Here is a 135,817-nt window from a genome sequence, read left to right as displayed (position 1 = left end):
CAAAGATCCCACCTTTGATGCGCAGTTGGGATCTGCAAATTACTTTGGGATTCAGGGTCAGGACTATTTCTTCGTTGGTGGTAATCCGCCTGGGCAGGGGAGTGTTCCGAGCTATGGAACACCTGGCACTCCAATGATTTACGGCAACCATGACTGGAGTGTCATGACTTATGTGTTTCAAGACCAGAGTCTCCAAAACCCTCAACTCACCTTGGTGTCTCACCGCAATGTCAGTGTGACGGGCGATTGTCGGCAACTGCAAGTCATCGAAGGCGGTAATGGAACCAGTACTTCCGTTACTTACCGTGACGAGGCTGGAGGGCTATCTACTTTCAACGTGGAGCATGTAGGACCAGGCGCAATGACGTACGTCGGTGTACTCAACTCTACCTGTGGGCCGCGGTGCACGGAAGTGTTGGCGCTGCAGAGCGCCAACGGCAATACGATCCCCGAGGCAGCATTCTTCAGGTGCCAAAACACGGTATCAGAGGTGCGCGGGATCAAAGAATATGTTGATTCTGGTGAACCGGCGGAGTCGTTTGAGTTGTCAGACCAACAAGCAAGGATTGTCGCCGGAGCAATTGGCTGGTCTGGATTCAATTACACCCGGGATGACATGTACCAGTATGTCCGATACAACACGGAGACGTACTGGAGCCCCGATATTCCTGCAGATGCAGACATGATATCCCAGCGGGTCATGGAGTTTAGCGTCGAAGCAGTGGCCGCCATCGACTACAATGGGCCACGGCGAAATGCGTCGGGGTGGTACGCGGTCCCTGCGCAAGTGGTGAGTGTGGAGTGGCGATGGTCAGCGTCAATCTTAGGACTCCTGCCGTTTGTTCAACTGGTGACATTGTTGTGTGTCGTGACCTGGGCCAACTCGGCCGTCATTCGCGACGACAACTTGCTGAGCGCCGCCCGACTGCTGCGTCCTATTGTCGAAAGATTGGGCGACAAGGGCTGTTTGCTGACCAGCTACGAGATCGCGGAGGAGCTATCGGAGCTGAGGGTGAAATACGGGTGGAGAGAGCCGGGCCCAGACTTTGTGTTTCGAAACGAGATTGACGGCGATGTCATCCGGCATGTTGATATTTTGGACGAGCAGGAAGGGTTTGGCATACAAGGTCCCATGCCAGCTGGCCGGTATGATGGGCTTGAACCCAATAAACAGTCCACGCTGGACGGGGGGAGAGATCTGCTGCTACAGAAGAGGCGCGGACGGCGGTCTTTGAGTTTATGACATTGTTAACGCCTAGAATGTGTGACGCTTATAGATATCTTATTTTAGAGTGTAATACTATTTCTTCGCAGAACTAGAATTTTTGGAGAGTTGCCTCAACTAGTCAGTCAGTCAATTAAGCGATCTCTGGGGAACCCCATAGGGGCTGTGAGTAGAAAGTAGGGCCTTGACATATATACATATGTGGTTGTTGTCTGTGGATATCGGCGTGCCAGGACGCGAGATCAGCCGATCTGAAGGACCCGATCGAACTGCTAACACCATCGTCCTCGGTATATAGAACTAGACATGTACCGAGTAGACCACCCCCGGCTTTTGGCTTCAATTAGTAGCACTAGTAGCATTATTAGTTATTATGTAGTAGCAAAAAAGAGCAGACGACGTCATGACCTTGTTTTCTTTCTTTTTCCCCATCCCGCCTTCGAGCTGGGTTGTGAGCAGCTCCCACTTTTTACTTTTTGGCATCATGTCGTGCATGTCCAAATAATTTATATACATACACCCACACAGAATAGTATATAGTCGACGCCAGACCGGCACCATGGTGGTTATTGTTGTTGCTACTGTTGTTCTTGTGTGCTGAGTTCTCTGCGAACCAACCAGCCAACCAACCAACCATGCCGATGAGCTTCGATTACGACTTCGACGCCTAACCAGCCTATACAGTCTCCGTTTGGGAGTGTCGAGTTTCTTTCTTTTGCAATTTTAGCTTGTCTCTTTACATTATTGCTTCTTTGAGCGGATCACGACGACAACGACGACAACGAGGAGAGAACTATTGGCTATCGAATATACCCGAAGAGAGTCATAGAGTTATAGAGACACGAGACGAGAGACTCATCAAGTTAGGAAAACACGCACACTCTTCTTCATCTGGGCCTGTCTGCAACTACTCGAAAGAAAGTGGCGATAGGAGGTTTGTCATCGCAAAGACCCATCGCCGCAGAAATCCCACCACAAACAAGATGACCGGAAAGTTCAGTCTGAGGAGGATCATGGACAAGCAGACCCAGGTGGTCATGTTCAGTTCCACGGCCATTGCGCTGTATGGGTACGATCAAGGTAAGAAAATGGAATTGGCAGAAAAAAGAGCCACAGTTTCGTTGAGTTCAGGGGTAGTCTTTTCCTGGTTGTTTGTCGAGTGCCTAGTGCCTCTTACGGGTGGATGAGTATGGAAAGCAGTGTTCCCATATCCGTGTCAGCGAAGAGCTGGGGCTGCGCCTCTTTTCTCAAATGCCAGAAAAATCTCCATCGTATACCAGCGTGTGCGAGTCTTTTGAGAGAAGGGTACCTCATACGGAACGAGAACTGAGAACTGATCTCCGCTAGGAATGATGTCCCTCATCAACACCAACTACAGCTACCTCTACACCATGGGCATTGCCGGGAACTCGGCCATGGTCGGGCTCGTCGTCTCGGTCTACTACCTGGGATGTGCTCTGGGAGCCGTGTTGGCGTCGCGCTTTGCGGACGCAAATGGCCGCAAGCCGGCCATCTTCGCGTGTCTGGCGACCGCCAGTCTGGGGAATCTGCTCATGTTCGTCGCGGGGATGGGCAACACGAGCCAGCAGGCTGCGCTGGCGACGATGCTGTCCGGGAGGATTGTCATGGGACTGGGAGTCGGTACGTAGGTCGCAGCTCTTCGAGAAACCCAACGCCCCCAAACCTTTGGAACTTCTGTTGACCGGGCCCTCCTTGCCAAAAAAAAACAGGAGGCATCGACGCAGTCGTCCCCGTGTATAGCTCGGAGCTCCAAGAAGACGACGCCCGCGGCACGGCGCTGGCGCAGGAATTCCAAGCCAACATCTTCGGCCTGAACATGGCATACATCCTCAACGTCGGGGTCACGCACGGCCTGGGCAAGTGGAACCAGTGGGCGTGGCGCGTGCCCATCATCGTGATGCAGATATACCCGGTCCTGCTCCTCGCGGTCGCGAACCTCCTACCCGAGACACCGCGGTGGTGTGTCCTGCACGGCGACAACGAGCGCGCCAAGCGCAGTATCGCCCGGGTGTTTGGTCGGGACCAGGTCGACGACCGCATCGACGAACTGACCAAGGCGCACAAGCGGGAACAGGAAGAAGGCACCGTTTCGTACGCCGATATGCTGTGTCCTGGCGGGTCGCAGTTCCACCCGACCGTGGTGACAGTCATGGGCCAGGTCAACCAGGCTCTAACAGGCTACGGGGCCGTGTCGGTGTTTGGGGCCCAGATCTTCCAGCTGCTGGGCTTTGGCGTGGCCACGGCCGAGTTCATCACGCTGGGGAACTACGTGTTTTACTTCGCAATGATGACCATCGCGTGGGTTTTGATCGACCGCGTCGGGCGACGCAAGCTGATGGTCGTCGGGGCCTGGTGGCTCTCCGCCTCCTTCGCCCTGCTCACCCTGCTGGGCGGCCTGGCGTATAACCGCCGTGCCCTCTCCATCCCGCTGCTCGCGACGGGCATCCCCGGCGTCGCGGCGCTGTACGCGGCGACGGCCGTCTTCGGGATCTGCTGGCTCGTGCCCCCCTGGCTTGTGCCCACGGAGATCTACCCGTCGACGGCGCGCGCGCAGGGCGCCGCCGTCAGCGTCGTCGTGTGGGGCCTGGCCAACTTCGCCGTCACCCTGCTGACCCCGATCGGCTTCGACCGCCTCGAGTTCTACCTCTTCCTGGTCTTCGCCGCCACCAACGCTCTCGCCGGCCTGTGGACGTACCTGTACTGTCCCGAGTCTGGGAATAGGACCTTTGAGGAGAACCAGGAGTTCTTCAAGGCCGCGGCCGAAAGGGGCTCGTGGGTCGTGAGCCGCGTCATGGACGGAGAGTTCAAGCTTCTGCCGCAAAAGGAAGTCGACGACGAGGACGATGACGAGGAGATTATAGCTGATGGAGAGGACAGTGGAGGTCGAGGGATAAAGAGGACGGAAAGGCGAAAGAAGGCAAAACTAGATGCTCATGAAGAAACGACCCCTTTGCTGGGCAGGACGAGTACACGGTAGAGGTTCAGACGGGACGAGAGAGTTTTCACGCACCACAAACCACGATTAAGCCATGGACATCTTACACGACGGGCCATATAACCGTTCAAAATACAGATTCACGTAAACACATCTTGCTGATAAAGCATTCTGATTGTATGTCAGGAGTACCAATATATCTCAAGTACATGAGCTCAGCCTCCCGCGAGAACAGGGGGAGCTATGGTTACCAGTCCGACCAAATCTAGGATGAAACCACCTGACCCCGTCCCAGACCCATATTTGCCCGAACAATGTGCCCTTTCTTTCAACGCATAGCTGAAATGCAGGACCCTAGAATTGGAGCAGCTCATGCAACCTTCTAAGACTTCTCAATCAGAGCCTCAAGTTCGGCCGCAATCTGCTTCAGCTCGGCCTTCAGCTCGGAGGCCTTCTCAGAGAGATACGACTCAGCGTTGGATTGGCGGAAAGTGTAGCCGCCGTCGCCAATGATCTCAGTGTAGTTGGACTTGCCACCACCGTTCCATGCCAGGATGTTGGCAGTGTCAGAGGGAACATTGGAAAGAGCACCCTCGGTAGCGATGGAGATCATGTTTGCCTTCATTTGCTTAGGGGTGATGGCAGCAACGGCATATGCGGAATCGCTCGATGGTTGAAGAGACAGGAAGTAGGCAAGGAGACCGCAGATGTGAGGGGAAGCCATAGAAGTGCCAGAGATGATGTTGGTGGCATACTTGCTGCCAATCCAGGTGGAAAGAATGTTGAGACCAGGAGCAAAGATGTCGTTGCAGGTGCCGTAGTTGGAGAAGTAAGCACGCTCATCGGCCAAGGTGGAGGCACCGACCGTGATGGCCTTCTCAGCGGCAGCAGGGGAATAGTTGCAAGAATCGGCGTTGTCGTTTCCGGCAGCGACTGCAAAGTGAAGACCAGTGTCCACGGCGGCGTTGACGGCAAGATCCAGGACTCTGGACTTGCCGCCTCCCAAACTCATGTTGGCGACACTGCCCTTGAAGCCCTTCTTCTTGCCCTTCTTTGCGGCGCTAACGGCTTCGGAGTGAGAGTTTGCAGCCCATTCGACGCCCTTGACAACATCGGACATGGTGCCAGACCCATTCGACTTGAGGACCTTCACGGCGTAGACATTGGCCTTCTTGGCGACACCAAATTTCTTGCCAGCGATCGTGCCAGAGCAGTGTGTACCATGTCCGTTACCATCCACATCTTCATCGCCAACGGGGATTGTCTTGCCCCAGCTGGCACGGCCCTCAAAATCCACGTGCTCGATGTTGGTACCGGTGTCAATGACGTAGGCGTCGACGCCCTCACCGCCGTCCGCAGAGTAGAGGTATTTGTTAAAGTTGCCAAAGCCCAAGGCTTCACGATGAGAGATACGGGCAAGGCCCCAGGGGGCGTTCTTCTCGAGCGACGGAGTAGAGTTCATGGTTCGGACCTCGGAGTCACGCTCAATGTATTCAACCTAAGCAATCAAGCACGTGAGCTTCGAACCAATACACCAAAGTGCGGAGGGCACGGTGGGAAAAGTAGCTTGTGAATACGGCGAAATCATAGCAACACCATCGTATCGATGATATCAAATGTGCGCAGGCCAACTGAAGACCGAAGAGCGGAAACGAGTGAGATAGGAACTTACATCCGGGTGCCTTCGGACCAACTCGATGACTCCTTCATCGAAATGGCCAGCATAGCCCAAGAGGCCGCCGGGAATGTTGTAGGTGTGTCTCAACCCTTCAAAGACAGTCTCATCCGACATAGGAACTTGGCTGCGTTTCCGAAGCTCCAGCTTGCGGGACTCGTGTGACACATGGGCATCCTGAATCCACGAGTGATGGGCGCTAGCATCTCGCTCGGTCACATGCTTCTTGAAGATGACCATGTAAGAGTCGGGAATCTCCTTTGCATTGGACGAGGAGATGACAGGAGCAGCATCGTTGTGGATGGTGTCGACGAGGACTGGCGAGCCTGCCGCCAACAGTGGGAGGAGCGATAAGGCGAATGCGTAACCCTTCATGATGAAGATGGGTTGACAGCCGCAGGAAGATGAGATAAATGGAAAAGAAAAAGGACAATGGAAGTGCGAGCTTGGATGAATCAAGCTGCACAGGAGATGGGGAAAGTGAAGGAGTCGAAGGTGATGATGAGAGTGATGGGGAGGATGGTATCTTTAAGGAACCAAGAGAGATGGGATAAGAGATACAGTAGATGATGCCACAGCCACAAGTGGACGCATGACTACTTGCCGCACTACCGCCTAAACCAGGCTGCCACTTACGCAGCTTCGGGCTAGACCCAGTTGTTGCCGGGGAGCTTGGAGGCTTTGGGGGGGTTTCAGTGGGTGTCCGAGTGACTGCTGGCAAGGCAAGGCAAGGCACTTTGGCCGGTTGCGGATCCCGGAGGACCCTGAACTTATCCACGGGTCCAGATTGGCTGCTTTCATCCATGCGTCTCCATCACGCATCACGCCCCCCGTCTCGCCCGTATCTCCACCCCCAACACGTCAGCGGGTACCTGGCACGGAGAACATCCCTCTGTGTCTTCGAGGTACCGAGTACAAGCATCCGTTGTCTCCTAATTCTCGAGTTCTAGCATCGACAATTCTGTTCATACCACTCCTGGGCGGGGGGCGTGAGAAAATCATTTACAACAAATCTCCCAAGCACAACTCTGGCATCACCCCAACTGATGAGTCTGTTTCCGAGGGCTTGCTCGGCAAGGTGCTGATGGAACCACCCCCCGTTCCTATCGTTTCCCTGTGAGTACTGATACCGTAAGTGCTCTTCGCAAAACGAGCCTATGAAGAGTATCCAGAAATGTGCATCTTTGTACATGATCCGTTCTGTTGGGGAGCAGCTCGAAAACGCAGATTGTATTCTGGTCAGAAGGGCTGGGAGAATGATGGTCGCGCTGTCGTGAACATCAATACAGCCAGATTGCGAGGTGTCGCTGAAGCTCTTCTGGAAAACATATAACAGAGCCAGCGCAAGAGCAGCCTCGGTATGCCTTCCACCTTCAGACAGCTCGTTGAGATTCTCGATCTCTAGGAGATCGAAATACAAATCCAACAACCTGCTTATGTGATATTCGGACTTGGTGGTAACCCAGTGGAAGATCAACCGGGCACGCCTGAGATGCTCGTCGTTGTCAGGAGGCATTGGAATCTTACCGATGTTGAGGACCCGCCTGATGTGACTGAAAGCCTCTTGAAGCTGAGGACTGACCACACATTCAGGTACAGGTACATGACCTCCCCGAAGATTGGGAAGCGAGGATTCTGCCGAATTCCATGTAGTAGCAACGATCTGAGGCATCCAACTGAGGTAATTGAAAATCGGTCGTCGGAGTTGAAACAAGGCTGAGAGGCTGTCCCCCCACAAAGCTATACCCAGGACATCTTCACCCCCTTGGCATTCTGTGATAGGTAATTGGTTGGTAAGCCAGAACAGAAGCCTTGCATGGACGCAGGCACTATGGGTGTCTCCGCTCGTCGTAGCTTCACGAAAGAGCGCTTTGACTTGATAGATCAGAGTCATGCTAGGCTGAGAATTCAGTGGCTTATTCTGCAAGGTCTCTCTCAGGCCTGCCAGGATCCTTGCCTTGAGCTCCAGAGAAACTCGATGGAGTTCTTGTGCCCTCTCTGACGGAACGAAGCGAATCATTAGTGGCAGTATGCTGGCCACAGCAGACCAGAACGTTCCCACGTCTGCAACAAAAAAAGACCAGATCCATTCTGCTGCCATCGTGCCAATTGTGCTGCTGGTCCCTAATATGGGACAGTTTCCTGGGCTGTTGTCCTGAAAATATGCCATGTAACTCGGTGACCAGCACCGATTGAGATGGAACCGGACAAATGAGACTGCTTGGTTCACAATTGGCGACACTGTGATCATATGGGAGTTGAAAGGGTCCGAGTTACCCCTGATTTCGAGAGGCAGTAGGAAGAGACTACGAGCCGAGTCCGGAGCTTGACTGCTGCCCGTATCGTCTTCCTGCTTCTTCTGCTTTTGTCGCCGTTTCCGGTGAGCTCTCCTAGAAATGTGGGCCTTGCATGCAGCGTATTGGAGTTGCTGTGATACTCGGTCCCTAGGAGACGAGGTCAAATGCACAAACAGGTAATCAGTTTTCTCCATGGCCGATGCTGAATGTTCTTCTCGGACTCAATAAGTCAGGGGGCCGATGGAGGCTTTGTACTGGAGCATTCCGTCCTCCGTCTCGGACGAGATCCAAGGGCAGTCAAAGGGTTTCTCGCGAGCAAGCGTGGCTGTTGCTGACCTCGTGTTGTAGAAGAGTAGAATGGAGGCTTGGGATGTTGTGTAAGGCTACACTTGCAAGCCCTAGACTAAACCTCTTTGAGTTATACCACTAATGTCATGATGGTTAAACGAAAAACGGGGCTCCGTCGCTGCTTTCCCTCTGTTGGCCTTGCCAACACCTTCCCATGCCACTTCTCGGTCGAATCAAAGCTGAAAGTAGGCGGCTGCGATGTGACTGTGGGGAGTCCATGATGAGCAAGAAGCATGCGACGACGATTTGCAATCCGGCCGACCATGAAGGTCAGCAGCCGCTGGGGTATAAAAGTCGAGGAGGACCAGCCCAAATCCTAGATCATGGGCAAAGCTCTTCTATCTATTCAATTACCTCCAGAGGTTCACATTCCAGCGACACCTTTTGTCTTCTGTGATAAAGTTTTCGCCTACTCTTGCCCAAAACACTTGGTCCTCCTTCACCAAGATGGCTGCCAGTACACTAAAGCCTCTGACGGTCTACGGCCACTGGGGAGCGCCTAACCCGTACAAGATACGCATCATCCTTGAGGAACTTGGTATTCCTTTCGACTGGCGCATTGTCGAACTTGCCGATGTCAAGTCCGAGTCGTTTACCAGGGTCAATGTGAATGGCCGCGTGCCAGCAATCGTGGATCCCAACACTGGAATAACGCTGTGGGAGTCTGGCGCGATCATCCTATATCTGATCGACGAGTATGACAAAGAGGGGAAGCTGTCCTACAAGAGCGCTCCTGAAAAGTACCTACAACAGCAGTGGTTGATGTTTCAGGTTTCAGGTCAGTCCCCTCGACGCAGACTCGGTCTGTGTTGCCACAAGACACTTCCCAATCACGTTCCTGTTCCAGAGTCAGTGACAAGTAATTGATCCTTTTATAGGCCAGGGACCATACTTCGGCCAAGCCATCTGGTTCACAAAATACCATCCTGAGAAAATCCCAAGCGCCATCACACGCTACGTTGATGAGATAGAGCGGGTTACTTTCGTGCTTGATACTCACCTCACCACCACGAAGCAAGCCTATCTTGTGGGGGATAAATGCACATATGCAGATCTGTCATTTATCAATTGGGCCAATCTCGCAAAGGACTTGCTGAAACATCTGGGGCAGGAGAAACGGTTGGACAAGTTTACAAAGTACAACGAGTGGATGGAGCGGTTGGCAAGCAGAGAGGTTGTCAAGAGCTTGAATGAAGACATGGAGAAAGGCAGGAGAGAACACGGGCTCTAGTAAGCCACGCACCATATGTTCCGAAGATTTTCAACGGGAAGATGCTTTCTCAATCTCAATTGTTGTCCGCACCCACGAATCCAACTCCTTCGGGTAATGGGTGGCAGAGCCTTCCTTCGTGGCTTGCAAGTTATCGGACGCCTCGCTTTGGGCTAGACTGTGATGTCGCGGACCGACCGTGGAAGGGGACGTGAAATCAGGCTGCGTTCATTGTGAAATATCCCAATCTTGATTCATTCCAAATCGCCACGTGAGAGTGTTACATCCCAGTGAATTCTTGATTGGTGCCTCCTTTAGGGAGTTACATCTTGTCCTGAGAAGGTTTTATCTCATCGAAGTTCTCGGTCTGTGATCCATCGTTGGTGGCTGAGGTGATGTTCGGGGGCCAAAATACAGATCTAGCGGTTCCGACAAAGTGCGGACTCCAACGTCACCCGCAGTTTTCCACCCTTCACAGTGAACCCCCTTCATATGCGGTGGAATGCTGCAACAGCCCTTACAATAGTGACTATTGTACTCCATAACATGTCTACTACATGAAACTGGAATCCTACACTGTTAGCCATCACCCCTCCTACGTCTGTCTGCGCCATCGCCGTCCGTGAAAGATCTACAGTCCTTCCCCGCTGCTCCAACACAGGGCATGTCCCGATGCTGACCGTTCGATACCCTGCCGCGTTTTGTATTGGTCTCTGACCAGACTTCCAGACACACTCGGACTCAAAGTTACCTGGTGACGCCTTTACCTCTCCCTATGCTGTCGCGGCAAATATCGTCTACGGTGCAAAGGCCAGATAAGAGGTGGGCCCGAGTTGTACAAAGACATGGGCCTCACCGTTAACACCCACACTCGCTCGCGGGCCGTGTCGACCGCAGACATCCTGCGTCCGGAAGACAAGGATATTGCACAACTCGTCAAGAGTCTTGACGCTCTCGATCACAGCTCCTACGATGTGCTGCAAAACAGTCTTGATCAAGCAGCCTGTCTGCAACAACTGCGGCACTTTCTGAAAGATGACAGTGATATACACGGAGCACACAGTGGCTTTCGACGAGCCGGTGGCTTCCAGGCGCTGCTCCGTCTCCTTCGCTCACTTGTCGACTCTTACTCTGTGCCAACCGAACCTCCTGCAACTGCCAAGTCATTCCTTCAGTCTCTTTCACAATGGTTCGGCGTACTCGGGGCGGGCTTGGAAGGTCACGAGGGAAATCAGAGATACTTCAGAACAAGGGTTGATAGTGGTGGTTGGGACTCGCTGCAATGCACTCTGGGACAACTGTTCACTCTCCTGTCTTGCCAGACGGGCGATGATCTTCACCTGGAGCAATTCTTCGGGATCCTCTTTGCAGCGGCTACTGGCGTGGAGATGATTGAGGACATTTACAGTGCTCTGGAACGATCCACAAGCTTTCAAGATGACAACCTCTTTTCAGAGGAAACGATCGATTCAGTACGGGCAGGCATTGTCAAATCACTGGCAAATGTTACCGAACTGGCAGTCCCAGAGCTGCTAACTGTGACGCTTGGGCTTTGGACAACCGGTGTCAAGGCTGGGAAGATTCCGCAACGACTTGTGAGAGTCGCGCTGCCGCTCAGCCTCAAGGAATTACTTTCGACATCGCGCCAGAACATTGTCTCCGCACACACGGCTGGAGTTTTAACTGCAGTGCTCAAGCTGATCTTTGAAGAGCAACTCTCTGCCTCCGAAAGAAGTCTGATGAAGGAAGTAGCCCTGGTTCTTTGCCAGGAAGGGGTCTCCAACCTGGACGATGCTGATTTCCTTTTCAAACAAGCCACTTCTTCTTCAGATGCTGCCTCATTCCTGCATGAGGCTATTGCCATCTCCCGGCAGCCACCTAGTCTGCAATTTGACTTATCCCAGAATGGCTATGCATCCACGGAACTGTCCACTCTTGGTAGACCCTTCCCGCCTCTCGATACTGGTGGATACACGCTGAGCCTTTGGGCTCGATTTGACGCCTTCGATAAGCAAGCCCATACCACACTCTTCGGAGCTTTCGACAGGACTCAAACTTGTTTCGTTCTAGCTTACCTGGAGAAAGACACCCATCACCTTATTCTGCAGACAGCGATACAAGGCACCAGGCCCAGTGTCAGGTTCAAGTCAGTTGCTTTTCAGCCAGATCGATGGTATCACATCTGCGTGGTGCACAAACGACCACGGACGACATCTTCTGCAAAGGCTTTGCTGTTCGTGGATGGAGATTTCGTAGAGCACCAGAAGGCGAATTACCCTTCAACACCTCTCAGTGAACGAGGTCAAAACAATGTCAAGGTCCAAGCGTTTTTCGGTACACCCCAGGATTTGTCCCCGAGTTCTGCCGGAGTGGCTTGTCTCTCGAAGTGGTCACTTGGTTCTGCAATTCTGTTTCAAGAGACCATGAGTGATGACTTGATTGCCGTCTTTTATTATCTCGGCCCAAAGTACCATGGTAACTTTCAGGATTGCCTTGGTTCTTTCCAGACATACGAGGCCTCAGCGGCACTGAATTTACGGAACGAGATGCTGCATCCGGGAAAGGAGGAACAGTCAGAACTCATCATGGCTATCCGTCAGAAGGCAAGCACTCTCATCCGCGAGGACAAGATATTGATCAACGTTTCCCCTGCGACAATCCTCGATAACGACGATCGAAATAACATTGACGAAACTCAGTTGGTCAAGTCATTGTCAAAACTAGCAGCCAAAAATCTTGTGGCCTATACCCGCTCGGGTACAAGTGCTGTGGCGATCAATGGCGCAGTGCCCTCGATCAACGATGCATTGACTCAAGCTCGGGGCGTTTTTCTGCTCATGGGCGATCCCACAGTGACGGTCCCGCAATCACTAGACGATGCCAGCTGGCGTTTGGGCGGTTGCGGTGCGGTCGGATTGGGACTCGTGCAACGAGCCCGGACGACAGAAGACGTTGCCCTCGCAGTCGACATCCTGCTGGAAACCGTCCGACACAGTTGGAGAAACAGCGAAGTGATGGAAAGAGATGGCGGCTACGCAATTCTAGCCATGCTGTTGAAAGAGAAGCTCAGCCTTCCCTCGCAAAGCAATGGGGAAGCTGCAAAAGTCGCTTGGGCAATCCCAACATCAAGACTCGATAGGACCGGGCTGAGCATGCGGGTTCTGACTTCCATCCTTTCTTTCACCGGCTATAATCCTGAGAATTTGACAAAATCTGTCATCAACAACCCTTTGGCCTACAAAGTTTTAGTAGCAGACACCAGCCTCTGGAGATGTGGACCACTTCCTGTGCAGCAATTATACTTTGATCAATTTTTGGTGTTTGCGGAGCAAAGCGAATACAAACGGTTTAACTTGAGAAGACTGACAAGGATGAGAGTGCTCAAACGTCTGATGGAAGCTTTGAAATCCGAGCCCGTGATGCGTCCCATCATGCCACAGTATATGGCAGCAATCAAGGTCCTCTTGCCTCAAACGTTGTCTGCGGAAACTTTACGCTCTCTCGCTCTGTTCATAACATTCTCCGTGAACAAACGCAATGTGGGCTTACAAGCGCGGAAACCCATACGCCGGGAAGTCCGACAACGAAGTTCGTCAGCCGGATCATCTCACGGTCCTAAAGACGACGGCGTATCGACTCTGTCACATTTTGAGATTGGAATGGAAGTTCTCCGCCTCTATTCGGAAATGTTGTGCCGCAAAGACGACGACAGCCTGATCAAGAAATTTGCAAAAACGGTGACAAACAAGTGGCTTCTATATCTGCTGTCCGAAACGTCGCCGGAAGTCGTAGTGCTTTCGATGAGAATTCTGGCGAGATTGCTTGTCGTCCACGGCGATGCCTATGTCAAGAAATTCAAGGATACGTCCAAGACATCTGGCTTCACCATCATGACTTACCGTTTGAAGAGATGGTGGCATCTTCCAGCATTATGGCCTGCCTTGTTCGCAGTTCTGTTTGATCTTGACGTTGCAAATCTAGATCTGGATAGAAACTTTGATCTGTACGGATTCATCGACCTCTTTGCTAACAAGAAAGAGCTCTCGGTGTTCTATCCAGAAATCCTCGAAGTCATCACGGGCATGTTGCAGAGCGGCCTGAAGACCATCGTGTCGTCAAAAAGGCACCAAGCTGCTTCGTTCCTGGCGCCACCATTGGAAGAGCTGAATGGACCACCTGAGCGACTTTCCATGTCAACAATGGCACCACCGAACCCTTTGCTCACAATTGTAACGAGTCAACACGTCGAGACATTCAACACTGTTGTTCAGTTCCTTGCCGACCTCCACACTCGGTCGCAGAAATTCCGGGATTTTGCAGCCACGTCTTCATACGTCCAAGATCTTCTTGCCGTGTTATTTCCTGTTGTGGTTGGATCTGACGTGGTCGAGGCGAAGACGGAGCTAGATGCCCGGGATTCAACGCTTACATTTGATGGTGGAGATGTTGTTATCCATCCTCTCTCGACCGCTCCACCTGTTGTCCGGACTATCGACACAGAAAACTCGTCTACGGCGAACAGGGGTAAAACTCTTCGAAGAGGCTCATCTTTTGTGCTCGTCACTAAGGACCACGCCCGCCAGACTGGTTCCGTCACCTCCACAGCAGCTTCACCCTCGAACGGCTCAAACTCTGCTACGGGAAAGGTGCCAGAACTTCACGACAGTCATTCCATTGTTCAGGGCTTGTTGGAGATAGTTATATCTGTTTTCATGGATCAAATCCTAGTTCGGAAGGAGTTTCCAGGACTCGGGCTTTTTCTGAAGACACCACCTGGCTTCATCGAGCACCAATCTTACTTCGAAACGTGGATCTTAAGAAACACCGTCTCCCAGCTCGCTAACCATATAGCACTAAATCAGTCGATCCTAACAGAGCCTAGGGTATTGACCAACCTAGCCCGCCTCTTCGGACATCTTGAAGAGGCTCTCTTCGAAGGATGGTTCATAGGAGGTGCCGACCCGGTACTCGACTTATCAGGATCCATATTAGAATATCTTCAACGCCCCGATGTTGCAAAATTGAAGAGCGTTCGACTGTGTGCGCAGACCGTCGCCATCATCCGCGCTGTTGTTTTCCGGACAGTCCTTCTCAGTCTCTCATCAATTCATGACAAGGACTCGTTACCCTTTTTGGAAAAGTTGACCTATTGGCAGACGGTCTTACTGTCCGGTGAAGACACTCAATCGGCTAATCTGCAGTTGATTTGTCACCTTTTGTACGCCAACCTCATTTCCAACACTGATGCTGTTCGGCAAGCGGCAGCCAATTTGTGGAGGATCATACTAGTCCAAAAGCCGGATGAAGCAGCCGCGATTTTCGGGCAGACCGACACAACGGAGCAGAAAGGCCTGACTGGCGGATTTTCGAAGCTGGTTGAACTGGACAATGAAACTTTTCTCTACTGGGTCGACGAGCACCGCAATGAGCTGGATTCTTTGTTTTTTGATACCCTTTCGAAGCAGTGGAATGGATTCGTCACTTCAGAAAACAAAAGGACTGAAGAAAACGGACGGATGAGAATAGCACGCCGGCGAGAGAAGCTCAAGCAATGGGCACGAGAAGAGGCCGACCGTGAGGATCTGATTCGTCGCCATGAGATCGCTTTCGAAAATTGGACTGCCAATATCTACTCCTCTGAATATCTCAAGCACCAGCGGTTGGTCCAAGATCAGCAGGATGATCTGGTGTACACCGAAGCCAGCTTTAATCGGATGCAGAGAGATACAAGTAAACCAGCCGGGCTGTTTGCCACGAATAAATCCAGAAAGTGGAGATTGGATCAAACAGAAGGACGGAATCGGATGCGAATGCGATTACACGAGGACTACACCTACGCAGAAGACGATCAACAGCCAAAGAGGAAAGGGTCTGATATGCCACAACTGCGGCTTGATACTAGAAACACCAAGATGTCCACAGCGGAATCGATAGGTGTAACACCCGGTGGTGTGACACCCCCTGGCGTAACGCCAGTTGTCGACACCCCGAAGCGCGTCAACAGCGGAACTGAACCATTCCCATCCCTTCAAGAAAGCACCAAACAAACAGCAGACAGTGAAACCCAAAGCGAGGCCATGGAAGGCGAGGAGAGTTTCGAATTGGTTGAAGATCCGAATACCGAAATGGATGATTTCGAGGACAAGAATCGGAAAGTGATGCGCAGCCTTCACCGCGGAGACCAGGTCAAGCACGTTGCCAATATCTCTCGTATTCTAGGACTTGAAGCGGTGGAAGGCCTCCTCATTCTGGGCAAAGACTATATTTACATTCTCGACAACTTTTTCCAGCGGGCTGATGGCGAGATCGTGAATGTTTGGCAAGCGCCACAAGAAGAGCGGGATCCGTACGTCCGAATGATCTCTGGCCGCGATGTCACGGAACGCAAAATTGTCTCCCGGAGTGACGAACATGGCACTCGAAGTTGGAAGTGGTCCGACATTATCAGCGTTTCCAAGCGGCGATTTCTTTTCCGAGATGTTGCGATCGAGATCTTCTTCGGCGATGGCAGAAGCTACTTGTTGACTGTGGTCTCGCCTCACATTCGGAACGACTTGCACAGTCTTATCAGCGCCAAAGCTCCATCACCTAACGGAGCGGGCAGTCATTCGGAGACAGCCTGGCGCTACGAGACTTTGAGAAGTGTGGACGACGAACCACAGACCCTTGGATCCAAGTTTGCAAATGTGTTTGGTCAGCAGTCGAGCTCTCTAGCTGCAACTCGGAAATGGCAAAAGGGGGAAATGTCGAACTTCCACTATCTCATGCTAATCAACACAATGGCGGGAAGAACGTACAATGACTTGACACAGTATCCCGTGTTCCCGTGGGTCATCGCAGACTACACGAGTGACGAACTAGACCTCACGGACCCAAGAACGTTTCGCGATCTTTCCAAACCAATGGGTTGTCAAACGATGGAACGCGAGAGAGAGTTCAGAGAACGATATCAAACATTCGCAGAAATGGGCGACAACAATACGCCGGCTTTCCATTACGGAACTCACTACTCCTCGGCCATGATTGTGACATCTTATCTGATTCGCCTACAACCCTTCGTCAAGTCGTATCTCCTTTTACAGGGGGGTACATTTGATCATCCAGATCGCATGTTCTTTTCAATAGAAGGGGCCTGGAAATCAGCAGCCCGAATGAACATGAGCGACGTCCGCGAGTTAACTCCTGAGTTTTATTATCTGCCGGAATTCTTGGTCAACGTCAATGACTTCGACTTCGGTACCAGGCAGACATCGCAGTCGATCGGAAATGTTGAGCTTCCGCCCTGGGCAAAGGGTAATCCTCGCATTTTTATTGCCAAACAGCGCGAAGCACTTGAGAGTCCCTATGTTAGCCGCAATCTCCACAAATGGATCGATCTGATATTTGGCAGCAAACAGAAAGGCGAAGCTGCTGTGGAGGCCGTGAACGTATTCCACTACCTATCATACCAAGGTGCGAAAGATCTGGACGCCATTAGCGACCCAATGGAACGACTTGCAACAATTGGCATCATCCACAATTTCGGCCAGACCCCATATCAGGTATTTACCAAACCGCATCCTGCGCGAGAACAGATCCGGCATCGCTACGAACGGCTTGACACTGCCGCAGAATCGTTGACTCGGATCCCATCAACACTCCTAGAAACAGGGGAAAGAGTGGCTTCACTCAGATATTCTTGGAAGTCTGATCGACTGCTGTGCTCAGGGCCATTTAGGCTGAACATCCCTCCGGATTACGACATGTACCTTGAATGGGGGTTTTCCGACAACAGTGTCCGGTTCTACTCAACCGAGAGCAGAAAGCAGATCGGGCTCTTTGAGCATCTGCATATTGGGCAATTGTCTTGCGCGTTGTTCGCTGATTCGAAAACGTTGATCACTGGTGGGACAGACTGCACCGTAGCTGTGTGGACAGTCATTGAAAGTGGGAAGACTGTGGAACTGCATCCACGGGCCACACTTTTTGGGCACCGCAGACCCGTGAGCTCTTTGGCTATATCCAAGTCGTTTAACGCCTTATTGTCGGCTTCGACAGATGGACAAGTGATGCTTTGGGATCTCAATCGCAGCGAATTCATTCGCAGGATGGATGGCGATCTGCCAGTTCAATGTGCGGCCATCAACGACGTTACGGGGAATATAGTCCTTTGTCACGGGCATGAAATCAGCATGTATACCCTTAACGGCGATCTGCTCCTGCGACAGGACTCTGGAGACCGCTCGCAGGAGAGCATCGTCTCGTGCGCATGCTACGAAGGCGCGGGCAACGAGTGGCTGGAACGAGACCTGGTCTTTACCGGCCACAAGAGGGGTCAGGTCCGTATCTGGAGCAAAGTGGTCCGTGATGGCCGCTTTGAATTGGAGCTCATTCGACAGCTCAATCATGCTGACGGCAGCCGGGATGATGGAGCGAACGTGAATGCAGGGATCAGCTGCATCCTCCCCATGCCGCAAGTTGTCTACACTGGGGATGAAGACGGCCGAGTGGTGAGTTTCCTCGACCTGACATGCTGAGCAGCGGAGAGCTTTGGCTAATCATGAATGCAGTATGAATGGAACTGTGTGCAGAGGCACTAACGCAGAATATGCTTTGCGGATGGTGCACTGTCAGGTAGGGGTGCAGGATACACCAATTATGAGTTGTTAGAAAGGCATAGCAAGGCGCAGGTTTCGGTTGGGGGTGGACGAGCTTTTGGATACGAGCTCTGGAATATCTTGAGTTGAGGTGGCCTGTTTACTATGCGTTCCAAGCGCCTACAAAAGCCTTGTTCTGGGAAAAGTTGGATAGACCGCGTAGACACCAATGGCACAGACCCCAAAGAAGGGCATAGGAAGGAGTAGGAGAAACGTTTCAAGCCATGGGAAAGAAAAAATCCCACATGCATCAGTTTGATTACAGGTGTCTTTGGAAGATGTCTCTCTTTTTGCATCTGCATCCCTGTACATGTGGCCCATGGTTGGTGGGGAAGTTTTGCGAGCTGCATGGGATGCCGAAATGCGCCAATGCAGCTAGCTCGAGTGAAAAGAGCTGAGGAGCTGCAGGCAGAGGACCAAGCCCGCCCACGCGTCAACCATGTCCCTCTCTTCACGTCAACTGGCAGAAAGGTGTGAGATGTGATGCACGGGATTCCGGGGGATTTGGGTAGGGTGTTGGATGCAAGGTTTCTTTGGCTGCGTTGGGGAGGGAGGAGGGTAACACCAGGCCAATGATCAGGATACACGATGGATTGATTGTCCTTTGGGCTCGATGGAGGACGGACTTGGTGGAATGGTGGACTGGCGGACAGGACGAGGTCAGAGCGGAGCAATGCAAGTGTGGCACACCATCCAGAAGATCGGTGTTGGGCGTTTGTCAAGTCGTCTGCCGGGACATCCATGAACATGAGGTATCACACACACATTCTCTTTCTTTCAAGAAGAAATTGTGTCGAGATGGAATAATATTCTCTGTGCAGCCACGCAGGCACCGTTACTCGTGGACCCAAATCGGACGGTGGAGGAGCCGAGAGACAAACTAAACTGTATTGGGATTTCGCGTTTTTCGCTACCGTGACAACCGGGTCAACAAGCGTAACAAGCGTGTCGATTGTTGTGTGTTGCAGGCGCAGGCACTGACTGGACGACAGACGAGTCGCCCTTCAGCTGGGCCCAATCCTCAATCTCCACCAAACTGCTCCTTAAAAAGCCCTCTTGTTGCTGATGGTCCCAGCTCTTTCTCCTTTCCCCTTTCCCTTTCACTCCCATAAACACATCCTGTAAACATTTGGCCGTTTTTTGCTCCAAATTTTTGCAAGCATTTGTTGATCCATTTTTGCTCAGCGTGCATTGTTGGCTTCCTCGTTGCAAACTCTTCCTCCTCACGTCCTCGTTCCCGAGTACCAGTTTCCCCCAAAGACAGTCTTGACTCTCGACTGCCGCAAGGGAGAAGAGAGTTGAGGCGCCTTTCAGAGCTGGCAATCTGGACTTTGACGCCCGAGTCCCCATCCCAATCAGTGTCTTCCCGTCTACGTACAGGAGTGACGCTTCTGCCCAAGAAACTACCGTCACAAAGGTAGAAGGGGAAGTTCAACTACCCGGAACTTCGTCGCGCGTCGGACGGGAAGATACTCGATTTTCCAAGGAAGAAGTCGACATCTCCTACAGAGACAACCGTCCACGCCGCGATCAATATCAACGAGAGGACGTGCGAATCTCGGAGGAGCGTGATCGACGATACCCCGAGGTAGAGCTCACACGCGAGAAGTACGTGCCGCCTGCATGAGTTCCGTGCAACAATGCCCCCTCTGCTTGGATTTGTGCCTGTGCTTCTAACGCATTGATCTGCCCGGCAGTTCCGAGCCGTTGCTAACCTACCCGTCCCGATCATAGATACCGTGGGCCCACTGACTACAAGGCCACCAACGTCGAGATCGAGGTTGACCGTCGAGGTGCCCGGGCCCCCAACGTTGACATCGAAATCGATCGCCGAGACACTCGAGATCACGTCGAAGTTGATTACGACCGCCGCCAGACCTACGACAAGTCTTTCCAATCTCAGCTAGATATCACTGAGCGAGAGTACCGTCGCCGCGTCGATCCCACCTACGACGTTGAATACGAACGTCGCCGTCCCGCACAAGCCGAAGTCACAGTCCAGAAACAAGAGGTCAAGGTCGATCAACCAATTAGAAGAGACATGGGTTACTACGACGACGAGGGCAACTACCACAGCTTCCGCCGCGGGGTGGAGCGTGCCGCTGACCGCATCTTGCACCCCTTCTCCCACCATCACCATGAAGGTGGCCGTGAGGAGGTAGTGGTGTCAGATACAAGAGAGGCCAGCGGCCCTACCCGCGTGCGTGATGGCTCCGTTGAGCAAGTCCGCTTCGTCGAGCCTCGTTTCGGAGGCCGTGGTGTTCCCATCCAATGCCACTTCATCCGCATTGGTGACATTCTCCTTCTCCAAGGCCGTCCCTCGCAGGTCATCCGGATCAGCATGTCTTCTCAGACTGGCCAATACCGCTACCTAGGTGTCGACCTGTTCACCCGTCAATTGCACGAAGAGAGCTCTTTCATCAGCAACCCTGCTCCCTCCGTTGTCGTACAGACCATGCTTGGCCCTGTCTTCAAGCAGTACCGGGTCTTGGACATCCGCGAGGATGGCATGATCGTTTGCATGACCGAGACCGGCGATGTCAAGCAGGGACTGCCTGTCATTGACCAGGGCGGTCTGTTCAACCGCATTGACCGAGCGTTCGCCGACGGTAGAGGAAGCGTTCGCGTGTTGGTCATCAACGATGGTGGCCGGGAGTTGATTGTGGATATGAAGATCATCCACGGGTCGAGATTGTAGAGTCGAAATGGTGTTGGGCAAGGCAGTGAAGTGAAGTGGTAGGATTGGATACAAACAAGCACCTGGGTAATATCGAAGTGGATGGGTTTGGCTTTCAGGGTCATCATCTGGACTAGGTTTACCTGATATATTCATGTGCATACACTTGGACCTTGTGTACATGGCAGCAAGACAACTATACGATTCGGCAGAGGGCGGGCTGTGTAGCTACCTCTGCGTAAAGCTGGGACACATGAACAGGGTATGTGTAGGCTAGGTACGAAACGATAGGCGCAATGGGAATGCGTTGTGGTAGACGAAATGACCCTTTTGCTCTTGATCGGTGCCTGTGCCGAGTATACCCACCCAACCGTGCCGTCCGAGAAACGCATGATGTTAAGGTGCACCAAGTATACCGAGTATGTTCCTTTCGATAGGTTCAACTCTGTCCAAAGTCACAAACAGGTTGTCAACGTTACATTGCTGTGTCACGGTATGAGATATGATTCCCTGTCGAAGATACAATTTCCAACTCTTATCCTACAAAAGATACCTAGGTGAATATATGCATTGACATCTGGCAATATACATGCAAACCACTCAAAACTAAATAACCAGGGGGCTTGAGACCCTTGGGCACTATTTCTTACTACTAGTCAAAAGGGATATTCTTCAAAGCGGAAGCTCCATATTCGCCGAGCATTGTCGTCAAAGCCGTAGCCTTTGGAACTGGTCGCTCCCATGTGCTGCACAAGGGGCGGGACAATGGCCCAGCGAATGTAGGCTCCAGCATCCGCAATCTTCTCCATCTGCATGTCGACCAGGCCTTTTGTCTCGATGCGCAATTTATCCAGGACCACTGGCACCATGTCCCGGGGGAAGACGAAGCCTTGCGAGCAGCATCCGTACTTGTTCATTTCTCGGACCCCGGGCCGCAGAGGCAGCGTGGTCTGTTTCCCCATGAGGAAGATCAAGAGGACCATGGCTGGGATGCACACGACGGCGATGGCGGCAACCACTTCGTGGTTGAAGAATTCCAACTGTCTTGGGAATCGTCTTCTCGCTGTCAACAGGACTGTCATGGTGGCACTCCAGACACTGAAAGACCAGAAGAGATATATGTGCCACTGCTCGCTGTTCCAGCCCAGGAGGTCATCCGTGTAGAAGAGACGAAGATAGAGCCAACGTCGTTCGGGGTGGGAGCCACCCATCTTCACCCTGACGATGGCGAGAGCATCGACCAAGCGCCCGAACCAGCCTTCAACAGCCAAGGTATCATCCTCGACCATGGCGACATATTGAGCCCCAGTATCATAACAGTCCCTCAACAGATATCTGTAGTCGTGGATAGATTTGTTCCTGTACCACCCTCCTTCCTCCCATACGCGGAGCTGGTCCAGCTCTGCCGTGTCGTTTGGGTATTGTAGTACCCGGTCCGGTAGGACATCGAGCCAGTGTTCGGCAAAGACCGGGTGTTTGGCTGGATCGGTATGACCGATGAGCAGGTCAAAGAAGATGGCACTTCTCTCTTCCTCGGACAGTCCTGCGAACAAGGATCCCACCGTGGTCCGCACATACTGAGTGCCCCGACGTGCTACCGTGGCGATGCCCAGGCATAGCAAAGGAGGCTCGGAATGGTTGGGCGCATGTCGCTCCGAGCGACCGATGGAGGTGATGTACTCTTCCGCCTGTTCAGCACGATGAGCCGAGTACACATGATCATATGCGCGCCTGGGATCAAAGAACACAGACGAAGAATCGCGAAAACTGATGGAGCGGGAATACAACAGCGCGAGGGCATAAAAGATTGAGAATGCTAGAAGAACCCAGATTGTCCGGACTCCGATACGGTAACGAAATGGCTTCGTCCAAGAAGAAGCCTGTCTCAGGACGAACATTTCCTGTACAAAAGTATTCGCAGTTCTGGGGATAGAAGCTGAAAAGCCTCTGGCAAGTTGCCATCAACCTACTGTACCTACCTATGCAGGAGTAGTATTGATCCTGTTTTCCCACCAAAGCGAGCGCCTATCGTAGGCGAGGTCCATGGTGCCCTACCTACCTGTAGCCAACCTGGCCACTACTGCCAGGTGGAAGGAATGTGAGCTGGTTTCATTAGAGCCTAGTTGCTGGTAGTTGGGAACTAAATGAATAATGAGCGCTGTGTGTTGGAGGAGCATTCTGCCTCTAGAGGTCTGGAAGCGCGACTCAGGGTTCAGGGCTCAGGGGCGCCGGAGACTTGCCGCTCGTTCCGTGCGGGAGCTTGACAGGCAAACGGGGCAACAGATTACAGGGGACATGGGGGGCCACGGGCCACTAATAGGAAGGCCAGAAAGGGCTGAAGTGGCCACCAACCCCCGGTCACCTGGTCATAATTCGTCACGGAATCGTCAGCCGTGGCCCCTGCAACGCCCGTTGACCCTCGTGCCCACAAACTGGTTGGCTTGCTTAACCGAGCTGTCATTCAAAACTTCTTATTTGTACTTCGCTGATCAACCCCAGTCAACCCAAGCTCGTGCAGACAGTTTGCTCTTAGCACTGCACGAGATGTTGACACGAGCAGCATGATTTTTTCCAAGGGCCTACAAGGACCTACCTGTGCTGTATCCGCTACACAAACCAAAAAAAAAGGAAAGAAAAAGAAAGATTAGATGATGGACTTGATATCAACGACCTCAACCACCAGCCACCCTGACCAATTTCCACACGCATGTCGCAACCACTCTACCTACTTGTAGGCAGTCATGACCAAGCCCGCCCCCAGCGTCAAGCGACCCATCTTATCACTTTAAAAACAGCCTACATTGAGGCGTGTGTGCCCGCATGTGGTCCTCCAGTGTGTTTCAGAACAATATGCTACAAGCGCCAGCCAATGCAACCTTGACGCTGGCGAACTCCCTTCTATACCCTGCATGGCGTCACACCCTTCGATCCTGACCAGCTCGAGGAACATCAGACTGTCTCTACAGGCCATCATGTATCACTTACTTGTCCTTCCCAGGCGCACTGAGACACTAAATCAAGCCCTGGCCAGTCCAACAGAAACGCCTCGGTGCGCTGTGTTACAAGTTCCGTCGTCTATTCGATCAGCCCAATGTGCTCCCCAGATGCCTCGTGCCTATGTCTACCTCGACTCCCCATGCTGTGCTCGGTAGACTGCGCTCTTCAGTATGTCCCTGGATCCTTTCCCACGTCATGTCGTTGCTTTCCAGACTATTTTCCCTTTTGCCTCTTCTACCCCTTCACCGTCAACGAGTTGTTCAGCACTATGCAGAGCAAAAGAAGGTCATTGTGTCGAGTTCGACCTGGAAAGCTCTGTGGCGTTGCGCTCCCCACGTTGTTCCTATTGCAATCTCCGTTGTCATTCTCACTCTGAGCTTTCACGGCACCTACATCGGCGCGGACTTCGCCTCCGAGACCATCACATTGACGAGCTTTCAAATTGCCGCCAAGATCCATGAACTTTTTATCGTTGCCAGCTTATCCGTTATTGTCTTCCACGCCATCAGGCATGAGTTGCTGCATGGGGGTGGTCTCCCGCTGGGGCTGGTCGGGTCAGGCTTCAACTTTGGCAGTTTTGATTTCTTCTTCACGAAGGAGTTCCGTGGTGGATTGTTGAACGTCATGACTCCCGGCCACAGGCTCAGGAAAGCCGGGTTTGTGATCCTTCTCTGCGTGGCAGGACTCATAGCAGCCCTTGCAGGCCCTTCAAGTGCCACACTGATTGTCCCCTCGTCCCAAACCTGGCAAGCTGGCGGAACGCAATTCTATCTCAATGGCTCGCAGGCCGACTTTTGGCCCTCCGACATCTCAAGCAGTGCATCAGCAGTGCGGAACATGTGCAATGGCTCACAATCTACTGAGCTCGCTGTATGCCCTGCCGGAGGCTACCTTTCTATTCGAGAGCATTGGAGCAGAATGAACTACACCAACTTTCAAACTTTTGACGTCCCTGCTTATGCTAAGAAGCTATCTGGATCTCGGTTCTACTGGCCTGTTAGCAGTCCCTCCTCTCCCATTCCGCCCCGTTATCTTTTGGGTAACGCCAGAAATGTCACTGCCTTTAGCCCTGGCACCGCTACCTTCTTTGTGCAGCCTCACGCCGCACCTTCGACACTGATGCAAAGAATAGCTAACAAGTGGTGGACAGCGTTGGAGTCTCACATGAAGGTCTCTGATAGACAAGTCGATGACCGCAAAATCGGTGTCGAGGCACTCTCTGCCATCACAACCATCAGATGTGGCGAGCCCCAAAACCTCTCCGCGGGTGCAAATTCGATTCGTTTCCCAGCCATCAGCGGCCGCTTTGACTACGTCGAGGGCGCGAACTTGACCGTTGACAGTCTCAATGCCACAACCGTTGACCACATTCGCTTCCAATGGGTCCACTTACCGGACCAGTTCGGCACGGTCAGCATCGGAGCCGTGCTTGAATCCGCATGGGACGAACAGTCGAAGTCAAGGGTTGTTGTGGCATGTTCTGCTCAGGCGGGCTGGGTCCCGACCTCAGTGTACACCGACGAATACTCCTTTTGGACCGGCTGGTACCCGTGGAATATAGACTACGGGGCCCGGACGCCATCGTGGGTTGCTATACCGGAGGGCCAGCCGCAACCAGCCACAAATGGGCGAGTCGCGTTCAATGACGACTGGTTGAACATGCTGAATCCAGTTGTTGACGACGCAGATCCTGGCGCAGAGACTTGGAACCCTTCCACGATGGAGAGTGTCATCAGTGCCTCCGGTCTCGCTGACGACCTGTCTTCGCAGACACAGGCTGAATCGTCTTTGGCACAGGCATGGGTCAACGACGGCCAGCTGGGAATCAGCAGGACCGTGCTCCTCGAATCGATCATCAGCAGTGTCATCACCGACGGACTCGCCCGAAGTGGAACATACCGCGTCTTCGACACCACCACCAAGGGATCCCCGTCAGAATGGTCGTTCTCGCTATTCGATCCACTCCCGGACTTTGACAAGCGCATCATTGCCGAGCATGATGCCCTGCGGCCCCCTCTTCCAGACTCATCGACCACCACCCTGCGAGTCAAGATGGAAATCACGGGTTTCGCCCTGAAGAAGAGCCTCACGGGGGCCCTCTCGATGGTGGTTCTCCTAGCGCACATCGTCCTGGCGATCGGCCACATCGCGTTTGTCATGGCAAAGCGCCAGTCGTCGGACAGCTGGGACTCGATTTCCGAGCTGGTGGCGCTGGCGCAGAACTCGCGCCCCGCGTACGTCGCCCTAGCCAACACGGCCGCGGGCATCAGACAGCGGCGGACGTACGGCCGGCTGGCGCGGATCCGCGCCACCTCGACCCTCCATCACCCGGACGGTGATCACGTCGAGCTGATCTTCGATGGGCCCGACGGGGAGGAGGTGGTGGATGATTTCGAAGCGTTTGGAGCGATGACTCGGGCTGAGAAACAGACGGTTCCGGCGCAAGTCAAAGACGGTGACGCCGATAACGGCAACGACAACGACCGTAACGAAGAAGAACGAGAACAAGAAATAGAGCAAGAGCAAGATGAAGTCGACGATGATGATAATGAGAATGAGGATGACAACGCTGAAAGCCAGTCTCTGACACAGCCACTAAACCAACGCCACCAAACCCAGGCAGTAGAACTAAATAACACCACCCACCTCCTGCCCGTGAGCCGACAAAAGTATACCTGGCCGCATGACCGTCACCAAGGACCACTACCGCCGTGGGATCCGTCCATTCCGAACCGCACCTCCCAAGCCCCCAGACAAAGTCTCCCCCCACGACCGCAACGACCGCCGCCTCCACCGCCACCGCACAGCAGGACGGGCTCGAGGGAAAGTCTGATCGCTCGAACAAGCCCTCCTCCTAGTACAAGTCGACTGCGGCCGGCATTGGGAGAACTGGTGCGCGTGAACCAAGCGTATGGCTGAACGGTGCAAGGCTCGAGGCGCTAGAGCCTTGGACATTCTTTGTCGACCGTCATAATAATGTGTGATATATCCTCGCTCTTGCAAAAGGGAGACGAGACAGAAGAGCGTGTAGCTGGACTAGGACTGCTTCACTGCCTGTATAGTATATTTGGTTGGAACTTGTACAGGATCTGTGAAGGAAAGGGAGCAGGAACCCCAATGAATGAAATGAATAGATGTAAACCGCCACCGGGAGGTGGGTCCTCAGGAATTTTAATGGCCGTTTAGAACACGGCTGGCATAGACGATGTCTTGCGCACTTTCGAGCCGTGTGAAGGACTTGCAAGTGTATGTTGTGTGGCATATGCTGAGCCCGTGGCTGTTATTGTCATTGTCACTGCCATAGTCTCCCTATTTCACTCCCCCTCCCTGAAATCGTATTCCATTTTTTCTTTCCCGTTTCGAGGGGTTGTTAGTGTGCTCATGGGTGTTATACGGACTGGGTGGTCGTCACAGCCGTCCTTGACGGGTTATCCGGTTGAATATGGAGGGGGTGGCCATCACATCATGGCGACTGGTGAGCCTCTGATCCGACTAGCTTGGTGCAGGCACCATGGGGCTTCATCTGGCGCCAGGATTGTGGTCGTGAGAGAGGCTCGGGGAACCAGATCGGAGTGTTGTGGATCGATTGGCCTGGCGGAGGTCTCCAGACACAAGGCCCCAGCCTACTCGGCTTCCCACAGTCTCGAGGCTTTGTTGAACCGGTGCCTGTGAGCGGATATTAGAAAACTTGAGAGCGGGATAATAGTTCAAAGATATATCATACCAGTGAAAGCGCGTTTTGGTCAGGGACCGTTTCCCATACTCCTCGGCTAGGATTTTGGCCGGATTGCGCGGCACTTTGACGCCAATGTCCTCGAAAGTGGTATCCTGCAAGGGGAATAAATCTTCGCTCTGTAACTCAACGCCGTTAGCTCCTAATCAGCCATTTCAAGCCCAAAGGGGGCCGCCGCCCCGAGGCCCCTCCCTAACCCCCAAAACCTTCGGAAAAGGGAGGGAGGAGCAGTGAATATGATGGATTTTTGTACATACCCGGTATCGATGACCGTCTTTGGAGAAGAGAACGCCCTGGTCGAACGGGATATGTTGCGTCTTTCCAGAGCTGACGTGGATGGCGGTGATATCGATATACTTTCCGTTTGTAGTGTCGATCCAGCGGCCGTCGATCTTGTTTGCTACATCGCGCGTCGATGCGATGGTGTAATGTGGGTTGATATCCAAGAGGTAAGTTCGAGGCCTGTCCTCACCAGCCACGGGGTACTGGTACTCGCTCATGTTATAGGCGGTAGCCAGCGCCGCCAGCGTTTCTATCGACATTTGGACGTCGATATCGTTGTCCCAGGGCAAAAACTTCTGGTTCCAGTGCCACCCCAACAAGGTGCCGTGCGCGATCCAACTCTCGGCGTGAAGCTCCTTCATCGTCGCGGCGTACGTCTTCATTAGCGCGAATAGTGCCTTCTTCGTTTCATCGATACCCGGAGCCTGCGAGGGCGCAAACCTCGGATCACAATGGCTGATGGCGCCGAAGCTGTGTGTGTGGTACTCGAAGTTTATCTCCGAGAAGTATTGGTAGGTGCCTGGCATGGGCGGCAACGGCCGCGAGGGCGTCCTCCATAGATACAGAGTGTAGATCAGGAGCATCACCACTCCCAGAGAGTAGAGCAGCGTTCTCCTGCTGCGCACGATCATGAGTGCGGATATATTGCCAGGCTTTCTCCTCATGCTTGTCAAAAAAAAAAAAATTGTTGAGTGAGGATGCGTTGGTTACGCCTCCTTTGACGTTTTGATGTGGTTGAAGCAGCAAGGGGTCGATCGTTTTACACTAGACCGCAAAGAACAGGAGCTGTGGCTGCTTTTACATTTCGTCTCCCCCGGCTGTCTGAACATGCTTGGCACGTGACCAGGCTACGATAGGGACACGAGAGGCAGCAGAGGGATTGAAAATGGTTCCAGATATGATGCCTGGGTGAAGTGTTGCCGTAATAGTCAATTTGAAGGAATAAGTTCCGCAAATACTCTGTTGCAGCAACGGTAAACCCAGTTACTCGGGGTAGGGACAAATAAGACTTTTTACCGCCGAACACGAATCGAACGAACCCTCACTACTAATTACTACCAACGAATCTCTTCTGATGAGTAAACACCAAGTCACTCGACCCCCGACTTCATTCACTTTCATCTAAGTTTCATATGTAAGTCCATGAACCACTGCCCAACTTCTTACCTAATTAGTTACCCAGTAGTTGCCCAGTAACTGCTCTCTACCGAGGACAACCAAGACGACCAAACAATGACGAATAAGTCGAGTGGCTCAGTGGGTACCTGGTGCCCGGAGTACAAGCGAGCGTGGGTCCCGGGCAGGCGGGCAAATCCCCCCTCCCCTCCTTCCTTTTCTCGCGTGGTGGTAAGTAAGATCGTGAATGGGGGGAGGGGGATAGATTTCCAAAAGACTCCAGAAAATCAAATAAGAGTTTGGGAGCGGAAAGGGAAAGGGTTAGCGATGATGTGATTGACCGACGAAGGAACGACACATTCACACACACATACGTACCTAGGTAGTATATAAACACCCGTTAAGCCGCAACACAACGCCGCTTCCCACCTCTTGACTTGGTGACCGAGGACATCCATTTTACACATAAACCAACAGATCACCATAACACAATGGCCTCAGCGACACAGGTCAAATCTCTGAGGGAGATGCTCGGCGCTCCGGCCGCCACAGCTTCCCCAAGCGACAGCACGTTGATCATCATTGATGCGCAGAATGAGTATGTCTGAAGAGTCCATTGGCTGCAACCGAAATCCCCTTCCAACACATCCTCGGCTCGTGTTCTTCTCCCTGTCTGATCCTGACTTTGGCTCAGATACGCCCAAGGCAACCTCAAGACAGTCAACGTCGACCAGACGCGAAAGGCAATTGCCTCGCTGCTGGAGAAATACCGTGCGGCTGGAGATGGGAAAAACATCGTTCACGTCGTCCACAAGACTCCAGAGGGCGCTCCGATATTCACTCCCAACACCCCTCTGGCGGAGGAATTCGACGAGTTGAAAGCCCGGCCGGGAGAAAAGGTGATCGAGAAACAAGCCATCTCCAGCTTTACTGGCACGGATTTGCATGAGTACTTGACGAGTCTAGGGGAGAGGGGGAAGAAGACGGTTCTGACAGGCTACATGGCACATGTTTGTGTGAGCACCACGGCCCGAGCAGGCAATGACTTGGGATACAACGTCGTGTTGGCCAGCGACGCCATCGGCGATCGAGATGTAAGTCTCTCTTGACCGTTTGAAACCCTTTGCCGGCAAGACCAAACACGTGTCTGAGGAGGACAAGGTCTTTGGTCTTGTACTCGTGCTTCGTGACATACCACCTCCTTTTTTCCACAGACCGACACAAGGTTCTAACCTTTTGATAGATTCCTGGATTTGGCGGTGCCGAGTTGACCGAAGCAACATTGAAGGAGCTAAACGATGCTTTTGGAACAGTTACCAAAAGCGCAGAGATCAAGTAGTTCAGGTATGAAGTAATAGACCTTCTCACTCGGTCTGGATTTGCTTGTACGTGTCATCCTTTCCGCGCCACCACATCACAGATCCGTGGAATGGGAAGTTTTTGAGGTCCAACTCAGGCAGGACTGCTTGTTCATAGTCCCTTTTGAACCGGCTTATTGATTCCTTGTCGCCCAGAAGCGAATGGTCGAAAGACCTGTGCAGCCAGATCCGTGGGGCGCGGGATACAATCTGGCTCTCAACCTCTTGTTCCGCAGCTGGCGAGTAGACGAACGAGTTCTGATCAAGCAGCTCGAATCCTTTCGGGTGGTCGACTTTCGTGACATCCAAGCTGGCGAGAAAAAGGACGTCGAGATCATTGTAGTACGGTTCCTGGGCATAAGCCTGCGGCACATGGCCCTGCAGTCGTTCTATGGTCCTGACCACGGTCCGGAAAGCCGCCAGCTGGAAATACGCCGACTCGTGCCTGTCGACCCAGTGGACCGCGTCGCCGCAGAAGCTGCCCGTCCCGAACAGAGCACAGTTGGCAATGTGATATTCCCCGCCACCAGTAGTCAGGATCCTTTCTCTCAGCATCTGCTCGACGCTCCTGCATAGGTCCGTGTCTTGCCATCTCGTCTCGATTTTTGCAAACTGCGCGCGCATACTCTCCAGCGAGGATCCCTGGGCGGCCGGCATTGGAAGCGGGAGGGATGCGCCTACGGCGACACTCGAAGTAGAGACCTGGCCCGACTCGCTCTGGGTCTGATCCTGCGGCGCGACCGTCAGAGGCGTCGAAGAGCTGGTCGTGATCCTCGTCCAGCCATCTTGGTCCACGATTTCCCTCCTCTTGTTGCTGTGGGGTTTTTTTTTCTTGCGGCTCGTATGAGGCATTTTCTCCCCCCGAGTTCACGTCCACGAGTCGAACCTCAAGGAAGGGTTATGATAGGAGCAGCAGTCTAGTGAGCAGCAAAGAGGGAGCGAGGAGTGAGGGAAATCGTGGGGAGAGCGCGGGATGGAACAGCTAGAAGAATGCTGCATATGGTACAAGGTACATTTGACTGCCTATGCCACGCAAGCATTTTCAAGGGTAATTGTTGGCCTCGCGCAAGGAATTACCTGCAGTTGCAGGATATTCTATTCATACCAAATGTATTTACTTTGAACCCCGAATTGTGTGAATTGTCGGGGCGTATTCCCGAAGATCAACCGGTTAGTGGTTGCCAGCATGCCCTGTAGCACTCCTCCACCCGCTGCGGTTAGTGTTCAGACTGCCTGGATATTCTCCCCTCATCTCACAGCCACTGCTTGTTGCCATGATGGGACACAAAAGAGCCACCATGTTCTTCCGCATTGAAATCGTGCATCACCTTCACGCAGGCCTCGGCCGACTCCAGAGGAGTCAGAGGGCCTGGCCAATCTGGAACCATCTTTCTGAGGTCCTGTATCACTGAAGGAGGCTCCTGTGTTCCCTCCCAGGTCGCGACCACGCCGGGCGACAGCGCAAAGAACAGAATACCTTCCTTCTTGTACTTTGCATTGTATTTGCAGATGGCCATGTTTACCGCAGCCTTGCTGATGGTGTAAGGCGCGTCGGTGGAGATCCCCGAGTTGACGAGGTCGGGATCAGCCATTCCACTGGAGATCACGACCACTTTCTTCTGGGTCCCCTTCTTGATGAGCGGAAGGAAGACGTTGATGACGTGGATCACTCCCACGACATTGACGTTGAACGAGTCAACGAGAGCTTTGTCCAGAGCTTCGGGCGAGTCTTCAAAGTCATCGAGACTTTTGCCCTGGCTTGTGTGGTCGATATAGGCCGCATTGTTGATTAGATAGTCAAGGGAACCGCCAGTGATGTGTGCCACTTTTTCTCTGGCCGCCAACAGCGACTTGAGATCGACGACTTCGGCCTGGATCATGGTAACGTTCTTGAGGCCATCTGCAGCAACCGACTTGTCTGCGGCTTCCTTATTTCGGACAATGCCGACAATTGTATTTTCTGGATTTTTGGCCAGAAACGTCACGAACCCATACTGTAGAGAATTAGCAGAGCCTGGTTCAATGCGTCGGTGGCGGACTTACCCCAAGGCCACGGTTGGCGCCTGTCACGAGATAAGATGGCATTTTGACCTTGATGATGTTTCAGCAGCTGTGTTCTGTGGTGTCTGTTCTCGTCAGATGTGGTATTGATGAGATATTGCTGAGGTCGCTGATTGATGGTTTCCGTCAACAACGACATGGCGATTTCACTCAATATATAGACGGTTCTGTCCCTCTAAGTTTCTATTTACCTTTTCATATTTGTAAGCCATGGTCATTTACAACATATTGTTTGCAAGCAACACGGCAATGGTCGGTGTTGCACTCGTCCGGAAGCATTCAAATTGGCTTACTTGAGCCATTCTCAAGGAGAACAGCGAGAAGCGGACGAAAGGACATGGCAGGCGACGGATGGGACTGTTCTGGTACTCAGAATCCCGGCTAAAGGGTTCGAATTCAACGGACTATATGAACGAGTTCTGTTGATCAAGATGGACGTTGAACGCGAGGCTGAAGGAAGCGGTTCAGTGAGAGCATGTTATAAGTTAGCCTTGCCAGAGTGGAACAAGGACATTCCAAGAACAGACCAAGAGTAGCAAAGTCGGATTTGGGGGTAAGCCTAGTGTTGACCAATGAGGTGGTAGCAAGTGTAAGGAACATTTGGCTACACAAAGTGCTCAGGCCCCCAGTTACATAAGTTAGCAAAGCCGTGGTCCGAAGTAAGAGTAAGACCTAAGACAAGCTGTTTGTCCGCTCGCGAATTCCGATTGACTGGTGGCGTGCGCGTTTCCATAGGTGGCTTGACAAGGTGACTGATTGATGTTACCTCTCCTGATTTGCTCAGTGCTGAGCAATTTGTGCAGCCGCCTGAGAACTTGGAGAAGATTATTGAGATGATTATCTCTGCTCGTCTGTCGAAGGGGTGGGACAGTGAAGGTGGCAAGGTAGGCGCGGGCACAGCGGGGAAGGAAGACCAGCGCAGTGCAGGTGAAGTGACTGCAAGTGTGGATGTGGTGGAACCAACAACTGCATCCCCCCTTTATCCTTGTCACATCTCGGCGCTTAACGCAGCTTCTGCAGTTACTTTCTAGCCAGACTCGGGCAGCATCCGTCCACCACCAACCCACCTAATCCTCCTTCTGGCCAATTGATCCCCGCACACGGACTTTCACTACCTGGTGCTCTTTCGTGCCTCGGGTCGAATCAGATGCGCCATCACAGCTGCTCTAGACCTGTCAACCCTGTTTCCTGCCTTTTCACACTCTCCGAAAAGTGCCACCCGTGCTCACAAACCACTCACAGCTCGCCATGCAGACAACTCTCATATCCCGAGTGCCCAGAACGCCCAGTCACGGCGTTTCCAAGCTTCATCTCTGGGCGGTTGACCGTCTGGCCTAATCATGCCCTGCAGTACCCCATCCCCTCCCAGCAACAGGGGATCAGACCTAAATAACAACCCAATGCGCTCGTTATCATGACCTCTCGACGGACTTCCATCTCGACAAAGCTCCCCACCTGCGACCTTGTTGGCCTTACCTTTCAAGTTTTCCCTCGACCACATCGGCCACCAAGTCAGCAACTCGTGAAGACCACTTGACTGTGACATCTTCGTCTCGACACCGTTCATATTGCAGTCCGAGGAAGGCTGCCGACGTCAAACAGAGAGGTCTTGTTGTTGTCAGGATGTCTTGCAGAACGGCACTTACTCTCCTCTCGCTTGTCAGCCTAATCTCTGCGCACACAGTCATTACATATCCTGGCTGGAGGGGCGACAATTTGGTGTCGAATGGCACGACGGTAGAGACAAATGGTCTTGGACAATATGCGATTGGAGACTCCGTGGAACAGCAGGATTACCTTTATCCCTATGGAATGCAGTGGATGTATCCATGTATGTGTTACCCGTCAAATATTCGACCGCATTCCCGAGAGTCACTGACCTGACTGATTTTTGCAGGCGGCGGTATGCCAACTTCTCAAAATCGCACCAAATGGCCAGTAAAAGGCGGCGCGGTCGCGTTTCAGCCTGGCTGGTTCCAAGGCCATGGAACAGCCTTCATTTACATCAACCTTGGTTTGGGGACAACCCCTCAAAATATGTCCAACGTTATGCTAAGCGGGGTTCAAATCATCGGACCTAGCAAAGATCCATACCCAGGAAGTTTCTGCTTCCCCCAGGTTCCTCTCCCAGCCAACATCACAGTCAACGTTGGAGATAATGCAACGATCCAGCTCATCGAGACTGCAGTCCATGGTGCCGCGCTGTATAACTGTGTCGACATTACCTTTGCTGATCCCGAGGACGTCCCGGAAGTTAATGCCAGCAACTGCTTCAACTCGAGTCAGATTACGAGCGACCTGATCTTCACGACTTCCGCACTGGCGTCTGACTCAATAGAGTTGTCAAGCAGCCGGTTCGGGTATTTGAGCACTGCGCTCGCCGTGGCTCTTGGTCTGCTACTGCTATGACTATGATGAGAAAGTTGTGTAAAACGATATATTGGATATGACGAATGGGCTCGGGTGGGACTGACTAAAGGGCTTCCGGCCTTGACAGGACCGACCTAGAGCGAGACAAAAATCTCCTATCCACCCACCTATGTTCTGCAGCATTGGAGTTGGCATTGAAGGTCGATACCGCCAGTCGCCCAGGTCACGACCTCGGCTCGGAGGAAGATGCCACCCAAGACTGCGACAACAGACGAGTAAAGCGATGCCATTTCCTACACCTTAGCGCACCCAGAAGGCGGAATTTCCCTGGATTGGCTGTTTGGTCACAGCGAGACACCATTGCATAGAAGTTGCGGGAGTTTTTTTGGTTTCCTCTTGGCCCACGACGCAATGAAACCATACGCCGCTTCGCGTCCATTTCGACGCGTCGAGTTTTTGTGGATGAACACTTGAAGCATGTATTTTTTTTCATCTCTAGCCATGTCGAAAAGAACGAGGGGCCAGACAACGGTCGTGTCTGGAGCTATAAGGCCTCCTGTCTGCCTGGTGTTGGGGAAAGGAACGCGCCACTGTCGAGATCAACGCATTGCACAAAGCAAGCAATTCGAAGTCTCTTTAATTACCCTGTAGAGTTACTTCTCAATTTCAGCTCATGATTTGATGAAGCCAATACCAATATGAGTGCAGGATTACTCTGGCCATATCCCTTGCTCAATGCCGTGGGCGACCATGCCTGGGCTTTCCCGTTGTTGTTGACCGAATTCTTCCATGTTGTCTACTTTCACTCCAACAGCCACCAGTCCATGAATGACGGTTTTGTCATCCCCGCCATGATCCTTCAGGGTTTTCCAAAAGCCACATCAAACTCCCCCAAGACATCCATACTGTCGTCAGTCGCACACGTCGTGCTTGATCTGCGTTGATAACTGATAGCTGTTTCGTATCCAGAATGCTCAGTTTACTGCGCTCTATGGCAATGCTCGGCCTCAAGTTGAATTTCAACTGGTCATTCTTCGACTTTCCCATCACTTCTGGAACACGTGACATTTGGACTCACTTGCTTGAACATCGTCTCCCAGTTGACCACCAAGAATCTCGGCGGGCAACAACGCGTTCTCGTGTGCCGCCGACTCGGCTTGCAATTCTTGCAAGAATCCCGTTCTGCCATCGCTTATGGCCATAGCAGCTTCCTCCTGGTTTGGGATAATTTGAGAGCTTCTCTGAGGTCCATAATGAGCCCTCGTAGATGGAGGCGTGTCGACCCAAAGGAGTTCACTGCGCTGCTGGCCAGGCGATGATTGCGAGGTGAGCAAATTTAGACGTTCGTCGTCAGCAACAAATCCGCCCTTAGCAAAGTCTTTCCAGCCTTTCCGGAGCTCAGATTGCTTGACCGGAGACAGAGAGTCCGACTGATTATTCTTCTGGGATGCCGAACTCCAACCTGTTCCTCGTTGGCCATCAACCTTTGGCGGTTCTGGCCGGGTTGGAAGCGATGCATCGATGCGATAGCCTAACGTTGAGATATGTGGTGGACCAACCCCAGTTCTAGCCTCGAGAGGGATATCCTGCGGAGGTAAGCGGGCAAGTGTCTGATCAAAGACCGTTGCAACCGGTACCTCCTTATCTTTGTGGCCTCTTTCAACAGTTTGCGCCGGCAACGATCCAACAGTCTCACTCGTCGTTGCTTCAGCTTGCCTGAACTTGGTAAATTCATCACAAGGGCAAAAACATATTTGAGAACATCGGCCACCACACCTATGGCCACATATGAGCGTCTCGCGACAGTCGAGCGTGCATTGGACGCCGTCAAGTGGGTGTTGATGGCAGAGACTAGGGCAACAGTGACCACAGGGCAGAGTCATGTCGCAGGGCAGCATGCAGCCACCTCCGTTGTTTTCCCAATCTCCTGGATATCTAACAAGAGTAGTCCTGCCATGGGGTTGACACTGTATTGGAAGCACACCCCCAAGTCGCCTGGGATTTGCTTCGAGTAAAGTCAGGACAGTGTGCCACAAGTCACTTCCGTTCATGAGGATTCTGGCGTTTCCAAAGAGATAGAAGCCGTATTTCGCCCGGGATAGAGCTACACAGGTTCTGTTTTCATTGGACAAGAACCCGATCTTGCCTTCCTCATTGTTTCGGGCTAAAGACAGAATGACAATATCGTTTTCTTCTCCCTGGTCTAAGGTAAGGTTAGAGTTGAGTTGCCAGAGAAATCAGTCAATGGGTGGACAAGGTTGACGGAGTGCTAGGACAGGCCACAAGTGCACAACCTTAGGCTCCCACCGAGAATCAAAATGCAAAACAAGGGCGGTAAGAGACCATCACTTACATGAATCCACTGTTTTCACATTCATCTTGCAAGCGTTCCGAAATTCAGGGAATGCTTTCAGCTCAGCGACTATGCGTTTGCGCTGTCCGTTGTAAAATGTCAGTACCGTGATCCGCGAAGGGCTGATGCCGTTCCTGAAAAGGTAGAGGTAGAAGCCAGCGATGAATTTGGCCTCTTCAGAGTTATACGTTGAGAGGGACTCGTCTTTCGCTTCCCACCATTCGTGGTCGAAGAAGAATGATTTGATCTTGCCCATACCCCACGACTGGACTGGCCGGTCGATGACACTGGGGTGGTCCTTCAGATGTGGGTAGAGAACGGAGATGAGTCGACTAATTTCGGGCATCATTCGTCGCTGCTGGAGCAATATTCTGAATGACATGTTGTTCCGCACAAGTCTTTCAAACAGTGACACATTCAGATGGAAAGGGTTACCTTCTAGTTCTCTGACGCTGCAATGGCCCTGAAGCTGTTGATGATCTCCAATCAGGATGAGATGCTCGAGGCTTTCCACGCATGCGACCGCGACAGGAGCTTCCAGCACCTCAGCCGCTTCTTCGATGAGGATAATCTTTGGTTTGAGAGCTGCCACGAGAGGTCTGTATTTGCTCAATCCAGTAGTTGTCATACCGATGATGGCAGATCGCTGGAGATAAACGATATCTTGTTCCCATTTGCCAATGAGGTAGTCTTTGACGAGCCGATTGTAGTTCTCGGCTGCCTCCCGAAATTTGGCTGTAATCGCATCCTTGGCTCGTGACTGAATAACGTGGTAAACAGGACCACGCCAGTAATAACCGATTTTCCACAAATCTGAAACAGTATCCAGCAACTTTGTCGCTCTAGCAAGATCGGCTGATGAAGGAGGCTGAACAGTAAATCTGTCGCGGAGTTCTTTCCACGGGCCTCTGAGCATCTCAATGTCTTCTTCATCATTGACTCCTGTAGAGTCCTCGTTTTCTCTGAGCTGCTCGAATTCGAGATCGTTATCTTCAACTTCCTCGAAGCCGTAGTTTTCTTCTGTATAGTCGACCTCGAATGGTACAAGCGCTTTATCCAACCATAACTGTAAGGGACCTTCTGCTGCGGTGGTTGCCGAGACCCATTGGGATGCACCATCTTCGAGTGATCGAGCTTGTTGAGCGCTGATAGCTCCTAGCTTTTCGAGAACCTGAGGTCCAGACACCTGATCTGTGGACCACGGGTCCGGCCCTGACATGGCAAAAGGTTCCAAGATCTGAGTCATGGTATTGATTTGTTTGTTCAGGAGGCTGCTGGCTTTTCCCAACGACCCACCTGGAACTGGCCTCAGTCGTTCCGCTTTCTGAAGTGCAAATAATGCCCGCTTCTGGACCTCGGGATTGGTAGAGCGGCCTCCCAACCGAACATAATTGGGCTCGAAGACAGAGATATGCTGCAACAGCTGATCAAGAGCGTGATTTGTCTGAGCAGCAATAACTATAGGCGGATCCGATGCCGTCTTCCGATTCGCATGCAGAATTTCAAGAGCTTTTCTCGAGACATATGTCTTTCCTGTCCCGGGGGGGCCCTGAACAATAGCTAGTCGTTTGGTAAGAATCTCTTTCAGAGCCTCCCACTGCGTGTCGTCTAGCGAGTCTGCGGGAGTCGGAGGCCAGTCTTTGGTTACATCGACTTTGGAGTATTCTTGCTTCTGTGCAGGGCCCGCTACTACGCTCAAGTCGAGAATAGGGTTCTCGTGAATGTAGGCAGGAGGTTGGGTAGAGGGGGAGAGATGACAGATATGATCACTCATGGGGAATCTAGGGCATATTAGCACAGACAAGCTAATATTGCTTCCGAAGCACGTACGTCTCTGAGCTAAGCTTTTGTAACGCCTTCAATGTGTGACGGTAAGCCTCAAAATAGCCTTGCTTTGCTTCAATCATGAGCCACTCTTTCTGGGGGTCGAGCTGGATTTCTTCAGGCCGGGCAAAGTAAATGTCAATCTCCGGGGGTTCAGACAACAACCCAGCCAGCGGCCTTGCCGCGATGACAGCCACAACCATGTCGTTCAGATCGATGGTCTTGGTTTTAGCTGGTATGAGTGCGACGATACTGCCACTGACCAGTCTTTTACTGTTAGCCCATTTAATGCGTCTTCCTGCTCGACGCGTGGTGAATTTGATCCTGGCAGCAACTCCTCGACGTGCAAAAGTAAAACCAACAATGTGGACCTGATCGTACACCGAGAACTTCATAGTGTCACTGGTGGTGGGATCCCGAATAAATTCCTGGATCGCATCACGGAGGCAGCCGACGGAATCCTCCCGGAGTAGTGCATGGTGAGTTTTCAGGTATCTGTCCTTGCTCTTGTAGGGGCCCTCAATCTTGTTTGCAAGGAGGGTAGCTTCTCCGACAGCCATCTCCTGCTTTGTCGGGATTTCGTCTTGAGAGAGCCAGGCATCTTTGTCAGAGGTAGATTGGATCCGTGCTTGCTTTGTGTGATAGTCACGGATGTCCAAACAGAGGGTAGGGCCAGGTTCGTCAATGAGGGTGTTATCCCGAGCACTGCGAACATTGGAGTGGTGACGAACACTTTTGAAGCGCTCGGACAGCTCTGCGTTCATTTCTGAAGAGTTGTCAGTAGTTTTCATCTCGATAAAGGTAGAGTGATCAAAGGCTAGGTTCCGTGCAAAATCAAAGCAAGGGACTCTGTTGGGTGTTTGTGGTGCTGGGGCGTGATTATAATATCGAACTCACCGCCAGTCTCAAGTGATTCGAAAGAATTGTTGCTCTCTGTTCCGGCAGGATGTTAGTCCTTCATCAAGAGAAGAGGTGTAAACAAACAGAAGCCGTAGTTGGGTGTTGATCATACCTACAGCCCTCTTCCCAAAGGCGGGATTCCCTCGCCCACGCCCTCGGTGGGTCGATCGCCGTCCTGACATGGCGGTCTGGATGCTGCAAACGAGGCTGAAAGGTGACGGGACCAGTGTCTGGTGGTTCACATGAATAGCTGGTGGTAGAACGAGGCGGCTGGCGGACAGTGGCGAAGACACAGATCCAGAGGCAGACGTGCAATGAAAAGTACTTGTGTTAACAATTTGTGCAGGCAGGTTTGGAGTCAGCTCAATTCGCAGGTAAGAGGCAGTCTAAGACCTGTTCAGCATTTGGGAGTCCCAAAGTACGCGACACTTTGGCAGAGAGGTTTCATGCTAGTGGTTGGAAGAAGGAACCAACCCAGACGTCTAATCAGCCAACCGTGTCCAGTAGCTGTCAAGAGAGAAGCTTGCGTCGTGATGGTCACTGAAAGTATCTCGTCTATAACAACAAAATAACTGAAATAGGCATATAATCTGTCAGGCGGAGAGCAGTAAGAATCAAGTTACACAAGCATCAGGCTGAGGCTGGACGCCAAAAGGAGTCTTAGCACTACTGTAGTACCTGCCTGGGATGCTTACATACTCAGCCCGAAAAACCTGGCAATGGTCCAGATCATCGACAGACAACCAATGAGACATGATATTATTAAACGACAAGAGGCCCAAGGTAAGGGAGGACAAGGTAGACAGAGCAAGTTATTTCAATGTCGGCTATTTTGCTTGCTTCAGGATATGCCGGATCGGATAATCTTGTACTCCGAAGACGCTAAACCTTGGAGGGAATGGTGGGAATCGTTACTTTTGATCCAGTCGCTGTCTGGGATTCATTCTCACAACCACCGATTTCAAGATCGGTTCCTTTCGATCTATATATACACTTTGCCTGTCGTCATTTGAGATACTCAGCATCATCTAGCTGCTGTACGCTCCCATATCCAGACTATGAGCCAGCATAATGCCCACATTCGACGAGGATGATGACCGATCACAGGACGGAAGTTTCGACAACGACAACGACAACGACAATGATGAGACCATGCAAGATCTGGATGATGCGGATGGAGATGCCGAGGGTGACGGCGACGGCGATCAAGATGTGGACGCCGATGGGGACGGGGATGGAGAACTAGATGGTGACGCCGACGGTGACGCTGAAGCGGAGGCCGAGGGCGATGGTGATGGTGATGACGACGAAGATGCGGAAAGCCAGTCTGAACAATCCGACAACGAGGACACCTCTGGCGAGCAGAATGCAACACAAGAGGACACTCAACAACCTTCGTCCACGCAGATTGACTCTTCCCGAGGAGCTGCAACAGCCTCAAATATCTCCCCTGAATATCTCGAGGCCTTGACCTATGATATTGTCCCAACCATCGCCGCTCCTCACAGCACATCTATCAACGCCGTCACCACTACTGCAGATATGCGATGGGTGTTCACTGGGGGCTCCGATGGTTATATCCGCAAATTCAACTGGGTTGATTCGGTCAACTTCAAGCTTGCTCTTACGGTAGCTCAACGGCATCCCTTTGTCGACAGTGTGGTAAAAGCTGGGGTCCTGATGACATACTGGGAGAACTGGGACGCTCGCCCAACTACCACCCGCACCTTGTCGCCGGTATACTCCCTTGCTTGCCATAGTCAAGCACTATGGCTCCTATCCGGTACTGCATCAGGTCCCATTAGGTTACAGTCAATCAGACACGACGAAGGCAGAGAGATCACGTTGCTGCAGAAACACACGTCCGCTGTCTCAGTCCTGACACTCTCCTCGGATGAAAAAAGTGTACTATCCGGGAGTTGGGATAAAACAGTCTTGGATTGGGACTTAAACACGGGCCAGGTGCGGACCACATTCGCCGCTAGTGCCAGCCAGATATCTTCCATTGAATCTCGTCCGCTGTCGTCGGTACCTGTCCCAGCCGAATCAGGAGAAGTCATTGTCACTAATGGCACACTCTCCTCCAACGATAGTAAACCCCTTGCCAACGGTGTCAAAAACGAGCCAGCCGGTGTTGAAACTCAAGAACATCCCACAGTTGCGACTCCAGATTCTCTGTTCGGGGATGACGATGATGACCTCTTTGGAGGCGGGGCTGGTGGAGTCATGGGCAATGGTAGTGACCTCAGTGGTGCCTTCGGCGAAGAGGATGATGAAATGGCGCGTGCAATTGCAAATGGTCCACAACCCGAAGAACTCGTTGACCATCCAATGTTGGACTCCGTGGATCCAGCTGCTCAAGAAGTCCCAGCTCCTACCCAAGAGGACTCGAATCTCTCGTCAACTGCACCAGAACCCACGCCGCAAGTCCCTAATGGCGCCCTCGATACCGCTGAGCAGCCGCTTATCAATGGCTTGCCACATGCAGAAGATCTCGAAAAGCAGGATGATAACCAGAACGATCACCAGGATAGTGAGGTCCCGAATACATCTGACTCTACTTTCCTCGCGACGTCTATTGATGGGGCGATCCGCGTCTGGGATCGAAGACAACCCAAGCCCGTTGCGCGTATTCTGCCACGGAATACACCTCCTTGGTGTCTGAGCGCGTGTTGGTCTCCTGACGGCAACTTCATATACGCAGGACGGCGCAACAACACTGTCGAGGAGTACGACCTACGGAAAGGGCTCAAAGGACCCGAACGAGTTTTTCGATTTCCAAATGGAAGTGGTGCCGTCACATCAGTCAAGGCTATGCCTAATGGTCGCCACCTAATATGCGCTTCGTATGATATATTAAGATTATATGATCTCAAAGAGTCACAATCCCAACGATCAACCGTCCCGTTCTTGATCGTGCCTGGTCATCGAACTGGGGTCGTGTCACACCTGTACCTTGATCCAGCTTGTCGATTCATGCTGTCTGCTGGAGGCAACCGGGGCTGGGAAGGGGCTTCGACCGAGGTCCTTCTGGGCTATGAGATAGCTCCTGGTCGATGAGCAGTGCCAGGCCATGTTTTGTTCGACAAGTCCCAACCCAAGCCTAGAGCAGGCCTTCTCCTCTTTGTCGACTCGAAGAAAGGAATGGCGGCCACAGATAAAGGAATGTCTTTGGGAGAAAAAGCCACTTTGGTGTTTTCAATTGTCGACAAAGACCGAGCCGCCCATTGAAAGAGACTGCCAACGGTGACCAGGGGAGTAAGCAGTGGAGTGTCTACGCTGTGCATTATCCTCTAGTGTCGTGCGCAAAGGCAGTGAGTGCGCCTGATCTGTCTTAAAATGTGTTTAACCGTTGCTCGTCTGTCTGCCGAGCCTCACTATTCACATGCTGAGCACCTTCTCTTCGTGATTTTCACAGATGATCCACAACACCACAGACCATCCCACATTCTGCACAAATAATTCTTCCCCTTAACCATGCCTACCACGCAAGGCTTCGAATTCCTTGTTGAAGGTGTCGACGGTGTGCCATTTGCCACATACGGGACCAGATCTTTGGGTCGAAGCATCGTTTCCACCAAAATCCAAGCCAAAACCGGCGTGAGCTTTCAAATTCGGGTCAAACCGCAAAACCCCTTCCCCACACCGAACGATGCACCCCTTGGCCAGAGCAGGTATAATCTGAGACCCTCGACACGAAGAGCTGAGCTGACCAACGGCAGGAACGTGGGCAACCTCGAGTCACCAGGCGCCTCGGCAGATCCAAAAGCTTCATTCCTCTATGTCGCTTTCGTGTATATAGACGGCAACAAGAAGGCCGAGTGCTCGAACGTTGTCGTGGTGAATCCTGAGAGCCGCAAATACAGTGAAAAGGGTTGCTTGCTTCCAGGACGATACTCTCTGCTCGACGATACTGCAACTCAGAATAGGTCGGACCAAGGCGAGCGGGCACATATGTCGATCTGCCCATGGGTGTTTACAGAGAGGGGGATCGATGTTCTTATGAGCCGCATGAACATCTCAACTGCAGACCCTGACATCCCAGCCACGGCAATGGAGCAAGAATTGGTGGACCTCACACACGCAATGGATAAGGATAAACTAGGAGAAGCCGCCCAATTCAAGCGAGGAGAGATCGAGGTTAAGATCATCAGAGTCCTGGAAGATTACGTAGTGGGCTCCGAGCTGTACTGGAAGAGAGAAAACCAGGAGACTCCTAAAGATGACGACGGTCAAACCCACGATGTCACGGTCGATCGGGGGCAAGAGCAACAAATCCACATGCACAGCGTCAAATACCGTCGGTACCGACGTGACGAGGCATTTTGGTGCAAAGCCGTCTTCCAGTACATGGACATCGCCAAGCTCGTGAATCTCGGATTATGCAACCCACACGGCGGACTGGTCGAGCGTCCCCAAGGAAATACCATCGGCAGCTCCCTGCAATCATTGTCTAGTCTTCAATATCAACTAATGCCTGGTCAATTGAAGCGTACGAGGGGTGGCGGGCAAGAGTCGGGCAAGCATGGCGAGTCTGAGCTTGACAGGTTCTCGTCAAGCGAAGACTCGGCCTCAACCACAACCAGCGACTCTGACGTGCCTCATCGAAAGCGTCGTGGACCAATGAAAAGACGCGGAGCTAAGGCGTCGAAGAAGAAGATGACAATGGGGGAGACTCGTCGAGGGACAGCACGCGCATCAGCAGGCATTCAAGGGCCAGGAGTTGGAGCAGCCAACAGACAATTGCAGCTTGAGAAGGCAGCCGGGGGGCAGGACTAAGATGTGATGGCTCGAGGCTCGCAATAAGGACATGCTGGACTTGGGGGAGGATGCGGCTGGAACAAGATGTCTGCTCAACACGGACCATTTGCTTATGCCCCCCGTGGCATTCAAGGTTATTTATTGTCCGAAGCGGAGCACGGGGCTTTGAGCAATTTCGACATCTTGATTGGACAAGTAAGAGCTGCGCTTGTAGCTTATTGAGGCGGAGTCTTGGATGGTTCACAAGGCAACCGATTCCACCCCATGTCGCAGTTTGGCTCTCCCCCCTTCAACAGATCAATGCACATGATTTCAATCAATGACAATAATGCTCAACTTCACTGTAGTTCTATTCTTCTCGACGCATCTTCACTGTTTGCCCATACGTTTGTTTCGACCACTGCAACCCCCGATTCCCGCATGATTGGCAGCGGTTCAGACCCCGGTTGACACTAACTGGTCATTGTTTCAGCTGAGCCGTCCCCGTATTCTGTTTGGCTGCGCCCGCCCCCATCACCAGTGACCACTGCGAAGTAACACAGACTGCGGGCAGACCGCTGCGCCCGTCTTCAGGCTGGCTCAGCAACTCGATTTACTCTAGTATAGGTGGCTCAAAGGTGCATCTGTTGCCAATTTTGAACCGCTTCTCCATCACCAGACATACCTCAACCGTTCGTGCTCGGCAGTTGACACAAGCGCTGCATTGATTCTTACCACGGACCACCTGTATCGCTTGCGGTGTCACCATACGGAGTTCACAGAGGACCCTCTTTTTCTACATCTCTCGGGAAGTTGCAGTGAGCGAGAATGTCGGGTGGCGGAAGGAACTTCTCCTTCGAGCCCCAAGATGACAACACTTTGAATCCGCATGGACGGGAGCCTCAGACCCAGGCATCGGAACAACCACACCTGTCTTACCAACCCTACCAGCAGCCGCCATATCATGAGACCCCACCAAGAGATTTGATCTCTCCTCCTCCCCGATACGCCTCTGTCTCCCCAAGTCGCAATCAACAGCACTCTCCTCCCCAATCCCCCCGCCCGACGCGCTGTCCCTCAAGACACACATCTCCTCGCCGATACCTCGCCTCCCAGAGCGCTTTCACGACGATCAGCACCTACAGACTACGACGACCACGGCCCTCCCCCTCCTCCGCCTCACAGGTCTAGTCCGAACAAACTCTCAAGAGACGATTCACAAAGCCACAATCCCTACTCGAACGTGAACGCAGGGATGGACCACCCTGGAAATAGGGGGGTAGGAGGGGGATTTGACCCTGTTGCGCAGGGCGCTGGGGATCGATATCCTTACGAGACTGGTATTGACAGTGCTCGCTCATTTCCTCAGTCCTACTCTCCATACCAACAACCACAGCCCTCGTCACGGCTTCCCGAGCGAGCCTCATATGGTTCGACATTCGCTCTTGCTCATGGTGCCGCAACCCCAGGCACCATCACTCCTTCTCCTTCTCCCGGACCCAGATCCTCTGCCTACTCCGGAAGGAGTATTCCCTTGGAAGAGTATCACCCCAGTTCCCAAACACCACAATCGTACCCAAGCTACCACGATCTCCCCTACCAGACAAATACCCCCGGCAGCTTTATAAACCAAGCCAACATCAATCCGAACAACATTCTTGACGATGGTGATGACGGAATACCACCAGTTGGAAACCACCGAAACACTGGAAAAGGCGCTGGCCCCGCTGCAGCCGCTGCAGGAACCGCTGGCTTCCTAGGAGGTCTCTTTGGCCGCAAATCAAAGAACCACACTCCTAGTGGGACTTATGATGCTGTGGGTGCAGCTTCTAAAACCGAGCGAAGTGAATGGTTGGCAGAGCAGACCAGAGGGAAAAGAAAGATGAAGTTATGGGTGGGTGTTGCCATTGGCCTTTTTATCGTCATCGCCATTGTTGCAGGCATTCTGGGTGGCGTCCTGGGTTCAAAAAGCTCAAGCAGTTCCGGCTCGTCCAGCGGCGACACTAATAATGCAGCCTCAGACACTGATGCGAATGGGGACCTTGACAAGAATTCGGCCGAAATTAAGGCTCTCATGAACAACCCGGACCTCCACAAGGTCTTCCCAGGAATGGATTACACCCCTTGGGGTACACAGTATCCTCTATGCTTCACGTACCCACCCTCCCAGAACAATGTCACACGTGACATGGCCGTCTTGTCACAGCTCACCAATGTCGTCCGCCTCTACGGTACTGACTGCAATCAAACCGAGATGGTGCTTCATGCCATTGATCGTCTTGAACTCAGCGACATGAAACTCTGGATGGGCGTCTGGATTGACACCAATCAGACAACCACAGATCGCCAATTGGATCAGATGTACAAGATTCTGGCAGACACAAAGGACCACTCGGTCTTCAAAGGTGTCATTGTCGGTAACGAAGCTCTCTATCGTGCAGGTGAAGACAAGGCACAGTCGGAGCAGGAACTGATCAACGTGCTGGACGGTGTCAGGACCAAGTTCAAGTCCCTCGGCTACGATCTCCCCATTGCCACATCAGATCTAGGAGACAATTGGAATGCTCAGCTTGTGCAGGCCGTGGATTATGTCATGTCGAATATCCATCCCTTTTTCGCCGGTGTCACGGCAGAAGTCGCCGCCAGTTGGACATGGGATTTTTGGCAGAATCACGATGTCATCTTGACTGAGGGAATGCCCAACGTCAAACAACTCATCAGTGAGACGGGCTGGCCCAGCGGAGGTGGTAAAGATTGTGGAGGCACGGACGGATCCTGTACGGCCGGGCAGAGTGGATCTGTTGCAGGCGTTGATGGCATGAATACCTTTATGGACAATTGGGTGTGTCAAGCATTAGCAAACGGCACCGACTACTTTTGGTAAGTCGCGTCCCCTCTGGATAGTAGTAACGGTTATAGACTGACATCAGTACGACAGGTTTGAGGCATTTGATGAACCATGGAAGGTCATCTATAATACTGCCAGCCAACAGTGGGAGGACAAGTGGGGCCTCATGGACCCAGGCCGGAACCTGAAGCCAGGCCTGAAGATCCCCGACTGCGACGGCAAGACGGTTGGGTCTTGATCAAACTTGGGCGGCGGCCGATTGAATCTGGGAATCGATTTTAAGCCATGTCGCTTCACGAACACGCCTCATTCCTGACGCGAGTTGGACACGGTTTATTGCATGATATCAGTGTTGCAGCGTTTTCGGCATTTTTGTTGGAAGGACATTTTCATGTGTACAGTCGGCAGCGATGTTGCTAGACGCCCCCCATGCTGGTGACCATGGGTAAGAGACTGAGCAACACGGCCAGCGGGTACGGGTAAATGGAATATGCGGACAGTATACGAGCTTGAAGGAAGTCATGTCTACGTTCTTTGGATGCAAGGGGAAAAGTCACTAGGGTCAAGGGGCGGCATGTACAACACTTCGTGGCAATTGTTTTATGGAGTGCACAGGCAGTCATGGTGGCACGATGTATATAATCGTTTATATATTAAAGGAGAAACCCGATCGATATGGGAAGAGCTCCTGAGGGGTATGTATCGAGGGTCGGAGAGATACTGTACAATAGTACTGTATCTTTATCTGGGCTATTCTGTCGACCTCCCCATTTCTGGACCAAACCCATCTGAACATCCCATTTGAATATGCGACGCATGTACAAGAATGACTTGTACACACGTGTACAACGCCTATCCCGTAGACACACTGTCCTCGGAACAGTACAGCATATCCCTGTCCGTTATCTAGATCGTACCTCGTACCTCGTTCATAACACCTCATCATCGCACAGGATAGATCAATGCCAGGGACAGGGGATAGGGGACAAGGATAGGACAAGAGAGGGAGAGAGGGAGGGGGAGAGATGCGAGAGGAAGAAGGGGCCAAAGGGGAGAAGAAACAAAAAAATACGATAAACACGCGCGTCTGTCAGATCGAAACAAAAGATACTTTGGCGCAAAAACCGCTGAGGGAAGAGACAGAGACAGAGATAAGAAGAATATCCATTCATTCTCTCCTTGAGATTCGACGTCCTCATCCTCGTTCCTCGCCTGGCCGGTCCATCGAAATTTCCTGCCAAAGAAAAACAAATAAAGATCCGTGATTGACGGAAGTTCCTCCTCCTATTTTGAAGTGGTTGGTGGTGACCCTTCCCTTTCCATTCCATTCCGTCCGTCCGTCCCCTGCAATCGCTGTGCTGTGCTGTGCATCGCATTGCCTTATCCATCCTGCCCATTTGAAGCTCCATATACAGCCATTTTCGCTATCCGCTTCTTCCTGTTCCTTGTATATATACCATATCCCAAATGTCCAACTCGGTTCCCATTGCCATTCTCATTCCCAAAATTTCCATACTTCGGGGCCATACCAGGCCCGAATGCTCAAATCCAATGAATCCACCCAGGTGAATATAAAAGTGATCAAGACAACAAAGAAAAGAAAAGGTATCGTGAAAACATCAAAGTGAACAAAGGCAGCCTCTGCCTCTTCAAAGTCCTTGTCCCGCAGCCGTTGACCCTGTGAATTGAACAATGCACCAGTCGATCCGTTGATGGCCAGTCGTTTTTGTAGATGGGCGCGCGCTTCTGGCCATGGCAGAACCAACTTGGATGTCCAAGTAACAAAAGAGAAAATCGGCCGTCTCTGTAAAATCGTTCCAAATCCCGTTTCCCAATTCCAGCCACAGTACATTCCCAACCGTAATGCATAGCTGGAAGGGGTGACGAGGCAAGATGCACTCGCCATTGAAGCCATTGCTTGGTTAAGTAGACTCCCCCGCAATAAAACAAGCACCAAGTCAACATCCGCCTGCTACCAACAACGTACCAGAACAGCGGCAAATCGCACCAGGGTATCCATAATGTGTTTTATTTCCCTCCCAAAAACGAAAGGTTCCCATATAATGGGCTGCCAAAGCAAAGTAGGCATGTAAGGAGGAATGTTGCAGATGTCCTCCCTTGATCAAATTTCATCTGTGACGTGCAAAGGTCGTAGGTCGCGATACTCTCGAAAAAAAGGCGGCAAATCGAAAAGCGTGGGAGAGGCGGCTGAGAATTAGATGGACCGCAAATTCAGGTATCGTGTGATTGCATAGCGCAAGGAGTGTAGCATGCGACCGTCTGTGTCTCGGCTGGTGACATCGATATACAGCGCATCGTTTGGACAAATCGGACGAAAATGTACAACCCAAAATCTGCACTCGGAAGTCTCGTCGGAAGTCGCAAAACAAATATGCGGACATGCTTGGCCGAGCTACCAACACTTGTTTAGTCCGAGGTCGGGGCTGGCGGTGTCGGTGCTTGCGTAGTGGCTCTGGTTCGTTCAAGCCACCGCCGCTTGCCAGGTCGAGTTTCGAGGTGAGCTGGGATATGTGATGGATCGGCACCGGATGCGAGGAGTGCACTTCGTTGCTTGCTGCGGTAGGCGTCGACTGTGCGATACGTCAACATTTTCAGCGCCATATCAATCTCTGAAGCACTCACGGGCTCGAGCAAGGAAGATTGGTCTGCTTGAAAACACTCGACCCTGTCCCCAAGCCATGCGATACCCGAGTTCATTGACCTTCTCTTCCCGGTCTCTTTTGCTCCGAGAAATGAGAGGAACAGACACCTCAGCTTCGCCATCCGTGGCCGGGACCGAAACAGATGTTTTCCCAATCGTCGGCACACCGCCGTCGACTTCGTCCCCTTCTTCGACGAAACGCGCCCCCAGAATCGACTCGGCACCAGTCTGCATCTGAACCGGGAAGTATGCACGAGGAAAAACAGCGTTCCGCTTGCGGTAAGAATCCGGGATCTCACTCATCTCGATTTGATCCAGAGTAACCTTGACTCGCACACGGGCATTTTTCTGCGTATCCTCCACCAGAATAAACTTTCGTCTTTTGCCTTCAGGCAGCTCTCCGAATAAGGCATTGTCTTCCTCGTTCTTCTCCTCTTGTTCTTTCGAAACCATAGCAGCCGTCCCGCCCGGTCGCCCGAGATGGTGGAGACCTCCCTGCATTGATGGTGCCATAGAAGGTCCCAGAGAAGGAGCCAGCGAGGCTGGATAGCTTGGATAACCTGCGAAAACATGACTTTGACGCAAGTCGTTGGGACTCGCCATTTGTGGAGTTACAGGATTTTGTCGATACGCTTGTTGTGCGGGATTATAGGTGGGAGCTGGAAGAGTGTTAGCCGGGACCAGTTCGAGTCCTTTTTAGGAGGGGTTGATTAATGGGTTTACATACCTCCAACATTATCATGCCCGGTAGGAGACACATCCTGGGTGTGATGGAGTATCTGAGATTGTGTGCCGGGTAGAGCACCGGGGGGCCTGGTTGGGGGAGCTGCCATTGAGTTTGGACCGGGAAGCCCTGTCGACACGGGACCGCCCGACCCAGGTGGCTTCCCCATGGACGAGGGTGTCATCTTGGACCTGTTCATCTTGGCTTGTCGCCGAACACGACGACTTCGCAAACGCGGGTCTTGATTGCTGTTCCTCCAGCTGTCCACCGCCCTTTGGATCAGCCCTCTCTTGCCTCGAAGACATGGGTTCAACTCTGCGAGTGCCCAACCCACATTGTTGCATTCTGTTTCATAGTTCAATCGGTTTCCTTTATACTGTTCTTTCGGCACACAAGCTCGTGGGTAGACGCAATTTTCAGACTTGAATTCTTGCGACAAAATAGTAGCATCCACCGAGTCAACGTCACACCTGATGGTATACTCCATCTTTACGCGGTCTCTTGAGTACTCGAAAGCTATCCACTGTACACCATTCCCGTCCTGCCGCACCTTTAGAGGAGTTGTGGCAGGAATAGGTCCGGGGGCAGCGTTCGAGTTCGGTTGTAGATTTGGCGGCATTTGTTGCGTTGGAGGCTGTTGTTGTTGTTGCGGTGGTGGTGGCTGCTGCTGCGGTTGTGCCTGCTGTTGCTGTGACATTTGCTGCTGCTGCTGCTGCTGTTGCTGTTGCTGCTGATGTGTAGGTTGCTGTTGTGCTTGTTGCTGTGGTAGGGGCGAGGGCTGGGGTGCCGGAGTTGGATGTTGCTGCTGTTGAAGCATTCCCGCTCGCGCTTGTGGGGTTTGCTGATAATGCTGGGTTGGCTCCGACTTCAGTCTTGGACTGCTGGAAATGGTGGAATGATGTGAGGCAACTTGTGGGCCCGCAAGTTGCGAACTGGTAGATTGATACGGTAGCATCGACTGGGAGTTGATTGGATGTTGCTGAGGAGTTGCATGATGTTGTCCGTATGGCTGGGGTACCGAATTCATACCATACTGATATCCATACAGTGGCTGGCTCAATTGAGAACCTGGTTGAGCATACATGGGCCTTACAGGGTCGTGGGTCTGAGGTGAGGTGACGGAAGCTGGAGAGTTGGATTGGGGGGTGTGATAAATTGGAGGGTATGGCCTCTGCATGGTCGCGGTTGCTGCCATAGAATCGGATTTTTCTAGACCTGAAATTAGTCCGCCGAGGTCTATAGCGATTGAAGTGCCGTTTTCGACTCACCAGGGGGGAAATAGGTTCCAGCACCGCTGTGCTGGCTTCGTGGACTTTGCGTCGGAGGGTAGAAGTTGGGTGGATCAGTGGTTGCGGGTTGCGCTTGGAATTGCGCCTGGCTATTGAGAAACGGCGACTGGAGAGTGGGTTGAGGGGTGTAGAGGTTCGGGGACGGATAAGGTTGCTGGGTGCTCTGACTTCCGCTCAACGTCCTCGTCTGCGATTGTTGCGGAATGTGATGCAACGGCGCAACTGATGAATATGGCTGTGTTGTGCGATGCTGCATGAAGAGCCCATATGGTCAGCGCAACGATCGCGACAAAGATGAATCAAAGCGCGACAGAAGCAGATTCGCGTCCAGAATGTGAGAGTAGGAAAAGACGCCGTGAAGACAAGTCAGAATGAAAGCATCCTGAATAGCTATCGGAAGCCCGGTCGAAAGCAATGCATTTTGATTGATCCAAACCAGGGCAAGTATTCGCGATTGGGACGACCCTCATCCCCCCGGTTCATAGTGGAGAGCCAGGGGACCTCAATAGATCCTGAATCTTTTTTAGGGCAAGAAGCGAGAATCCTGTGTTTGTCGACGAAAAGGAAATTTGGGATACACGAGACAAGCGCCCACAAGAGCACGAATCACTGGCGGTTGACTCAACGGTGTTCATACCTGTAGGAGTGGTGGCAGCAATAGCAGAGTCTGGCAGGGGATCTGGCCAAGGTGCCAGGGGATATTGAGTGAGAGGACAGAGGGGTTTGTCGCGCAACGAGATAGAACCAGGATAGCATGCAGCGAACAGGCAAAGCTTTAAGACTGGATCGAAGTTTGTTGCGGCACGTCCAGGGTGTGGATATAATGGAGATTCGAAACGTTTGAATGGATAATGTGGGAGGGGATCAAGCCGTGCATGTGATAACGGATAGGGCAGCCACCAGGAATTGTGGGCGAGCAGGGGGTGGGGTTGGAGGTTGTGCGCTTCTGGGAAAACCAGCATACCATGTACTGAGATTGTCGCCGTTGAGGGAGCCCAGGGAGTCGAAGCTTAGCTGGCTGGATTGTGTATGGTGGAAAGATGGGGAGTGGAAGGAATACTCGAAGGGTGTTGCTCTGGAAAGTAACCAGGGCATGCGGGGGACTGGATGTTTTTGTTTTGACAGTCAAAAATGGCGAAGGTACAAAAGTGTGCACGTCAGACGTGGCGGTGCAAGGTCAAAGGGGGAAGGATGATGGAGAGCACAAGTTTTGGCGAGAGTTGAAAGAGATGGAATGGATGCCAAAAAAGCCGAGGGGCAAGGGCGTTGTAAAAAGACGATGGAGAGGGCGAGTTTGATGGGTGTGGGTTTGTGCTTTTTCGAAACTGGTACCAGTAGCGTGCAAATCAAGTGGATCGATGGCGCGGGAGCTTAAGAGGAGACACCGGAGAGGCATTGGCATGGCAGGCGACTTGGGAACCAGGCCAGGGTCAGATGGAAGAGAGGGAAGAGAAGAGGAGATAGTGGAGTCGAAAGTGGTCATCGGTGTGGTGGATTTATGGTGGATCTGAGAGGAGTATTGGAGCATTGGACAAGAGGGACAAGGTGGTGGACTGGAGCTCTGGTCCAAGCGTTGACTTGCTGGCGTGCTTCTGGCACTTTTGGTGCTTGAAGAGCCGGTCGCAGAGGGTACGAGTAGGAGGGGGGGAATGGGAGCCACAAGCGGGCTAATCATAGCTGCTTGAAGGGGCCAAACAAGGACCCGACAAGAGATCAAGAGCCCAGTTGCCAGTTGCACGTCGCGGTCAAGGATCCTGGCCTGGGACCCTGGGCAGATGCAGCCCGGGGCCCGGAAAATAGAGCAAGGACCAAAACGATGACTGGGGTTTGGCTGGCCCCCGAAACAAGGACCAGGACCAGGGTGATAGCCAAGGAAGCAGAGATTGTAGGTGCGCCAGGTGGTTAACCGCACATTGGAGGACCAGCATTGGCCCAACTGGGCTTCAACGGCCAGACCAGGATGTGTCCTTGGGAGGAAGAGGAGAAAGTTCACTCGTGACAGGTGATTGACATGGTGCGAAAAGCGGGAAGGAGGGGGGAACGCCTCCCCCCAAGATGCGAGATGTACAGACAAAAGACACTGCGAGGGTATGGTACTAAAATGACGGGAAGATGGGTGGATGAACAAGTTTTGAGACTTACGTGCAATTTAGCATCTGCTGCGCCGTGAGCTTGTGTATTCGTAGATCCCATGCCTGAACCAGCGCCCGAACTAGGCCCAGGCTCAGGCCCAGTTGCTAGATCGGGAGCCTTTGCTGGTGCGACGGCATGTGAGAGGTTCTGCAGACCTTGCTGCTGAGGGTGAGAATGAAGCGTGTTATTCTTGAACGCGTTGCGCGCAGTCGTCAGGTGGTGGTGGCGGTGGTGGTGCATCTGCGTATTACCCAGACTGGCAGCATGGAGGTTCAAATTGGCAGGGCCAGATGATTTCTCCGAAGCGACGGCGTACTTTTTGCTCTGGGTGGGCGCCATGGCGCGCGGCATGGGGACCAAGCGTAGTAGGTGCGAGGAGCAGGTAGGGAGAGGGGGATGACGAGTTCGAGATTTGACCGGGTGGCCGAGGTCAGGGTTGTGGGTTCGTCTCGGCTGTCGCTTTTTAAGGGAGATCGGAAGTCCTCCGTAAGGCGGGTTGGTTTAGAGAAGGATGGGAGGAGTTTGGAGTTTGGAGCTGGAGGGGCTGCTCAAGAAATGAGCCTTTGAGGTTTAAAGAGGCGAGCGGGTGTGGCATCAAGGACCAGCAATCGTAGGCGATGAAGCCGCGATAGCTAGTCACAGGGCTGGGCCAGGGTCCCAGTTAGAAAAGAGAGAGCCAGGAATTGCAAGTCGTCACGACGGGAATATAATGGTGAAAAAACAGGCGGCGGTATGAAAAAAGTTGCAATTCGACAAATGGTAACAGCAACGGGACTGGCTGGAAGGACTACTCGTATTGATGGGGTGGGATTGCTCACTAGTAGAGGATAATGTCCAGTATCAACCATGACTTGGCAGCTTAACGGGAAGAATGATCGGGAGTGACTGACGAAAAGAAGGATGGAGATGGAGACATGGACTGCGGTTTGGACCTGGCAGTAGCAGTAGCAGCGCAGCAGTAGCAGCAGCAGTAGTTCCTAGGGTTGTTTGTCGTTTCTGCTCTTTCCTCAGCTGAAAAAGAGACGCCGATAATACCGCTCTACTCCGAACAGAATATCAGACAATACAAGTGTCAACAAGATGCTCAATTTGCCATCAGCTAACGCTCAGGAGAGGAGTACCCATACGAGTATCGTAACCTCTCGTCCTACTCTGTAGGTATATCACTCTCTAGCGAGTACCTATTACTCGTACTTTGTCGTTACGAGTCCATGCATATCGTACCGTGCGTACCTCCCTCGCACTTCGGATGCGGGTAATGATTCAATTGAAGCCCCCAGTGTCGAAGTGGTAGTAGGTACGAGTATTGCCCTTCCCCCGAATAAACTTCTGGAGGGTCTCCAGGGTGTTCTTTGGGGGGAAGAGGGAAGTGGTAGCGCACTGGCCTCTCGCGTCTCGTGGGAATCCCTGTAATTTCCAATGGCCCCCGGTGTCTCCCCCCTCCCCCCTCAGAGCAATCATGGCGGGCCCCGCTGGAGCCTACCTGGACTCGTTGGGTCCTACCGGGGTCTGAATGCCCCAAAACACGTCTAGTGGCCCACAGGAGAGTTTGAACTCGAAACGCCTAGAGGTCATCAACGGCGCTCCGGCGATCATCACGCTAGTCGACTAGTCGTTCTGACTGCAGCCTACCATGCAGCTTTGGCCACAATAGGTTATACTATACCATGCAACACGCAAACACATCTCTGCATGGCTCGTCTGTACCCAAGGAGGGAGTCCGCAAGTCGACTAACCTGTCCAGTCAGCGCCCCGGTCAAGATGGCAAACAAGTCCCCTACTCCTCCTCCCTCCACCCCTCAATCGACATCTGCAACAGACTGGTCGACGCCTCTGAAAGCCATTTTACCACGCCTCTCGAATCACGATCAGCTTGCGGAGATTACTGCGATCGAACCTGCGACCCTTGTCACTGAGAGCAATCTAGCCATCAAATCGATCTTCGTGCGATTAAAGGTAACAGAAGAAAAAGAACCAGATCCACACATGGGCCGCTCTGGCCGCGTATATTCATCTCTCACGGAAAAAGAGGTCTCCTGTCTGCATGTCTCGACGTTAGTCTGCGTCGAGCTACAGACCTAGTTTGTTTGTCGTCTGTTTTCTCAAACCTGGATCCCTGAAGTTCTTGCTGTGCTGAGTCTCGGCCGCTGCTTCCTCTGCCTCCTCCTTCGCTTTCCTCAGAAGCTCAACTCCAAAATGTCTCCAATAAATCGTCTCCGCTCAGTGGCGAGAGTGATACTTTGTGCCATTCCTCAAGCTATGCCGGAACCAGCCTTAGGCCCGCCCTGCAATACGACTCGTGAGCATGAACTGCCATGTGTGGCCCGGCGCTGATCCTGGTTCTGGCTATTAGCAGCGTCGATCTCGGGGAGAAATGGACGCCCCATTCATCACCACTCCCTCTTCCCACCCCCCGCCCACTTCCCACAGCTGGATTACCTGAATGGGCACTTTTAAAATAATAATGACTGAATAGCTGGAGTTTCGGTGATGCGTGGGCTTACGCAACGTATGTAGGCGTCTCTGCCGGCGATAATGGGCCTTGTCATTGGTTCCATGTACCCGCATCTCGAGAGCTACACAGATTTTTGTTGCTTTTCCCCGTTGTAGCCACGACTGGGGCAAATCAGCATGTCCAGGCGCGCAGCAAGAAAGGTCACGACTTGACGACCACAACGGCCAATATGAAAGTCCGCCAAGTTTGACAATGATCGACCCCAGCAAGCCCTAGCGACGCAAGGGTGGCGAATAGCCCCGTCGCTCAAGCCTGCGCTGACCGGGGTGTTTGCTGGTGCCCGGCGCTCTCCTGCTCGTTAGTCCTGGTCGGCTCCCTCTGGAGCCTCTAGGCACCGCCCTTCAACCCCCCGGCTCTTACCTCCTAGCACTGGCTAGCAGGCATGCAAAGCTCACGGATCCAACTCACACCCCTGCTGCAACTTGCATCGAGGGAAGCTGTTCACGACGTCCTACAACTTCAACAACATCACCAAACATTCAAATAGATTGTTTACCCAGCCTTGTTCGACATGCAGCTGACAGGAATACACTCAGACTTGATGCTCACAGGGGCCACCGGATTGTTCTGCGGTCAGTCTCAGGCCAAGTTGTATTATAAATATACACATATGAGTAGCACGGATTGCCAATTCGGCTCAAGAAGCATTAATAATAGAAGTGGCCACTCTCAGTCTCGCACAGATCTTGCCACCACCACACAAGGCTGATGGGAGGAGTGTTCACTGAGCGCGTGCCTTTGTTCGAGAGCTGCGTCAGTGTCACCCTCTGGAATTCATTCCGTAAAGATAGGATGCAATGATATCAGTTGCCGGTTTGGGGCACCACCTTCTCGCGAACACCGTTACAGCCGACGGACTTGTGCTCCCAGCACCGAGTGAACACGGCGGCTCATTATCGCTATTGGCACTCGGTAATGCCAGTGGAACCATGGAAGAGGTGTTGTCAGAAGGAATCTCGGAGGAAGACAGTGCCGACCTCGATAAGAATTTTGCTTGCACAGGAATAAAGCCAGAGCGGCACGGGAGGTGTCTTCACCGTGGCCCGTGTTCGAAGTCATCTTGCCTAAGCACATAAGACGACTCGCGTCTGTCGCAAAGTCATTCAGTCGTGATGGTCGGCAGTGGAAAGTACACGGTCCTGAATTTCATCATCTCATGTCATATCGTTCGCGCCTCCCACCATCTGATATACAGGAGCGACGAGTATTCACGGCTTCAGGGCGGATCTAGTGGATTGAGATGGAACTGGTGTGTCCCTTTGCCCGGCACTATATCTCGACATCATCTCGGGAAAAATCAGCCAGCCTCTCGGCATCTTCCAGCGCGACTGATTGCAGGGTCAATGGTGGACACGCAAAGACTTACCTTTCTGACGCCCGTTGATGTGCATGTTTGATTGACCAGCGTCGCAGGTTCTAGACCTGCGTCAGACCAATCTCGATCAGCCTTCCTCCCCGCAAACAATGCCTCAGGATGCATGGAATGATCCCAACACTTTTGACTTAGGGAGGGAGTTGGATGCTGCTACTGACGGGATGAAGTCAGTAGTGGACAAGCCACCAGCGCCTGGGGGAGGACCGTACCTCATCCCTTGGTACCTATCGACGACTACCACAAGTACTCGGCACTGTACAAGGAGTTGCTGACCCGCCTTTGGCTCGTACGAGTACCCAGTTGTGGTCGCCCTAGGCAAAAAGGAACGACAAGCCCCCACAAGAGGCTCTCGGACCCTATCGCATGTTCTTCTCCAGGTAAGCAAGCATCACCGACGCCTACCAAGCTTTTGTGCTTCCGGTGTGCGTTAGCAATCGCGCTTGTGGCCCTCCAAAAAGGTTGCCGTCATCACGAAAGGACGGGGCTGCTTTACGTGATTGCTCTGTTAGCGTCCTGCCTCCTTCAGAGGCAATCAGTCGTATCGGTACATAGTCATTGCATGAAACCAGTTTGTCAAGCTGGCCTTGAGCAATTTGTACGTGTTCTTGATGGTGGGTTGTAGGAAGTGCCGCAGTGGACCTGCAATTATACATCTTACCAGTCTGTACGCGCAGGTATGTTAGGTAGACAATGTTTTCAACAACCCAAAAGAACATATGTGTAACGCAGAGTCATCATGGCCGCTACCCGGGAGACCTTTTGAATAACGAGGTCCGAATTTATATTGTGTGCTCGATGCACACAGAAGATGTTGTGAGGTCAGCTTTCGTTCTCGATCTTATTACGTTGGAGACCATTTCGAAGATCTGCATGGCTGCTTCTCTTGAGCGACTCTCCAAAGTATGCATAGCAGGGATCTCTGGGATAGAGTGAGTACGTTCTTGCTAGATCGCGAACCACGACAGACTGACCCGTCGAAGAACCGAGGGTCTCTTGCGGTAGGGGCCTCGGGCTATGTTCGTACGCAATGAAACCATCTGTCCTCCTGCTACCTGCAGGTCACCAAGACCTATCGCGTTGTGGCAAATTTCAGGACTGAGGAAATGCAATCCCTCTCAGCTCAATATGGATGGTACCATCTGATCGGAATATCACTTTCTGCCGGAAGATGGCAAGACTAGCTGACAGCAAGCTCTTCGAGTTGACTGCGATTCGATGGTCAGGACGCAATCCATGAAAAATCACTGCCGCTCCACACAGGAAAGGAAAGGATACACTGAGGTCTGAGCATGGCACGCATGGCTGGAATATTTGGCGCTGCAGTTGCTGCAGATCATCTTCCTTGCACAGCTGTTCAGCTTGTGGACGAGTCGGTGCCCCTGCTCCGGATCTAGCTTCCTGGCGGTGATGGCGGTGACGGCGGCGATCGGTGCGGCGTCACCACCTGGCCCGAGTGATTGGGGCGGCACGGCGGCCACCCAAGAGATGACAGTATCCAGCTGCACCTCACTCCCCTAAGGATTTTGCGAAAAATATTCAGCTCCATACCAAGGGACAAAGCCCACTTGAGGGACTGCAGATCAGCAGCGATCTGCAGAAATGTCTTGACGACAGTGCAACGTAGGCGAAGTGTGCGGTGGAACCAAGAGGTCTATGGTCCATGGCGTCGGACCCAAACAAAACAGTACTGTCACCAGACTATTCTAAACAGGTTTCGGACATCTGCAGTCCTGTGCTATTAGGTTACCGCTTGACTGGATGGGCAACAGGGTAGTTGCAGCATATCCGTCTATTTTGAAGCCATCTGCCCCTGAAAGAAAGACCATCTGTGAGCAGATATCGTTGGTGATCTTTTTCGCTTGCAAGTCGTGATATCCCGGCTCCGTCGTCTGTAGCGGCATGCCTGCTCTCCACCACGCGGCTGCTAGATTGATTGTTTCCTTGAGTTCGACTGCGACATTGATTGACAGATAGCGTGGAAGGCAGGTCCCTTCTTGGCCGGAAAATCATGCGGATAACGTGTTGTGTCGATCAACCACGCTTTTCCACGAGTTTCGCCACCAGAAGGGTTCTTGAGGCATGGGGAGCTGGAATGGCCAGGGCTGGCTCGGCTGAGGGGGGAAGATCTTCAGGTACTAGCTTCAGAGAGGCTGGTAATACGGAGCCGGGGAGGCGGAAAAGCGAGGGTTACCATTCGGTGGACGACCGGCCTTGGGGTGGAGGATCGCTCGGACAGCCAACCAATTCTCAAAATAAGGTGTGTAATGGAAGACCTGTGCGAATGGTACTGGATCGATGGCATGTGCCGCCCAGAAAGAGGCGTGATACTGACGGGTGCTGCGGCGGGTTAAGGTTTGTTATTACACCCCTGGAGAGCTGTTCAAGAGTAAAAGTCATGCCAGGAGGATAGACGGTGTGGAAGACAGGACAGCCAAGGGAAGAACACGGATGTGTTGTGAGGGAAACTGTAGCCGGGAGAAGGCGAAATTGCACTTGTCTGACAGAAGAGGTTATTTCAAGGGGATGTGGCTTGACTCGACTAACAAGACTCTCACGTGACTAATCACTCTTCTCCTTGTTCATCCATCAATAACTACCTCGTATACAAGAAACTACCAATTATTATTCAAGAACGTCTTTTCGAGGAAAATGTTTCATTTGACTTCCCCAATAATCTAATCTTCGCCGCTTCCCTGGTGTCGAAGCTAAGGATCTCAACCCGCTTCTAGTTGTCCACGGCTTCACCTCTTCTGGCGCAGTTTGGCATCCATCTCGCAGCCGAATTCTGTTCTCATCGCTCGCTCTGAACTCTGATGATTGTTCTTCTACCATTGTCTGATACAGAATGCGTCGGCTTCTGATAGCTAACACTACACTCTAGGCAGCGCTCACAAAATTCCTCGTTCAAGATAGCCATATTTTCATTGTTCATTCAATCATCTCTCATGCTCATACATCCTGTCATACGTTCGTCGAATAAGTACCGGCTGTGGGCTCAACCCTTATGTCTGGTACAGGCAATCCTTGCTGCGGCTGCTGGGTTAGGGCAGGATATGCTCCGGGTGCCGGAAGGGGTTGTTGCGCTGTTGCGGTACTAGGCTGTCCAGGTGGGGTGTTGGCTACAACAGGAACTTCCACTCTCTGTTGTTGCGCGAGGTATGCTCTAGGGTCACCTTGCAATACTTGAGCAGGAGGCGGTTGCTCGATAGCACGCAACGGACGTCCTTCCTCCTCGCTATATTCGTCGTCGCTGCTTTCATCGCTATACTCGCCTCTTTCTGCACGGCGCCGGCGTTTCTCCTCGAGCTCAGCTTGCCATTTGCGCTCTCTAGCCTCTGTGGGTGTCTGTTAGTGACAGCCTCCCAGCTTGAGATATGAACCATGTACGTACCTCTAATCTCCTTCGTCTTCTCTGCCAGCTTTGTGATCTCTTCCCTCGAGACGACTCTCAAGACAATCACGTAATCGTCTCTCTCCTCAAACCTCTCATGTGCCTTTTCCAAGGCTTCCGGGTTCACCAGCGCTCGGCTAATTTTGGTCCACCTTGCATTTGGTGGTATACCATCTTTGTGGGCGTCCTTCAACGGCGCAACCCCTTCTCGTGTAGGGTTTGGGTCCTCGGGGAAAGGTGTTTCTCGTGGTTTTTTGAGGATACCCTTCGGTCTGAATTCCTCTTTCTTTTCAGCCGGCTCGACCAATTGCACCTTTCGAGGACGGTCATCATCATCTTCGCCTGGGGATATGGTTCGTTGCTCCAGAACTGCTGGCACCTCTTGATCTTCGTCACGGGAAGATGTTCGGTCACGGGCACGGCGTTGCCGGGTGTCCTTACCGTCATAATCCTCGGTGGTGTCTGACTCGGGCGCACGGTCCGCTCGGTCTCGTTGCTTCCTATGTCGATGGTGTCTGCGCCGTTCATGGCGGTCGTCATGATCACCTGTATCGTCGGCATCCCTATCGTCGTCGCGCCGGCGCAGATCACGATCTCCATTGCTCAGCTTAAGATCACGCTCGATGCGTCCGGCAAGTTCGTCTGGACTTGGTTCATCGTGGTGTCGTCGTCTTCGGTGTTTTCGCTCTTTGCGATCATCGGTTTCTGACTCTTCCTCGTCCTTGTTACGAGTACTCTTCAGAGCGGCACCAGCAGCAGCGCCTACCGCTCCTAGACCTGCGGCTGCAGCCAGTCCTTTCCGCAGTCCCGAATGCTCTGGGCTGCTCTCGCGACTTCGAGGCTTGCCAGACTTGTCAGCGTCGCGATACCTATCCCGGTCTCTATCCCTATCGCGGTCACGTTCCCGGTCTCTATCTCGATCGCGGTCGCGATCCCTGTCCCTGTCCCGGTCTCTGTCCTTGTCCCGGTCCCGGTCTTTGTCCCGGTCACGCTCACGGACCCGTTCAGATTCGCGCGGAATCTCACGCAACGCCTCTCTATTGCGCTCATCACGATGCCTATGCTTGAGAGGTTTATCATCGTCCTCTAGACGGTCATGATGGGATCTAGGTAAGAGTCGGAGGTCACGTTCCTCACGCGCGGACATGGTGCCGTCATCGGGATAGTGATGCAAGACGGGTGCTCTTGTGGAGTGACGACGACGGGGGATATCTCCTCGGTCTTCCAAGTCGCTCGTTCGACCACTGGAGTATCGAGGTGGCTCGTTCCTGTCGATTCGATCGAGAACACGGGTAGACGACGTCGGCGGCGCATCCCGTGTGTCTCTCCTTGCAGGCAATCTGTATTCGGAGAAACCAGCAATGCTTACCGGTCGTTCTGATCGGTTGTAACTCTCTCGCCTCTGAGGCCGTGCTGATTCTTGCAAAAATTGCTCCTTTGGGGTGGTGTATGAGAAGCCTTCATCCTGAAGCTGACCCCGTGCCGAAGAGTATGGATATGCATTGTATCCACCACGACGATGATACTCGGGTTGTCGGCTGACTCTTGCGGGTATTAGACGGTCTTGCTCCGCACGGGTGGCACTCGCATGACGATGATGGTGTCGACCACTTGTAGCAGCCGGAACAAGATAGCGATCCTCTCTCGAGGCGACCACTGGGCTTCGTGGATCATCACGAGAGGGACCACTAACAATAGCCGGACGAATTCGCGGCGGGGAAGAGCGGCGTTCAGTGAAGGTGTTCACAGGTCTGCGAGCCTCTAGTGTGGAATTGGTCCTTGGACGCACAGAATATTCGGTTTTCACTATTGAGCCTCCGCCCGAGTGAGGATCGTCAAGGACTGTTTTCCTTGCGATAGCTTGGGTAGTGTAAACACTCCCATGTCGCGTAGCAGGGAAAGTATCAATAAAGCTGCGAGGCTGGGAGGACGAGGAAAACCGAGGATCGAAGGAGGAGGATATGACCATACCAGTCGAAGCCCGATGGTCAGGGTAGCGACGTCCAAGGGGAGGTGAGTTGGGACGGTAGCGGTTTTCGGTCATTGTGAGGATGTCGGTTGGCCGTTGTTGTGAAAAATCTTCCAGGCATCGGACGTTGGCATCCAAAATCGACGTACTTGTAGACAACGACACTGTAGACAAGCGGTGGCAGGGTAGGAAGGGCTGTTGGAACGCGGTGTACTATCGAGGACTGAACTCTGAAGAGGCTCAAGGTCAGCAAACGTTTCACGTTAGAAGCGGTTTGTGCCAGCATCGAGAAGGAACGGAAGGGCCTGATGTCAGTGTAGTCGTACTCGCACAACCACTAGAGGTCATTCAGGGGTGGATCGTGAAATGATGAACAGCAAGGATTGGGCGATCCATGGGGGCCAGAGGTTTGAATGGATTGAAGCAGGCAGGGTTGGGGCCGAGGGAGGGGATTTGGGCTCACCGCACACCGCACACAGAAGTGGGAGTGGTAGTTTCTGGAAGCGCCCTTGTCGGGTGCAGCAAAGGATTCGAGGAATGGCAAAACACCTTGGCCAGCTGTACAGGACAAAAGAGGTGTGATTTGAGATAGAGAACAACAAGTCGACAAGTCGGAGCGGCCGAATCAATTATGTATGGGCAGTTGAGGACATTCCGGGTGCGGGCGCAGCCCAAGTGTGCAACCCACCGAACAGGCGGGTTCGCGGGTCTGATGGTTGGATGGTTGGATGGGCTTGGAAAAAATGCCACAGGGAATGAACCGAAAGTTGAAAGCGAAGCTTTGAAGCCCGACGTCATGTCATGGCGCCATGCATTCCCCGAGTGCCCAAAGCTACTAGGTAGGTATAGGCACCTGGGCACCCAAAAAGGTCTTTGTCTCAAGTTGGATTAATATTATCTACTCGGGACACCCCCGGACCACACTTTTAGTGCCCTTTGAAGGAGCCAGTGCAAGCCCAGCCAGCTCCATCGCCATTCTCCATCTCCGTCTCCGAATTCTTTCTCTCGATACCCAACGCGCTGGTCCTGAGCTATCCACCTCTCCACACATACTCGGTACACAGCTACACTTACTGGCACGGCATCTGCCTACACCTGCTCTCTCTTTCTTTTATTCTCTGACTCTACCCACTGCTCTCAATCCAATGACTCACTCGTCTTCCGAGACTTGCTCCTCTCCCACTGAATCTTCACATTCTTCTCCTCCAACAATATCAGGCACCACTTACACCCGTCCGAAAATCGTTGCCTCTCAAGACGGGGACAGTGCTACCGGTTCTGCCCAATCAATCTGACTATAAAGTGATCTTTTGCTACCAAATGTACGTCGATCAATGAGCTGCTGCCCAATCTAATTTCCAGTCGACCACCTCTGTAGTCCCTTCATCTTCTAGCCCTGGGACTTTCTTCCCGTTGTCCCCTCCCAGCTGACCCCGTGACAGTGGTGTAGTGCCGACACAAGTACAGGCGCGTTTGCCTTTTATCCCCTAATGTTTCAGGCGTTTGAAAGCAAGGAATAGTGTTGCGTCCTCGTCTCCGCGCCTCTCACACATTCACAGACGTCGGGCGCAGAGCAGCACCCCGCCAGCTCTCAGCAGAATTCTTCCATTCCTTCCGAGATCCGGTTCCCGAAGACTCTGTGCCACTAAAGTTTGTCCAGGAGGAAGGCTGCAAAAATTCCCATGAGCGGATGGGATCCTATTTGGGTCGTGAGAGGCCCACGCTCGCACTGCCATCCACCAGTTGGCAAAACTGCGACAATTTTCTGCCGATGCTGGTGCTCTACTTTTCAAGAGGAGATTGCCCAATACCTGGCGTGTCGGCACATGACCACCATCGCCCTTGTTGCAAAGCACTCGTGATCGGAAGCTTCGCAGAATGCATTTGGGCGCGGGCTCATCCAAGAGCCCACAGTCTAGAGTTTGAACTTTCGTCCCACAGCTTACTCTTTGCCGGCCGTCTCTTTGATGGTGCTTGATGCAGAACGATTCCACTCACTAAATCTCCGCAGTGACGCTGGACCGCCTCACGAGCTGGTGCTAGACTCATCTACCGCTGACGGCAGTTGCCTTCTCCCTTCCACACCAATTGCGTCTCTACAGTGGGGCCGCAAGGCTGTGCTATACATGGAGCAAAATGAAATTTTGCTTGTTTCTGAAGCACTGCTAGGTTTGTGAGACCGGCGAGGTGTAGACATTGTAAGTATGGTAGTTCTGGTAGACCGTGCCGCGAAGTTCTCCTCGGCAATCTACAGATGGGGCACAGTTGGCCAGGCTCTCTAATCTCGGATCTTGGAGCAGCGGACAATGTTACAACACACATCGCTTGAAGTCGCCTAGCAGTTGCGCTGAGAAGTATTGAGGATGTCATACTCTTCCAACGCCTGTCACTGCCACAGTACGGGAGCTTTGATTTGCACCCCCGCCCCTCCCCCCCCTTCTCGGGGAGACAAGGCGTGCTCATGGATATCGAAGTCATCAAAGGCACGGAACAACTGAATGCGGCGCAGATTTCTGCCTTTATACATTCACATCAGTGAAGAGAGGACGGGGTCTATTCCAATCAGAAACGCTGCTGTGTCTGAATTCGATCAGTTGAGTGTTTCGTCATGAAAAATGCAAGCTTGTCAGCATCGACAGATGAGCAGGCGTTGGCTGGCGAAGGGGGCTGATGCTCTAGACTACCAATGGAGTACGACAGCATGGTGCAATTTGCACTTACTCAACACCGCCATGTTCTCACGAGGCAAAAATGGCCTTCAAGTCACATTATCGCTCTGGTCTTCAAGTGCTTCTCTCGAGATATAAGATCATCCCATCGAGTCTCAAAGGTAGGTCATGTCCATTCTCTTCGTCAGTCTACACTGTCTACCATATCAGCACAAGCATTCTCCTTTCTTCTGTCCCTTCATTCTTCCACGTATTCCTTATTCAACCCAACAATTGCAACGAAAGCTTGCGCCTCTTGTACCATCTCAAGAGCAGCTGCTCCCTGATACCTGATACAGTTGCTGGCCGTCGTTCGCCGCTCGTACGCGAGCCACGGGCTTTTTGATCGACATAACGTCCACTTCCTCATCACTGCTTCCTGTCATTCCCGAGCCAAGCCATGGCTTCGAACCAGCCGATATTGTGGCAATGCTGCAAATGCGACAACCGACCTATGAAGGTCGCCACTAATCCAAAATGCTTGTGCGAGCATGAACGCTGCCGCAATTGCAAGACAGACGATAACATTGACAGTGCGGTAAAGGCAACAGCCGTAGATTCTTACCATCACATCAGCTATCTTCAAGCAAACACTTGTGATGACCATCGATTTCGAACTCCGGCTCAGGCGGTTTCTCCAGTCATGCACCCCAATCGTCGTACCACTCCCGTGTCGACCGGCACCAAGTAGCGGCAGAAAGCTATTGGTATTGAGATGCCTACGACAACCTCGACAATATAGAGCTGGCCATGGGCAAAAGCACCATTTGTAGACCTACAAAGTGTCCTCATTGGTCTGATGTTTGATTGTGTCGCGCTTTGCAAGGGGCGGGTGGCGAGGCTCTGAGCATTCAGGGGAGTCTTTCACCACAGGCCAGCCTCGTAATCTTTTTCGGCCTTAGTGCCTTGACACCACCCATGCCTGGTCTGGTAAAGACGCTGCACTTTTGGGCATTGACTGGTTTACGCTCATTGGACCATCTTTGACGACAACAACTCTCATCTCCCGCACAACCACGGCTTCAGTCTCTACCAAATATTTCATTAGCCAGCCACCAGCATTCTGCAGGCCCCTTGTTACGGACGATGTCATCAGCAAGACAGATCCCCATTTCACAATGTCCCAGGAGCCTCACAAAATATCATCCAGCTGGGTCATTCACTCATTCATTCACTCACCCAGCCATCTCATCAACTTCACCCCCACCATCGTTTCTCCCCTGAACTACTTTTTCTGGCCCCTCAACACCGGGTCTCTTTCTATCGGGGAACACCACACGATACAACCACAGCACGTTTGTTCTTTAGGCGGATCTCCACCACTCTCTCATCCATCCGCTGCGCTGCTACCTACCTACCTACACACATGGATAGGTACCTACCTACATGCCCATGCATGGACGGGGATAGGGAGAGCACACCGCCAATCTTTTCGCTTCAGATAGTGTCGTTAGTATACTCCACTCGTTTATCTCGACCTAAGAGATATCTATTTCTTCATGAACAAGTCCTACGGAGGAACAAATCCCGCCGTTGACTATCCTCTCTTTCTTCTTCCCTCTCCTCTCTCTTCTTCCCTCTCCTCTCTCTTCTTCCCTCTCCTCTCTCTTCTTCCCTCTCCTCTCTCTTCTTCCCTCTCCTCTCTCTTCTTCCCTCTCCTCTCTCTTCTTCCCTCTCCTCTTCGTCTCCCTCGCTCATTAATTTCTCCTCCGCCCTCTCTTCCCTCGTGTTCTTCTCCGCTCCATCTTCACCCGACCCTACTTATACTTACTTTACTTCCTTTGTTTCGATTGATCTGACCTGGTCCGACTTGGCCTGGTCTGGGTGAATGCACCTACCGAGTATTCATGGACGTGTACGTGTGTGCGTTACAGAAGCGTTGTGGCATCGAAGACACATCATCGCTTACTATATACTACGCCATCCTTGCCGACGCCTTACAGTTTACTCCCAGTTTTCCCCCAGTCGAATGATAAAGGCGTCTCAATAAGATCTTTGTGTGAAATCAACCACAACCACAGAGAGAAAAAAAGTGTACATACATGACCGGTGCCTCAGTGTCCCGGGAAGCCCCCAAAAGTTCCCGGCTATAGATATTACAGTTGCCCACATATCTATTTATCTTGGGACTAGATCAATCCTTCGCATGTCCTTTCCCCAACACCACTGCCGCCGTCGCCGCCGCTGCGGGAAGGGATGTAAATGTAATCACAATTCGTACGCGGACTGTATCGTCATGTCCGTCGCTCGGGCCCCATATCGCCACTTCGAGTTGGCGCGGAGGCGGTCAGATGATTCCGTTTGAAAGGACGCCCGCTGTGTGTAGATATAGACGCCCACATAACTCGTAGGCTTTCTGTTTGGCATCCATAATTCCGCCATGCTCAATTCTCTTGAGAACATCTGGAACCTTGACCCTGGCGTGAGAAGGGAAGAATGCTATCTCCTCTGAAAGGTGATTGCGCATCCAGCAAACGTGGACTATTAGCTCCAGGTACCCTGTGCCATCTTCTCAACGCTTCGCCCGAGAGTCTTCGTTCGCAGCCGGGCGTGAATGCTTGCGTTTCATATGCTTTCGACGGTGTTGCCTACTTACATTCTTAACTTCCTTGGACTTTGTGCTTCTCTTTTCGCTGGTCGTATCTGCATCTTTCCCCCTATGTCTCAGGCTAGCCTCTCCCTCGCTGATCCCCGCGCCCCGCTTCATGCTCTCTACCACAGACCCGAGTTTATACATACTCACCGGGTCACTATGGTCAAGCAGGGGACTTGCCCTCAATGGGAAAAACCAATCGAACACTTTATAACCCATGACCTCCCTAAAGTTTTCCCCTGCACCAATGTCGAACGGATTACCACCAGGTGGGGATTCGAGGATGGCAAACACACGCGTCTCCATTTTTGAAGGATTTGTAGGTCCTGAAACGGTGGGTTGCGAACCTGATGGAGAGAGAGGAGTGTTTGTGGTCTTTTGTGATGACACGACATCGTTCGGGGAGGATGTTGCGGTCGAGAGCGGATCATAGGCCCTCGGTGGCAGCGTTGGAGTTGTCACATTTCCATTCGTGGCTTGTGCCGTAACGTTCTGATCACTATCACCCATGTTTGCGCCCTGCTGCTTGAGAATCTGAAACTGCTCTTCGGGAGGCCTCGGATAAGTGATCAATCTCAAATCCGTCCTCTTCGATTTGTGATAATGCTCTAGAACCCTGGGCGGCAAATATACCGCCAGATACCAGACCTTGGTCTTGCGTGTGAAATTTTCAATGGTGGTAGAATTGATGAAAGCGAATTGCAAACTGGACCCACACATGCCTGCAGTAAAAATGAAGAACAATGTCGCGAAGATCAAGGTCAGTATCCAATGCACGTTAATGAAATTCCCAGGCTCTTCACTTCGGCGTCGGGCGAAATAGTACGCCATGACAATCAGGGTGTGCAGGCAAAACAGGGCTGCCCAAAATGTGAATTGTATAAAGAACTTGAACGACGTTTCAGACACAATTCCGCCAACCCAGGGACAGAAGTGGTCCATCTTTAGCACGCATCGGCCGAGTTCTCTGCAGTGGTGTGCTCGGTCGGGTTTGTAGTTGTAACATGTTGAGCAGAATGGTGGGCGACCGTCCCAGCCGCAGACGAAGACGTCCCTGTGCCAGAAGTCTTGAGCGCGGAAACCAAGGGCCTCCCGATCCTGCTGTGGGCGGAGGTGTCGGGGTGTATATCCCTCCGTCGAGTCATACTCGAGTGCCTCTTCCTTACGAGGTGCACTCCTCCCGCTCGACCGCTGCCGTTCTTTCTCAATCCAATACTGCTCCCCACGCGGAATGAGGCCAGGATTTGTTATAATCGTCAAGATCAGGCGGCCGAAACATGTCAGCGTGACAAGCAGGAGAAGGTAGAATATAACGAGGACGGCGATCGCAGAACTGGTCTCGCGGCGGACAAGCAGTGAATGTTTCGGGTGGATGAGATACTTGAGGCACACGAGATCCGTGAGCACCCATGATGAGTACCCAATGATGCCAAGGAGGAATATAGGAACGATTCGTGCTGTCACCACATTCCCTCGTTTGTTGGCTTCCCCTGGCCGCATGGTCTTCATGGCGACGGGCGGGATACACGGACAGGGTAGGAGCAATGAGCGGATTCAGCACCGGACAAACATGTCGCTGTCACCGTAGCTGTATATTGAAAGCCATTGAGTTGGCGGGTCGCACTCAGGGGCGCTATGTGTGTACAATGGTTACCTGTACCGTGTAAGTGATAGTGGTCAAAGGTTGGCACGATGGTCGTCAGATTGACTACGGATCTTGGAAATGACGCAGCGAGTGAGGCGGCACACATCTAGAAGGTGTGCCGAACAGTTATTGGTAATTTCGTACGCAGATGGGGAACGGAAAGGAACTCGTGTCACAATGTTTTATCATTGCCATCCTTTTTCTTGGAAAGTTACCGCCATCCGCCAATCTAGAAGGGTCCGTTGGATGGGAATTATTCATGGAATCTTGGCCCTAAATTCGAGGCGACTCATTCAGCAATCTTCACGACAAGCCCGCACAAATGCGCCTAGGCCTTTTCAAGCTTCTCCCGCAGAATGCCCTTCAATGTGACCGCGTCCGCCGCGAATTTGCTAATGCCTTCTCGCAGCTTCTCAACCGCCATTTGCTCCTCATTGAAGTCGAAACGGAACAAGGGTTCATCATTGATGTAGCTGCGCCTGGGAATGTCGAGCGACTTGGCTTCATCGGCCTTGAGCTTCTGGGGTACCGGATCGGTCGAGTTGTACAAATGCTCAAGCAAGTTGGGAGAAATAGTCAGGTAGTCGCAGCCAGCAAGTTCTGTGATCTCGCCAACATTTCGGAATGAGGCACCCATGACAATAGTTTTGTAGTCGTATTTCTTGTAGTAGTTGAAGATGGACTGCACGCTCTTGACGCCGGGGTCCTCGTTGGCAGGGAAGTCCTTCTTCATAGCAGCCTTGTACCAATCGAGGATACGGCCAACGAATGGCGAAATGAGGAATGCACCAGCTTCGGCGGCTGCGATGGCTTGGACCAGGGAGAACATCAAAGTCAAGTTGCAGTTGATACCCTCCTTTTGGAGGATCTCCGCGGCCTTGATGCCTTCCCAGGTGGAAGCAATTTTGATCAAGACGCGGGACTTGTCAATGCCGATGGACTTGTAAAGCTGCGGATTGTGAGCCTGTTGGTTCTCGCAGTAGAAAGCTGCAAACTTACCGCAATGAGGTGACGAGCCTTGTCCACCGAAGCTTGAGTATCAAAGGAGAATCGAGCATCCACCTCGGTCGAGACTTTGCCCGGAACGATCTTGAGAATCTCATTGCCAAATTCGACCAAGAGTCTGTCGAGAGTGGCATCGACCTGCTCGTCAATGGTTTTTCCCTAGCGCACGTTGTTCAGTATGAGATTTGCCCAAGCCACGAGAAAGTCCGACTTACATGAGCCTTGCCATATTCAACCGCAGGATCTATCAACTTGGCATATTCAGGTTTCTTGGAGGCGGCGAGAATGAGGGAGGGGTTTGTGGTGGCATCTTGTGGCTTGTATTTCTCAATTGCTGCACCAGGTTAGCAACAATTCAGGCTTGAGATGTTGACGAACTTACTGTGGAAGTCACCCGAGTCGCAGACGACAGTCTATTGAGCTTGGTCAGTGCCTCATCCGACGTTGAACATTGGCGGGAATTCGGGAGGAGCAGGATAGAGGGACGAGAACGTACGGTGCCAGTGGCTTTGAGTTGGTCGAGAGAGGAAGTCATGGTTGGAATTCGGTGTGGTGATATATGCTAGGTCTTTGGGATGGTTTCAGCGATGCAACTATGGCCCAAGGAGTTCACTTGATCAAGACGAGGGGAAAAAATTCTTCTGGATAAAATGGCTGCGCCGGGTGGTTTTAAGCAAATGCGTCTCATTCTGACGGGCCTGTGACGAAGCAGTTAACAGGGAGGGGAGGGACGCCACCAGCTCGCGATCGGGAGGTGGGGCAACAGGGTGACAGGGTCGCTGGCACCCCTCGGGCTGCCCCTCCATCCCTACATCCCTACAGCAGATACCCCTAAAGAGTCCCCCAAGGTACCTAAGCTTGGCCAATGTCAGGGCCGGAAACACTCGGGCAGGCTTCCTAGTCAGGGAATTCCGGTCTCTCCTTGAAATCCCAGCAAAATATGGCTTGTTTCTCGCGTCCCAACATTCGACGATGTATTTCCACGGTCCGAAATTCGAGAATGCCTCCGACTAACATTTGCTCGTTTGCAACACAATCGAGATCTTGCCTTTGGCCTCATGCTGATCTTCAATATTTCCATCGGGCTTACCTAAACCTTGGACAGCGGTCACCAGTGACATAAGTCGGGCTTTCAGGCATATGAGTTCACGCTGCTCGCAAACGGAACCACAACTTCTCGATACCAACAAATCATTAGCTGAGGACGGCTTACCTCAATCCTGGATCCTGACTCAGCGTTGGTGCTTGACAATCACGGCCGACACACGCCCCGGCTTCCATTGCCTCAATGCAGGATCCCCGTAACTCTAGTCGCCACCCACTCTGTGTCGCGGACAGCGTCGTCGCAGAGGAAGAAACATCCGCCGTTCCAGAAATCCTCTGACTCTAATATTGCATCAGCAAAACAATTACTGAGCTACTGGTGATAGGAAAACGTTTCGGGCGTCTCGGAAAGCCTAGTCTGCCATGGCTTGCAACTCGTATGCGCCAAGGTATGCAGCATGTGCTCCATCCTCTGCACGCTGCTCGTCACGTCCCCCTGTTGCTCGATTCATGTACGTGTACGTATAAAGATAGATATATTACTGATTATCAGGGTATGAAGGTGGAATGACCTGATTATGTTCTGTAGTTCCATCTTCTCACACAGCAGAAATCCAGCCCATATTGTCGGATTTTCTGACTCCCTCTAGATACCGTTTTTGAGATCCTGCGTATTTGACATCCCCGCAACTAACCGTGCAGCTCGTGCGTATTCCAATCACAAAAGCAGTGTTTTGAAACAAATGATGAGACAGAGAATGGTATCATTGTGCTCGAGGAAAACATCAAACTGAAAATGAAATCGAAAACAGCCAAGTTAATCTTTCAGCCCAAAGGCTTTGCGTAACATGGGGAACTTCTTCTTTTTCCCGCTGCGACCAATAGCTTCGGCAAACTCATCTGGTTTGCGCATGCTGCCTTGGTTCAGCCTCGTCGTCCCGTTCCGCGTTGGTGGCCCATCCATAGTGCTCGGTCGAGCATTGTCAGTTGGTAATGTAGGAGGCAACGGCCATGAATCACTCATGACTCGTTCAGGCATGTGTCGACGGTGGAGTTTGGCATGCCCATGCTGTTGTCCACCAGGGTTCTGCAGTTCTTTCGACGCTTCCAACTTCGCTCTTGCAAGTGCGATGGCTTGATCTCTTTCGGCGTTTGAGGCGAATCCAAGCCGCGATGCTTTGTTGGTATCCGTGGTCTTGAGCGGCTTCAGAGGGGAGTCAACCACTAGCGAAGGCGACTCCTCCTTTGGCTTCTTGCTGCGAAACATTCCAAGTAATCCCCGCTTCTTCTCGCTGTTGGGAGACAGGGCTTCAGCACTGCCGGCGGGTGCAGCTGTATTCACCTGGGGAATTTGAAGTTTCGGTGCAGCTTGTGTTTTGGCTCGTTCCTCATCCGAGCTGTCGTCCAGGTCGGTGGAGTCAGCATCATTATTCCTGCGTGGAATGCCGCGCACCGGTGTAAATTGTGGCACATCCGTGTCGTCGTCACTATCATCGGCGAAACGTGAGCGCCATTTGCTGCGCTGAGGCGGTTCATCTTCGTCGTCCGAGTCAAGGATACGGGACCGGTTATTCTGCCCACCGAGACTCATTGAGAGAGTAGTGGCTGTATTTGGCTGGCGGCGACTAAACATCGAGGATGACCGTCTGACGTCGTTCGACGCACGGAGTGTCGGTACATTATCGATGGATCCTCTCATAGAAGTTCTCATGGTGTGAGAGCCATCCGGGGGGGAGAACGGTCGCCTGCCTACAGGCGAAACCGACCGGACGCCATTAAGCCTGTCTCCTCGCAAAGTCGGTTCGTCCGAACCTCTCATACTTCTACGCATTGTATATTTGCCGCCTGTAGTAGACTTGCTGCGACGAGCCTTCCGGAACGAACTCTCCGAGTCACTGTCATTCGACAAGACCGGCCGGACAGGTTGTGTCCGAGCCGATACTACAGAAGTTGCAGCCGCCGCGGGGAGAGGCATATGTTTCTTCTGAAGCGCTGCGCGGGGTTGATTTGGTGCAGTAGAAATCAATGTCTGACTCCTTCGTTGTTGCGGGGGGGCAACGGTTGAAGCTGGCATTGAATTGCGATTCTCGTTACGCATGGTCTTGCGGAACGCGGGTTCGGTCTCCGGGGGAGAGCTGGCTCGCATTGACTGTCGGAAAGGTGCAGCGGCGGCCGCAGCATATCCGAGGTTATGAGTTTCGATTGTTGGATAGGCAGACGGTTGCATTTTTCTTTGCAGTGGTGAGTCCGGCAGTCTTTGTGCAGCTGCCGCTGCCGCAGGTACAGATGCAGCGGCAGCAATTGCAGCAGGCGTCTTCTTTTTGCGTCTAGGCTGTGATGCAGATGATTTTGATGCAGGGGCACGTGCAGGTCGAGGCTGTGCAGGCTGTGTTATCTTGCTGTATGCTGTCGTGGCAGGTTCTATAGTCCTCATTTGCAAAGGCTCCTGATCAGGAATTCGAACCGGCTGCGGCACATTGTAGCCAGTAGTCGGAGGTGCAGGTCTGTTCTCAATGGTGTGTTGGCTAGGGAGATATCGTGTCTGTTCTGCGATGCCGCTCCAGTGAGCCTGTGTCTCCTCCCACGACCCAGCGCCTCGCGCATCGTGAGAATTGGAAGATGATACCGGCGCCAGAGGACTCTCGGGTGAAGTAAGAAGGGCTGGCGGAGATACAATGGGACTTTCCACAATGGCGTCAATTGAGCCGAATCCCATCCCTTCCATCTCCGAAGGATCCTCTGCCGCATCGCTGTAAATGCTATCATTGTCCGACACATCATCGTCGACGGCTTCCGTGGCTGCATGTGAGTCCAGGTCAGGGGTCACACTCGCAACAGGCGGTGCTCCGCGTGCTGTGCGCAACTCATCACCCTTGCCCGCTAAATTGTCAGCAGACACGGGGAACCCTCCTGGCACCTCCACCAAATATTGGTCATTTGGTTTCGCCTCTTCAGCGGGAGTAGGTGGCGAAACGGATACGACAGGTACCTCTGTCTGGGGAAGTTCAAACGAGGCAGGTTGGTCGGTTGCTTTAGCAGAGCTAGCCTTCGTGCCAGCAAGTGTTTCCAGCTCGCTAGGTCCGCGAGCAAGGGGCTCGGGCATCGTCTCCTCTGCGTCCGAACTGTCATTTTCTTCGTCCGAGAACGACACCATGCCTTCTACGGATGTTACCTCGGGTGGCAGGGGCTCATTGTTTGGAGTTGCAGACGCCTTCCCCAAGGTCTTCCGAGCTTCTTGAGCAAATATAGCCCCAACAGCATGATCGCTTGATACACCTGTTACCAGATTTGAGGTGTAGGTGCTCGATGTTTCTGAAGACGTCGCCGAGGAGGTTGTAATCTTACCCTCTGCGGGCGGGCCACGAGTTTCCGGAGGCGATCTTGGTATTTGGGTTGTGTTGGAATCGTTGATATCTCTAAACTTTTGGCCACGAACGCTTCCAAATGATGGAAGTTGCGGGCGTGGCTTCATCAACACTTCCATGTCGTCGTTGGAAGACAAGGTGTTCTGCGTCGACTTGGCCTTTCCCAGGCCAAGCCATCCTTTTTTCTCTCTGCTCGGGCTATCTGCCGGACTCTGGACACTCGCGGCGGTACCAACTATTTCTGGCTGAACCTCGAAGCTGACCCGCACAGACTTCTTTCGTTTTAGAGGACCGTCGGCTGACGCGCTCGATATATCAGAGGACTCACTCGGGGTAACACTAGCGCCACGAGGTTCGCCACGAGAAAATGCTGGTGTAGGGGAATGATGCTTGAGCGCAGGTTTAGCCGGTGATATCGACCGCGGAGGAGGCTCGTGTTTTCGCCCTGCAGCAAGATCTGAAGACAACCTGTCCGAGAACCGAGTGGACCGTGAGGGACTGAGCGAAGTACCCCGAGTATTCTGGGGTTCGGTAACTTGGAGGTGACTGGTTGAAGCTGGCGATTCCTCACGCCCAGCTTGTGCGTGAGTTTCCTGCGTCTGCGGAGAACGAAATTGATTAGGTGCCGATGGCGAAATGGCGGACTCTGTCTTCCGAGGAGGATCGATTGCATCCGTAGGACTCTTTACCTGATTGCGAAGTGTCACTTCCGGCGCAGTATTCGTGTTTGTATCTGCACCTTGACTGGCATGAAGTGGGCTGGCTTGCTCCTGCTGTTCACCCTCCCAGTCCTCCCGAACGATAGATGGCTGTTTCTGCAAAATCCCCGATGCTCGCTGGGTTCTCCTTTCTCGCTTGCGCTCGACATTCGAATCCGAGTCTGAGTCTGTCCGCGACGACTCGGTGGCGGGAGAATCAATACTATCTCCATTGAATGTAGGCTTCTTCTTCTTCTTTGTTCTAACAAGCGGCTGTTGATCTGAGGGAGTTTGTATTTGTGGTTCCGGAATTGGTTCTAGCGAATGGACAATTGGTCTGCTCGCCATTGTCCCAGTCTGAAGATGACCACCTTCCACTGCACTGTTGGCCACCTTCTTTTTCTTCTTCTTAACAGTCTGGTTTGCTGTTTGCACCAGGTCGTGTTGAATCTCTCCGGCTTGGGTAGGAGATATTCCTTGTGCGACGTCACTAAAGTGAGATCGATCACCATTCACGATAACCGGAGAATGCGCCATCGGGGATTGCGCCACCGGGGACTGGGGTCGCGGCGACAAAGGTCTCGAAAAATTGATGGAGTTCCGGCTATCAACCCGTTCAAGATCATTGCTCTGAGACACTGGGGTATTCCTTTGAACGTTCGGTGCTAACGGCTGTTGCTGGTGCGGTGATCCGTACCTGTCAAGGCTCTGGCCGCGATTTGATGGTCGCACCGGTGGTGGTGAGAGTACGCGAGGTTGAGGAGCTTCTTGGCTGGATGCTCTCTTTTTCTTCTTCTTGGGCGGTGTCGTTGGGGGAGGAGGGGGAGGAGCAAAGTGTTGCGGAATAGTCGGTAGCGGAGGGGCCTGGAGTCCTGAGTGCGAGACAGGTCGCGCAGGTGATGGTGATGGAGTTCTAAACGTCCTCTCAGTCATAGACCCAGAACTGTTTTGCCTCTGCAAGCCGCCTCTTCCTCGACCCCGGGCTGAACTTGAGAGAGAACCGGAGGAGGCTTGCCTTTGAATCATGCGCTTTGTCTGAATCTGATCCACCGGGGTCGGAGTCGGAGACATGGTTCTCAGGGCTTGGGCAGCGGCAGAAGCTGACAGATTTGCCTGCGAGGCCCGACTATTGAGGAATGCCTGAGTGGCCGCCAGATGGGCGGAAGCTGAAGCAGGAGTCTGGGGCCGCTGAAGTCGAGCAAACGTCAGCATTGGACTGAATGGCAAGACCGAATGGGGCGCCGAAAGGGATTACTCACAGAGGCCGACACAGACCTGCTCCTTCTGTGCAAGAAACTCATGATTGCGATGGTCCTCGAGATGGTGGTGCTGTAATTGCCACGCGATCAATGGAGAATGATGCAGGATCGCAGACGGGAGAACTGGAAGCGAGGTATCAAACCAAGCGGCTGAAGTGGTTATCGAAGGGATAAAGAGCGATAACAGGCCCCATGTCGCTTCAAGGTGAGCTCTCCCGCCTGACAAGGTCGAAAACAGCGATGGAAAGGAAGAGGTGCGTCGCAGTTTTGCGACAGATGGGTTGTTTTCTGGGATACCAAGGTAGGTATGATTTGGGGTGTGGATCGGTGCGGGAGTGAGGGAGATGGGAGCTCCGTAACCAAGGAAAGATGGGGGCGAAAAAAGGGCTAGAGTGCCAACAACTGAGTAAGTATCTACGAGTACTGGAATCGTAGCAGGTCTGAAGCTACAGAGTTCTACTACTTGGGCACTACTGGGCAGTGGGCGACTGTGGACACTTAGGTACCGACTGAGCTGAATAGGCGGCTGGTGACAAGTCGAAAAGGTATCGACTTGTGGCTGTGTTGGGGGGGGTTCGAGGTTGTCTGTGGAGCTGATGATCACATACCAATCATAATGCATGACAATCCTTACGTCATGCCTTTTTCATGCTGATGATGCACTCTCCAAACTCTCCATGTCAAACAATCACCTTCTTTGAGAAAAGTATCACTTTAACGTACCGACGACTCTTTCAAGGCATCAAATGTGCAGAATCCGGAAATCAATGGTATAGCCACGTGCATAGATCACCCTCGGCATTCCCTTCCGCATCCCTTTGGCTGCCTTGCCCTGAATTGTGCCCTCCGTCCAGCAACGGAACCTGCAGATCCCTCTAGATTCCTGTTCGAGTCTAATCGATTACTAACAAGAGATCAGATCCTTTTTGAAACCACTGCCGGCCTCCAGCCACTTGTCCTGTATATGCCGTATGCACGAAGGCGGATATCATGCCACGCTTTGGATTGTCCCTCGGCCCACCATGGTATCAGGCTCGGGGTAAAGTAAGCAGTCACCCAGTCTGGACAAATGAGATCCGGTGCCCGAAGGGGCAAGAGGTCTGCCAGTAATAGACAAGACGTTCTTTTGCAACTCTCGTATATGAAGGGCAATACTCCGGTTATAACGCTGAAGGGATAGTGGTCAACAGAAAGACCGTTGGCAGCGTGCTAGAATCCTGCCTCGGTCACTGGGGGTGGGAAGACGAGTCGTCAGACGATAACCTGGCACTTCATTACTCAATTAGTACTGTTCGGAGGGCGTCGTCAGCATCACTTCCCCCGCATCGTGAGAGTATTTGTATACGGTTGGTACTCGTAGGACTTTTCGTAGTATCTCTCTACAACAATCTGGCTCCTTAGAGTCCCTCCATCTATCTTGTCTGACCATGGCATACACTCATCAAGAATCGCCGGCGGATGCCATTGATCCCAGTTCCCTGTCACCACTTCCATTGCCCGCCGGTATCAGATCTCGTTTTGTCGATACGTCGCCTCACAGCCTCGTCTTCCACATCCTCGAATCGCTGCCAGAGAACCTCCCGCCTTCCGGCCCCAAGCCAAAGCTGATTCTCTTGATTCACGGGTTCCCAGAGCTCGCATACTCGTGGCGCAAAATCCTCCCATTGCTCTCCGCACAAGGCTACCATGCCGTCGCCTTTGACCACCGAGGATATGGGAGGACTTTCTCCCGCAAACCACTTGAGGCGTCCTCGTTTCGCCCCTTGAACCTCGTCAAAGATACGGTCACGCTGGTGCATGCTCTTGGTTATACCTCCGTTTCCTGCGTCGCAGGGCATGATTTTGGGGCAATGACCGCATATATATGTACCCTCGCCCGACCGGACATGTTCCAGTCCCTGGTGATGATGTCGCATCCCTCGAAAGGGGCTCCTCAGCCTCCTCTTTCCATCTCTCCATCCTATGGCGCCGGCTCCACGGCACCGCCACCACCGGTCGACATGGAAAAAGATCTCTCCCAACTGGCCCGCCCCAGGAAACATTACAAATGGTACTACTGCACCCCGCCCTCAAACGACGAAATGACCAACCCCACGGGTCCGCCTTTGCATACGTTTCTTCGCGGCTACTTCCACCTAAAGTCTGCGGACTGGGACGTCAACGACCCGCACAAACTGGACGGATGGACCGCGACGGAACTGGAAAAGATGCCACGGTACTACATCATGGATCTGGAGGACAATATGCGTCAGGCCGTGGCGCGAGACATGGCCCAGGAAGACCCCCAAGTCGTTGCCTCGCGTGCTGCCCGCTGGCTCCCGGATGACGAACTCGCCATCTACGTCCAGGAATGGGGCCGTACCTCGTTCCTAGGTGGTCTGAACTGGTATCGCGTGCAGACGCAGCCAGACATCGCATCAGATATGCAAGCGTGGTCTGGCGCAAAGATTTCCGTCCCGACCGTGTTTGTGGCCGGCAAACAGGATTGGGGCACCTTCCAAGAACCGGGTGCCGTGGAGGCTATGGAGAATGGTCAGAGTGTAAACCAGTCTATGTATCGAGGAACTGTGCTTGTCGATGGAGCCGGGCACTGGGTGAACCAGGAGCAACCCCAAAGATGTGTGCAAGAGATTTTGCGGTTGGCTAAATGAGGCGCTCCATCGTGCCAGCGGTGCTGATGAGATCTCTTGTACGACGACAACTGCATAGAAGCCCAAGCATAGGACAACTAATATTCTGTTTTGCAGAGAACCCAACCTTGAAACCTGTCTACCACACGGCAAGCAGAACTTAAGCAGGGGTACCATGCTGGCTGCTTTCCCATAACATGCATTATGAATTCTCAGAGAGCTGCCCCCTTATTTCACGATGGATTCCTATGCACACTAACCCCAGACGCCTTCGCTGAATTCGAATGACTGGCTTTGGAAATGACTATCCCCCTCAAACCTCGAACGGAGATCGTAGCCTCAGGCTTCTTGTCTCGATCACCGCCAGCGGAAATCCGTCGCAAACTCCTGTTGGCAAATTGGAAGCGTGCTAGCACTGGCCCATACCCTAGACGCCACAGTCCTTTACTCCTTGGGTTCTGCCATGTCAGAGTCGACTTGATCTCCCCGAGTCTTGCCTTTAACATGGTTCGCATCGTCATCGTCATCGTCCTCGTAGTTCTCCTCATCTTCGGATTCGTTGTTCAACTCCTGATCCGATTCGCTGCCGTTGGCTGCATCGTCATCAAAGTCGTCGAAATCATCGAAATCCACGTCTTCCGCGTCACTATCGTTCCAGAAATCATCGTCTATCTTCTCGATGACTGGCATGGTCGTTTCGTGTGTAGGCATGACAAACCCTTCTGGAATGTCCTTCTTCGAGGCTTCAACGTCCTGTCTGACTCTCGCCTTGAATGCTTCCTTATCGTCCCTAAACATGACGCTGGCGTCGACGTTGGCTGGGGAAGATATCTCGGGATCATCGAGCAAAGAAAGAATGGAGATGAGCACCGATTCAACGCGTTGAGCCGGCGACCAGCGTTCACCAGCGCTTTCGCCAGACATGATATCCTCGCCTGGGGCATGAAGAATGGAAATGCATAGTCGGCCGTCGGCATAAATGTTTGGATGCCACAGTGGCTTGGAGAAGCGGAAATCTGGAACGAGTCAGTCTCGAACGAACTCTGACGGGGCCGATATGCTTACCCGGTGGCTTGTAAGGATAATCTTTGGGGAAGCTCATCTGAGCCTTGAAGTAACCACCATAGTAGAGTGAATCAGGGTTGATGACCATCAAGGCCAGATTCCAGTGGTAGATGTTCTCTTCATCGATCTGGCTAGGTCAGACTTAATGTACGGGAAGATTTGTGCCACATCCAACCTCGATCTGAACCCATTTCTCCTTGGCTAATGCCTTATATTCCTTCATGAGTACAGCTTGAGACATCTTGGGCGAAATTGTTGCGACAGAGGGTGGTGCGCGTAGTGGGGGAGACAAAGACCGAGAGATGGATGTTGGAAGGGGGAAGGAGACTTGGTTGCGGGAAGCGTTTGAGGAGGTAGAATAGCAATAACTCCGGAGTGATTGTCCTCAGGGTGAATAAAAAGTTTGAATGGTGTTTGTTTAACCGCCGCAGGTGATTGTTACCGACAACTATACATTGTTCACAATCTGTTTAGAGAACGAATCTCCAGGGTCTGACGGCCAGAACGAGGTGTGGCAAGTTTCAAGAAGCATACAATAGACTGTACAGCAACAGGATTCGTGAGAGAGGATCAGGCAGAGAGGAAAGGAGCGATTTTCCAATAATTGTCAGAAGAAGCGGTCGAAGTCTTGAGTGAGATGAGATCCAGCAATTATATGAGGTGATAAAGCCGTTGACGTGCCAGACTAACAAGAGGTCCGCAGCCGGATGGTCGGCTACCACACTGGGTCACCAGGCTGTCATATTGGGCTTCGGCCGTCCCTATTACCCACTACTCACAGGTACCTGTACCCCGATTGCCCCCGAGAGTGCCCGAGGAAAGTCTCGCGCCTTCCAGCCACTCACCTTCAATCCTCATTTCCCGGCTCGGCCATGCCTAAACATCAATCTTGTAGGAAAGTTTGACCGCAAGTAATAAGTGGCGTCAGAGGCTTGGTAAATGTGTTGACCGCGGAAAGAGGGACCACTTTGACAATAACAACCGAGCATGTCCATTTAGGTCTTCTCTGCCCATGTGATTGAGTTATGGAATTGGCTCTTGTCGTATTTTCATCTGGACGTGCTCTTAATCCTGTCCCTATCAGTATCATCTAGCACTCACTGCTTGTTCAGTCCGAGATGAATTTTGCCATCCCCGCATCGATTGAAGAGTGGTGACTGCTGTGGAAAATCAATTGCGGCAATGTTCGCGCATTGCAGCAACCCGATATGGCGGGTCGACGACTTGTCTCCATGCTTCCAGTCCGAGTATGTGACCTCGCATGTTTTTTCCGGCGTTATGTGCTGATCGAGTTCAAATAGCTATCTCCAGGCTCTCTTCCCTTTGCTGGCATGTGCGATATCTCTCTTGCTTCTACTTCACCAATTGCTGTGGCAAAGGACGACTCGATTTCACAACCGGCCTCGAGATCTCCTGGTCGATACTAGCGAGGAGGAACACGAGTCTAGCGATGAAGACGATGATAGCCTTGCTAGGCTGACGTTACAAAAGACATATTCGCATGGGGGTCATTCAACGAAGGATGTGAACAAACCTACAGGAGAAGTTTTCATGGTCACTTTTGAATTCCTACTGCTATCCGCACAACTTGCCGTAAACGTCGTTGGCCTTTTGAACACATCGCACCGGAAGAGAAGAAGTTGGACATCAGAGACCGCTGTGTGGACATATCTCCTGGTTATCGCTGGGGCACGTCTGGTTTCATCGACAACAAGGTGGCAATCTCCTCTCAAGGGCCTGTGGAATCACAGTTCAACGCTGTACATCGTGCAATGGCTTTGCCAAGTTTGGGTCTTCCGTTCAGTTCTTATTCACCGTCCCGGACAACCTTCTCAGACCTTGACAATCGTCTCCTTTGCCATCACGTGTACGCTTGTCGTGCTTGCACTCACAGCTCGAAAAGGAAACAAAGGTGTTTTATTGGAGTACGAGGATGGCATTGAACCGTCCCGGGAACCTCTCGCCAGCGTCCTATCTCTGGCAACCTTTACTTGGGTCGACCCCATCGTCTGGAAAGGCTTCAGGAAGACTCTGGAGCTCACTGATGTCTGGAATCTGGCTTTGGAAGACAAGGCAGAGACGGTACTAGCCCAGTTTCGCCAGATTCGAAAAACCCATTCCCTGGCCGTCCAACTACTCCTGCACTTCAAGGCCCCGATCTTGATTCAAGGCGCATGGTGCATGCTGGCCAGCGTCTTCATGTTTCTTCCCACTCTCCTTCTGAAAGCCGTTCTGGAATACCTGGAAAACACAGACACAGTTCCCGTTAGTGCGGCGTGGCTGTGGGTCATCCTTCTTTTCGCCACGGGAGCTGTACAGGCTGTCGGCGATGGTCAAGGCTTGTGGATCGGTCGAAAAATCTGCATTCAGTTGCGTGCGATCATTATCGGCGAAATCTACTCAAAGACGTTAAGGCGAAAGGCGGCAGCGGCCGCTGATGTCAAGCCTGAAGAAGAAACTCCTCGAAAGAAAGAAGGCCTCTGGGCGAAGATCGGGTCACTGTGTAACGGAAGGGGTCGAAATTTGCAGAATGATGCATCTGACGCCAGCACTAAGAAGACCATCCGAACTCAAGCGAACAACGGCACGATTATCAACTTGATGTCCATCGATTCCTTCAAGGTCGCTGAAGTCTGTGCCTATCTACATTTCCTCTGGGCTGCGGTGCCTGTGCAACTTGTTATGGCTGTGAGCCTGCTATACAAAGTTCTTGGCTACAGCTCTTTCGTTGGCATATTCGTGATGATACTTATTCTGCCGCTCAACCTCTACATCGCACATTCCTTTCAAGCGGCCCAGAAACGAATCATGACAGCTACGGATGGCAGAATCCACGTTACGAACGAAGTTCTCCAAAATATCAGAATCATCAAGTATTTCGCCTGGGAACAGCGTTTCCAGAACAATGTCAACGAGAAAAGACATGTCGAGCTGTCTGCTTTGTGGCGCAAATACGTGTTGTGGGCATCTGCAGCTACCATCTGGAGTGGTGTCCCGATTCTAATCACCTTCGTCTCTTTCCTCATGTATACTCGAGTCGAGAAGCGACCATTGGTGCCGTCAGTCGCGTTCCCAGCCTTGTCGATGTTCTCTCTGCTTCGCATTCCATTGGATCAGCTTGCCGATATGGTGGCTCACGTTCAAGAATCCAAGGTTTCTGTCGATCGAGTTGAACAGTTTCTGGAGGAAGCAGAAACGGAAAAATATGTGCAATTGCGGCAGAGCAGACGAAGAAGTCTGCCGGTAACTCGCATTGCGTTGGAAAATGCCACCTTAACTTGGGGAACAACCAATGAAGATGCAAGTGAGGCATTCAGACTCATCGACATGGACGTTGAATTCTCTATTGGCCAGTTGAACGTCATCGCAGGACCGACGGGAGCCGGCAAGACCTCCCTGTTGATGGCTCTGCTGGGCGAAATGCAGTTACTCAGTGGTGCTGTCCACATCCCAGGCGGATCTGTACGACAAGATCTACGCCCTGACCCTGTGACGGGGCTGACTGAGAGCGTGGCATATTGCGCACAGCAGGCGTGGCTGGTCAATGCGACAATCAAAGAAAACATTCTCTTTGCTAGTCCCTACGATGAAGATCGCTACAATGAGGTCATCTCAATCTGTGCTCTGGAACGTGATCTAGAGATACTTGATGCTGGTGATCAGACACTTGTCGGTGAGAAGGGGATCACTTTATCAGGAGGTCAAAAACAGAGAATATCGCTTGCCCGAGCAATTTACTCGAATTCAAAGCATATTCTTCTCGATGACTGTCTCAGTGCCGTCGATGCTCACACGGCCAAGCACATCTTCGAAGAAGCTCTCACCGGCAACCTGATGGGTCACCGGACTTGCATCTTGGTCTCGCACAACGTGGCACTCACGGTCCCACTCGCGAGTAGGGTAGTGGTTCTGGACAACGGTAGAATCGTGGCGCAAGGGACACCGCAAGAAATTGTCGAGAGTGGCGCGCTTGGGGACGAACTGTTCAAGTCACGTCCTGTTTCAAGAACCAATTCCCGACCGCCATCTCGTACTCCATCCAACCTGGAAGAGGAACGCTCACATTTATCTGGAAGTCACGCAAACGGTACAGCGACCCCGAACGGAAGGGGGACCAACAGAAGCAAATCAAAGACGAATAAGCCTGAGAAACCATTTATCGATCATCGGCTTGAAGCAAAAGCCACGGGAAGCGTGAAATGGTCAACAGTACAAATGTATCTCAAGGCTATGGGCCCTTGGTATTACTGGATCTTCGCTGCGTGGGGATTCATAGCAACACAACTGGGTTCCGTGGCGACCAATCTGTGGATCAGACAGTGGGCCAACGCCTACCATGTTCGCGGCGCGCATACGACACATGCTGCAGCAAATGCCTTTCACCACGTAAAGTCGGTGGGAGCAACGTCGAATTTTGGAGGTTCGTATGTTCAAATGCCGCAAACAGCGCCCACCTACAGCATATCCTGGACTGTCCAGTCGCTCTATGATGTCGACGATGGCTACTACCTTGGGATATATGCTGTAATTGGAGCTCTCTACGTCTTCATTTGCTGTAAGTCCCCTATCCTATTGCTCCCTCGATGCTCATACAGCTAACAAAACTCTTAGTCTCCCGAGAAATCATACTGTTCTGGGGATCTCGTCGCGCTGTAAGTTCTCCTATATGAGGCTGGATTGGCCTTCTAAGAGTCACTGGTCCACCGGCTCCTTCAAAAGTGTATGTGCGCTGACGGGTGTTTTCAGTCGTGGTGTCTGCATGAAAGACTGTTGACCAGCATTCTACGCGCCAAATTCCGCTTTTTCGATTCGACGCCGCTGGGCCAACTCACCAATCGTTTCTCTAAAGACATCCAGGCTCTGGATCAGGAAGTTGCTCCTGTGGCGATTGGCATGCTTCACAGCGCTGCCGCTGTCCTTACAATTGTGGTGCTAATCTCCGTCATCACTCCGGGCTTCTTGATCCCTGGTGTCTTCATCACCATCATGTACGTGTTGACCGGTCTCCTCTACATCCGCTCGTCACGCGACTTGAAACGAATTGAGGCAGTCCAGCGGAGCCCCCTGTTCCAACATTTTGGGGAGACGCTGAGCGGAGTGGTCACCATTCGAGCCTACGGCGACGAGTCGAGATTCATCGAGGACAGCCAATTGAAGGTCAACACACACAACCGCCCGTTCATCTATTTGTGGGCCACTAACAGATGGCTCGCGTTTCGGATTGACATTGCTGGGGCATTGGTCTCTTTCTTCTCCGCAATGTTTGTGGTCCTTAATGCTGGCCGCATCGACCCTGGTGCTGCAGGACTGGCCCTCTCTTATGCCATTACCTTCACCCAAAATGTTCTGTGGTTGGTGCGCCTCTACGCTGCCAATGAACAGAACATGAATGCCGTGGAACGAATACAGGAATATATCAACGTCGACCAAGAAGCACCCGCGAATATCCCAGAGACCAAGCCCGCGGCAAATTGGCCCAGCCATGGCGTTGTCGAGTTCATCGGATACAGCACGAGATACCGCCCGGATCTGGACCCTGTGCTGAAAAACGTGACTTTCAAGATCGAAGCAGGACACAAAGTTGGTATTGTTGGGAGGACAGGCGCAGGCAAGAGTTCACTCGCTCTGGCTTTGTTCAGAGGCTTGGAGGCGGAGGCAGGGAAGATCTTGATCGACGATGTCGACATTGGCCTTATCGGACTTCAAGACTTGCGTGAAGCCATCACGATCGTCCCCCAGGATCCCACTCTCTTTTCGGGCACGCTAAGGACCAACCTGGACCCGTTTGAACTCTTCACCGATGAAGAAATCTTTACCGCACTGAGGCGAGTGCAGCTCATTTCAGGCGCACATAGCAGCTCGGAGCAATCGGGGGCAACGACGCCACTTGAAGCGTCTAGCCGATCACCAACAGTTCGAGAGGGTTCGAGTCCACCCCCAAGTCATATCTCCTTCTCTGCGAAGGGGACCATGAAATCGGACACCACTCTGGTCCAAGTCGCGATCGACCGGAAGGAAAACAAAAACATTTTCCGAGATTTGTCGTCCCCAGTGGCCGAGTCAGGCTCGAATCTGTCTCAGGGCCAGCGACAACTTTTGTGTCTAGCTCGAGCATTGTTGAAGTCACCCAAGGTGCTGGTGATGGACGAAGCGACAGCATCGATCGACTATGCTACCGATTCGAAGATCCAAGACACACTACGAGAGCTTCAGAACAACACCATTTTGACCATCGCCCATCGATTGCAAACAATCATTGACTACGATCGAGTATTGGTGCTTGACCATGGCGAGGTAGTGGAGTATGCGGATCCCTGGGAGCTGCTACAAAAGGAAGATGGCCATTTCAGAGCCATGTGTGAGACCAGCGGCGACTTCGACTCGCTGCATGAATTAGCGAAGAAAGCGTGGCAGGAAAGGCGGTTGATTGATGATTCTTGACACGCGTGCGAAAATTCCTGTTATGTGTGGTTGGGGTAATATTGAAGCTTTTATGCGATCCACGAATGGGAGGAGCAATTGCTTTTTCGCGAACTGCTTTGCAAGAGGTCGTTGGCTTTTTCGATTTGTACATATATCTCTCGTCACGGTATAGTTGGGACTAGACAGTTGCGGTGCCACAAGCGAGACAGTCCAAGTGGCAGCCGTTTTGGGTCCAGCATCGATATCGAGGGGCACATAGACTGCGAAGAGACAAAAAAGCACATACCAACCTCAACCTCAACTTCATATTCAGAAAGGAAGCCCAGTGCCAGATAAGGCGGTTTGTTTCCTGGATCATGGCTCGCTTACTCCATCACCTCTTCATTCCTTCTCCTCTCTTCTCCAATCTGGCTTCGGCATTGATACTGATCCTTCCTGGTCCACCACGCAGTCTCCAAGCCCGGCAATCGAAGTCCGTCACTCTCCCATTCTCTGGAACGTAGGGACTAATCTGTCATCCTTCTCGGACCTCTCCTCACAACTTTCTCCTCTCGAAGTTGTTTACCTTGCGGGGTCGTTGCTCTTTCATTGGCTCTGTCCAAAGGAGGTCTCTGCTCCTCTGCATTCCGAGATGGGTCGTCCAGGGGATCCTTGGTTGTTTCGCCCTTCTTCACCCAGTCGCCTCGAGTCATTCTCCACGCATTTCCTCCATCAAGGGACAGGGTCTGTTGGTCTCTCTCGGAGACATGATGGTTCGCTGACGAGGCCGTGGTCCAAGGGTCTCACAGGGTACGGCAATCTGCGCCCCATTCGTCCCTCCTCAAGCTACGAAGCAGCCCTCCCCAACCGGGACACGATGATGCACATGCGGAGAAAGAGCTGTCTGCTGGATTTTAAAATGGGAGCTGTCGCAGCGGGCAAGATATTTCTCATTCACCCTTCACGATAACTTGCTACTGCTTTACAAACCAGGACAGTCCAACAACTCACAATCTGGTCAAGATGCCTCCTGTCAACGGCGCGAACGGTACCGTGCGTCTCGCTGAAGACCCATTTCATCATCCCAAGTCTGCGTTTCTCCAGGGGTACCGGTTTAGATGCTAATTCCTGATGACATCTCAGACTCATACCTGGACATCCTTGTCTCAGGCAATGTCCAAGGCGGTATCGTCTCTGAGTAAGGCATTGGACAAGGATCCACAATGGCAAGCATTTGTCGACACCAAAGCCATATTTGAACCTGTGACAATGGGTGTGCAGAGTCTTGGAGGAGACGAGGCTATTCTCGTCACAGTGTCGCCTGGTGCCAAAACCACGACGTCAACTGGGCCTGCGTCCAAAGCAGACTTTGTTCTTCGAGCACAGCCCGAGCAATGGGAAAGGTTCTTCGATGCCAATCCTGTTGCTCCCTATACCAGCTTTGTTGGGTTACAGGTAGGAATGGATCTTCCAAAGCGGTTCATGGGCAGTAAGTGACTTGATTAGGGCATGAATATCGTGCAAGAAGGAGTCGGTGTCGACGGGAGCCAGGTCAAGTATGCTCAGTACTGCCACCTGGCCACCCGTCTTCTCGAACTTCTGCGAGAAGGCCAGCATGGACCTTTGAAGGAGGATGAACAACCAGAAACCGACGAAGACCACCTGACAGGCAAGTATATCTACATCAACGCTCCCGTCTGGGGCCGCACAAAGGTCTTTTATGAGACTTCTGGCAATGGATCTCAGCAAATCGTGTTTCTACACACGGCTGGAAGTGATAGTCGGCAATATCACGGTGTGATGAACGATGCGCGCATGCGCGAAAAATGCACCATGTTTGCCTTCGACTTGCCTGCTCACGGTAGGAGTTTTCCGGGTAGCAACCATATTCCGGGAAATCACACGAACAACGAGGATGCCTATGTTGGTACCATCAGGGAAATGGTCAAAGCACTGAAACTGAACAAGCCGATCATCTGTGGTGCTAGCAGTAAGTCCCATCCCTGTCTAATCATTTACCACCGAGCTCCGCGGTCACAAAAGCGGACGATGCCAATTGAGACGGTAAAAGACTTTGAGAAGTGACATTGCTGACTCTACTTGTGTTCTAGTGGCGGGTCAGGTGTGTGTAGCTGTCGCCATAAGGGCAGAAGAAGTCGGTGCTGGAGGCACCATTCCTCTCCAGGGCTGCGACTACTTGACCATGGACCGACAGTTTAATGACAAGAGTCCCGTGTGCAACCAAGCACTGTTCAACCCAGACTGGAGTAAGTCAATTGTTAGAGACGATGTCCAGGCTTTCGACATGACTGACACACTGCAGTCTACGGCATGATGGCACCTCAGAGCCCCAAAGTCAACAAGATGCTCATCTGGGTATGGCGATCCCCGACACCACAAGTCAAAGATCCCCTATTCCCCTGACTTCTCTTACTTACCCTCGTGCTGATCGCTTCTTCCAGCATCTGTACTCGGGCCAAGCTTACGGGATCTTCCATGGGGACTTGGACTTTTACTTTGGCGGTTTCGACGCTCGTGACCGCGTGGCTTCCATCGACGTCAAGAAGTGTCCCATCTATTTCCTCACCGGCGAATACGACTGGTCGACAACACCCGAAATGTCTCAAACCACGGCGAAGAAGATCCCCGGCGCAAACTTCAAGGCCATGAAGGGCTTGGGCCATTTCCCGGCCACAGAAGATCCCCGGAAATTCGTAAGTCTTGATAATCTGTCTGTCGCGTGTTGACTGTGTCTTGGACGGACGGCTTTCGCCTTGTGTTTTTATACTTGCCTACCCCAACTTCAATCCCATTCCTTACCCCTTTCTTCTGTTCAATGTTGTCACCAACGCACAGGGGAGAGGGGCTAAATTTGCGGTTGATATAGGTGCCGTATCTACTCGACGCGATCGAATGGATCCAGAAAACCCGGTCGTCCTGATCAACCCGTTTCGAATCCGGCACCCGGTCGCGATGCCTTGCGTTGCGTACAGGAGAGACCAGGGTCCAATGAAAGGAAATGTCAGATATATGTGGGACCCTGCACGATTTTTGCCCAGTATCGACTTGATGGAAAGGATGTTCACCGTCGTTGTGGAATTGGCGTTGAAGTTACAGTTTTTACCCACCCAAAACCAGAACGAAATGGAATGAATGAATGAATGAGTGATACGATACGATGGGTCGGTCGCCATGACAAAGGACAAAACAGCGAATCTGCCTTTCTCACACGAGGGAACCAGGAACAACTCAAAAAGCAAGCAAGCAAAAACGAATCGCTTAATGTACGCGAACACCGAGGTATTTGTACCTGTACGAGGTACTAGCCCCAACAATGGAATGATCAAGCATGTAACAAGGGTACCTAGTACTACCAAATATAGTAAATGACAACATGACCAGTCTTATCTTCCATAAAAGTACTGCAGTCTACGAGTAGAACTGTTCCTGTCCCTGTCGTTCTACTGGCATCAAAGCATGTTTCTTCAGACCATTGTATTGTGATGTCTTAATGATATATGTACATACATGCAGTGTTTACACGTATTTGAGCCGTTGGGAGAAAAGACAAGAGCCACGGACCTTAGAGTGCCTCGATGCTACCCATTCCTTTTCAGGGATGATAGACTTAGCTAGGAGTCTATATAAGACCGAACCACTCTCATCTTCGCGGGTGGCTCGGCAGGACCGCCGTCAGGGTTCGTGACCGCCCCAGCGAACCCGAGGTTCGTGTTCCAGGTGTCTGCGGTCGACTTGTCTCTGGTTCCTAGCGCCTGGATCTGAGCCTGGACACTTCGGCACAACGTCTTCGCGGCGTCGTTGGCTTGACAGACGTTGGTGAGTTGGTCGCAGATTCGGTTGGTGATGATATCTATGAGTAATCGGTTAGTCCGCTTCATAATTGTGCGACGTGATAGACAACAGCATTGTAACATACTTGGATTCAACGCCTCCTGCTGACCCTGAGCACAGAGCGGATCGATAGGCAAGAAGGTAAATTCAGTGGCGGGCCGGCCACCGAGCCCGCCTTCAAATTTCATGGTCGGCACGCAGAGACCGAAATCAGCTCCGCTCACGGTCGAAGTGTCGGTGGCATTGTCTGTCGTAGCTGGCGCGGCAGTCATGGTTGCGACAGCGGCAGTGGTTGTAGAGGCTGCAACTGTGGAATGTCAGTATTGCTCTTATCCAAGATCCGAAGAGTGGACTGACCAGATGTGTCAACGGCGCCACAAACATTGGCTACTGTAGTTGCGGCGGCCCCCGTGGCGCTGGAGACAGCGGTCGCAGCATTCGACGATCCAGCTGGAGCAGCACTTGTAGCACCGGTAGCAGACTGTGCAGTGAAGTTGGTGAAGCCATTTTCGGCCAGCAGGTCTGCGACACTCTTGCCGGTAGCGTCCAGCGGAGTCACCCGGGTCGTAGCGGACAAGGCGTTTGCGATATCTGAGCCAACGACTGCTGGATCAATCTGAGGCGTGATACCTCGGAGGACATCTGTAGCCGGCAGAGTAGGGTCGTCACAGATGGTAGGAATCGACTGCACGAAGGGGTTGAAATTCTTCTCCGCAGCAACGATGCCAATAGCAGCAGCAATGGCGTCGGCCCCAGTTCCCAGCTCGGCTATGATTTGGTCACCACGCTTGAGCTTGTCACAGGCATTGGTTGCGGCCAATAGATCGCTTATAGCAGCACCAGCAATGGTTTGCGCCACTCCTGGAGCGCCACCTTGAACAGCTGCAATGGCTGGGATCGGAATTTGTTCTTGATTAAAACGGGCCTGCGCCACGGCAAGTAGTGTAGCAATGGCAACTGCTTTGAAGACCATTGTGAAAGGAAGGTTGGGACAGACGTTAAATGCAAGTAAAGATCGTGCTGCGAGTCCGAATCGTTGAAAGAGAGACTAGCTCGCGAAAGAAACGAATGTACCGGCCAGCGGTTGATGATGCAGGAACAGTGAAATGAGAATTGTTTGACTACAATGAGAAAGAAGAATCAAACTGAGGAGACTCACCTTGGTTTATATTGCCCTTTAGCTGAAGCCATGCTTTCCAGCAGGTCGTGCTCGCCCTAGCCGAGGCCAACTCCACAGGATCTAGGAGGGAGACTCAACTTGAGATGTAGTCAACATTCTGAAGGCGAATGCGTCGAGGATAACCGGATAAAATCCCGCCAAGATGGGAGGAAGCGTTGGACGGCCAACTTGGCGTTGCACGAGGTACAAAGCGCCGACAAGTGGCATGATTTAGTTATTCGATTGAGTTGCTTCGTCGCTTCAGAAAGAAGTCGAAAGGCTGAGGGTATTATTGGTAAATTGGACGCGGATCACCGACCAAGGCGGCGGTTTTTGGTGCCGTCAACTTGAGGCAAACATTGTGTGGACTTCGGTTTCAAGCGGCCCACGAGGCTGACCCTAGTTCAGGGGTTGAGACATATTGGTCTCTCCGCTTTTGTATCGAGACTGAAGCGACTCCCACGTGGATGATCCCAAGATCCGGACCACGTATACCCTTGAGTAATCGATCGATATCAAAAACAAGGAGTAAATATCTGAGTGCTTCGCGGTCACCCCTGACTTCCGAGCTCGAGAGAGGTCCCCCTGTCAAGGTCGGCAAAATACCGATCGGAACGCTGACCCTCGCGAGTAGGAAAGGTCTCAGGCTGACTATCCCGAAAAGGACTCGGTTATGTCCTCGAAACAACGATATTCGGAGAGCTTTTGAGGAGAAGGTCCACGACAGAATAGTGAGGGAAAGACCGCCCTGGTGGTTTGAGTGGGAAATGTGTGAAAAACACAAGTAGTTGGGGAGGGATCAAAAACCCACCTGGAGCCCTTACATCACCAGCTCTTCCGATGGCAACCTCCTTGTACAGAAGCAGGAAGAGAAGCTCTCATTCCTTGTCGGACTGATTATTGACCAGGTTGAGGTGAGATGTTGGAGGAGGCAGAGGCACAAACCGCAGTCACAAGTATCCAGGCACGTGCCAGGCTGCCGGGGAAGCACAGATCATGTGACTGTGCCAATGCGTTACGTCATTCCCGTGACTGTCTGGACTCGTCCTTGTCATGCGATTTGGCGCGTCGCATTTCAAAAGTCAAACGATCCCCATTGCTTTAACGACACATGGCTCAATCCAATCCCGTAGATGGCGCATTTTGGTCGTCGCCCTTCTATCCCTGATTGCTCCCTTACCTTCCTCTACCAATCGCACTCAACCATCTGCTGCAACCATGACAGATTGGGCCAAGTTGAAGGTCGCCGACCTCAAAGAGGAGTGCAAGTCGCGTGATATCCCTCTGACAGGTCTCAAATTAAAACAACAATACATCGACAAGCTCGAAGAGTACGAGGCGCAGAATGCCAATCAATCGGTCGAGGCTGAGGGTGAGCAAGAGACTGAAGATGTCGAGGAACAACCTGTGCCGCAGGCAAACGGAAACGATGCGGCCAGCCACGTTATTGACCCAACCGCGAATGACACCCAAAACGATGAAGCGCGCGAGGATGTTAGCGGAAAAGAACACCCTGCCTCTGGAGGGGATCAGGCCGGAGCAGACATTCCTTCGGCAGCCCAAGCAGAGGATAGTCAGGCCAAAGCTCTGAGCAAGCCCGAGGAACAGGCTCCCCCAGAGGTTGCCACACAGCCTGATGAGGAAGCGAAAAGGGACGAACCAGAGAAACTTGCAGACACTACCGGAGAGATCAAGCAAGTGCCTGGGGCTCCTGTACAAAGTGATGACGCAGGCTCCGGCGCAGGAGAGCCTGCAAAGGATGAAGCCAAAACAATCGACCAAAGTGTCACAGAGAAAACACCTACTTTGCTCGCTACCCCACCCGCAACAGAAAATCTATCAGACTCCAATACTACCAACTCCTCGCAACTGAATTCCAAAGATGTTGCAGAAGACGAGAGGAAGCGGAGAAAAAGAAGCGCCACACCCGTCCCCTCGACACAGGATGTGGCTCGTAAGAGGGCGAGGTTGACAGAAGATACACAGGAGTCGAGGGCAGAAGATGTCCCTGATCAAGCAGAAGCGGGCATAGGAGAGAGGAAAGATGCCCCAGGAGAGGCTATGGATGGAGAGCCTGCTGAGGTTGTCGTCGAAACATCTGGTGATGGAGAACTCCCCACGAAACCCCTTTCCGAGCAGCAGGGCACCACTGCAAGCGAACCCCGGGTCCACGATGAAAGAGCGTCTGCTTCTCCTCCCAGATCAACGACTTCAGCAGAAGACCGCGACGTCCCACCCGCCATCCACCCAGCAACATCGTCCATCTACATTCGCAACTTCAAACGACCCCTACATATCCCTTCGCTCCGCGCCCATATTGTATCAATAGCAAAATCGCGTTCCTCTGATGACACCGATCCAATCACCACATTCTATCTCGACAGTATTCGCACCCATGCATTTGTGACGTTCACCTCAGTGGCAGCCGCCTCGCGAGTCCGTTCTGCGATGCATGGATCACGCTTTCCGGATGAACCTCTCCGCGAACCACTCTTTGTTGACTATGTTCCTCCAAGTAAGGTGCAAACATGGATCGACCAAGAGACTGGCAGTGGTTTTGGTCGAGGAGGCAATGGCCGTCGCTTTGAAATAGCTTACGAGGAAGACGAAAGTGGAATCGAGGCAGTTTTCCAGGAGATTGACACCAGCAAGCCTCGCCCAACACCCTTCGACCAGAGTCGCGGGTCCCGCGCCCCGTTTGACAGGCAGCAGTCAGACTCGATCTCCGCAGGTGTCCATCCAGACCGTGAGACTTTGATCCCTCGAACCAATCAAAGCCGGGACCGCCAGCGCGGGCCTCTAGGTGGCAGCCAAAACGCGGCCTCAAACAATGGCACGGGCTTCAAAGCACTCGACGAACTCTTTGAGTCCACTTCCACCAAACCGAAACTATACTATAAACCGGTACCTTCGTCGGTGGCGGATGAGCGCTTAGACATGTTCCGCGCCCTACGCCCCGGTTGGGAGGAGATGGGACGGAGTGGCGATGAAGGCATGAAGCGGTACTCTTTTGAGCGGGACAAGGATAGAGAAGAGTGGGTTGACAAAGGACCCGAGTTTGGATTCGGGCGCAAAGGCCAGGCTAGGTTGGATGGAGTACGAGGAGGTGGACGAGGAAGGGGAGGAGGATATCGAGGTAGAGGCATGGACTCGTGGAGGGGAGGTGGAAGGTGATACGCTTTTGCCAGAACAGAAGTGTCTCGTGCGCTTTCGGGGCTGGTACACCGGTCTCCTGGCTGATGAAACGGACACAAATCATGGCCTGTTCTTGTAGGATTAAGAGGATAGTATCTGATGGGGATATCGTCTATGTCGAAAATGAAGGGAATGCTAATCGATGCGAGAATTACCATACAGCGGAAAGCAATCAATAATGGCCAAAGTTGTATTTCCTCAGCCTGAATTGACAAAGAGCCTCAATAGGAATGTCTAGTTTCCTGGCGACACCATGTATACTTGTCTGATGTCTCTTCTCTCAGAAGAGTCACCGGTCGACGGACTCGCCGATGAAGGCCACATGCTATCTATCTCTCAGTCGTCGAGGTATGTAAGAGGGTTCCGTCTGCCTCCAAAATCTCATCTTTGCAGCAATTCCTCGGGGGATGAATCGTGGGTGTCCAAAATGTCAGGTTCAAACCCCCTATTCTGCTCTTTTTCCTGCTTCTCAGCCCTGCATTTACTAGGTGTATAGGCACGGGCGATATACCCGTCGTTCAAGATCGGCGTCGCCCTATATGTTTCTCGTTGGGTGGAAGCGTTTCTACCAGTCGTCGCCCCAGCCGTCTTCCTTACCCTTCCGCGGCGGGTTTGCGGCCGTGGCCGACCCCGAGGTCGTCTTCCTCATCGCGCTGGTCCCGATGCTGCTGTTCCCCCCGCCTCCGCCCTGGCCGAAACTGTCCCAGAAGTCTTTCCGCTCCGGCTCTGCCCGCTTCGATGACGCCGCGGCCGCGGCCTTCTCGTCCTGGCCTTCGACGAATTTGTTGAACGATTCGGCGGCGCCGCGTGCGCCGGTCTGGATGCCCTGTCCCGCGGCCGCGGCTGCCTTTTGAGCTTGGGTGGCGAAGTCTGAGGAGGCGATCTGGATCACAACATGTCAGTAAGATCTAGCTAGGGGAAAATGGTGACCAAGTCGGGGTTGGGAATTGAAACCGACATTTCGGGCCGTTGGTTGAATGTAGGAATCATTCACCAGCTTAGCCTGTTTGCTGACCATCCCTCCAAGCCAGCCAAAACTCTTCGTTATGGCCGCCACAGGGTCCTTAGAGAAGTCGTCGGTGGAGGGGATCCCGCCTGAACCCTGCTGCTGCGAGGGTTCTGGCGGCGCGCTGCCGAAGCCGCCGTACTTTCCGCCCTGGCTGGGTGGTAGGGAGTCCGGTCTGCTGGCATTTGCCTCGCCCATGCGCGCAAAGTAGGCCTCATTTTGGGCCTTTTGATCGGCTGTTATGCGTCCTCCTTTGGAGGGTGCTGGGGACGCAGTCCGACTGCCCGGACGGCTGTTGCTTGATACGGCGGTACTGCTGTTCCTTACACCTCCAGCCGGCGTAACTGAACGGCTTGCCTGCTTCTGTAGTATCGCCTGTCTTTCTCTTTGGAAGGCGGCTTTATCAAACTCTCTTTCCTCCACTTGACAAGATAATCTTTCCTTCCATTCCTCGCCGACCTCGCAGTCATATCGTTCTTTTATCGTAGCCTCCTCAAACGGTAGTGAGGGGCTATTCTTATTGTAGAAGTCTTGCCAGGCCTTGTTGCCGCCGTATTGCATCCGGAGGATCTCGGCCTGTTTGAATGCGTCCATGGATATGGATCGCACAAAGGAGACGTGGACTCCGAGTCCACGGTGTACGCCGGCGCATTGGAGGCAGATGAAGGTAGAGAATTTGGGGGACGCCTGTGCAGCGGATTAGAACAGAAGGGATACACGACAAATTGAAAAAAAAAAAAGGCCAGTCTTTTGCTTGGAGGACTCCCAAAACTCACCCATTGCGGTGAAGGGGCGCCGCAGTCACAACACTTGTCGTTGCCGGCGCCCTCCTTTTTGCCCAACGCTGCAAGCTGCAAAAGATACAATAGTCAGGAACTCGGGCCCAAAGACGAGACGTTGTGCCAGGAAAGGCGAACCTTGCTCCTAGTCTCCGGATCGACCTCCCACATGGCCTTTGCCGCCATCTTTGTGTTCGTGTCCTTATTGATTGTTCGGGCGTGGTGGGGAGGGGGGTTACAAAGTTGTTCGTGTGCCTCACTTTCTCGGATCTCCTCAGGGTTAGCCTGGGCGGAAATACATGCTCGAAATCAAATCTCCTCGAGAATTATGGCGTGTATAGATATAAGTTGGTGTGTAGGTCCTCCGGTGTTGCTGCACGTGGTCTAGATTATATGTAGTTCGAGTAGAGAGCGTTGTTGGTTCAGTCAAAGGGTGGTGAGCCAGTAAGAACCCCCGATTTGGCAATAAACCTTTGAGTTGTCCGCGCCGGCTGCTGACATTCTTATAACTAATAGATACAATACAATACATGTACATTCTATATACGTCAGTCACAATCCGCCTTGAAGCTCTGCAATAAGTGCTCTTTCTCGAGGACCGGTGATCTTCTCGAATCGATCGACACTCATCACAAACGTTCCTCTGCCTCCAGTCATGCTGCGGAGATGTTTGAGGTAACCAACCATCTCTTTCAGAGGTACCTTTGCCTTTACAGTCCTCTGGAAATTGACCCTCTGGTGTTCCTCTCCAGCCAACGATGAGCCGGACTCAAAGGGATCCTTGGGTGCATAAATCTTCCGGACGTCGATACGTTTGGAATCTAAGCCTGTCTGAGCGTGCTCTTCTTCATGGTCACCGAGGGAAACAATGTGCCCTCCCCGACCAGAAGAGATGTCCTGGATGACATTCCCCAAGCTTGCTTCATCCACGCTGATATCGACGTTCATCACAGGTTCCATGAGAGAACACGGGCTGCTCTTGGTGGCGTCTTTGAATGCCGCGATCGTGGCTAGGCGAGCAGCAGCCGTCAAGGATCCATATGTCGTTTCCGTGCCAAAGATGTGCTCGTCTGGGCGAAGGGTCAAGATGACCTTTGTATTACGCATTGGATAGCCCCAGGAGGGACCACGGCTCAAAGCTGCTAAAGCGCCGTTGAGGTATGCAATTCGGATTTCGGGAAGCAGGAGGTGTGGTGGCAAGCCCCCTGCGTCACCGGCGAGTGGTCTTCCTCGTTGGTCTAGAGTTGGTGTCTCGATGATGACCAGGTTTCCGTCTTCTTCATGGATGAATTTCTCCTCAGACTCATCAACATCATCTGCAGATTCGCCTTCCAGAGGTTCCACGAGGGCCGTACACCCTGCCTTGCCTTTTGATGCCGCACGTTCTCCCTCTAACACCTTTGTGATGATATTTGAAGGTTGTGGTAGTGTTTCACGATAACCAATTGCAATCTTGCCCATGCGTGCTTTTGCTTTTAGATCGTTGACAAGTCTATCTTGAGCGATCTCAAGATGTAATTCGCCCATACCACTGATTTGCGTCTGGCCTGTATCTTCATCCTGCAACACCTGGAGGCTGGGGTCTTCTCGCAACAGCAGTGCAAGCTTCTCGTGCATATCTTTCTCTTCCCGCAAGCTATTTGGTTCGATGGCCGCGAAAAATACAGGGGGCGGCACTTTGATAGGCCGCAGTTGTAGCCTTTGCAGTGGTTCGGGTGGTGTGGCTTTGTTTCCAGCATAGGAGATGAGGGTGTCTCCGGTACGAGCAAACTTCGAACCTGCAATGACACCAATTTCGCCAGCTCGGAGTGACTGAACAGGCACCGATTCCGAAGCATACATCCGCAGTAAAGTTGTCGCCCTCTCCGAATTCTGAAGATTGGTGTTGAAAAGGAGGGCATTTCGTTCTATCACTCCCGAATAGACGCGGATGTAGACAAGCATACCTTTCCGTGGGTCATTGACCACTTTGAATGCTAACGCACAACCCTGCAAAGCATTGCCGATCGCCGCGGGTACCAACTCAGGACCTTTCTTCTTGGACTTTGACGCTGGTTTCTCAAGTGACAAATCCCCTCTGATCAGCTGCGAAAGCCCTCCAGAGATCGACCCAAGACCAATCTCGGGATCTGGGCGCTCTTCCGGAGATGGCATAAGATTGTTGACAGCGTCCAAGAGAGGCTGTACTCCAATATTACGAAAGCTGGCACCAGCAAAGACTGGGATAACCGTGCAATGCGGTGTGAGGAGACACCTTCGCAGGCTCTCCCAAATCTGAGCAGGACTCACTTTGAGGTGGTCCTCTTCGGCGTCGAAAAAGGCTTCGACAAGCTGATCGTCATGCTCACTGAGTAGTTCAACCAGTGCCGTCCTGGCCCTTCGCAATTCCTGTGCAAACTCCGGATGCTCTTGCTCCAACCGCAGAAAGGGATAACGTTCTATCGCTTTGCCATCTCCGCCAGAGTCGTACAACAATCCTTCCAAGTTGATAACATCTCCCACGCCAGTAAAACGGCCCTTTCCACCCTCGAACCACGGGATTTGACAAAGCGCGGGCCAACCGCCCAAGCGAGAGCCGATTTCACGAACGGTTCTTCCAAAAGCCGCGCCGTCACGATCTAGCTTGTTGATGTACGCTATTCGTGGGATGTTCCATTCGCCAGCTTGGGCCCATACTTGTTCAGTCTGGGCCTCAACCCCAGCGACACCATCCAGAATACAAACAGCACCATCTAAGATGCGCAACGATCGGCGGACTTCGAAAGTGAAGTCGGCATGCCCCGGCGTGTCGATTAGATTAATGGTGTGGGGGAAACGTGCACGAGGCTGAACTTCAATGTCATCGGTCGAGGTCGGAGGTGGTGCAGCATGCGCTGGTGGCCACTCGAAGGTGATTGCCGCAGATTGAATGGTGATCCCACGAGCCCGCTCAGCAGGAAGAAAGTCGGTGACGGTAGAACCCTCATCGACATCACCTATCCTTCGAGTATGGCCGCTGTAATAGAGCATGCGCTCCGTTGTGGTCGTTTTGCCCGCATCGATATGGGCAATGATGCCAATATTTCTTGTCCTCGAAGGTCTTGGGTTCTGTGGTGTTGATGCTGCAGGTGCTGCGCGCGGACATGATGACCGAATATTTCTTGACTGAGTCCGAATAAATGAAAAAGCAGAGCGAGACCGATAAAAATCAATTAGAGAGGAGTGTCTAATGAATTGCGCATGGACTTTCATCCCCTCTCAGAAGTGGAAATGGACCTAGCCAACCACATCAACATGAGATTATACACCAGGAATTTCAAGGTCACAAACGCTGAAAAGGATACGAAAGCAGGACCCGAATGAGTGACTTGAGCTGGATGCTTCAAGTCCTCAAAACTGACGAGGCTCGAGAAAATGTAGAAATTCTGTCCCTCATAAAGCAGCAGCATCCACTAGCCATATTAGGCTGGTGGGCAGGCGCAGTTTTCCCGCTGCAACTCTTTGCTCCGACTTGTAGACAATGGACAGGGACCACAAGTGATAGACCAACTATACCACCGATCAAGCAGCTTCACCTCGGTCCTGCTCTACAAACTCTACAGAACACTGCGCGACTTGTTCCACACCACCTCTGAACACACCTTTTGGAAAGCTCAGTCTTGGTTCTGTACAACTGCCGAATGCCCGCTTGATTGTCTGCACTACAACGTGAGCAGTTCTCTGCTGCCACACTCGCAACTATGGACTACTCAGCTGCTGCTAGTGAGGCCGACGCTCTTCACGGCGCCTCACCCTGGGGTTCTTCTTCTCCCCGTGCCTCTAGAGGGTTTGCCCAACCCCCACCAGATTCTCCAGAGTCACCACAACCAATCCGAGGGCATTCCTACAATCAATCCCAAGACAGCATTCCTGATAGCCCTTACCTACCTCCTCCGAATCAATCTAATGTGTCTGCTCCTAGAGATGGCGGGGCCTCCGGAGATCGGGTCGCTGCTCCACAGCATCAAAATCCAGAAGAGGCCGCAGCGCATGCACAGGCTTCCGCAATACATCCCCAAGATATCCAAGGAGCAGCGGTTGGGCAACAATATGCTGGTCAGCCGCAGCAACGACCCGGCGCAGCAAGATATCATAGTGCAAGGCAGAACAGGCCGGTACCGCAATATAAACTACAAGCCAAAGTGACTGCGCTGGAGCGAACGGGACGCAAAGATCCCGTTATCAGATTCGATGTTTATGTACGTTGCGGTTGTCTATGGAGAGGGTGCAAGCTAACAGTTCTGAAAGACTAACCTCCCCAAATTTCGTACAACTCAATTCCGAGATGTCCGTCGGACACACTCGGAATTCGTCAAACTTGCGGACCATCTTATATCTTCGAACCCAGAGGCCATCGTCCCTGCCGTGCCTCCCGCTCAGACTTCAGCCGGGGTAGGCACTGACGAAGATGAAGCCCGGGTCAAGGCGGCAATTCAAAGATGGTTGAATGCTGTATGTGGCAACGATGTCCTCATGCGTGATGAGGAGATGGTATTTTTTGTGGAGAGTGATTTTGGGTACTCCCCTGTGGTGAGAATGAAACAACCAGCGACTGGTGTAAGGCGGAAAGTCTTAAAACAGTTCGCACCACCGCCTGATGATACGCCTGAGCTGCACGATGCGAGGCCTATTGTCAAGGCATTCTACCTCAGTTCGCTGGACACAAGCCAAAGACTTGAGAAGGTGGTTAAGGCCAGACGCGGTGAGTTGTGGGTGGAACGCTTTCAGGTTCTTCGTTTGCTGACATTTTCACAGCACTTGGCCTCGCAGAATCGTCCCTTGGAGAAAAACTTGGGCAAATGAGTGTTCAAGAGATACACCCAGGTCTGGCGACAGCATACCGCAAACTCGGGCGCATTATTCAAACATGCGGGGATTACCACGCCGCGCAAGGAACTGCTGAAGCCACGACATTAGGGGATGCACTTGCGTATCACTCCTCTGACGCTTTCATCGTCAAGGAAACTTTGACGAATCGACATATCCTGCTCCGGGAGCTCCTCCAGACAGAGGCATCCCGCCGGAGTAAGGAAAACGCGGTCCAACGCCTCAAAAGCTCTTCCAGCGTTCGCAGAGATAAAGTTGATGAAGCGATCTCTGCGCTCGACGAAGCAATCTCTCAAGAAAACTACCTTCGCTCCAAAACCCAACGCGTGACCGCAAATTTACTGCTCGAGAAAAGACGCTGGTTCAGTCGCACGTCCGCTGAATTCATGCTCTCCCTTCGTGAGTACGTGTTGCGTCAAATCGAAGCAGAGCGCCGCACGCTTGCAACTCTCGAAAGTGTTAGGCCGGATATCCGGGCAATTGATGCGTCTGGTGGTCTGAGCAGATTGGGGCGGGAGAACCATCCCACCGTAAGGCGGATTAGCATGGCCAGCAGTCAGGGTGCGAAAGGCGATGCATGGTCTGGTGTTCCGCGGAGCAGGGATGCTCTTTCTAGAAGCATGTCTGGAAGCTTTGGCCCTGGCGCGCTGGGTGTTCCTCTTCCAGAAGAGAGTGAAAATGGGACGAATGGTGCAGGAGTGGCTCAAGGGGGGCGACCGAGAAGTGCGACCGGAGCCAGTCTGGAGAGGGTCAAGGAAGACGAAGATGAAGATCGTGTCGATGCTAGGAACGCCGCCAGTCGGTTGGCGCAAAGCACCTTCTGATCTTTTGGTGCTGTGTAGTGAGGTCTACATGTCTCCAGTGCGATTGAACATCGTTCGAACCGTTGTCCCTGGCCTGGAAACTCAAAGAGGAAAATACCGAGTACCTCAGACGTCAATGCGCGCAAAAGAAAGATTGCTTTTCATGAAGAATTCAGCGAAGGGGAGACAACTGAGAAACTTGACATCAATGACAAGTGGGAAGGGGGGCAAGGTTCTTCTATCTATCCAAGCTCATTGCTACTGTATAGGATTTCCTATTCAGCATGGTGTAGCGTGTGAATATTGTCCCATTCAGCACAGGACTGGTCCCCCTTTAGCAAGTATCAGGACTGAGAGGGAAGAAACACCACTGTCCGGTTCATTATCCGGCCCCGATTCATCGTAGCTCAACTGTTTTTCCATCCTCATATCTAGGCCCCTGATCGATCCCAACATCTCCCTGCCTGCTTCGCCCTCGTCCAGCAAGCTCGTCTAGTCGCTCCACAGCTTTCAAGTCTGACGCGACATTCCACTTAGACAGGATTGGGCCTCTTTCCTGCTTTTCCTCTTTGTTTGGGATATTTGTTGTTTTCTGATGAACACTCAGGACATATTAAAAATTAGGGGCAAAGCCGGATAAGGCCACTTTTCGCGTTGTATTGCACATGCTGTTGGTCCAGGTGTCTCGTTATTTTCTCACATACACTGTCGTTCGGGGACATATTATGTCAGACGTATCCAGGTCTTATTGGTCTGTAAGGTCGTTGAGCCTTCGGCGACTACGAAGCCTCGCGTAAGTTGCTTAGAGTTGATAATGATCTCTCTATGGATCGTTTTTCGGTCGCGCAGATAATGTCGTGTCGCAGTTCTCAGCTTTGTAGGGAATGACGATCTTAAAAACTCGGCCCCAGGCTGCTCAACAGATCCTTCAGCCTCTCCCCTTCCATGCTGCTTGACACAAGATTCTCGGCGAGCTGCGCGTCTGCCTTTATATTTCCACGCTCGACACCATTACCGTTGACGGATCCATGGGTTGGTATAGCGGTGTCCAAGGTTGTGTCAGATGAGCTTTTCATACTCATCCGCCCAGTGTTGTAGGCGAGATGAGCCGGGATGCTGCCCACAGGACCGACAGCTGCTGGGGCGGCGAAACTGAAGCTGCGCGGTTGTATGGCAGGGCTGTCGACAGGTGTGCCGTTTGGGCTGGTGCTAGTTCCTCGACTCCCACTTCCAATCGCACCCCAGGGATTGTGACTTGGAAAAGTGGTGGCGCTCGGGGATCTCATTGGTACAATGTGGCTATGACCCTGAATATAGGGGTTGATTCCAGTAGGAAATTGCAGCTTCTTAATTGTAGCGTGCAAGATGTCCCGCTCTGTAAGTAGTGCGTGGCGCTCCTGGCTCATGTTTTCGATTTGCGCATTCAGCTGAGATTTTTCTGCTTGGAGAGCCTCGATTGTGTCCATCAAAGCGTGCTTCTCTCGCTGCGTTTGCTGGACGAGACCGCGGAGGAACTCATTATCCGCTTGGAGGTGAGTAGCGAGACCAAGGTCCATGCTCATGCGAGGAGAAGGGGTGCTAGGCCGGCTGTGGTTTATGAGCGGAGTGACAGGTCTGGAGACTGCATTGCTGCCATTGCCGGTACTCTCGCATTCGGCATTGTGAGTATTCACGCCAGCAAGAGACGACACCGAGGCGGATGACCGATTTGAAATAGCAAGTTTGTTTAATGCGCGTTCCAGAGATCTGCCTGCTTTGGCCGGTTCCCCTGGAATAACCTGGCGAGGTGCAGCCGTGTAATGGCCCGTATCATGATGAGCGTATACTAATTCAATGTCAGTACTGGAAAACCACATTGGAAGGCCCCTGAACGCCTTTCAGCCTGGCGCAATCAACTCACAGCAATCGTCTTCAGAGTATTTGCAACTCCCTTTTTCCCACCACCAGAAACAAGTAAGATGTTTCACAGAGCGACGGTTGTGACTATCCTGGCTGTCTCCTGGTGAGGGCAAGGATGAACTAGCCCGTGAGCTAGGTCGGGTGCGGATGTGCATTGAGCGTTGACTTGTGCCTTCACCTTCACCTTCAGTCTCTGAATCTTGCTGAATCCGCACAACTATAGGGACAGATGACGAACGGGACTCTCCTCGTGGGCGAACACCTTGCTCGGTGGGCCGTGACCGACGAGAAGGCGTTTGCTGCATGGTTGCACTTCCTGGAGAATTAGGAGCTGACTTTGATGGGTCTGGATAAGCAGGGAACGACTGCTGCAAAGGACTGTGCACGAGGGGGCTGCTGCTGTGACGGGGCACTGAAGGGGAAGGCACGCGAGCCCAGCGATTAGGGTTGGGATGGAGTCGTGAACGAGAGGCCATTCCTGAGAGACGAAACGACTTGGGCTCAGTGGGCGCACCGAGCGGCACTTTTGAGGATGAAGCTAGTGACGATTCTGATGACATGGTTGCGTGAGAAGTGAGCAGTGATGATGAGGATGTGAAGGTAGAGAGGAAGAAAGAGTTGTGGTGAGAGGGAAAGTTGGCAAGATGGAGCAGTCGAGAATGGGTGCAAGATGAGGAGGACAGAAAGAAACATTCATCTTGGAGCTGGTGAGGCAGAATTCACTGGTCTGATTGATCATCTTTGTTGTTGTGGTTGTTGTCAGATACGTTTGCTCCCTTATGCCTCCCTTTTCACTTCACTTCTGGGACAATTCAGTCGCAGTCAAAAGAGGCTGCTTGCAGGTTCATGCTTACTGTTTCGCCTTCTTCCCTCCCCTGCTGTTGCCTTCTCCATTGTTCGATCTTGTCGCGAAACCCCTCAGGAAACTCATCATATCGGGTAGCTCCGTCATCTGCAAGAACAAGATACTGTGCTTTGTCCTTTAGGAAGATGTGTGCCCCCAAGGCTGGGAGAGCAGGTTCGGCCCCGACCACTGTTCCCAGAGTCACCTCAGTGCGATCTGCCTCGAAAAAGTACCGCATGAAGACCGCAGAGCCACAGGACTTGCAGTGGCCGCGCTCCGCAATGTCACTCGCATACCAGATATCTGGCTGCTGTTTCCATTTGACTGCCGACGCAGGAATAGCAACGAATCCTAGATACGGTCCACCTGAAACGCGTTGACAAGTGACGCAGTGACAGGCTGTCAGGCCAAGGGGCTGAGCTTGAGTCTCATATTGGACGCGCCCGCAGGCACAGCTCCCTTTGATCATGCTGGAAGGGCAACCAAACCGGTGCCAGAAGAATTAAGATGCCTAAATATGTTACAAGAGGACGTGAAGGAGTTTACAGTGTTCGTCACTGAGTCGCTGCGGATCTGAATATAAAAGCCAATTGCAGAAAGGAGATGAGAATGCTCCAAATATTTGTCTCCGCAGATTTGGAGTGGTTCCGCTCTCAAGTGCTGCAAGAACACCGCAGCATCCATTCTACATGCTGGCGCGAACAATGCGAACAAGATTGCAGATCCACCCGTGAGCCTTTGCTACACACAAGGGCATTTCGGTATTGAGACTCCGCGCCTGGAGCATGGGCCTTGAGCTGAACCTGCGGCACAAAAAATGACTGCGGAAAGCAGCACCCTGTCAATAGTCTAAGGACTGGGAGAACCCATTACGGCTGAACGGTAAGAATTGACTAAATGGTCTGCCATTGCCCATAGTTGCTACGAAAGCTCATACGAATATTCTCACTGAACAAACAACATTGGAGACTGATACCAAGACTCAATAACGCAGCCATTGACTGCAAAACGGCCGTCTAAGACAAAAGGTCGCTTCAGGATGTGGCAAAACCAACAACATCAACGCAACAAATATCATGACCATGGCATAACCGATTGGTCTATAGGCCTGTATATACCCTAAGAGACTCTTTTAAACTGACACAGCCAAAAGCCCATGTCTTGTCAAAGCGGCGGTCGTTTCGTGGTTCCGCAAACTCTGCCTGCGAACTATCGGTCAGTGCTTGATTGAGGTCGTCGCAGGTGGTCGGGGCATGTACAGATCAATGCCAAAAACACCATCCTTAGTGTCGCGTTTCTCTATTTCCGGAACGATGACCTCGGCCGCTGTCTTCATGTCCCTGCGGGTTCGGTCTCTGCTGCGGGGTCGACTGATTGTCGTAAGACACCCCTCTGGAATTGTGTTCGTCCGCCTCTTGGCTTCGATTGATCAGGCGTCGAACCACGAAAAGCAGCGGAAGGCACATTGTCTCGGGCGTGTGGTGGTGGCGGTGGATTCCGAGGCTCGACTGCGCTTGGATTGTATGTAAATTTGAGATTCTGTCTTGCGTATGTACAGTGTAGATTTGTCCTCAGGCTGTGGGATTGCGATTGCTGCTCGGTGAGGTGGGAGCGATCGTCCAGTGCCATTGCTCTTATATATAGCGGTCTCAATTAACCATCCCATGACCCTCCCTGCGGATGACGAGGCAGACAAGGGCGTCGGAGGAACGCCAGTGTGCGCAGTGGCATATCTTTGATACGCTATCGACAACAGTTGGGCTGTTGTCGCTGGGTCAGTGACCCTGGTGCTGCTGAGATGCAAGACGCGATGAGATTGCGCATTGCCGTCTTGGGAAGTCGATTCGACGCCAGGTAACCCGGAAGCCTGACTACAGTGGCCAATGGCGTCCTTGATGCGGAGGTCTCAAGTCATATCTCCGTACCTCGTACAATCGAAGCGATAGTCCCAATTGGGTTGAATTTGCGAAGCTACCCTTGTGGAATAAACCGCCATTGGAGATACAACAGTCTGATGTCGAACGAGGCTGAGTCGGATGAGGTGTTGCCGCACAATCCCTCGCCTCCAAAGCAATCCTGTCAGGGGGATTCCCCCTCACCCTCTTCCTAGGAGGTAACATCAACCTATCACCACGACAGCAGAGCGATGAAACTATCGGGTCTGTCCAATGCAGATAACCATTCGATGTCATTCTCGATCCACTATCGATTCGTTGGAAACGGGACAGCAAGAACATTGACCGAGATGGGTTCATACATGTATTCCCTTGAAGGGCGGCTTTGAGGGGGATAACAATCACGGCTGACCTTGTGAGTGTCCAGAACAAACCACCTCAACCACCTCTTACTCCACTTCTAGTGGTTGAATGAGGTGGACCGATCTATCCTGCAACTTTTGCTGCATGGCGTTTGATCAGACCAAGGCGCTCGGCTTCGCTCTCCACACACTCGGGAATTTCTTCCATAATTCCATGCATAGCAGGTTTCCAACCCAGCAGTTTCTTTCCTCGAATGGATACCCCCCTTGAGTTGGTCCCCATCAGCAGCCTGGCATTGGGGAGAAATGTTTCAGCTTCTGCCGGACTCAGGCTTTCCACGGTTGCTTCTGGCAGTAGACCATTTTTATGAGCAACATTTGCAATTTCCTGGATCAAATCTCCCCATACAAAAGGACCGTTCTCAGCCAAATAATAACCCTGGTCATTCCAGGTCGCCGGCGAGCCGCCATTGAGAGCAGCCTCGCCGAGGAGAAGGTAGAGGTTCGACAAGTCCTGAACGTGGATTTCGTGCCAGATATTTTCCCCCTTACCGACTTTGAAGGCCTTGTGGCGCTTTAGAAAGCTTGAAGTCGCCATGTATATTTGAACCGAACGTGTATTGTCTGGGCCTCTACCTCGACCCCATATCGTTGGAGGACATACGATCGCCGTCTTTACCTTTTCCGATGAAGCAGCCAAAACAATCTTATCGACCTATATAGATTGGAAAACGTTATATCAGCAAAGGACTAACAGGAGAGTAGATGGGAGGGGGACATGTTCGCTTCACCTAGGGGCAGCTTGCTTTGTCGTGCGACCTCCGGCACCTCCAAAGAGAGATAAAAAAGACCACAGGTGATTGATGCGTCAGACACACAACACCTCATTTTAGGTCATATGTGATATTAAAAGGGTGATAGCATGGTGTACTTACATTCCTGTGAGCAGCGTGGTCGGGTTGAGATATCAATTCGCCCACGTTGTCCCAGTCGTCATACACTTTATCCAATCTGTTACCAAAGTCGGCAAGGTCAATTGTTTCCCAGCCGAGAATTAGTGTTCCGGATGTATGAATCCAGTAACCAGTGCCTTCGCGGTTTCTCCGTGCGAGCCCTTTAGCAATAGCGCGCGCCGAAGCCTCATGGTCGCAGTTGGCAAAGTGATAGACGATGTCGGAGTTGGCAGCCTCCTCCTCGATCAGGTCTACAGTGTCCAAGTCTCCGTAGACCAACCTCACTTTCGGATAGACAGCAGCAACTTTGGCGCCTTTGTCACTGTTCCGAACCAGGCATGTGAGTTCCCATTCTGGGTGTTTTTGTGAGATGAGGTAGAGAGCATCGCCCCCTATATAGCCAGTAGTTCCAGTTGCAAAGATCTTAGCCATGCCGTCGTTACAGATTGAACAAGAAAGATCTTAACCAAGGGTTTTATATGATGATGCTGGCTAGGCTGCTGTCTGGAGTTCCACTGTCGTCAGGCTGTCAGGGTGCAATGACGTTTATGTTCAAGAGTTATTGAAACTGCGCTATGGGTATAAATTATTCACCGTAATCTCACGCTTTTCCATAACCGGATTTCTTTCGTACTGTCCCTCTCTTCACGCATCAAAGGCCAACACAGTCCCATCACCTTCCCCTTCCTCCGACGCGACGATCCCTTTCCCTTGAAACAACCCTCAACTTGACGACTTTGCAGCTGTACGCGAAGCCTAAGCTGTTCAGTACTGCTCGTCATATCCAAATCGACCGCCCTTTGTTGAACTGGATGTCGCAGCCTCCTCCATGAAAACTACGAGGACAGACCTCTTGAAGACAGCCTTGTCGGGGCCGCAGTTTTTGACGACTGGACGTGATGCCCCTGCCGCCTGGCGCTAAGAGGAAGCGACCGGAGCGAACATATTCAGATGATCAGCCACATTCTCGTCCCTCACCTCATCGACCGGGAAATCTCAGTCTCGCCCAGTCAACGGCGTATCACGCGTCAGGAAATGATCGTGACTATAGCCAACAACGTGGAAGAGGTGGTCGGCGATCAAGCAGAGGAGGTCGAGGCGGCAACCCTGCGTCTAGCCCAGTCCATCATCAAGCAGACAAACCTCCTCCCGCGACCAAGGCGCCATTAGCCGAACGTGAGCTCAGCACGTCAAACGGCACAATGTTCACAGCTCAGCAAGATCCTCACGACAGCGGTGCCTTATCTCCCCCCCCGCCTGAACCTCAGCCTTACAATTATACCTACTTGACAAACGCAGTTTGTGAGTCATGGCAGACTGGGGGAAGGGAAGATGTCCTGCGGCAGGGTCTGCAAAGTGTGCAGGAAGAAGATGGGACACAACTCATCGCTTTGATGCAGGAGCTTGTCCAGACCGTTGTTTTCGGCAGGCTTAGTCCATCAGAAGCAGGTGACCTCGTCAAACAAATGCTTAACAGCGAGATTGCAGATGAAGATAGTCAGCAGACACCACATCCCACAGCCTTGCAAGCCGCCCTCCTGGATTCTATATCTGTCGTCTTCGAGGGCAACCCTATGATGCCGCTCGATCGCCTTTCTGCATTTGTCCTTTCAACTGAAATATCTCACGACTTACTACGACATGAGCTCGACGCAACTTTGCTGGAGAAATTGGATCTGATCAGGAATACATTCAATCGCATGGGCATCAGAAAGCAGACCAATCTTCTCTACAGACAAGCGAATTTCAATCTTATGAGGGAAGAGTCGGAAGGGTTCGCAAAGTTGATGACTGAGTTGTTCACTACCAGCAGCAGCGAAGCCCCGACTGCAGAAACCGTCGAGGATACGGTAGAAAAAGTCAAGGCTATGATCGGTGCATTTGATCTAGACGTGGGTCGAAGTTTGGATGTCGTTCTGGACGTCTTCAGTGCCGTTCTAGTGAAGCAATGTCGGTTCTTCGTCAAATTCCTTCGCGCTAGTCCATGGTGGCCTCGATCAACAACCTCATCCAAGAAAATTCCAACTCTGACAGGCCTTCCAAAGTGGGCACTTCCTGGCTCTCCTGATTGGCACCTCACAGAAGAGCAAAAACAGATTGTGGCCGAGGAAACCCGGACTCGTGATGAGGCTTTTTGGGCTGTGGCTCGAGAGCGAGGCCTTGAAGCTTTCTATCTACTCGGAAGATCACAAGTGCCGCAGGAAGTTTTGGAAAGGGCTTCATCATCATCAGGCGACGATCTACTCGCCCAGTGGATTCGCGAAACTGGCACATTGCCGCCATCGGGTAATCGAGACGCTGCACAGCTTCTGGGATTTAAACTCCGTTTCTACTCATCGTCGCCAGCGAGGGATGAAACAGATGTCCTTCCAGATAATCTCATCTACCTCTCCGCTCTCCTCATCAAGATTGGGTTTGTCTCGCTCAAAGACTTGTACCCCCATATCTGGAGAACGGACGATGTAATGGAAGAGCTTAAAGAGCAAAAGACTCGAGAAAAGCAAGAGCGAGAACGGGCTGCCAGGCCTGGAGCAGGTGCCAGGAATGCCCTCACGGCGGCTGGGGCATTGGTAGATGATACTTTACCTGCACCACCTCGTCTGAAAGAGTCAACCACACGAGCCAACACCCCATCCAAAGAACCAGAGGCAGATAAGGTGACCTCGAAAGAGAACGAGCCTGCGGACCAGAAAGTTCTTTTACTTAAGAGCCTGCTGGCCATTGGGGCACTACCCGAAGCTCTCTTTATCCTTGGTCGCTTCCCTTGGTTGATGGCACTAATTCCCGACCTTCCAGAATATGTATACCGGATACTGCATCACTCCTTGAGCAAAGTGTACGGGATGGTACAACCTCTACAAGATCGTCCAAGTCTCCGGAACCAGAAACCCAGCTATGAGACCGACGTCCCGGGTGTCCCGAAAGGACAGGTCAAAGTTGTGGAAACAGCCGAGAGAAAGGTACTCCGATGGGCTCAGCTGGACAAAAATGATAGCCTCGACGGCACTGATTATCGGTTTTATTGGGATGAGTGGAACGACAATATTCCAGTCTGTCAAACTGTCGAAGATGTCTTTACACTTTGCGACACTTTGCTACCCCTCGTTGGCGTCAAGATCGGACAAGATTCAGGCCTTCTCCTTAAGATTGCCCGGATTGGAAAGCACAATCTACAGGTTGACAAAAGCGAGTCTACCCGATCTCGATGGTTGGATCTAGTCAAGCGTACTCTCCTACCATCGCTGAGCTTGACCAAATCAAATGCGGGTGTGGTCAACGAGGTCTTTGAGCTAGTCAGCACTTTCCCGGTGAATGTCCGCTATCTGATGTACCTCGAATGGTCGTCTGGAAGAACGTCTCGCAACCCCGACGTCAAATCAGCGTTTGATCAAGCCAGGGCTGAGACCAAGGATATATTGAAACGAATATCCAACACCAATGTACGCCCGATGGCGAGAGCCTTGGCTAAGATTGCCTTTGCCAACCCACATATCGTGATTACCACTGCACTAACTCAGATTGAAGTATACGACAGCATTGCTGAAGTGTTCGTCGAAGGTGCACGGTATTTCACGGATCTAGGTTACGATGTTCTCACTTGGGCTATTGTAAGCTCAATGGCAAGGACTGGAAGAAATCGTACTCAGGAGGGCGGCATCTTCGCGAGTCGTTGGCTTTCAGCGCTTGCAGTGTTTGCGGGGAAGATTTACAAACGATACGGCATGATGAAACCTGGTCCAATATTACAGTACGTTGCCGAACAACTTGAGCATGGTAATACAATGGACCTCAAGATGCTGGAACAGATTGTACTTTCCATGGCTGGAATTGCAACTGACACGAGTTACAACGATGCACAATTACAAGCGATGGGGGGCGGACCTCTCTTGCAGTCTCAGACTATCCTTCAACTGCTTGATCGACGGCATGACTCGAAGAAGACCTCGGAGAGACTGATGAAATCACTTCAAGACACAGGTTTGGCTGCTAAATTTTTGATTTCCATGGCACAGCAACGACAAGCATGTGTCTTTGAGGAAGAACAAGTGCCTCTTAAAGCAATCGGCAACACCTACGACGAGGTCCATCGAGTAATGGTGCAGTATCTTGACCTTCTGAAAACAAACCTCTCCCCAGAAGAATTTCGAGCCACGATTCCTGATGTGGTGAGCCTGCTCATTGACTACGAAATTCGCCCCGAGATTGCATTCTGGATCAGCCGGCCCTTGATTTCCAGGCAAATTCAGGAGTACGACAAAGAGAATGCAAAAGACCAGCGAACCGAGGAAGTCAAAGAGGTGAATGGTGATGTTGAAATGTCAGACCAGATAAATGCCAGCTCAGAGGAGGATGGCGAGGCTGTTGAAACAGAAAATCTGATGAATGACTCACCAGCTGCAAGCGACACAATGGGCCCTGCGCTTGAACTCGATGCTAGCAAGACTCCTGCACAGTCAGATGCAACGACAGATGATTGTTGGCATCCCGTGATGAAAGAGCTTATGACCGCCATTCAACCTCACCTCCCCGAAGACGTTGTGGACATTGTGGGAACTGGGTTCTACGCGACGTTCTGGCAATTGTCGTTGTACGATATCACCATCCCTGGCAAATCGTATGAAGACGAGCTCTCCAGACAGCATAAGAAAATCGCAGCGATTTCGGCAGACCGCACCGATGTCAGTGTTTCTGGAACAAAGAAGAAGGAGCTCGCGAAGAGAGAAATACAGGATCTCATCGACAAGCTACTCGCCGAAAATAAAGAGCATCTAAAAGCTTTTGCAGAGAGCAAAGCTCGGCTACAGCGCGAGAAGGAGCAGTGGTTCCTCGGAAAAGCCAGGATGGACAAGGCATTGAACACCACGCTCATCGAGCATTGCTTCCTCCCCCGGATGCTGTCTTCTCCGCTGGATGCCTACTTCTGCTTCAAATTTGTCAAGTTTCTGCACGGGGCTGGAACGCCGAATTTCAGAACGCTCGGTTTTTACGATCTTTTCTTCAAGCCTGCCCGACTTATCTCGCTGATATTCATGTGCACATCAAAAGAAGCAGATAATCTGGGAAAATTCCTCAATGAGGTGCTGAAAGATCTTGCTCGTTGGCATGCTTCTAAAACAATATATGAACGGGAAGGCTGGGGTCTTAAGAAAAATCTCCCTGGGTTTGCTATGAAAGTTGAAGCAGGAAAAGTCGTTTCCCTGCTGGATTTTGAGAGTTTCCAAAGAGTGCTCTACAAATGGCATGGGAATCTCCACACGGCTCTTCAGAAATGTCTGACATCCCCGGAATACATGCACGTCAGGAACGCGATTTCTGTCCTACGCGTGATATCAGGGGTCTATCCCGCGGTCAATTGGCACGGCACAGGATTGCAGAAGGCAGTCGATAGGCTCCGCGATTCTGACAAAGAAGATCTGAAAGTTTCATCTCAAGCCCTGCTAGGTGCCTTGCATAGGCGGGAGAAGGTGTGGGTGGGGTTGGACACCTTTCGCAAAGGGCCAGAAAGGAACGGCGAGCCTGAGCGTGATCCATCCCAACAGAAGACTTCTTCCTCACAAGAACCTCCAGCTGCCAGCATTATGGCAACCAAAAAGGAAGGGAATTCTGAACTCAAGGATGCTGAAATGACGGATGCACCATCGAAGTCAGAAGGGAAAGATGCTCCCGAAAAGAAAGATGGTGAAGAACCGAGCAAGACTGCGAAGCCCCAAGCTACCAGCGGGCCCCATACGCCAGCTTCTAGGACAAGCTCCAGACCAGGGAACACCAATGGCGCCTCGACACCATCTCGACAAGGCACTGAGCCTCTAGCGAACGCAAAACGAGAGTCGAGGCCTCCGCGCGCAGAAACGTCCAAGCCCCATGAACTTCCCAGGCGGCTTACCCCTCCTCCATCTCGGCCTTCTGCGAATCTTCCGAACCGACCAGAGCTGGTGGAATCTCGGAATGGTCATCGAGAAAGTCCACGCCTGTCGAGTCGCTTGGAAGTTGACGCTCCGAGACTACCACTTGACGTGCGGACCAGTCGAGATTCAAGACTAGGATACCGAGGGTTGGAACGACCAGACCGACCAGACCGTTCGGATCCTGGCTTTGACGATTACGAGCGACATGCCCGGAGGTATGAACGCCCGGATGGCTCAGGCCATGGCACCCGTGAGGAACGAGGGTACGGTCGAGAGCACGACAGGAGAACTCCATACGATCGACCTCCTGCTCATGAGAGAGATCGTCCACCCGTGCGCCCTCCCCCAACAGAACGTGAGCGGGAAGGCCGTGGAGCCGCTCCAAGATCAAGACCTCCATCAGCTCTGGAATCCTCTAGACCAGAACCACAACCTCCTCAGAAGAAGGACATCGTCCCGGAGCCTCCACAGACGATAGTTAATCCACCGCGCACTTCGTTGATTGGGGACGGCAATAGTGACCGAAGATCGCTTCCGGGTTCGACGGCGCTTGGGCAAGAGAAGTCGACACGATCATCACGGCCGAGTTCACCAAGAAGAGAAGATGACCGGCGGGCGTATCCCCGTCGCGACGCGGACGATCGGCTCAGGCCAGAAACTGCATCCACCCGGCAAATCTCTTACACACCTGCTTCTCTCGAGCCAGGTGTCAATTCTTCTCGTTCTAGTGCAGCAAGTTCGTACAAGAGAGACCCACGAGACCTCAGACAGCCCCCTCCTGTTGACTTGCAGCACGGCAGGCTGGAGCAAGAATCGACGCAGCAACCGGCCGGCTCGCAGACCCCGGATCGTGGTCAAGAGTCTGATGTGCCCTCTGGGCCTCGTGGTCGGCCAACGTCAGGAGGATCGAGGATGAGAGCTCCCCCACTCAATACGCAAGTGCCGCCATCCTCGAATACCGATCGACCAACTCCTACTGGACCTTCGAGACGACATGGACGGACTAGTTCCTATGCCGAGCCCTCATCGACCCCTTCCACTCCTGCTGCTGATGCGGTAGGTGTTCATCCTTCTCGCCTCAGCCAAATCGATTCAGCAGTCTCGGAAACCTCGCGCTCGAGTCAGGGTGCACCACCTGCGCCACCGACTCAGCCACCAGCAGGTCCAAGAGGAAGTGCTCCTCCTGGAGCTCCGTCTGGGCCGTCGCCCACAAGTAGAGGTCCACCATCCGGCCCACAGGCCGGAGACGGGAACATGCGCGGGGGACGAAACAACCGCAACCCTCTCGCCGCTGTCAACAACACCCTTGCCCAGGCTGGTACCTCGATCCGCGGTCGAGGCAATGCGAGACAGAGTAGTACGAACTTTGGTCCGCACATGCCCCCTCCGCCGCCACCGCCGCCACCGCCCGGTGGCCCAGCGGCTACCGGCCACAATCAAAGTTCTAATGGTTATCCACCACACGATTTGTTTGCTTCCTCGAACCCTAACGAAGTGCCAGTGGGCACCCGACCTCCGTCATCACGCCACGACAGCAACAGGGATCGCAGGGGCGAACTTAGCGAAGAGCGCGGACCTGAGAGGAGACCATCACGACATTCAAGTCGGCATGATGAATCACGTGGAGATAGAGAACATCGGAGTGAGCGAAATGGCCGAGATGGAGGGGAAGATCGATATGGACTCGGTGATGTTTCGAGGCGGGATGAGAGGCCGAGTAGGAGAGAGAATCACCCGCCAGAGGCAGACGATCGGCGAACTGGGTATTCGAGATCTGCTCCTTCAAGGGATGACAATCCATCCTCGAGAAAACACGGGCGGGGTGATGAACCGAGTAACTATGGCGGTCCTGGCCATGGAAGCGGCGGAGGCAGAGGAGGATCAAGGGTTTCAAGCGAAAGTAAACGGGCGCGACGCTGACCAGCAGCCAAAATGGACTGGTATGGTCGACTGAGAATTTCCATGCTTGTGCCAATATCTGGATGACACACTGGGTATGAATGTGGAAGCGTTGTATACCATGGACAGGAGCAGCCCACAGTCAACTTGAGCTTTCATTAAGCCAGCTTAGTTATTTTCCCCCAATTCAAAATGTGTTATTACAGATGTGCAATACCTAGTATTTGTGGTCTGCTTGAAGTCCTGACCGTGGGGGGATTGGATAGATCAGTGCTTTAGTAGGCAAGCCTGGCAAGTAAGTAACAAAGTGAGTTGCAAATCTGTGGAAGTGACAAGGCGGTTACCGGTCATCACACAAGACTTTCTCTTATAGCAGGTAAGCCGGCTTTTGGAGTTTGGCGTCTCCCAAAAAAGTTGCCAAAGAACACGTCTCGATGTCCCACTTCTAGTGGCATCACGTCTCTTGTCCAACTCCTATTTGATGCCACTTGTCCTTCCTGTTGTCAATCACATCCTCGACTTGCAATCACCACTTGGTTGTTGGACATTACTGCTCGATAGTGTGCAACCCTCTTCAGATGCTAACCCCGCCCATTTCACCATCACTATGAAGCGACGTCCGTCCACTCCCTAAAGTTATTTGTGTCGATGCTTTGAGAATGGCAGGCTACGGCTCCCAATATGGTAGTGGTCATGGCATGCCCTACCAAATGAATCAGGATCCCAGATATGCGGATCCTCAAACCCAACAACACCCTCCGAGTTTCCAGCCCTCGGTCAGCCCACAGCCAGGCTGGCCGCAGTATGGTGGAGATCCAAACGCTCAGCATGTCCAAGCCAATGCACAACTGGCGCCCTCTCTGGGACAGGATGCGGGGCATATACCTCAACATCAAGATGTCATGAATGGCCTGGCGGCACAAATGGGAGGACTAGAAGTGGCGGGTGCGCCCGCACGATCTCACAGAAAGAAGGAGAGGCATGCATATCACGAGATAAGCCCAGCACCGACGGCGCCAGTGGGCGCTGCAGCACCTGCAGGGCCTTTTGGAGGAACCCAATTCCCCAGCGCTGGGCCAGGGGTAATCGCGGGACAACCAGCGGAGACATCGTTTGTGAACTCAGCAGACAGACTGCGCATGGGTGAGGAGGCTGTGGCCACACAAGGACGTGTTGACCCAGAGCAAATCCCGAGTGTGGCAAGATCACGAGACGTTGCGACACAATATTACCAGCTCAATGTCTATCCAACCATGGAGAAGCATCTTCCACCTCCCGCGGCTATTCCCTTCGTCGCCCACGACCAGGGAAATTCTTCACCCAAGTTCGCGCGGTTGACGGTCAACAATATACCTTCGACGGCCGAGGCTCTTGCGTCAACGGGGCTTCCACTGGGTCTTGTTCTGCAGCCGTTCGCTCCCCTCCAAGAAGGCGAACAGCCTATCCCTGTATTAGACTTTGGCGAACTCGGCCCTCCTCGATGTCGGAGATGCAGGACATACATCAACCCCTTCATGACCTTCAGATCTGGCGGCAACAAACTGGTGTGCAACATGTGTAGCTTCCCCAACGATGTGGCACCTGAGTACTTCGCACCTACGGACGCGGCTGGTGTCAGGGTTGACCGGTTACAACGGCCAGAACTCATGATGGGGACTGTGGAATATCTCGTGCCGAAAGAATACTATACAAAGGAGCCAGTTCCCATGCGGTGGTTGTTCATGATCGACATCACCCAGGAGGCTATCAATAAGGGGTTTGTCAACGCCGTTTGTCAGGGCATCCTGGACAGCATCTATGGACGTGAAGGTGAGATGTCTTCAGGTGAGGATACGTTGTCCATTGGACTACCAGCAGGGGCCAGGGTCGGCATTGTCACGTATGACAAGGAGGTGCAATTCTACAATCTTACACCTGGCCTGGACACCGCTCAAATGATGGTGGTGACAGACCTTGAAGACCCCTTTGTGCCTTTGGCAGACGGATTGTTTGTCGACCCCCAAGAATCGAAAGATGTGATCACAGCACTCCTGAAAGCTATCCCTACCATGTTCTCCACAATCAAGCACCCAGAGCCTGCATTACTGCCTGCGCTTAATGCCGCCCTGGCCGCCCTGACTGCCACTGGGGGCAAAATAATATGTTCACTATCGACATTGCCCACTTGGGGTCCCGGGAGGTTGCATCTTAGGGACGATGGCAAAGGCCGAGACACAGATGCGGAACGCCGTTTGTTCACTACTGAGCACCCGGGCTGGAAGAAGACCGCTGGGGCAATGGTGACTGCAGGTATCGGAGTGGACTTTTTCCTGGCCGCTGCAGGCGGAGGATATATGGACATCGCAACAATAGGACATATGTCACGACTGACGGGCGGTGAGATGTTCTTCTATCCAAATTTCGTCGCTCCTCGAGATTCTCTCAAGCTGCAGCTCGAAATCGAGCACTCTTTACACCGAGAGACAGGGTACCAAGCTTTGATGAAGGTGCGGTGCTCCAACGGCTTGCAGGTGTCTGCTTACTATGGGTCGTTTCTCCAGCATTCCTTCGGAGCGGATCTGGAGATTGGGACTGTCGACGCCGACAAAGCCATAGGGGTCACATTTACTTACGACGGCAAGTTGGATGCCAAGTTGGATGCCCACTTCCAGGCAGCGCTCCTTTACACCTCTGCTACCGGACAAAGGAGAGTCAGGTGCATAAATGTGGTGGCCGCGGTGAACGAAGGCGCTGCCGACACCATGCGGACCGTCGATCAGGACGCTGTTGTTAACATCATTGCCAAAGAAGCTTCGTCCAAAATCTCGGAGAAGTCCCTGAAAGACATTCGCGCGGGTATTACGGAGAAGACGATCGATATCCTGGCGGGATACCGGAAGAACTTCTCCGGCTCGCATCCTCCGGGACAGCTCGTGCTTCCAGAGCACCTGAAGGAGTTTGCCATCTATACGCTCGGCTTGATCAAGAGTCGGGCATTCAAAGGTATAGTTACATCAGCGAAATTGGGAGATTCTTCCACTGACACATTTGATGCAGGAGGTGTTGAGCCTACCGATCGCAGGGTCCATTCGGCTCGGCTGATGAGATCTTCCGGCGTGACAGAGACGGCTCTGTATCTTTATCCACGGATATACGCCCTCCACAACCTGAGTGCCGAGGATTGTTTCGCCAACGCCGAGACCATGCAATTAGTGGTCCCTCCTACTGTCCGGGCATCATTTGGCAGAGTTGAGGAAGGCGGGGTGTATCTGGTTGACGACGGACAGAATGTGCTGCTCTGGCTTCACGCACAAGTTTCGCCAAACCTGCTGGAGGATCTCTTTGGAGAAGGCAAAACCAGCCTGCAAAGCCTCGATCCCATGCTGAACGAGTTGCCGGTCTTGGAGACGCATCTGAATGCCCAAGTGCGGAACCTGTTGCAGTACATGTCCACGGTCCGTGGGAGCAAGGCTGCAAGCTTCACACTCGCAAGACAAGGACTAGATGGTTCGGAGTTCGAATATGCTCGGATGTTGGTAGAAGACCGCAACAATGAGGCCCAAAGTTATGTGGACTGGCTCGTCCATGTGCACCGGGCGATTCAGATGGAGCTGAGTGGGCAAAGGAAGAAGGAAGACACGGGAGATCACGAGGGGATCTTGAGTAACTTGACGGGGTTGAAGGCACCATACTGGACATGAAGATTGGCGTCTGAATCCCTGATGAGAACCATGCAGATATGCGGGGGATGTTGGGATGGTCCATTTCTAGTTGACCGGCGAAGGTGTATTTTTTTCGCCTCTTGACATTGAAACAAGAAGGTCAGGATCTAGCATAGCAAATAAGGCGCTTGATAACAGAGTCAATCTCGAAATCTGTTATCAAGACGGAGGTCAAATTGAGGAGCTAACAAGGATCAAGTTGGAGTAACACCGAGGTGAACAGAGCAAATAGACCTAGGTATAGACGTTTTGGGTGATGCCACGATGCCCAATGTAAATAGCCGTGGTGGCTGGCACACCGCTCACTACTGAGTACTCACTACTCACTGACTCGCAGTTTACACACTGATCCCTCCAGCGGAAGTTTTGCGCAGCCCAGTGGACACTACTGTAAGGCTGGAGAAGGCTCTATCCGCCGACTCGCTGAGCCCTCGCCCCCTCCTGATACCCTCGTACGGAAGAATTGGGCGATCCCTGGCGAGATCCGTTGTGCCCATTCATCCCAACGGACGAGACCCCGCAAACTGTGCCGCAACACCCGGTCCAAGAGCGCACGAACGATGCCCTCTAATCACCCACAAACCCAGCCAGCAATCTGCATGAATTTTCCACCGGGCAGCGGTCCGCCTCGGTCAAAGTCCATGGATGGGGAACTTTGCCATGATGGGAAGGTCGTCCCAAGAAGAACCTATAACTAAAGAGAGCCGCTTGCTCGTCGCGTTTTCCCCCTCCCATTCCGCAGGCTTCGTACCCGGAATGATGGAAACCATATCTCGAACCAGCCAGTTTTGCTAAGAGGAAAGTTGATAGCGCCATGGCGCCCAGTGAGAAACCCACCGACATTGAGCGCATTACCCCAAGCGTATCCAGCTCGTTGGAGAGGGGCAACAATTCCCATGTGGACGACGGAGACGTTGAAAAGGCGTTGTCGGTGCTTGAAGAGAAAGATGTCATAACCACCACGGTAGAAACGACGACCGATCCAGACGTGGTCAATTGGGACGGTCCGAATGATCCAGAGAACCCTATGAACTGGCCTGCGCGGAGGAAATGGACCAATGTTGCTCTGCTGTCCTCGATAACGATTTTGACGTCGGTGACCAAGAGAATGACTGCCCGTAAGCATTACATCCTTGATACTGACAGTTGCTCAGACCTTTCGGTTCGTCCATGTTTGCACCCGGTGTGCCCCAGGTGATGAAAGACTTTCACTCCAACAGTGAGGACTTAGCATCGTTCTCCGTATCCGTCTATGTGCTCGGGTATGCCTTTGGTCCACTGTTTATGTGAGTGCTTGTTTCCTTATTCGACTGATCTGGGGCTTGTGCGCGAGCCCTGATGCCCTTGTTGTAAGACATCTGTGGCTGATCCACCGTCAGAGCTCCGATGAGTGAATTGTACGGGCGACTGCCGGTCTATCATGTCAACACATTCCTCTTCGGGATATTCACTTTCGCCTGTGGCAAGTCGACAAACTTGTCCATGCTGATTGTGTTTCGATTCCTGGCCGGTCTGGCAGGTTCTTGTCCCTTGACTGTCGGATCTGGTTCTATAGCAGATACCTTTAGACAAGACCAGCGCGGAAAGGTCATGAGTGTCTGGACCTTTCCAATTCTGTTTGGACCAAGGTGTGTACCACCCGGCGCATACTATCTATGAAGTAATGGTGCTGACTGTGGACAGCCTGGGTCCTGTCGTTGGATCATATCTCTCTGAAGCCGCCGGATGGCAGTGGAACTTCTATCTTCTCGCTATTTGTGTATGCATGCCCTTCCCCCCGGCTGGCGTCGGGTGGCGTGTGAATCCCATTGCAGGACTGACTTGAAACAGACCGCAGTCATGTTCGCCATGGCACTTATCTTTCAAAGAGAAACATATCCGCCCGTTCTCCTCGAGAGAAAAGTCAGGCGACTCCGAAAGGAAACAGGCAATGACAAGCTTCGGTCTGCTCTTCAATCTTCCAGGACTCCTTCGCAGTTGTTTATGCTGAGTGTGGTCCGTCCAACAAAAATGCTATTTCTGTCGCCGATCATATTCTTTCTTTCTCTGTACCTGGCGGTTGTGTACGGATATCTTTACTTGATGTTCACAACCATGACGTTTATCTTTCAAGATCAGTACGGCATTAGTCCTAGTAATGTTGGACTTGTCTTCTTAGGCATCGGACTGGGCCAATTTATCGGACTGTTGATATTTGGATCGTTTTCCGACAAGCTGCTGAGGAAGCTGGCGAAAGATGGCGAGATGAAGCCTGAATACCGTCTGCCATTGCTTTGGCCGGGTGCGGTAACTATACCTGCAGGCCTCTTCTTGTACGGGTGGACTGCCCAGTACAAAGTGCATTGGATAGTTCCCATCATAGGGACGGTCTTACTTGGCGCTGGCATGGTCGCATCCTTCATGTCGCTGTCTATTTATCTGGTTGAGTATGCAGTTTGATTCCCCAAGCCTTTTGATCGGCGTGACTGACTTCATCCCAGTGCGTTCACCCTTTATGCCGCGAGCGCCATGGCGGCCAATACCGTCCTCCGTAGCCTTGGGGGTGCAGTCCTCCCCCTGGCTGGACGAGATATGTACAACAAACTGGGGCTCGGATGGGGGAACAGCCTTCTTGCATTCATCTCACTGGCCATGTCCCCTATGATCTGGATCTTCTTGAAGTATGGCGAGAGGATAAGGACGCATCCCAAGTTCCAGCTAAACCTCTGAGGGCATTGAAAGGGATTTATGTGATTTCTCGTATATTTGAATAACGAGCGGTATACGCAACTAGATTTGGGAGCATTTCGATTTATTATAAACTGGTTGTCGGTTGTCAGTTGTTGGGGACTCAAGATGCTTTGCTCTCGTCCCTGTCCACAGCCTTGCGGCTTGCTCTCTGGCTCTTTTCAGGGGACGAGTTCGGAAAAGCTGCCATTTGGAGGTTTAACCGAGGCCTCTTTCCCCCCATTACGATTGGTGTGTGATGATGCCACCAGCCCCGCCAATGGCACCCACCGTCTAGCGGTGAAATCGCCTGCGCTGACTTCCACTGCCGAAATATCAACTTCAACTTGGTGGGTCAGATTCCCCTCGACTGAATTTCATTTTTGACTCACAACAATTGCACCCGGTCCTCACACCGGATTCATACGAGCCTCTCCGAGACACGAGTTGTGAGTCAATGGACCTCACTTAAGCTCGTTACCACCCCCTCGACAATAGTCAACCCCAAAAACCCATTAAATCGTACTTTTTCACCGCGCATCAGAAAAAAAGTTTGCCATCTTCCAGTTTGTTCAGGCCTGGACGATTACCATGGCGGACAAGGATTCAAAGACTAACGGAGAGGCTCAGGCAGTCTCTCCGCGACTCCGTCAGTATCCCCTCTACTTTTCTTGCCTTCCCTACTGCCCATTGCTGTGCCTGCATCCCCTTCCACCACGACCATGATTGAACGGCTACTAAATCCCGTAGAGAGTGCCAAAGGACAACCTGAAAACCCTTTCGCCAAACTCGTCGCCGACCAAGAAATCGTCATTGTCCCTTCCTTCACCCTCGAATCCGGCGTTGTTCTCAAGAATGTCCCCGTCGCATATACCGTCCGTGGTCAACTCTCTGAAGCCGGGGATAATGTCCTTGTTATATGCCATGCCCTGAGCGGAAGTGCGGATGTGGCTGACTGGTGGGGGCCTTTGTTGGGAGGGCCCGGCCAGGCCTTTGACGTTACAAGGTTCTTCGTTGTCTGTCTGAACAGTCTGGGCAGTCCCTACGGTAGTGCCAGCCCAGTGACGAACAAAGACGGTGACCCGGAACAAGGCAGATATGGGCCAGAATTCCCACTGACCACGATAAGAGATGACGTGAGGTGAGTGAAAAGAGGAGTGTGAGACAATTAGTATATAAGACTGACGATAAGTGACAGGATACATAAAATCGTTCTCGACCACCTTGGTGTTCGCCAGATCGCCTGCGTTGTCGGTGGGTCTATGGGAGGAATGCTCAGCCTAGAGTATGCCTATTATGGGAAGGATTACGTGCGGAGCATTGCTCCCATAGCCACGTCAGCGACGCACAGCGCCTGGGGCATCAGCTGGGGTGAAGCTCAGCGGCAGGCGATTTACTCGGATCCCAAATATGAAGACGGCTACTACTCGTTTGACGATCCTCCTACCGCCGGCTTGGGTGCAGCCCGCATGTCGGCGCTCCTCACATACCGAAGTCGGGACTCGTTTGAGGCTCGTTTTGGTCGCAACATTCCAGACCTGTCGAAGAAACCCTCCATCAACGATGGACAGAAGACGAATGGTGTCCAGAATGAGCACTGGAGCATCCACAACGATGGGAACAAGCGGGCCAAAGGATCCCGTGACTCGCGGCCTGCGTCCCGCAATGGCATTGCGTCCGGGTCGTCGCCAGAACCTGACAGCGAGGATCGTCCAGCGACATTCAAAGATCCGCAGTTCAACGGAGCCACCGAGTTTGCCATACCGGTGCCCGTTGTTGAGAAGAAGAGTTCCAGACCAACACATCACTACTTCTCAGCACAATCCTACTTGCGGTACCAAGGCACCAAATTTGTAACACGATTCGATGCAAACTGCTACATCGCCATAACGCGAAAGCTAGACACGCACGATGTTTCGCGGAACCGGGCACCCACCGTCCAGGAAGCCCTCGCACAAATTGAACAGCCAGCATTGGTACTCGGTATTGAATCGGACGGCCTTTTCACCATTGCGGAACAACAAGAACTGGCTAACTGTATCCCCAATGCACGGCTTGGGAAGATCGACAGCCCGGAGGGCCACGATGCCTTTTTGTTGCAATTTGAGCAAGTGAATAGCTATCTGTTGAGCTTCTTTAGAGAGGTAATACCAGATCTCATGAACAAACCGGGGATTGGAGGACCAGACGGAGAGGTCAAAGATGGAGTGGGTCAGATGACCAAGTCGAGTACGTTCGGGGAGGCAGAGGTCGGCGACCTGACTGCTTGGTAGCGGCTCAAACCATTGTGCGGCTGAAGAAGTATCCCGAACCAGTTCAACTCTGGCCGGATACTGAAAGCCAAATGGCACGAAAGGTGAGTGGTTGTTGGTTGTATATATTTTGTATCATTGTCGTCAGTCAGATGTGGCTGCATTCACAATATACCCCCGGCATATGACATGGGCACGATGGGCTAGGAACATAGAAAATGCTATGAAAGCGCAGTTTGATTTCGGATGGTGTTGTAGGATCGTCGTCTTCATTTCGCTTGTTATGGACCTTGAGCATGTACTGTGAAGGACGAACTTTTCCATCTATTCGGTACATGTACCCAGAGTAGCATGTCTGGGGCGGGCCAATTGACCGGGGAGGAATTAAATATAGACTCTCGTAGGGCGATATACAAGGTACTGTAAGGATATTGTATGCTTACTCCAACCAAAACCCTAATTGCCATCTTGTCCGGTCCGACCCTTGTTAGGGCACACCAGGGCATGAGAATGGGCTGCTTGTGACCTGAGCATGAGCATCACTCCTTAAACTAGAAACCGACCTACTCGTTCGAGCAAGTTGCTGGGCGCCTTAAAAATTTCGGCCCAATCCCGGGGCCCCTTACGCGGCGAAGTGCACAGTTCGGATCGTAGATTGTACGGTGCAAGCTCGTTAGGGCCCCGACTATTGAATCGTGGTCTACGTGTCTACCTACCGAATACTTGTACCGAGCACTCGGTATACAGTCGTAGACCCCAAGTGGCTTACATAATGGTGCCTGTTAGATACTCGAAACCCCACATAGCTTCAACGTCTTTGCACTAAGAGTATTTGTCTAACTGTTGGAAGGCAAGCGTGAAGCTTTGACAAGGCATGTCACAGGATCGTGTTCGGAAAACCTTCCAGAGAAAGTTAGGCGAATGATTCCCAAGTCTCTGGTCTTCTTTGTGATCACGATTGATCCTCTCCAAAGCTCTATTCAATGTGGCTAAATTGGATCTTCTCTTGAGGAACGTGTGTGAGACTGCCATCATCCAGAGCTAGAAGTTTCTCTGAGCTTATGAAAACACATCGAGTCCCACCTAAATGGACACCCGGCAAAGATTTGCTGGTGTTTGTGAGTGCCCCTCCATCCTGACCGCGACATCAAAGTCGAACAGACGAAGGCTCTATTACGAAGCCTGCAGGACGCTACTGCATCAGGTACAATGGATCGGTTTTCGGACCTGTCCTTGACCGAGCCGACCATTGGCAGTGAGTGTCAAGTCTGTGACCACGCCACTTATTGAGCCGTTATGAAACATACCCCGCGAGCCCGCCTTCAAGAAAGCACCCCTGTGACAGCGTTTCGACTCTGATTGTTGTTGCTGTACAAGCAAGAGCAATACTAACTAAAATCTCACCAATGCGTCGTCGACCGGGAAGCACCCGTTGAGCCGCCTGTACATGGTATATCCAAACTGTTCATGCCGGTCTCCTGCCCAAGAAACGTGGAGCTGTCATCAAGCACAAGGCGTATCCTAGATATCCAAGGCCCATATTGTTCCTGAAGTTTCCCTCGTACAAGGCTGTCGAGGAGTTCTCACTCGTCGGCAATGTCGGAAAATTCTCTGGCAGCGCTCTGGGAGAATGCCATCCGCGAATACGAGAAGAGCATTGACCACCCTCTAGTCACTTCCGAATTACATTGTGGTCCTATAAACTTCCAAGACCCGAATGGACGAAGTCTTCAAGCCTTTCTCGAAGCCCTTCACGTAAGCCAAGATCAGTTCACAGCTCATCGAAACGAAAAGCGCAGAGTTGTGTCAGCCTTCCGCAAATGTATCCTCCCCCTGCACTTCATCATAGAGGTTGCTGATCGAGGTCTCCAATCAACGCCCGCAGCACCGCTCGGCGTTCTTTTCTTTGCAGTCCAACATATTTTGAGCACATGTGAAAGGGTCAGCAACGCATATGACGCTGTGGAAGAGTTGTTTCAGCGGGTGGCAGCTGTCACATGCTGCCTTGACGGTTACAAGGACAGCTCCCTCATCGGCACGCATCAAACAGTCGTTATAGAGGTACTGTCATGCCTTTTGAGGATTGTCGGGGCCGCACAATCCAAACTAGCCAAACCATCCAGGTTACGCCAATTTGGAAGGTCTCTGTTCCAGAACGATGAAAGCATCACAGCTGCCCTCGCGGAGCTCGAGAAACGGGTGCATGATGAGCTGGGCTATGTCGTCCGTCTGAATTTTGGAATGACACAGCGAATGAGCGAAACCACCCTCAGCATACACAAACAAGTCCTCGAGATCAAGCAGGAGATTCTGAGATCTAGAGCAAGTGACGATCGTTTGGATGCCAGGACAGATCTCGTTGAAAAACTAAAAAACGACTCGTGGGAAGAATTGCGAAATCATCATCGGAAAAGCGCCAATGCTATTGCCGACTCCACGGGGACCTGGATCCAAAATGACACCATGTTTGCAACATGGGAGAACGGCAATGGTTCGCTGCTGTGGATTTTTGGTCGCCCCGGAGTTGGCAAAACGGTTCTGGCTGCTGCAACAGTCGAATCTCTCAAGAATAAATACTCCAGGAATGCTGACAATGGTCCCATCCGGCCTACAGGGTACATGTATTTCAAGGAGGGCCAACCGAAGCTCCAGAATCTGAGCCATATGTTGATGGCTGTTGCACTACAAATCGCCAAGCAAGACCAACAGTTTTACAACCATGTGGCCGAGACGATCAGAACTTATCCTGACATTCTTGGAAAGGCAGCGTCTGCGGAATCTTTGTGGGACCGCTTGTTCCTGTCCTACGAACCTTTCATGGAAGACCACGAAGAGGTTCGTGGGCTGCTCTACATCATCATTGATGGGCTTGACGAGGCTAACGACGAAGCAAAACTCGCCCTGTTGACTTGCTTGAGGAGGCTTCTTGCCTCTCAGTCCGACCATGAACGAATATCCATCCAGGTAGCCGTCTTTGCACGGCCAGAAATTCGAAATCTCCTCGACAGCACTGATGCCGCCTTTCAGGGAAAAGAAAAGATCATCGACATTACCGAAGACCAGACGAAACAAGATATTCGTGTCTATGTGAGGCATCAGACCAAGGACATCGCTGCTGTCCGAATGATCCGGAGAATGGAACCAGAGCAATGTCAAATCTTCGAAGCCTTCATCGAAAACAGCATAGTGACACGTTCACAGGGAATGTTCTTATGGGCTAAATTGGTCATTGACCAGATCCGGGACAGCCCTTCTGCTGAAGCGGTTGAAGAAGCACTCAATGATGCCCCTTCCGGTTTGATGGACATGATCCATCTGGTGTTTCTCAGATTGAACCACGAAGACGATGTCAGGACCCAGTACTTGACCCACTTGCTCGCTTGGGTCCTGTGTTGTCGCCGTCCGCTAACTGTAGCCGAGCTTCATGTCTGCCTCCTGGAAACCGTTGGCCAGCGTTTCATAACAATCTCCGACGATCTGACAAACAGATACTCTAGCCTTTTCGACGTCATCCGGCAATCAAGTGGTGACGATACTTCAAGAACCCTAAAGTCAACGCGTTCTTCCAAAGAAGAATCTGAAGATGACTCGGACTCGACCGAAAGCGACGATGATGAACCTGCGACCGGCTACACGCCAGCCAGGCCCTCGTTCAAACATTTTAGCTGGAAAAGGCTCAGTGTCCATGCGAACAATGGAATTTTTGACGAATGGCACCGGAGCACCGTCACCTTTACTCATGCAAGAATTCGCGATTATCTCGTGCAAGAAGGCAACCCGTCAACCAAGAAATGGCATGATTGCCGAGTAGTTCCGGGCCACCTTGATGAGTTCAGAATGCAAATGGTGCAGGCTCTGCTTGACCTTGCCATGAAGACAACTGCCCAGAAATACGGCGTACATCTTCTCAAACAGTACGCGGCGGATAATTGCGTCTCTCACTTGCTAGAGATTAACATCAATGCGATGCCCCGAGATCTGTGTGGCCAAGTTGGTGCAAGGTTAGCCTCGCTATGTTTTGACGGCAAGATGTTCTACCATTTACAGAATGGGATGTGGCAAAGCACGATTGATTCTTGGTTGTTGGACCGGAAGAAAACGGATACCGTCCGTGCATTGATTGCAATGGGAATCGACTATCTCGGTCTTGAAACTCCTGAGATTCGCCCGTGGGCGATACAGGCCATTGACTCTGCTAGGGTTCTCTTACAGCCGTTAATCAAAGAATGTGCCCGCCTCTGGCTCGCTAAACGGGCATGGGATGACATGGATTGGTTCAATAAGTGTGAAGGAGAAACTTGGGTGTTGGTTGCGTACGAATTCCTGGTAAGGCAAATGGATCGCCGTCGCTACATCGGCCGCCGCTGACATTGAGCAGACTGCGGAAGGAAACAACGAAGGCCCTGTCAGCATACTCAAGGGAACTCGCCGAGTCGGACGGATCACTTTGGAACTGATCGAGCAAATCGCTAAAAGTCAGAACTTGGAACAAGATGAATACTGGTTTACCGGTGTTGCCTGGACAATGATGCAGGGAGAGGATACCAGGCATACCCGAAAAGCCATCGAATATTTTCAGAAGGCAATCACCCTGGCGGAGGCTCGGACGCGAAAGCTATATGGCATCGAGAAGCCCACGGCTTGGGTCGCCTACGAAGGCCTCAGTCGGTGCTACGGTGATAATCTTCGACAACCCCTTCCAGCTCTAGCAGCCATGCAGAAAGCTATCGAGGCCTTACCAGCGATCTTGCTGAACTACGGCGTCGATTTCTATTTCAAAGCACGCGCGGCTTTTTGGCGACTTCAAACCGAGGAGAACTACGAGAAGGAGGCCAGTCGGATCGGCAGAGAGGCATATGAACGTTGTCAAAAATTTACATTCGGGGCAGACGACCCGTCGGATCATGTCATCATGGACAGCGTCAAGCTATACATTGAGATTCTGAGCCGGACTCAGGATTATGACACGATAGCAGCAGTCCTGCGTCACCTTGCAACGTGCCAGACACTCTTGCCCGGGTGTTCATTGCTTCATTGTCTCCTGCGACACAAATTCACCGAACAAGAGTTCAAGCGGCTGACCGGGATCATTGCCATGGTTTTGTACAAACGGCCAGATCGCGATTTAGAGAATCTGCTTGAAGAGAACTTCAAACGTGTTGCTTATATTGACCTTTCGGGAAAGCCCAAGTGGAATGATCTGCGACTGGCAGCGCGATCTGCAAACTTTTTGATGCGCCATTACAAAGACGCAGCCGGGGCCACCAAGATCTATACAAGCATACTATCCGTCATTGACGCCAACGACGAGTCCTACCGCCAGCGGATGAAGCCGATTCGAGACCAATCTTCCGCGTTCCTCAGCCTGCGTCATTTCACCGAGGCCGTGGAGGCCAAGTTATCAAAACGGTTACGTTATTCCCAAGCCCCGGAGAGACTCAGGAGCCTTGCACTGGAAGATAGACGGCGGTATCGCGCCTCCTACTCGGCTCTTCTGTATGGAGTATGGCTCCGAGATTATCGATCAAAGTCTTCAAAGATATGGAGGCCAATTTTCCAACCATCCATCACCGAGGCAATACGCAAACTGGACGACGACGATCCGTGGAACGACGATGATGCCTACAACCAACTTGGAGAAGCGTTAATGATGGGCAACGATACTGAAAACGCTGCAATCGCCTTCGGCATCACTATGATGCTCACGGACGGACTGACCACAGAGGCTACAGCACCTGACGAGGGAACGGATCCTGGTCGCAGGCTGGACGAGGGCAGTGGTGAGGTGTTGGGTTGCAAGTACGCCAGCTCCAAGAGAATCCGGCACTGCGACGGGATCTGCGATCCTGCTAAGGACGACTTTGCAGAACTCTGGTGCTGTCGCCTATGTGAGAAGACGTGGTTTTGCGGAGATTGCCTGGTTCTGTTAAGGAAACAGGACCCTGAGGCAGATCCATATGTGATATGTTCGTCAGACCACACACACCTCCGCATCTATCCTGTGTCTGATCGAGCAAGAGATATCGTTGAGGGCCTTCGACGTAACGACGTGGGTAAGCATCGGCAGTGGCTACAAGAGGTGCAGGAAATCTGGAGTACGGAATAGACAACGGCGCAGCGCGTGTATGGCAACGACCGAAAAAGTAGCCCCATCAGGATCCCCGCTCTCTCAATGGGCCTCACGTCCGAGGTTGTGAATGACGGAGCGAAAGAGAAGGCAGCATTCTGGGAGCGCGGACGGAGGAGCAGGTCAGCTGGGGGTGAGTGGGCCAGGCGGGCGGCTAATCATACTGATGTGAGGGCTGTAGGATTCTTGGTATGATGATAGTAGAGGAACAGAGGTTCGACTACTTTGTACCGAGTAAGTAGCGTTGGTCGAGACAAGGTGGGCAGGAATTGCTTAGCATAAAGGGCTTGTGCGAGCTTAGGCCGATATCTTGGGTTGCTTGAGGGAGTGAGGGGGTCTTGGGATCTGGGCGCAGGCGGCCTTAGCAGGTTGGATAGATACAAGTAGGGCTCACCTCACTAGGCCACTTCCTTCCAGTCAGCCACTCAGCACGAACGAACAATCGACGCCAACAACCAAGCCACAGGGATGGATGCGCTTGATGCGCCCAAGGCCGGTGCGGACCAAATGCGGCAATAATGCAAGGCAGATCCGTTTCAGCTGGTGCCTCGTTTCCACTTTCACTTCTTTTAGTACGTGCGAGGCACTCGGCCGGTTGCCTCCTCTGTACCTCACCCTCGCGACGGCCCCCCAAATTCAACTGTTCTCCCAGGGCTGGTATTAACGAATTATTAGTTGCATGAGGTGACCTGCATCTCCCTGGTCAGCATTTTGCGGCGCAGCAAGGGCCAAACCACCCCCAAACTGCATCTCTGCGTCTCTGCGTCTAAACTTTGTTCAATGTCAACCTTAGATCTTCATCTCTTTGTCGTCCTTTGAAACCCTTTGAAACCATTTCTCCAAGGCACGACAATCGAATCGAAATCCCCTTTCACTCTCTATTCTTGTAATTTCCCCCCGCTCTGCCTCGATCTGGAAAGAAGGCCTCAGGATTGACTTGACCGAATTCACTCAACTCACGCTCTTTTTCTCTCTCTGTCACTCGTTTTGCGACAAGAGGACAGAGGCGCTCTCTAACCCGTCACTTCTCGCCCAGTCTGCTCACCTTCACTACAACCACTAGACTTTCTCCCAGAGTTCAACTCCTGCGCCGAACCGCGATGCGAATGCGCCTTGGTCTTTGACGGACGATTAGTAAAGGGAAAGAAAATAACACACAACCAAGATGGGCTGGCCAAAGTGCAATTCGACCGACGAGGATTTGGCCATCACCGAAGAGCCGATATGGCATGGGCATACTTTTCACACCATCGGCCTCTGGGTCGCGGCGATATTCACCATGATTGCCCTAGCCGTCTCCTTCTTCCTGATCCTCATGCACGCCACGCACTACCTGAAACCATGGGAACAGAAGCACACCATTCGCATCCTCTTCATGATCCCTATCTACGCCGCCGTCTCGCTCCTCTCCTTCTACTACTACCGGCATAGCGTCTACTTTGAAGTCATCAGAGATTGCTACGAAGCTTTCGCAATTGCCTCCTTTTTCTCCTTGCTCTGCTCATACCTCGCCCCCGACCTACACCAGCAAAAGATCTATTTCCGAACAATCACCCCGAAGAAATGGGTGTGGCCCATGAGGTACTTTCAAAAGTGTACAGGGGGTACTGAGAAGGGGTTGTTGAGGACACCCAAAAGTGGGTTGACATGGTTTAATGTAGGTCATTTTTTTCCCCTGCTTGAAGTTGCGCGGCTAACTTGGGGTTGTAAAAAGGTGGTTTGGGTCTCGATTTTCCAGTACTGTTTCATCCGCGTTCTCTTTACAATCATATCGGTCATCACGCAAGCCGTTGACCTGTATTGCCTCGAATCACTCAGCCCAGCCTTCTCTCACATCTGGGTCATGATTTTCGAGACCATCTCAATCACTGTCGCCATGTACTGCCTGATCCAATTCTACATCCAGATCAAGGATGACATCCGGCAGCATAAACCTCTCCTGAAAATCACGGCCATCAAACTGGTCATCTTCCTCAGTTTCTGGCAGACCATTGCCATTTCTGTGCTCACTAGCGTCGGGTTTATCAAGGCGACCAAGCGCATTCAAACCCCCGATATCAAAGTGGGCATTCCAGCGATGCTGTTGTGCATTGAAATGGCCTTTTTCGCCATCTTTCACATATGGTCTTTTAGCTGGAAACCATATGTGATTGGTTCCAAGGAGCAAATGTCTGACACTGTCCCTGGTGACGGGTCCGAGCGCATGACGTACAAAGGGGGCTTTTTGGGTATCAAGGCCATTTTTGATGCCTTTAACGGCATGGATATGCTCCGAGCCACGGGTCGGTCGGCAAGATGGCTGTTTAAGGGACGCAAGACTCGCCACAATGATCCCAGTTACGACTTGTCTAGGAAAGATACTGAGGGCAGCGATTTTGGCGCCAGTGGCCAGAAACTGGATACTTTGAACCACCCAATTCCCTACGCGGGGGCTGCAACTAAGCCGCCTCGTTATACCGGTCTTGGAGATGAAGAGGGTGCCACGCTGCTCGCTAACAGCCAGAGTATGCCAACATCACAGCCGCCGATTGTTGGAGCAGGAAGTGATGGGGGACATGATTTTTACGACGCGAACAATGCGAGCGACATTGGACTCGCATCAAGCTATGACGACAAATACAACGGTCGATATGACATTCCGTCAGATCATCCACCGACGCAGCAGGCTTACATGCCTTATCCGGGATCGACTGGGGGCCAGGAGAGCGGCGTGGTTTCGGTGCCGTATCCTGTGTCAAGGGCGGGAGAAGAATCCAGCTCACACTTGGGAGGCGGCCAGGACAGCCGGAGATTATACATGCCCCCTCCACGGAGTCCAGATCCGAATATGAGGAAACCAGAAGGTCCAGACGGAGTTGGCAACGGGGGCTTCTTCTAATGATAAACTTGAGCGACTTGTACATTTGTTTGGAGCTTGGGCATGTGCATGAGCAGTAGGATCAATGCAATGAAACGAACCTGATGAGTTTTTTCAGCTCAGCCATGGATGTTCTTTATTCTGCGTTTTCAGACGAAGCGGACTGTCACTGTCACTGGCACCACGGTTCCTTTTGGGGGTTGTTTTTTTTTTTGGGAAGCGACGCAGTTATTTCACATGTTGGTGGGGAGCGAAGACGAGGTCGTTTCTTCCCGCGTCTTCTTCCCGCGTCTTTTATCGTTGGTTTTTGTACATCACAAGTACGTGCATAGCGTGTACGTACGGACCATACATGTGTATCACAAGTGAACGAATGCTTCTGTTGGGGTTGTGGTACAGCCCATGCCTGATACTAGGTACACACACCTTGAAGATTTGCTATGACTTATGACTATGACCATGATTATGATTACAAGTATAGCCATGTCTAACTTTATGTGCGTACTGTATGACATAACATAACATTACATCACATGACATGACATGACATGACGTGAAGACACGTTACGGAATATGATAGAATAATGAATTAACATAAAGATGCAGGACTATCGAACATAATACACTTTCTTTAATAACAACAGACACTTCCAAAAAACCCACCACATGATACCGCAGCGGTAGCGCCACACCTCACAA

At 52.3% G+C, this 135,817-nt stretch overlaps 39 protein-coding genes across 39 annotated transcripts in view; 21 read left to right on the top strand and 18 right to left on the bottom strand.

The window, feature by feature from the left end:
- AYO21_01285 (hypothetical protein) overlaps window positions 1–1,243 on the top strand; it is a gene marked incomplete at both ends in the record, with an annotated part of 1,956 nt that extends 713 nt beyond the window's left edge. Inside the window, one exon of the mRNA XM_022651268.1 lies at window positions 1–1,243. This exon is cut by the window's left edge and continues 713 nt beyond it. Coding sequence (XP_022516241.1) covers window positions 1–1,243 — 1,243 coding nt within the window.
- A 965-nt stretch (window positions 1,244–2,208) lies between these two features.
- AYO21_01284 (hypothetical protein) lies at window positions 2,209–4,223 on the top strand (the record flags this gene model as incomplete). The annotated part of the gene is made up of 3 exons (XM_022651267.1): window positions 2,209–2,305; window positions 2,573–2,866; window positions 2,956–4,223. The coding sequence occupies 3 exons, from the start codon at window positions 2,209–2,211 to the stop codon at window positions 4,221–4,223; spliced, it is 1,659 nt and encodes a 552-aa protein (XP_022516240.1).
- Window positions 4,224–4,563: 340 nt separating this feature from the next.
- AYO21_01283 (subtilisin-like protease) lies at window positions 4,564–6,231 on the bottom strand (the record flags this gene model as incomplete). The annotated part of the gene is made up of 2 exons (XM_022651266.1): window positions 4,564–5,679; window positions 5,854–6,231. The coding sequence occupies 2 exons, from the start codon at window positions 6,229–6,231 to the stop codon at window positions 4,564–4,566; spliced, it is 1,494 nt and encodes a 497-aa protein (XP_022516239.1).
- Window positions 6,232–6,802: 571 nt separating this feature from the next.
- AYO21_01282 (hypothetical protein) lies at window positions 6,803–8,347 on the bottom strand (the record flags this gene model as incomplete). Its single annotated transcript, XM_022651265.1, has 1 exon — window positions 6,803–8,347. One exon carries the CDS (start codon window positions 8,345–8,347, stop codon window positions 6,803–6,805), a length of 1,545 nt encoding a protein of 514 aa, XP_022516238.1.
- Window positions 8,348–8,948: 601 nt separating this feature from the next.
- Window positions 8,949–9,732, top strand: AYO21_01281 (hypothetical protein; the record flags this gene model as incomplete). Its single annotated transcript, XM_022651264.1, has 2 exons — window positions 8,949–9,279; window positions 9,380–9,732. The coding sequence occupies 2 exons, from the start codon at window positions 8,949–8,951 to the stop codon at window positions 9,730–9,732; spliced, it is 684 nt and encodes a 227-aa protein (XP_022516237.1).
- Window positions 9,733–10,556: 824 nt separating this feature from the next.
- AYO21_01280 (Beige-like protein) lies at window positions 10,557–21,045 on the top strand (the record flags this gene model as incomplete). Its single annotated transcript, XM_022651263.1, has 3 exons — window positions 10,557–18,200; window positions 19,765–19,955; window positions 20,082–21,045. 3 exons carry the CDS (start codon window positions 10,557–10,559, stop codon window positions 21,043–21,045), a joined length of 8,799 nt encoding a protein of 2,932 aa, XP_022516236.1.
- A 635-nt stretch (window positions 21,046–21,680) lies between these two features.
- AYO21_01279 (hypothetical protein) lies at window positions 21,681–22,922 on the bottom strand (the record flags this gene model as incomplete). The annotated part of the gene is made up of 1 exon (XM_022651262.1): window positions 21,681–22,922. One exon carries the CDS (start codon window positions 22,920–22,922, stop codon window positions 21,681–21,683), a length of 1,242 nt encoding a protein of 413 aa, XP_022516235.1.
- Window positions 22,923–24,216: 1,294 nt separating this feature from the next.
- On the top strand, window positions 24,217–26,940 carry AYO21_01278 (hypothetical protein; the record flags this gene model as incomplete). Its single annotated transcript, XM_022651261.1, has 1 exon — window positions 24,217–26,940. One exon carries the CDS (start codon window positions 24,217–24,219, stop codon window positions 26,938–26,940), a length of 2,724 nt encoding a protein of 907 aa, XP_022516234.1.
- A 704-nt stretch (window positions 26,941–27,644) lies between these two features.
- On the bottom strand, window positions 27,645–28,701 carry AYO21_01277 (hypothetical protein; the record flags this gene model as incomplete). The annotated part of the gene is made up of 3 exons (XM_022651260.1): window positions 27,645–27,687; window positions 27,746–27,873; window positions 28,012–28,701. 3 exons carry the CDS (start codon window positions 28,699–28,701, stop codon window positions 27,645–27,647), a joined length of 861 nt encoding a protein of 286 aa, XP_022516233.1.
- A 942-nt stretch (window positions 28,702–29,643) lies between these two features.
- On the top strand, window positions 29,644–30,491 carry AYO21_01276 (hypothetical protein; the record flags this gene model as incomplete). Its single annotated transcript, XM_022651259.1, has 3 exons — window positions 29,644–29,750; window positions 29,847–30,246; window positions 30,396–30,491. 3 exons carry the CDS (start codon window positions 29,644–29,646, stop codon window positions 30,489–30,491), a joined length of 603 nt encoding a protein of 200 aa, XP_022516232.1.
- Window positions 30,492–30,516: 25 nt separating this feature from the next.
- AYO21_01275 (hypothetical protein) lies at window positions 30,517–31,362 on the bottom strand (the record flags this gene model as incomplete). The annotated part of the gene is made up of 1 exon (XM_022651258.1): window positions 30,517–31,362. One exon carries the CDS (start codon window positions 31,360–31,362, stop codon window positions 30,517–30,519), a length of 846 nt encoding a protein of 281 aa, XP_022516231.1.
- A 401-nt stretch (window positions 31,363–31,763) lies between these two features.
- AYO21_01274 (hypothetical protein) lies at window positions 31,764–32,595 on the bottom strand (the record flags this gene model as incomplete). Its single annotated transcript, XM_022651257.1, has 2 exons — window positions 31,764–32,504; window positions 32,554–32,595. 2 exons carry the CDS (start codon window positions 32,593–32,595, stop codon window positions 31,764–31,766), a joined length of 783 nt encoding a protein of 260 aa, XP_022516230.1.
- A 1,599-nt stretch (window positions 32,596–34,194) lies between these two features.
- AYO21_01273 (hypothetical protein) lies at window positions 34,195–34,980 on the top strand (the record flags this gene model as incomplete). Its single annotated transcript, XM_022651256.1, has 2 exons — window positions 34,195–34,402; window positions 34,469–34,980. 2 exons carry the CDS (start codon window positions 34,195–34,197, stop codon window positions 34,978–34,980), a joined length of 720 nt encoding a protein of 239 aa, XP_022516229.1.
- Window positions 34,981–35,651: 671 nt separating this feature from the next.
- AYO21_01272 (hypothetical protein) lies at window positions 35,652–39,882 on the bottom strand (the record flags this gene model as incomplete). Its single annotated transcript, XM_022651255.1, has 7 exons — window positions 35,652–35,798; window positions 35,848–35,993; window positions 36,020–36,581; window positions 36,638–36,792; window positions 36,983–37,144; window positions 37,295–39,075; window positions 39,125–39,882. 7 exons carry the CDS (start codon window positions 39,880–39,882, stop codon window positions 35,652–35,654), a joined length of 3,711 nt encoding a protein of 1,236 aa, XP_022516228.1.
- A 1,207-nt stretch (window positions 39,883–41,089) lies between these two features.
- Window positions 41,090–43,078, top strand: AYO21_01271 (hypothetical protein; the record flags this gene model as incomplete). Its single annotated transcript, XM_022651254.1, has 1 exon — window positions 41,090–43,078. One exon carries the CDS (start codon window positions 41,090–41,092, stop codon window positions 43,076–43,078), a length of 1,989 nt encoding a protein of 662 aa, XP_022516227.1.
- A 417-nt stretch (window positions 43,079–43,495) lies between these two features.
- On the top strand, window positions 43,496–44,797 carry AYO21_01270 (hypothetical protein; the record flags this gene model as incomplete). Its single annotated transcript, XM_022651253.1, has 1 exon — window positions 43,496–44,797. One exon carries the CDS (start codon window positions 43,496–43,498, stop codon window positions 44,795–44,797), a length of 1,302 nt encoding a protein of 433 aa, XP_022516226.1.
- A 1,216-nt stretch (window positions 44,798–46,013) lies between these two features.
- On the top strand, window positions 46,014–47,844 carry AYO21_01269 (hypothetical protein; the record flags this gene model as incomplete). Its single annotated transcript, XM_022651252.1, has 2 exons — window positions 46,014–47,638; window positions 47,697–47,844. 2 exons carry the CDS (start codon window positions 46,014–46,016, stop codon window positions 47,842–47,844), a joined length of 1,773 nt encoding a protein of 590 aa, XP_022516225.1.
- A 2,189-nt stretch (window positions 47,845–50,033) lies between these two features.
- AYO21_01268 (hypothetical protein) lies at window positions 50,034–54,753 on the bottom strand (the record flags this gene model as incomplete). Its single annotated transcript, XM_022651251.1, has 5 exons — window positions 50,034–50,197; window positions 50,250–50,927; window positions 50,996–52,201; window positions 52,261–52,468; window positions 54,424–54,753. The coding sequence occupies 5 exons, from the start codon at window positions 54,751–54,753 to the stop codon at window positions 50,034–50,036; spliced, it is 2,586 nt and encodes an 861-aa protein (XP_022516224.1).
- Window positions 54,754–61,265: 6,512 nt separating this feature from the next.
- AYO21_01267 (hypothetical protein) lies at window positions 61,266–63,739 on the bottom strand (the record flags this gene model as incomplete). Its single annotated transcript, XM_022651250.1, has 2 exons — window positions 61,266–61,639; window positions 61,696–63,739. The coding sequence occupies 2 exons, from the start codon at window positions 63,737–63,739 to the stop codon at window positions 61,266–61,268; spliced, it is 2,418 nt and encodes an 805-aa protein (XP_022516223.1).
- Window positions 63,740–68,884: 5,145 nt separating this feature from the next.
- AYO21_01266 (hypothetical protein) lies at window positions 68,885–70,474 on the bottom strand (the record flags this gene model as incomplete). The annotated part of the gene is made up of 1 exon (XM_022651249.1): window positions 68,885–70,474. One exon carries the CDS (start codon window positions 70,472–70,474, stop codon window positions 68,885–68,887), a length of 1,590 nt encoding a protein of 529 aa, XP_022516222.1.
- A 464-nt stretch (window positions 70,475–70,938) lies between these two features.
- Window positions 70,939–72,150, bottom strand: AYO21_01265 (transaldolase; the record flags this gene model as incomplete). The annotated part of the gene is made up of 5 exons (XM_022651248.1): window positions 70,939–71,559; window positions 71,610–71,774; window positions 71,831–71,949; window positions 71,998–72,028; window positions 72,112–72,150. 5 exons carry the CDS (start codon window positions 72,148–72,150, stop codon window positions 70,939–70,941), a joined length of 975 nt encoding a protein of 324 aa, XP_022516221.1.
- A 1,326-nt stretch (window positions 72,151–73,476) lies between these two features.
- On the bottom strand, window positions 73,477–78,023 carry AYO21_01264 (hypothetical protein; the record flags this gene model as incomplete). The annotated part of the gene is made up of 2 exons (XM_022651247.1): window positions 73,477–77,901; window positions 77,982–78,023. The coding sequence occupies 2 exons, from the start codon at window positions 78,021–78,023 to the stop codon at window positions 73,477–73,479; spliced, it is 4,467 nt and encodes a 1,488-aa protein (XP_022516220.1).
- A 1,385-nt stretch (window positions 78,024–79,408) lies between these two features.
- AYO21_01263 (hypothetical protein) lies at window positions 79,409–80,632 on the top strand (the record flags this gene model as incomplete). The annotated part of the gene is made up of 1 exon (XM_022651246.1): window positions 79,409–80,632. The coding sequence occupies one exon, from the start codon at window positions 79,409–79,411 to the stop codon at window positions 80,630–80,632; it is 1,224 nt and encodes a 407-aa protein (XP_022516219.1).
- Window positions 80,633–81,055: 423 nt separating this feature from the next.
- Window positions 81,056–81,917, bottom strand: AYO21_01262 (hypothetical protein; the record flags this gene model as incomplete). The annotated part of the gene is made up of 3 exons (XM_022651245.1): window positions 81,056–81,627; window positions 81,677–81,803; window positions 81,852–81,917. The coding sequence occupies 3 exons, from the start codon at window positions 81,915–81,917 to the stop codon at window positions 81,056–81,058; spliced, it is 765 nt and encodes a 254-aa protein (XP_022516218.1).
- Window positions 81,918–82,858: 941 nt separating this feature from the next.
- On the top strand, window positions 82,859–88,117 carry AYO21_01261 (hypothetical protein; the record flags this gene model as incomplete). Its single annotated transcript, XM_022651244.1, has 4 exons — window positions 82,859–82,923; window positions 82,978–86,231; window positions 86,288–86,328; window positions 86,423–88,117. 4 exons carry the CDS (start codon window positions 82,859–82,861, stop codon window positions 88,115–88,117), a joined length of 5,055 nt encoding a protein of 1,684 aa, XP_022516217.1.
- A 984-nt stretch (window positions 88,118–89,101) lies between these two features.
- Window positions 89,102–91,231, top strand: AYO21_01260 (hypothetical protein; the record flags this gene model as incomplete). The annotated part of the gene is made up of 7 exons (XM_022651243.1): window positions 89,102–89,131; window positions 89,249–89,533; window positions 89,585–90,068; window positions 90,190–90,345; window positions 90,402–90,454; window positions 90,541–90,792; window positions 90,935–91,231. 7 exons carry the CDS (start codon window positions 89,102–89,104, stop codon window positions 91,229–91,231), a joined length of 1,557 nt encoding a protein of 518 aa, XP_022516216.1.
- Window positions 91,232–91,710: 479 nt separating this feature from the next.
- Window positions 91,711–92,903, bottom strand: AYO21_01259 (hypothetical protein; the record flags this gene model as incomplete). Its single annotated transcript, XM_022651242.1, has 3 exons — window positions 91,711–91,949; window positions 92,016–92,237; window positions 92,288–92,903. The coding sequence occupies 3 exons, from the start codon at window positions 92,901–92,903 to the stop codon at window positions 91,711–91,713; spliced, it is 1,077 nt and encodes a 358-aa protein (XP_022516215.1).
- Window positions 92,904–94,307: 1,404 nt separating this feature from the next.
- On the top strand, window positions 94,308–96,363 carry AYO21_01258 (hypothetical protein; the record flags this gene model as incomplete). The annotated part of the gene is made up of 2 exons (XM_022651241.1): window positions 94,308–96,185; window positions 96,283–96,363. The coding sequence occupies 2 exons, from the start codon at window positions 94,308–94,310 to the stop codon at window positions 96,361–96,363; spliced, it is 1,959 nt and encodes a 652-aa protein (XP_022516214.1).
- A 486-nt stretch (window positions 96,364–96,849) lies between these two features.
- Window positions 96,850–98,255, bottom strand: AYO21_01257 (hypothetical protein; the record flags this gene model as incomplete). Its single annotated transcript, XM_022651240.1, has 4 exons — window positions 96,850–97,167; window positions 97,243–97,977; window positions 98,067–98,141; window positions 98,208–98,255. The coding sequence occupies 4 exons, from the start codon at window positions 98,253–98,255 to the stop codon at window positions 96,850–96,852; spliced, it is 1,176 nt and encodes a 391-aa protein (XP_022516213.1).
- A 366-nt stretch (window positions 98,256–98,621) lies between these two features.
- Window positions 98,622–101,078, bottom strand: AYO21_01256 (hypothetical protein; the record flags this gene model as incomplete). Its single annotated transcript, XM_022651239.1, has 1 exon — window positions 98,622–101,078. One exon carries the CDS (start codon window positions 101,076–101,078, stop codon window positions 98,622–98,624), a length of 2,457 nt encoding a protein of 818 aa, XP_022516212.1.
- Window positions 101,079–101,788: 710 nt separating this feature from the next.
- Window positions 101,789–103,738, top strand: AYO21_01255 (hypothetical protein; the record flags this gene model as incomplete). The annotated part of the gene is made up of 3 exons (XM_022651238.1): window positions 101,789–102,286; window positions 102,336–102,789; window positions 102,843–103,738. 3 exons carry the CDS (start codon window positions 101,789–101,791, stop codon window positions 103,736–103,738), a joined length of 1,848 nt encoding a protein of 615 aa, XP_022516211.1.
- An 872-nt stretch (window positions 103,739–104,610) lies between these two features.
- On the bottom strand, window positions 104,611–106,929 carry AYO21_01254 (hypothetical protein; the record flags this gene model as incomplete). The annotated part of the gene is made up of 2 exons (XM_022651237.1): window positions 104,611–105,495; window positions 106,471–106,929. 2 exons carry the CDS (start codon window positions 106,927–106,929, stop codon window positions 104,611–104,613), a joined length of 1,344 nt encoding a protein of 447 aa, XP_022516210.1.
- A 1,912-nt stretch (window positions 106,930–108,841) lies between these two features.
- AYO21_01253 (hypothetical protein) lies at window positions 108,842–110,102 on the bottom strand (the record flags this gene model as incomplete). The annotated part of the gene is made up of 2 exons (XM_022651236.1): window positions 108,842–109,231; window positions 109,653–110,102. The coding sequence occupies 2 exons, from the start codon at window positions 110,100–110,102 to the stop codon at window positions 108,842–108,844; spliced, it is 840 nt and encodes a 279-aa protein (XP_022516209.1).
- Window positions 110,103–110,569: 467 nt separating this feature from the next.
- AYO21_01252 (hypothetical protein) lies at window positions 110,570–117,530 on the top strand (the record flags this gene model as incomplete). The annotated part of the gene is made up of 2 exons (XM_022651235.1): window positions 110,570–117,026; window positions 117,118–117,530. The coding sequence occupies 2 exons, from the start codon at window positions 110,570–110,572 to the stop codon at window positions 117,528–117,530; spliced, it is 6,870 nt and encodes a 2,289-aa protein (XP_022516208.1).
- Window positions 117,531–118,134: 604 nt separating this feature from the next.
- On the top strand, window positions 118,135–121,155 carry AYO21_01251 (hypothetical protein; the record flags this gene model as incomplete). Its single annotated transcript, XM_022651234.1, has 2 exons — window positions 118,135–120,457; window positions 120,512–121,155. The coding sequence occupies 2 exons, from the start codon at window positions 118,135–118,137 to the stop codon at window positions 121,153–121,155; spliced, it is 2,967 nt and encodes a 988-aa protein (XP_022516207.1).
- Window positions 121,156–121,990: 835 nt separating this feature from the next.
- Window positions 121,991–123,885, top strand: AYO21_01250 (hypothetical protein; the record flags this gene model as incomplete). Its single annotated transcript, XM_022651233.1, has 6 exons — window positions 121,991–122,268; window positions 122,331–122,462; window positions 122,556–122,804; window positions 122,860–122,935; window positions 123,007–123,602; window positions 123,657–123,885. 6 exons carry the CDS (start codon window positions 121,991–121,993, stop codon window positions 123,883–123,885), a joined length of 1,560 nt encoding a protein of 519 aa, XP_022516206.1.
- A 719-nt stretch (window positions 123,886–124,604) lies between these two features.
- AYO21_01249 (homoserine O-acetyltransferase) lies at window positions 124,605–126,155 on the top strand (the record flags this gene model as incomplete). The annotated part of the gene is made up of 2 exons (XM_022651232.1): window positions 124,605–125,023; window positions 125,081–126,155. 2 exons carry the CDS (start codon window positions 124,605–124,607, stop codon window positions 126,153–126,155), a joined length of 1,494 nt encoding a protein of 497 aa, XP_022516205.1.
- Window positions 126,156–127,730: 1,575 nt separating this feature from the next.
- On the top strand, window positions 127,731–132,240 carry AYO21_01248 (hypothetical protein; the record flags this gene model as incomplete). The annotated part of the gene is made up of 2 exons (XM_022651231.1): window positions 127,731–130,460; window positions 130,513–132,240. 2 exons carry the CDS (start codon window positions 127,731–127,733, stop codon window positions 132,238–132,240), a joined length of 4,458 nt encoding a protein of 1,485 aa, XP_022516204.1.
- A 1,186-nt stretch (window positions 132,241–133,426) lies between these two features.
- AYO21_01247 (hypothetical protein) lies at window positions 133,427–135,139 on the top strand (the record flags this gene model as incomplete). The annotated part of the gene is made up of 2 exons (XM_022651230.1): window positions 133,427–133,918; window positions 133,976–135,139. The coding sequence occupies 2 exons, from the start codon at window positions 133,427–133,429 to the stop codon at window positions 135,137–135,139; spliced, it is 1,656 nt and encodes a 551-aa protein (XP_022516203.1).
- Between the last annotated feature and the right edge of the window lie 678 nt (window positions 135,140–135,817).

This window comes from Fonsecaea monophora (assembly GCF_001642475.1).
Source record: "Fonsecaea monophora strain CBS 269.37 chromosome Unknown Scaff5, whole genome shotgun sequence".
Classification (NCBI taxonomy): domain Eukaryota; kingdom Fungi; phylum Ascomycota; class Eurotiomycetes; order Chaetothyriales; family Herpotrichiellaceae; genus Fonsecaea; species Fonsecaea monophora.
The sequence above is the reverse complement of the archived record's forward strand: the minus strand, read 5'-3'. Positions and strand labels throughout refer to the sequence as shown.